Source organism: Neovison vison, chromosome 2 (genome assembly GCF_020171115.1).
Source record: "Neovison vison isolate M4711 chromosome 2, ASM_NN_V1, whole genome shotgun sequence".
In the NCBI taxonomy this organism is placed as follows: Eukaryota; Metazoa; Chordata; class Mammalia; order Carnivora; family Mustelidae; genus Neogale; species Neogale vison.
This window is the reverse complement of record NC_058092.1, coordinates 126176571-126320749: the sequence shown is the minus strand read 5'-3', so window position 1 is coordinate 126320749 and position 144179 is coordinate 126176571.

Here is a 144179-nt window from a genome sequence, read left to right as displayed (position 1 = left end):
GACAATGTATTTCTTCCAGTGGGCAGGCAGAGTGCTTCGTTTTGGCCCCAGTATTCCCAATCCGGGGGGCTTGTGGGCCAGGAGTGTGAGGACGGAAGTCTGAAAACTCAAGCTAAGGTGATGTTTGGGGCCAAGGACATGGCAGGCGCACTCTGCAGAGGCTGAATCTCCTGCATCTGAAGTCAGGGTTAGGATCAAACATTGGCTGTGGCTGGGGTTTGTATCCATGATGGCCCCTTCATGAAGCGGGGGGGCCTCATGAGGCTAAGGAGGTTTTCCCATGCTGAGTTTGTGAGTTGCTCCAAACCACAAGGTTTTCTTCTGCAGGACAGTAAGTCGTGTTGGATGACTCCAGGATGTCCTATACGGAAGGATGGATAGCAGAGTTCGAAGGATGGATGCCTGTACAGCATACCTCGCATCCTATTGGCTCTTTTTGACAAGACACGTTTGATCTGCTAGCTCTGGGGAAAGCTACCCAGGGTGCTGTGTTGAAACAAAGTCTCCTGAGGATGGGTAATAATGGGGGTTTGTTTCCATGGAGACCTTGGAATGTGCTGGTGGCTCAGGGGCCCTGCAGAAATGGCCTACCTGAAGTGTTTGATAGAGCTCCAATAAGAAAGCTTCCCATGTGGGAACGAGAGAGCTTCTGTTTGGAGCCTCAGCAAAGCCCCAGATTCTGGTTTTTGAAACCAGTCCTCTGAGGAAAGACACCTGGAATCTAAATCTAGGTTCAGATTAGGGCCTAGGGGCCTGTCCATTTGAATCTTGTCTCTGGGGACACTGTCTGAGTGTCTAAGTGGAGATAGTTTCTCAGCTGGTGTCAGAGTGCTCCTTTTTTTTTTCCAATTTATTTATTTTCAGAAAAACAGTATTCATTATTTTTTCACCACACCCAGTGCTCCATGCAAGCCGTGCCCTCTATAATACCCACCACCTGGTACCCCAACCTCCCACCCCCCCCGCCACTTCAAACCCCTCAGACTGTTTTTCAGAGTCCATAGTCTCTCATAGTTCACCTCCCCTTCCAATTTACCCAAATTCCCTACTCCTCTCTAACGCCCCTTGTCCTCCATGCTATTTGTTATGCTCCACAAATAAGTGCTCCTTTTAATCCAGGGCAGCTTACACTATCAGGATGGCCTTGGGGGCCTTGGAGATTTCTCATAATCTGTAGGGTTGTGGCCAATGGATTGGGCAGAGTTTCCTTGGAGAGGACAGGCGTAGTCCTTCGGTGTGGCTCCATAGGCCCTAGCCTGGAAGGTGTGTGGGACTGTGCTATGAGCACAGAAGTCTGAAAACAGAAACTCGGGTTAGGGGTGGCACCGAGGGTATGGTAGGCCGGATCTACAGATCATGAGGGGAGCTCCTCGGCTATTGACAGAAGGGCAAGTGAAGGCGGTCCCTCAGGCTTTTGTCTCTGGATGTTGTGTCCAGCATAGCTGTGGATTGTAGGGTGGCCTCAGTGGCTATGGATGAGTCTCCCTCTCTGGGGATTTGGAACAGCTCCCAAGAGTTTGGGGTCATCTTGTGGGAAACGTGGAGTCCTATTTTCTGGCTCAGGTGTCTTTCCAAAAGAGGGATATCAGAGCAGAGCCCCAGGTAGAGGCGACTGGAAAACTCAAACTCTGGTGAGGATTGGGAACACAGGGACTTTGCAAGCCCCATATGTGGGTTCTTGGTCCAGGCTCTGAGAGGCCTTACTTCGACATGGGGCTCACGCTGACGGTCACAATGCGAGTTTGTGCCCAAGGAGGCACTCAAGTTTGGGCGTGGCCTCAGGAGCTTTGAAGTTTTCTCCTACGCTGTAGGTGTGACACCATGCCAACAACAAGCTTTACAGCCATGGGGAAGGAGGGGTTCTGATTTGTGCTTCAGGTACCCACCTATGCGGGGATTTGATATGATGTATAGGTTCAGATGTCTGAAAACCGAGGTTGGGAATACATGATGGCATAAGGCCATGGGGTGTCCGATGTGCTGGGTGTGAGGCCAGCTGTCTCCTTGTCTGTCAGTACGTCTGGCCTCAGGCTGTGTCAGACAGAGCTTTAGTGCCCAGGGCAGCATATCCAATTGGGTTGCGGTCGAGGCCCGAGCAGGTTGATCTTCATTAGGGGTTTCTGGAGATCCCCATAGGGCAATGCAGAGGGCTGCATTGTGGTACCGGAATTCCCAGACTGGAGGGCTTGTTTGCCAGGATTGTGAGGAAGGAAATCTGTAAACACAAGCTATCGTGAGATTTGGGGCCAAGGTCATGGCAGGCCGACTCTACAGAGGCTGAATCGATATCTCCTGCATCTGAGGTCAGGGCGAGTATCAGACGTTGCCTCAGGCTGGAGTTTGTGTCCACGATGGCCCCTGCTTGAAGGGGGTGGGGCCTTCATTAGGCCAGAGACGTTTCCCTATGCTGGGAGCTGTGAGCTGCTCCAAACCTCAAGGTTTCCTTCTGCAGGAAAGTCGAGTCCTATTGGATGGTCCCAGGATGCTGCATACAGAAAGACTCGAAAGCAGGGTTCTAATCATGGATGCCTGGAAACACCACCCCACATTCCCATTGACTGATCGGGATAAGGCAGGCTCAATCTGCGGGCTCTTGGGCGAACTACCCAGAGGTCAGAGTTGTTGGACCCTCCTAAGGAGTTCTCTATTGTGTTTCAGGTTCCCCCATTGCCAGGGATTCCAGGAAAGGTCTGGGGAGAGGTTCCTGAATACCAAGGATGGGTAGAGCTGACGGAATTGGGTCATGGCCGGTCTCACATGCTGGATATGGGGCCCACTCTCTGGGTGGCGGACACTAGGTCGGGGCTCTGGCTCTGTCACACACAGCTCTAGTGGACAGAGCAGCCTATAAATTGGGGTTCCCTCGAGGGCCGAGCATATTGATCCTCAACTGGGGTTTCTGCACAGACTCACCAGTACCTTCATTTTACTAAGGGGAAGGGAGAATGATGGATTATGACTCCTGAATTCCCTTTCAAAAGGGCTTGAGGACTGGTAGGGTGAGGATGGAATTGTAAACACAAGCTAGGGTTCAGTTCAGTGCCAAGCGGAAGGCAATTCCAATGTGCAGCATCTTATTTGAGGTATCCAGCACCTAAGTAAGGGCAGATCTCAGATGTTTTCTCTCATTGGAGTTTGTGTCTATGATGACCAACTCATGGAGGGGTGGTGTCAAGAGGCCATGGGGGATATCCCACGCTGAGGTTTGTGAGATGCTCCGAACAGCAAGGTTTCCTTCTTCAGGACAAGTGGAGCCTGCTTTTTTTGCTCGAGGTTCCCCCATGTGGAAAGTTTGGAAGCAGAGCTCTCCCGCATGGATGCCTGGAAATCACACCTCCATTTACCATTGGATCTGAGGAACATTTCAGGTTTGTTCTGGAGGCTCTGGGGCGAAGTGCCAAGGCCTTAGTTGACATGGAATCTCTTTCACATGGCTCATAATGCTGATTTGTTACCACTGAGATCTTAGAATGTGCTGGTGGCTAAGGTGCTGTGAGGATTCTCCTTCCCTGAGGCTTTGGTGCAGGTCGAAGAGCACGGTGTCTTTCAGGGGACTGGGGATGTTCTGTTGTGTGGCTCAGAAACCACATGTTGTATCATAAGTTATTATTCTAGAACAGGCCTCTGAGGACGGATGCCTGAAAACCTAATCAAGGGTTCCAGTGTGGTCCTAGGGGCAGATCAGTTTCAATCTTCTGACTTCGAAACATTGACTTTGCTATCTCCTGGATGTAGGTGATCAGGTTGTTTCAGAATGCGCATTTGCGTACAGAGTGGCCATAAATATTGCGGTAGTCTCAGGGGCCTCAGGCTTTTCCTAATCTGGAAGGTTTGGGCAACAGTGACGATCACAGTTTCCTGGGGTATGGCAGGAACAGTCCTGTGGTGTGGCTCCAGAGACCCCATCCTGGCGGGCATGTGAGCCATGGTTTTTGGAGAGAAGTCTGCAAACACAAGTTCAGGTTAGGGTTAGTGGCGATGTGGTCGCAGGCCCTATGCATACACCTGAGCGCTGCTCGTCAGGAACTGTAATTAGGGTGACTGGAAGGCGGTAGCACAGGCTTTTTCTATCTGGATTGTGTGCCCAGGATGGCCTCCTAATGCAGTTGTGGTCTCCTGTGTCCATGGGAGATTTTTCCTCTCTAAGTATTCTGGCGGCTCCCCATAGTTTGGTGGATTTTTCAGGAACGGGAAGGGTGCTGTTTTCCATCTTAACGGTGCCCCAAACAGGGATTCCATAGACAGGCTCTGGCTCGGGGTGCCTGGAAAACCCCATGAAAGATTAGGATTTCGGTAAGGGCTGTACCAAGCCTGCAAGGTGGTGAAGCTGAGAGGGTTTGTTTCAAACATGCTCAGGCTGAAGGTCACAATGCCTGTTGTGCCCAGGACAACCCTCAGGAAAGGGCGTGGTCTTATTGGCCATGCAGCTGCCTCCCACTCTGAGAGTTGGATGCCCATCACAACAGCCAGGTTTCATACCATGGGTAGGAGGGGTTCTCTATTGTGCTTCAGGTTCCCCTTTGGCAGGGATTCCAGCAAAGTTCTGGGAACAGGTACCTGAATACCAAGATGGGTAGAGATGATGGACTTGGGCCATGGCCGGTCCTACATGCTGGATATGGGGTCCGATGTTTTGGTGGCTGACACTAGGTCGGGGCTCAGGCTCTGTCAGACACAGCACTCGTGGCCAGGGCAGCCTATCTTACGGGGTACCCTTGAGGGCCTATCATATCGATCCTCATGTGGTGTTTCTGGGCAGACTCATGAGGCACTTCTTCTTTCTATGGGAAAGGCAGAGTGCTGTGTTGTGGCTCTAGAATTCCCTATGAAGAGGACTTGGGGACCAGTAGGGTGAGGTTGGAATTGTAAACACAAGCTAGACTTCAATTCAGTGCCAAGCAGAAGGCAGTTACATTGTACAGTGGCTAATTTGAGATATCCAGCACCTGAGTAAGGGCGTTTGTCAGATGTTTGCTCACACTGTAGACTGTGTCTATCATGACCGACAAATGGGGGGGTGCTCTCAAGGGGCCATGCAGGATTTCCCATGCCGAGGCTTTTGAAATGCTCCAAACAGCAATGTTTCCTTTTAATGGACAGTTGGAGTCTGGTTTGTTTGCTCAAGGGGCCCCCATGTGGAAAGTATGGCTAGCAGAGCTCTCCCACAATAATCCTAGGAAAGGACACCTCCTTTGACCATTGCTGCTGAGGAAAATGGCAGATTCGTTCTGGTGCCTCTGGGTCGAAGTATCACGGCCTTGAGTTGACACAGAATTTCTTGCACATGGGCCACAATGCTGGTTTGTTTCCAGGGAGATCTTAAAATGTGCTGTTGACTAAGGTTCCATGCAGGATTCTCCTACCCTGAGGGTTTGACACGGGTAGAAGAGCATGAATTCCTTGTGGGGAGAGGAGATGTTCTTTTGTGTGGCCCAGGGGCCACATGTTGTATCCTTAGTTGGTATTCCAGAACAGGCCCCTGTGGAGAGATGCCTGAAATCCTATTCTGTGGTTCCAGCAGTCCTTGGGACATGTCTGTTTCAATCTTCTGACACAGGATCATTGACTTGGGTGTCTGCCTGGATGTAGGTGATCAGGTTGTTTCAGACTGTGCATTTGCATCCAGAGCTGGCGCCAATATTTGGTGGGCTCGGAGGCCTTGCAGGATTCTCCTAATCTGGAAGGTTTGGGCAACTGTGATGGGCACAGTTTCCTTGGGGATGGCAGCACAGTCCTGTTGTGTGGCTCTAGAGACCCCATCCTGGAAAGCATGTGAGCCACGGTTTTTGGAGAGAAATCTGCAAACACAAATTTGGGTTAGGTTTAGTGGCATGGTAGTCACAGGCCTAATGCATAGACCTGGAGGACAGCTCATCATGAAGTGTAATTGGTGTGATGGGAAGGCAGTAGCAGGCTCTGTCAGAAACAGCACTAGTAACCAGGGTAGCCTATAAATTGGGGTCCCGTCGAGTTCTGAGCAGATTGATCCTCATGTGGGGTTTCTGGGCAGACTCACGAGGCACTTCTTCTTTCTATGGGGAAGGCAGAATGCTGCGTTGTGACTCCAGAATTCACTATCAAGAGGGCTTGGGGACCAGTAGGGTGAGGATGGAATTGTAAACACAAGCTATGGTTTATTTCAGTGCCAAGCGGAAAGCAGTTCCAATGTGCTGCTTGTTATTTGAGATACTCTGCACTTGAGAAAGGGCATATGGCAGATGATTGCTGACACCGGAGTTTGTGTCTATGATAACTGACAAATGGAGATGTGGCGTCAATAGGCCGTGGAGGATTTCCAACGCTGAGAATTGTGAGATGCTCCACACAGCAAGGTTTCAATCTTGCTGAACAGGTGGAGTCTGGTTTGTTTGCCCCAGGTCCCACACGTGGAAAGTTTGGGTAGCAGAGCTTTCCCGCATGGATACCTGGAAAGCACATTTCCATTGACCATTGCAGCTGAGGATCATGGCAGGTTCATTCTGGTGGCTCTGGGCGAAGTACCAAGGCCTTGAGTTGATATCGAATTCTTGCAGATGGGTCACAATGCTGGTTTGTTACCAGGGAGATCTTAGAATGTGCTGGTGGCTAAGGTGCCCTGCAGGATTCTCCTACCCTGAGGTTTTGGCACACGTCGAAGCACACGGTTTCTTTCTGGGGACAGGAAATGGTCTGAAGTGTGGCTCAGGAACCACACATGGTATCATAAGTTGGTATTCCAAAACAGGCCTCTGAGGACAGATGACTGAAAACCTAACCTAGGGTTGCAATGAGGTCCTAGGTGCATGTCAGGTTCAATCTTCTGACGCAGGACCATTGACTTGGCTGTCTGCCTGGATGTAGGGGATCAGGGTGCTTCAGACTATGCAGTTGCATTCTACCACCTGCCAATATTGCGGTGGGCTCAGGGTCCTTGCATGTTTCTCTTAATCTGGAAGGTTTGGGCAACTCTGACGGGCACAGTTTCTTTGGAGATGATAGGAAAGTCCTGTGGTGTGGCTCCAGAGACTCCTTCCTGGAGGGCATGAGAGCCATGGATTTTAGAGAGAAATCTGCAAACACAAATTAGGGCTAGGGTTAGTGGCAATGTGATCACAGGCCCAATGCGTAGACCTGGTAGACAGCTCGTCAGGAAGTGTAATTAGGGTGACTGGAAGGCGGTAGCACAGGCTTTTCTATCTGGATTGTGTGTCCAAGATGGCTTCGGAATACACGGGTGGTCAGCTTTGTCCATTGGAGATTTTTCCTCTCTAAGGATTCTGGCAGCTTCCCATAGTTTGGTGGATTTTTCAGGAACGGGAAGACTGCTGTTTTCCATCTTAGGGGTGCCTTAAACTGGGATTCCAGAGATGGGCTCTGGGTCAGGACACCTGGAAAATTCCACTAAGTGTTAGGATTTGGGCCTAGGGGCATAGCAGGCCTGCAATGCGGCATCCTGGTGGTGCAAATGAGAGGGTTTCTTTGAAAGTTTGCTCAGGCTGAGTGTCACAATGCCTGTTTGTGCCCAGGGTGGCCTTCAGGAGTGGGCGTGGTCTCATAGACCATGCAGCTGGCTCTGACTTTGAGGGTTGGACACCCATCACAACAGCTAGGTTTCCTGCCTTGGGGAAGGAGGAGCTCTCTATTGTGTTTCAGGTTACCCTTTGGCAGGAATTCCAGCAAAGTTCTGGGGACAGGTAACTGAATACCAAGGATGGGTAGAGATGACAGACTTGGGACATGGCTGATCTCACATGCTGGATATACGGCCAGCTGTTTTGGTGGCTGACACTAGGTCAGAGCTCGGGCTCTGTCAGACACAGCACTAATGTCCAGGGCAGCCTATAAATCGGGGTTACCTCAAGGGCTTATCATATCGATCCTCATGTGGGTTTTCTAGGCAGACTCACGACGCACTTCTTCTTTCTATGGGGAAGGCAGAGTGCTGCATTGTGGCTCTACAATTCCCTATGAAGAGGGCTTGGGGACCAGTAGGGTGAGGATGGAATTGTAAACACAAGATGTGGTTCAACTCAGTGCCAAGCAGAAGGAAGTACCATTGTGCAGTGGCTAATTTGAGATATCCAGCACCTGAGTAAGGGCGTTTGTCAGATGTTTGCTCACACTGTAGACTGTGTCTACAATGACTGACAAATGGAGGGGTGCTGTCAAGGGACTATGTATGATTTCCCATGCTGAGGCTTTTGAAATGCTCCAAACAGCAATGTTTCCTTTTAATGGACAGTTGGAGTCTGGTTTGTTTGCTCAAGGGGCCCCCATGTGGAAAGTATGGCTAGCAGAGCTCTCCCACATTAATCCTAGGAAAGGACACCTCCTTTGACCATTGCTGCTGAGGAACATGGCAGGTTCGTTCTGGTGCCTCTGGGTCGAAGTATCACGGCCTTGAGTTGACACAGAATCTCTTGCACATGGGCCACAATGCTGGCTTGTTTCCAGGGAGATCTTAAAATGTGCTGTTGACCAAGGTTCCGTGCAGGATTCTCCTACCCTGAGTGTTTGACACAGGTAGAAGAGCACAGTTTCCTTGTGGGGACAGGAGATGTTCTGTTGTGTGGCCCAGGGGCCACATGTTGTATCCTAAGTTGGTATTCCAGAACAGGCCCCTGAGGACAGATGCCTGAAATCCTAATCTAGGGCTCTAATGTGGTCCAAGGGGCATGACTGTTTCAATCTTCTGACTCAGGACCCTTGACTTGGGTGTCTGCCTGGAAGTAGGTCACCAGGTTGTTTCAGACTGTACATTTGCGTTCAGAGCCACCACCAATATTGGGGTGGGCTCCGAGGCTTTGTAGGTTTCTCCTAATTTGGAAGGTTTGGGCAATTGTGATGGGCACAGTTTCCTTGGGGATAGCAGCACAGTCCTGTTGTGTAGCTCCAGAGACCCCATCCTGGAGAGCATGTGAGCCATGGTTTTTGGAGAGAAATCTGCAAACACAAATTTCGGTTAGGGTTAGTGACTTGGTGGTCGCAGACCCAATGCATAGACCTGGAGGGCAGCTCGTCAGAAATTGTTTAGGTTGACCTGTTGGCGGAAGCACAGGCTTTTCTGTATTGATTGTGTGTCCCAGATGGCCTCGGAATGCAGGTGTGATCTCATGGTTCCATGGGACACTTTTCCTCTCTAAGGATCCTGGCGGCTACCCATAGTTTGGTGTGTTTTTTTGGGAAAGGGAAGAATGTTGTTTTCCTCGTTAGGAGTGCCACAAAACAGGGATTCCAGAGATGGGCTCTGGGTCTGGGCAGCAGCAAAAATCCCACCAAGGTTTAAGAATTGGACCTTTAAGATTTAGGGGCATACCAGGCCTGCAATATGGGATCCTGCTGGGCAAATGAGAGGGCTTCTTTGAAATCGTGCTCAGGCTGAGAGTCACAATGCCTGTTTGTTCCCAGGGCAACCCTCAGGATTGGGTGTGGTCTCACTGGCCATGCAGCTGGCTCCCACTCTGAGGGTTGGACACCCATCCCAACAGCCAGGTTTCCTGCCATGGGAAAGGAGGAGTTCTCTATTGTGCTTCAGTTTACCCCATTGCCAGGGATTCCAGGAAAGGTCTGGGGAGAGGTTCCTGAAATCCAAGGATGGGTACAGCTGAAGGAACTGGGTCATGGCTGGTCTCACATGCTGGATATGGGGCCCACACTATGAGGGGCTGACACTAGGTCAGGGCTCAGGCTCTGTCAGACACAGCTCTAGTGGTCAGGAGAGCCTATAAATCGTTCACTCGAGGGCTGAGCAGATTGATCCACAACTGAGGTTTCTGGGCTGACTCACCAGTCATTTCGTTTTACTATGGGAAGGGCAGAATGATGCGTTGTGGGCCCAGAATTCCCTTTCAACAGGGCTTTAGGATCAGTAGGGTGAGGATGGAATTGTAAACACAAGCCAGGGTTCAATTCAGTGCCAAGCAGAAGGCAGTTCGTATGTGAAGCATCTTTTTCGAGATATCCAGCACCTGAGTAAGGGTGGATGTCAGATGTTTTCTCTCATTGGAGTTTGTGTCTATGATGACCGACAAAAGGAGGGGTGGTGTCAAGAGGCCATGGAGGACTTCCCACGCTGAGGTTTGTGAGGTGCTCCAAACAACAAGGTTTCCTTCAACTGGACAAGTGGAGCCTGTTTTTGTTTGTTTGTTTGTATTTTTTGTTTGTTTTTCTCAAGTGTCCCCCATGTGGAAAGTTTGGGTGGCATAACTCTCCCCCATGGATGCCTGGAAAGCACACCTCCATTGACCATTGCAGCTGAGGAACATGTCAGGTTTGTTCTGGAGGATCCGGGGCGATGTACCAAGGCCTTAGTTGACGTGGAATCTCTTTCAGATAGGTCATAATGCTGGTTTGTTACCAGGGAAGTCTTAGAATGTGCTTGTGGCTAAGGCGCCCTGCAGGATTCTCCTTCTCTGAGGGTTTGACACTTGTCAAAGAGCACGGTTTCTTTCTGGGGACTGGAGATCTTCTGTTCTGTGGCTCAGGGACAACATGTTGTATCATAAGTTGGTATTCCAGAACAGGCCGCTGAGGAGAGATGCCTGAAAACCTAATCAAGGTTTCCAATGTGGTCCTAGACATATCAGTTTCAATCTTCTGTCTTTGAAACATTCACTTGGCTGTCTCCTTGATGTAGGTGATTAGGTTGTTTCAGACTGTTCATTTGCGTCCGGAGTGGCTGCAAATATTGGGGTGGTCTCAGGCTCCATAAGTTTCTCCTAATCTGAATGGTTTAGGAAACTGTGATGATCCTGTGGATCCTTGGGGCAACTCTGCCATCCTTGGTGATGGAAGGCACAGTCCTATGGCTGCCACAGTCCTGTGCTGTGGCTCTAGAGACCCCATCCTGGAGAGCATGTGGGCCATGGTTTTGGGAGAGAAGTCTGCAAACACAAGTTCGGGTTAGGGTTGGTGGCGAGGTGAAAGCAGGCCCTATGCGTAGAGCTGAGCACAGCACGTCAGGAACTGTAATTAGGGTGACTGGAAGGCGGTAGCACTGGCTTTTCTATCTGGATTGTGTGTCCAGGATGGCCGGGAATGCAGGTGTGGTCTCCTGGGTCCATGGGAGATTTTTCCTCTCTAAGGATCCTGGCAGCACCCCATAGTTTGGTGGCTATTTCTTGGGAAGGAAAGAGTGCTGTTTTGCATCTTACAGGTGCCCCAAAACAGGGATTCCATAGACGGGATCAGGGTCTGGGTCCCTCAGAAATCCCACCAAGGGTTAGAATTTGGGCATAGGGTCATACCAGGCTTTCAATGGGGAATCCTGGTGGTGCAAAAGAGAGGGTTTGTTTGAAAGCATACTCAGGCTGAGGGTCACAATGCTTGTTTGTGCCCAAGGCAGCCCTCAGAAGTGGACATGGTCTCATTGGCTATGCAGCTGGCTCCCACTTTGAGCATTGGACACCCATCCCAACAGCCAGGTTTTTTGCCAAAGGGAAGGAGGAGTTCTCTATTGTGATACAGGTTCCCCCATTGGCAGGGATTCCAGAAAATGTCTGCGGACAGGTGCCTGAATACCAAGGATGGGTAGAGGTGACAGACCTGGGCCATGGCCGGTCTCACATGCAGTATATGGTACCCACTCTCTGGGTGGCTGACACTAGGTCGGTGCTCAGTGTCTCTCAGACATAGCAATTGTGGCAAGGTCAGCCTATAAATCGGGGTTCCCTCAAGGCCAGAGCAGATTGATCCTCATGTGGGCTTTCAGACTCACCAGGCACTTCTTTCTATGGGTAAGGCAGAATGCTGCGTTGTGGCTCCAGAATTCCCTATCAAGGGGTCGTAGGAACCAGTAGGGTGAGGATGAAATTGTAAACACAAGCTACAGTTTAATTTTTTGCCAAACGGAATTCAATTCCAATTTGAAGTGGCTTATTCAAGATATCCAGCACCTGAGAAAGGGCGGATGTCAGATATTTGCTCACAATGGAGTTTGTGTCTATGAAGACAGATAAAAGGAGGGGTGACTTCAAGAGGCCATGGAGGATTTCCCACACTGAGGCTTGTGAGATGTTCCAAACACCAAGGTTTTCTTCTACTGGGCAGGTGGAGTCTCGTTTGTTTGCCCCAGGGCCCCCATTTGCAAAGTTAGTGTAGCGGAGATCTCCCACATGGATACCTTGGATTCACACCTCAATTGATGATTGCAGCTGAGGAATATGGGAGGTTCATTGCGGTGGCACTGGTGTGAAAGACCAAAGCCTTGAGTTGACATGCAGTCTCATGAAGATGGGACACAATGCTTATTTGTTACCAGGGAGATCTTACAATGTGCTGGTGGCTAAGGTGCCATGCAGGAGTCTCTTACACTGAGGGTTTAACACAGGTCCAAGAGCACATTTCCTCTGGGAACAGGAGATGTTCTTTTGTGGGGCTCAGGGACCACATGTTGTATCATAAGTTGGCATTCCAGAACAGGCCTCTGAGGATAGATGCTGAGAACCTAATCTAGGGATTCATTGAAGTCCTAGGGGCATGTCAGGTCCAATCTTCTGACTCAGGACCATTGACTTGGGTGTCTTCTGGATGGAGGTTATCAGAATGTTTCAGAGTGCACATTTGCGTCCATAGCAGCCTCCAATGTTGGGGTGGGCGCAGGGGCCTTGCAGATTTCTCATCATCTGGAGGTTTGGGGCAACTGTGATGGGCACAGTTTCCTTGGGCATGGCTGGGCCGGTCCTGTGGTGTGGCTCCAGAGACCCCATCCTGGAGGGCTTGTGAGCCATGGCTTTGGGACAGGAGTCTACAAACACAAATTCAAGTTAGGTTTAGTGGCGAGGTGATCGCAGGCCCAATGCGTAGACCTGGACGGCAGCTCATCAGGAACTGTTATTAGGGTGACTGGAAGGCAGAAGCACACGCTTTTCTATCTGGATTGTGTGTCCAGGATGGCTTCGTAATGCAGGTGTGGTCTCGTAGGTCCATGCGAGATTTTTCCTCTCTAAGGTTCTGTGGTTCCCCATAGTTTGGTGGCTTTTTTGGGGAAGGGAAGCATGTTGTTTTCCATCTTAAGGGTGCCCCAGAACAGGGATTCCAGAGACAGGCTCTGGGTCTGGCGCCTGGAAAATCCTACCAAGGGCCAAGATTTGGGCATAGGGGCATACCAGACCTGCAATACGGCATCCTGGTGGTGCCACTGGGAGTGTTTGTTTGAAAGCATGCTCAGACTGAGTGTCACAATGATTTTTTGAGCCTAGGGCTACCTCAGGAGTGGGCGTGGTCTCATTGGCCATGCAGCTGGCTCCCACGTTGAGGTTTAGACACCCATCCCAACATCCAGGTTTCCTGCCATGGGGATTGAGGAGTTCTCTATTGCACTTCAGGTTCCCCCATTGGCAGGGATTCCAGCAAAGGTCTGAGGACATGTGCCTGAATACCAAGGATGGGTAGAGATAATGGACTTGGGCCATGGCCGGGCTCATATGCTCGATATGGGGCCCACTCTCTGGGTGACTGACAGTAGGTCGGGGCTTAGGCTCTGTCAGTCACAGCCCTAGTGGCCAGGGCAGCCTACAAATTGTGGTTCCCTGGAGGGCTGAGCTCATGTGGGATTTATGGGCAGACTCACCAGGCACTTCATTATTCTATGTGTAAGGAAAAATGCTCCATTGTGTCTTCAGTATTCCTCATCAAGAGGGCTTGGGTACCAGTAGTGTGAGGATAGAATTGTGGACACAAGCTATGGTTCAATTCAGTGCCAAGTGGAAGGCAGTTCCAATGTGTAGTGGCTTATTCGAGATATCCAGCACCTGAGTAAGGATGGATGTCAGATGTTTGCTCACACTGCAGTTTCTGTCTATGATGACCTACAAATGGAGTGGTGGTGTCAAGAGGCCATGAGGATTTCCCACGCTGGGGCTTGTGAGATGCTCCAAAAAGCAAGGATTCCTTCTGCTGGACAAGTGGAGTCTGTTTTTGTTTGTTTGTTTGTTTGTTTTTTGTTTGTTTGTTTGTTTGTTTGTTTGCTCCAGGATCCCCCATGAGAAAATTTGGGGAGCTGAACTATCCCGCATAGATGCCTGGAAAGCACACTTCCATTAACAATTGCAGCTGAGTAGCATGGCAGGTCCATTCTGGTGGCTCTGGGGTGAAGTACCAAGGCCTTGAGCTGATATGGAGTCTCATGAAGATGGGTCACATTGCTGGATTGTTACCAGGGATATCTTACAATGTGCAGGCATCTCCTACACTGATGGGTTGGCACAGGTCGAAGAGCATGGTTTCCTTCTGGGGACAGGGGATGTTCTGTTGCGTGTCTCAGGGACCACATGTTGTATCATAAGTTGGTATTCCAGAAGAGGTCCCTAAGGACAGATGCCTGAAAACCTAATCTAGGGTTCCAATGAGGTCCTAGTGGCATGTCAGTTTCAATCTTCTGACTCAGGACCATTGACTTGGCTGTCTGCCTGGATGTAGGTGATCAGCATGTTTCAGACTGCACATTTGTGTCCAGAGCGGCCGCCAATATTGGGGTGGACTCAGGGGTCTTGCAGATTTGTCCTATTTTGAAAGGATTTGGCAACTTTGATTGGAGCAGTTTCCTTGGGGATGGCAGGCGCAGTTCTGTGGTGTTGCTCCAGGACACCATCCTGGGGGACATGTGAGCCTGGTTTTGGGAGAGAAGTCTGCAAACACAAATTCGGGTTAGGGTTATTGGTGATGTGATCAGAGGCCCAATGCGGAAACCTGGAGGGCAGCTCATCAGGAACTGTAATTAGGGTGACTGGAAGGTGGTTGCACAGGCTTTTCTATCTGGATTGTTTGTCCAGGATGACCTCGGAATGCAGGTGTGGTCTCATGGTTCCATGGGCGATTTTTCCTCTCTAAGGATCCAGGCGGCTCCCCATAATTTGGTGCCTTTTTCGGGGAAGGAAAGAGTGCTGTTTTGCATCTTAGGGGTGCCCAAAAACAGGGATTTAAGAGACGGGCTCTCTGTCTCTTGGCCTGGACAATTCCACCAAGGGTTAGGATTTAGGCCTAGGGCCGTACCAGGTCTGAAATGTGATACCAAACACACTCAGTCTGAGGGTCACAATGCCTATTTGTGCCCAGGACGGCCCCCAGGACGGTCTCATTGGCCTTGCAGCTGTCTCCCACATTGATGTTTGGATGACCATACTAATATCCAGGTTTCCTGCCATGGGTATGGAGATCTCTATGTGCATAAGGTTCCCCCATTGGCAGGGATTCCAGCAAAAGTCTTGGGAAAGATGCCTGAATACCAAGAATGGTTAGAGAAGATGGACTTGTCCCAGGGCTGATTTCACATGATGGATATGGGGCCCGGTCTCCCGGTGGTTGACACTAGGTCGGGGCTCAGGCTCTGTCGGACACAGCACTAGTGGCCAGGGCAGTGTATACATTGGGGTTCCCTCGAGGGCTGATCAGATTGATCCTCATATGGGGTTTCTGGGGAGACTCACCGGGCACTTCTTTCTATGGGAGAGAGAGAAACTGTGCTCTTCAACCTGTGCCAAACCATTAGGGTAGGAGAATCCTGCACGGCACCTTAGCCACCAGCACATTCTAAGATCTCCCTGGTAACAATCCAGCATTGTGACCCATCTGCAAGAGATTCCATGTCAACTCAAGGACTTGGTACTTCGCCCAAGAGCCACCAGAACGAACCCGCCATGTTCCTCAACTGCAATGGTCAATGGAGGAGTGCTTTCCAGGCATCCATGGTGGAGAGCTCTACTACCCAAACTTTCCAGATGGGGGACCCTGGAGCAAACTAACCAGGCTCCACCTGTCCAGTAGAAGGAAACCTTGCTGTTTGAAGCATCTCACAAGCCTCAGTGTGGGAAATCCTCCATGGACACTTGACGCCACCCCTCCATTTGTGGGTCATCATAGACACCAACTCCAGTATAAGCAAACATCTGACATCCACCCTTAGTCAGGTGCTGGATATCTGGAAAAAGCCACTGCACATTGGAACTGCCTTCAGCTTGGCTGAGTTGAAACTTAGCTTGTGTTTACCCTTCCATCCTCACCCTACTGGACCCCAAGCCCTCTTGATGAGGAATTCTGGAACAACAATGGATCATTCTGCCTTCCTAATAGAAAGAAGTGCCTTGTGATTCTGCCCAAAAACCCCTCATGAGAATCAATCTGCTCTGCCCCCAAGGGAACCCTGATTTATAGGCTGCCCTGGCCACTACTGCTGTGTCTGACAGAGCCTGAGCCCCGACCTAGTGTTACCCACTCAGAGAGCGGGCCCCATATCCAGCATCCGATACCGGCCATGGCCCAAGGCCATCATCTCTACCCATCCTTGGTATTCAGTCACCTGTCCCTAGACTTTTGATGGAATCCCTGCCAATGGGGGAACCAGAAGCGTAATAGAGAATCCCTCCCTCCCCATGACAGAAAATCTTTTGTTTGGATGGTTGTCCATCCCTCACAGTGGGAGCCAGCAACATGGCCAATGAGACCACGTCCACTCCGGAAGGCCACCCTGGGCACAAACAGGCATTGTGACCATCAGCCTGAGTATGATTTCAAACAAGCCCTCTCAGTGGCACCACCAGAATCCTGCATTGCAGGCCAGGTACGCCCCTACGCTGACATCCTAAGCCTTTTGGGGATTTTCCAGGCGCCCAGACCAAGAGCTCGTCTCTGGAAACCCTGTTATGGGTTTTCCTGTTATGGGGAAGCCATATGATGGAATACAGCTCGTTTCCCTTCCCCGAAAAAGTCACTAAACTATGGGGAGCTGCCAGGACCCTTAGAGAGGAAAAAAACTCCCATTGACATATGAGGCCACAGCTGCATTCTGAGGCCATCTTGGACACACAATCCAGATAGAAAAGCCTGTGCTGCTGCCTTCCAGTCACCCTAATTTCAGTTCCTGACAAGCTGCTCTCCAGGTCTATGTATTTGGCCTGCAATCACCTCGCCACTAACCCTAACCCGAATTTGTGTTTGCAGACTTCTCTCCTGAAACCGTGGCTCACATGCCGTCCAGGAAGGTGTCTCTGGACCACACCAAGGACTGTGCATGCCATCCCCAAGGAAACTGCCCATCATAGTTGCCCAAACCTCTCAAATTACGAGATACCTGCTAGGTCCCTTAGCCCACCCCAAAACTGGCAGCAGCTCTGGATGCAAATGCACAGTCTGAAACACCCTTATCACCTACATCCAGGCAGAGAGCCAAGTAATTGCTCCTGAGTCAGAAGATAGAATCTGACATGCCCCTAGGACCTCACTGAAACCCTAGATTAGGTTTTCAGGCGTCTGTCCTGAGAGGCCTGTTCTGGAATACCAACTTATGATACAACATGTGGACCCTGAGCCACACAACAGAACATCTCCTGTCCTCAGAATGAAACCGTACTCTTCAACCTGTGCCAAACCCTCAGTGTAGGAGACTCCTGCACGGCACCTTAGCCACCAGGACATTCCAAGATCTCCCCGCTTATCAATCAGCATTATGACCCATCTGCAAGAGATTCCTTGTCAACTCCAGGCCTTGGTACTTCACTTCCGAGTCACCAGAACGAACCTGCCATGTTTCTCAGATGCAATGGTCAATGGAAGTGTGCTTTCCAGACATCCATGTGGGAGTGCTCTGCTACCCAAACTTTCCACATGGGTACCCTGGAACAAACAAACCAGATACCACCTGTCCAGTAGAAGGAAACCATGCTGTTTGGAGCATGTCACAAGCCTCAGCATGGGAAATCCTCCATGCCCTCTTGATGCCACCCCTCCATTTGTCAGTCATCATAGACACAAAGTCCAGTGTGAGCAAACATCGGACATCGACCCTTACTCAGGTGCTGGATATCTCGAATAAGCCACTGGACATTGGAACTGCCTTCTGCTGGCACTGAATTGAACCCTTGCTTGTGTTTACAATTCCATCCTCACCTACTGGTCCCCAAGCCCTCTTGATAGGGAAATCTGGAACCACAATACAGCATTCTGCCTTCCCCATAGAAGGAAGAAGTGCCTGGTGAGTCTGCCCAGAAACCCCACATGAGGATCAATCTGCTCTTCCCACCACATTCTAAGATCTACCTGGTAACAAACCAGCATCGTGACCCATCTGCAAGAGATTCTAAGTCAACACAAGGCCTTGGTACTTCGCCACAGAGCCACCAGAACGAATCTGCCATGTTCCTCAGCTGCAATGGTCAATGGAGGAGTGTTTTTCAGGCATTCATGTGGGAGAGCTCTGCTACTCAAATTTTCCACTGGGGGGCACTGGAGCAAACAAACCAGGCTCCACCTGCCAGTAGAAGGAAACTTTACTGTTTTGAGCATCTCACAACCCTCACCGTGAGATATCTTCCATGAGTTCTTGACGCCACCACTCCATATGTTGGTCATCATAGACACAAACTCCGTGTGAGCAAACATCTGGCATCCGTCCTAACTCAGGTGCTGGAGATCTCGAATAAGTCACTGCATATTGGAACTGCTTTCCGCTTGGCATTGAATTGAACTCTAGCTTGTGTTTACAATTCCAGCCTCACTCTACTTTTCCCCAAGCCCTCTTGATAGGGAATTCTGGAGCCACAACAGATCATTCTTCCTTCCCCATAGAGAGAAGTGCCTGGAGAGTCTGCCCAGAAAACCCCATGAGGATCAATCTGCTCGGTCCTTGAGGGAACCCCTATTTATACGGTGCCCTGGCCACTAGTGTTGTGTCTGACAGAGCCTGATGCCCGACCTAGTGTCAGCCAGCCAGAGAGCAGGGCCCATATCCAGCATGTGAGACTGGCCATGGCCCAAGTCTGTCATTTCACCCATCTTTGGTATTCAGGTACCTGTCCCCAGACCTTTGCTGGAATCCCTGCCAATGGGGGAACCTGAAGTTCAATAGAGAACTCCTCAATCCCCATGGCAGTAAACCTGGATGTTGGGATGGGTGTCCAAACATCAAAGTAGGAGCCAGCTGCTTGGCCAATGAGACCACTAACCCTGAGAGCCACCCAGGGCACAAACAGGCATTGTGACCCTCAACCTGAGCATGCTTTCAACAAGCCCTCTCAGTGGCACCACCAGGTACCCACATTGAGGCTTTTGACAGCACTATGCCCAAATCCTAACACTTGCTGGGATTTTCCAGGTGTCCCTACCCAAAGCCCATCTCTGTAATCCCTGTTTTGGGGCACTGCTAAGATGGAAAACAGCACTCTTCTTTTCCCCGAAAAAGCCACCAAACTATTGGCAGCCTCCAGGTTCCTTAGAGAAGAAAAATCTCCCATGGACACATGAGAACACACCTGCATTCAGAGGCCATCTTGGACACACAATCCAGATACAAGAGCCTTTGCTTAAGCCTTCAAGTCAGCCTAATTACAGTTCCTGACGAGCTGCCATCCAGGTACGCATTGGGCCTGCGATCACCTCGCCATTAACTCTGACCTGAATTTGTGTTTGCAGACTTCTCTCCCAAAACCATGGCTCACATGCCCTCCAGGATGGGGTATCTGGAGCCATGCGACAGGACTGGGCCTGCCATCCCCAAGGAAACTGTGCCCATCACAGTTGCCCAATCCTTCCAGATTAGGTGAAACCTGCAGGACCCCTGTGCCCACTCCCATACTGGCGGCTTCTCTGGACAGAAATGCGCAGTCTAAAACATCCTGATCACCTCAATCTAGGCAGACAGCCATGTCAATGGTCCTGAGTCAAATGATTGATCCTGACATGCCTCTAGGACCCCACTGAAACCCTAGAATAGCTTTTCAGGCATCTGTCCTCAAGGGCCTGTTCTACAATACCAACTTAGGATACAACATGTGGTCCCTGAGCACAACAACAGAACATCTCATGTCCCCAGAAGGAAACAGTGCTCTTCAACCTGTGCCAAACCTTCAGGTTTGGAGTATCCTGCATGGAACGTTAGCCACCAGCATAATCTAAGATCTGCCTGGTAACAAACCAGCATTGTGACCCATCTGCAAGAGATTCCTTGTCAACTCAAGGCCTTGGTACATGGCCCCAGAGCCACCAGAATGAACCTGCCATGTTCCTCAGCTGCAATGGTCCATGCAGTTGTGCTTAACAGGCATCCATGCCGGAGAGCTCTACTACCCAAACTTTCCACATGGGCGGTGCTGGAGCAAACAAACCAGACTCCAACTTTCCAGTAGAAGGAGACCTTGCTGTTTGGAGCATCTCACAAGCCTCAGCATGGGAAATCCTCCATGGACTCTTGATGCCACCCCTCCATTTGTCGGCCATCATAGACACAAACTCCAGTGTGAGCAAACTCCAACATCTGGCCTAACTCAGGTGCTGGATATTTCAAATAAGCCGCTGCACATTGGAACGGCCTTCTGCTCCGCACTGAATTGAACCATAGCTTGTGTTTACAATACCATCCTCACCCACTGGTCATCAAGCCCGTTTTAAAGGGAATTCTGAAGCTACAACACACCATTCTGCCTTCCCCGTAGTAAAATGAAGTGCCTGGTGAGTCTACCCAGGTACGCCAGTTAAGGATTAATATGCTTTTGCCTCAAGGGTACCCCAATTGATAGACTGCCCTGGTCACTAGCGCTGTGTCGAACAGAGCCTGAGCCCAGACCCAGTGTCAGCCAAAAAGAGAGTGGGTCCCATATCCAGCATGTGACCAGCCATATCCCAAGTCCTTCATCACTACCTATCCTTCGTATTCAGGAATGTGTCCCCAGACCTTTGCTGGAATCCCTACCAATTGGGGAACCTAAAGCAGAATAGAGAACTCCTCCTTCCCCATGGCAGGAAACCTGGGTATTCAGATGGTTGACCAACCCTCAACGTGGCAGCAAGCTTCATGGCCAATGAGACTGTGCCAGTACTGAGGGCTGCCCTGGGCAAAAACATGCATTGTGACCCTCAGCCTGAGCATGATTTCAAACAAGCCTTCTCAGCTGCACAAACAGGATCCCGCATTGCAGACCTGGTACATCCCTAGACCCAAATCCTAACCCTTGGTGGGAATTTCAAGGCTCCCAGACCCAGAGCCCATCTCTGGAATCCCTGTTATGGGGCACCCATAAGATGGAAAACAACACACTTCTTTTTCTTAAAAAAGCCACCAAACTATGGGGATCCGCCAGGATCCTTATAGATGGAAAATCTCCCATGGACCCATGAGATCACAACTACATTTCGATTCCATCCTGGACACACAATGCAGATAGAAAAGCATGTCCTACCGCTTTCCAGTCACTGTAATTACAATTCCTTCCAAGCTGCCCTCCAGGTCTACGCACTGGGCCTGCAATCACCTTACCACAAAACCTAACCCGAATTTGTGTTTGTAGACTTCTCTCCCAAAACCCTGGCTCATATGCTGTCCAGGATGTGGTCTCTGGATCCACACCACAGGACTGTGCCTGCCATCCCCAAGGAAATGGGGTCCGTCACAGTTGCCCAAAACTTTCAAATCAGGAGAAACCTGAAAGGCCTCTGAGCCCACCCAAATATTGACGGCCCCTCTGCACGCAAATGCACAGTCTGATACACCCTGATCACCTACATCCACAAGACAGCCAAGTCAATGGTCCTGAGTCAGAAAATTGAAACTGATATGCCCCTAGGACCTCATTGGAATCCTAGATTAGGATTTCAGGCATCTATCCTCAAGGGCGTGTTCTGGAATACCAACTTATGATACAATATGTGGTCCCTGAGCCACTCAACAGAATGTCTCATGTCCCGAGAAGGAAACCGTGCTTTTCGATCTGTGCCAAATCCTCAGGGTAGGAGAATCCTGCATGGCACCTTAGCCACCAACACATTCTAAGATCTCCCTTGTAAGAATCCAGCATTGTGACCCATCTGCAAAAGATTCCATGTCAACTCAAGGCCTTGGTGTTCACCCCAGAGCATCCAGAACGAACCTGCCATATTCTTAACCTGCAATGGTCAATGGAGGTGTGCTTTCCAGTCAACCATGCGGGAGAGCTCTGCTACCCAGCCTTTCCAGATGGGGAACCCTGGAGCAAATAAACCAGGCTCCACATGTCCAGTAGAAGTAAACCTTACTCTTTTGAATATCTCACAAACCTCAACGTGGGACATCCTCCATGGCCTATTGACCTCACACTGCCATTTGTCGTTCATCATAGACACAAACTCCAGTGTGAACAAAAATCTGACATCTGCCCTTAATCAGGTGCTGGATATCTCAAATAAGCTGCTTCACATTGGAACTGACTTCTGCTTTGAACTGAATTTAACCGTAGCTGGTGTTTAAATTCCATCCTCACTCTACTTGTCCCCAAGTCCTCTTTATAGGGAATTCTGGTGCCACAATAGAGCATTCTGCCTTCCCCATAGAAAGAAGAAGAGCCTGGTGAGTCTTCACAGAAACCCCACATGAGAATCAATCTGCTCCGCCCTCAAGGGAACCCCAATTTATAGGCTGCCCTGGCCACTAGCTCTGTGTCTGACAGAGCCCGAGCCCGGACCTAGTGTCAGCCACTTAGAGAGTGGGCCCCATATCCAGCATGTGAGACCGGCCATGGCCCAAGTCCGTCATCTCTACCAATCCTTGGTATTCAGGCAACTGTCCCTAGACTTTTTCTGGAATCCCTGCCAATGGAGAATGGGAAGCAAAGAGAGAACTCATCCTTCCCCATGTCAGGAAACCTGGCTGTGGGGATGGGTGTCCAATCCACAAAGTTGGAGCCAGCTGCATGGCCAATGAGATCACGCCCACTCCTGAGGGCCTCCCTGGGCACAAACAGGCATTGTGACTCTCAGACTGAGCATGCTTTCAAACACGCCTTCTCATTGGCACTAACAGAATCCAGCATTGCAGGCCTGGTTCATCCCTAGACCCAAATACTAAACCTTGGTGTGATTTTCCAGCCACCCAAACCAAGAGTCCGTCTCTGGAATCCCTGTTCTAAGGCGCCCTTAAGATGGAAAACAGCACCCTTCCATTCCTCGATAAAGCCACCAAACTATGGGGAGCTGCGAATATCCTCAGAGAAGAAAAATCTCCCATGGACCCATGACACCACACCTGCATTCCGAGGCCATCCTAGACACAAAATCCAGATAGAAAAGTGTGTGTTACCGCCTTCCAGTCACCCTAATTACAGTTCCTGACGTGTTGCCCTCAGATCTACACATTGGGCCTGCAATCACCTCGCCACTAACCATAACCGGAGCTTGTGTTTGCAAACTTCCCTCCCAAAACCATGGCTCACATGTCCTCTAGAATGGGGTCTCAGGAGCCACAACACAGTAGTGGTCCTGCCACCCCCACGGAAACTGTGCCCATCACAGTTGCCCAAATCCTCCAGATTAGGAGAAATCTGCAAGGCCCCTGAGCCCACCCCAATAATGGAAGCTGCTCTGGACACAAATGTGCAGTCTGAAACACCATGATCACCTCCATCCAGGCAGACACCCAAGTCAATGGGCCTGAGTCAGAAGATTGAAACTGACAAGCCCCTAGGACTTCATTGGAACCCTAGATTAGGTTTTCAGACATCTGTCCTCAGAGGCCTGTTCTGGAATACCAACTTATGATACAACATGTGGTCCCTGAGCCCCACAAAAGAACATCTCCTGTCACAGTAATGAAACCGTGCTCGTGGGCCAGTGTCAAACCCTCAGGGTAGATGAATCCTGCATGGCCCCTTAGCCATCAGCACATTCTAAGATCTCCCTGGTAACAAACCAGCATTGTGACCCATCTTCATGTGACTCCATGTCAACTCAAGGCCTTGGTACTTCGCCACAGAGCCACCAGAACGAACCACCTGTGTTCCTCAGCTGCAATGGTCAATGGAGGTGTGAATTCAAGGCATCTATGCGGGAGTGCTCTGCTACCAAAACATTCTTCATGGAGATCCTGTAGCAAGCAAACCAGACTACCCCTGTCCAGTACAAGGAAACCTTGCTTTTTGTAGCATCTCACAAGCCCCAGCATGGGAAACCCTCCATGGATGCTTGAAGCCACCCCTCCATTTGTTGGTCAACATAGAAACAAACTCCAGTGTGAGCAAACATCAGTCCTCTGTCCTTACTCAGGTGCTGGATATCTGGAATCAGCCACTGCACACTGGAACTGTCTTCTGCTTGGCACTGAATTGAACCGTAGCTTTGGTTTACAACTCCATCCTCACCCTACTGGTCCCTAAGCCCTCTTGAAAGGGAATTCTGGAGCCACAACGCAGCACTCTGCCTTCCCCATAGAAAGAAGAAGGGCCTGGTGAGTCTGACCAGAAACCACATGAGGATCAATCTGCTCTTCCCTCAAGGAAATCCGGATATATAGGCTGCCTGGCCACTAGTGCTCTGTCTGACAGAGCCTGAGCTCTGGCCTCGTGTCAGCTACTCAGAGAGCGGCGCCCATATCCACCATGTGAGAGAAGCCATTACCCAGGTCCATCATGTCTACCCATCCTTGGTATTAAGACCTTTGTTGGAATCCCTTCCAATAGGGGATCCTGAAACACAGTAGAGAACTCCTCTTTACCCATGGTAATAATGTTGGCTGTTGGGATGGCTGGACAACCCTCAGAGTGCAAGCCAGCTGCATGGCCAATAAGACAACACCCACTCATAAGGGCCGCCCTGGGCATGAGCAGACATTGTGTCCCTCACCATGAGCATGCTTTCAAGCATGCTCAAGCCTTCTCTCTTGCACCCAGGATCCCTCCTTGCAGTCCTGGTTCACGCCTAGGCCTAAATCCTAACCCTTGGCGGGATTTTCCAGGCACAGAGACCCAGAGGCCGCCTCTAGAATCCCTTTTTTGGGGCACCCCTAAGATGGAAAAAAGCAGTCCTCCCTTCCCCGAGAAAGACACTAAACCATGGGGAGAAACCATGATCCTTAGAGAGGAAAAACCTCCCATAGACCCATGAGACCACACATGCATTGTGAGCCCATCATACACACAGTCTAGATAGAAGAGACTGTGCCACTGCCTTTGAGTCACACAATTTACAGATCTTGAGAAGCTGCATTCCAGGTCTATGCATTGGACCTGCAATCACCTTGCCACTAACCATAACCAGAGCTTGTGTTTGCAGACTTCCCTCCCAAAACCATGGCTCACATGCCGTCCAGAATGCGGTCTCAGGAGCCACAACACAGTAGTGATCCTGCCACCCCCATGGAAACTGTGCCCATCACAGTTGCCCAAACCCTCCAGAATAGGAGAAACCTGCAAGGCTTCTGAGCCCACGCCAATATTGGAGGCTGCTCTGGATGCAAATGTGCAGTCTGAAACACCATGATCACTTCCATCAAGGCAGACACCCAAGTCAATGGTCCTGAATCAGAAGATTGAACCTGACATCTCCTTAGGACTTCAGTGGAACCCTAGATTAGGTTTTCAGGCATCTGTACTCGGAGGCCTGTTATGGAATACCAACTTATGATACAACATGTGGTCCCTGAGCCACACAATAGAACATCTCCTGTCTCCAGAAGGAAGCCGTCTCTTGGATCTGTGTCAAACCCTCAGAGTAGATGAATCCTGCAGGACTTTTAGCCACCATCACAATCTAAGATATCCCCGGTAACAAACCAGCATTGTGACCCATTTTCATGAGACTCCATGTCAACTCAAGGCCTTGGTACTTCACCCCAGAGACACCAGAACGAACCAGTCATCTTCATCAGCTGCAATTGTCAATTGTGCTGTGTTTTCTGGCATCCATGCAGGAGTTTGTTTGCTTCGTTACCCAAACTTCCCACACTGGGGACCCTAGAGCAAACAAACCAGACTTCCCCTGTCCCCAGAAGGAAACCTTGCTGCTTGGAGCATCTCACAAGTCCCAACATGGGATATCCTCCATTGCCTCTTGACACCACCCCTCCATTTGTCGGTCATCATAGACACAAACTCCAGTGTGTGCAAATATCTGACATCTGCCCTTACTCAGGCGCTGGACATCTCGAATCAGCTCCTGCACCATGGAACTGCCTTCTGCTTGGTACTGAATATAACCATAGCTTGGGTTTACAATTTTGTCCTCACCCTACTGGTTCCCAAGCCCCCTTGATAGGGAATTCTGGAGCCAAAACGCAGCATTCTGCCTTTTCCACAGAAAGAAGAAGGGGCTGATGAGTTTGCCCAGAAACTCCAGCTGGGGATCAATCTGCTCTGCCCTCGAGGGAACCCTGATTTATAGGCTGCCCTGACCACTAGTTCTGGGTCTGACAGAGACTGAGCCGTGAACTAGTGTCAGCCACCCAGAGAGCGGGGCTCATATACAGCATGTTAGACTGGCCATGGCCCAGGTCTGTCATCTCTATCCATCCTTGGTATTCAGGCATCTGTCCCTAGAACTTTTCTGAAATCCCTGCCAATGGGGGATCCTGAAGCACAAGAGTGAACTCCTCTCTCCACAATGGCAGAAATCCTGGCTCTTTGGATGGGTGTTCATCCCTCAGAGTGGTAACCAGCTGCATGTCCAATGAGACCATGAAATGCTTGAGGGAGGCACTGGACACAAACGGGCATTGTGAGACTCAGCCTGAGCATGCTTTCAAACAAGCCCTTTTAGTGGCACCTCCAGGATCCCACATTGCAGGCCTGGTACACCCCAAGGCACAAATTTTAACACTTGGTGGGGTTTTCTAGGCACCAATATACAGAGCCCATCTCTGTAATCCCTGTTTTGGGGCATCCCTAAGATGAAAAAAACACTCTTCCCTTCCCCACGAAAGCCACCAAACTATTGGGAGCCACCAGAATCCTTAGAGATGAAAAATCTTCCATGGAACCATGAAACCACACCTGCATTCTGAGACCATCCTGAACACACAATCCAGATACAGAAGCCTGTGGTACCGCTTTTGAGTGTCCCGATTTACAGTTCCTGATGAACTTCCCTCCAGGTCACTGCATTGCGTCTGTGATCACCTCACCACTAACCCTAACCCAAGTTTGTGTTTGCAGAATTCTCTCCCAAAACCATGGCTCACATGCCCTCCAGGATGGGGTCTCTGGAGCCACACTACAGGACTGGGCCTGCCATACACAAAGAAACTTGCCCAGACCCTCCAGATTAGGAGAAACCTGCAAGGCCTTTAAGCCTACCCCAATATTGGAGGCTGCTCTGTTCCCAAATGCGCAGTCTGAAACACCCTAATCTGCTCCATCCAGGCACACACCCAAGTCAATGGTCGTGGTCAGAAGATTGAACCTGACATTTCACTAGGACTTCATTGGAACCCTAGTTAAGTTTTTCAGGCATTTTTCCTCAGAGACCTGTTCTGGAATATCAACTTATGATACAACATGTGGTCCGGAGCCACACAACAGAACATCTCCTGTCCCCAGAAGGAAGTCATGCTCTTGTACCAGTGTCAAACCCTCAGGGTAGATTAATACTTCACGGCCCCTTAGCCAACAGCACATACTAAGATCTTGCTGGTAACAAACCATAATTGTGACCCATCATTATGAGACTCCATGTCAACTCAAGGCCAGAGCCACCAGAATGAACCTTCCATGTTCCTCATCTGCAAGAGTCAATGGAGTGTGCTTTACAGGCATCCAAGTGGGAGAGCTCTGCTACCAAAAATTTCTACATGGGGAACTCTGGAGCAAAAAAACACACTCCCCATCCGATTGAAGGAAACCTTGCAGTTTGGAGCATCTCATAAGCTCCAGCTTTGGAAATCCTCCACGGCTTCTTGAAGCCACCTCTTCATTTGTTGGTCATCATAGACACAAACTCCAGAGTGAGCAAACATCTGACATTCATCCTTACTCAGGTGCTGGATATCTGGCATCAGCCACTGCACACTGGAACAGCCTTTCACTTGGCACTGAATTTAACCGTAACTTGGATTCACAATTCCATCCTCAACCTACTAGTTTGCAAGCCCACTTGATAGGGAATTCTGGAGCCAAAACACAGCATTCTGCCATCCCCATAAAAAGAAGGGCCTGGTAAGTCTGCCCAGAAAATACAAAGGAGGATCGATCTGCTTGGCCCTCGAGGGAACCACGATTTATAGGCGGCCCTGGCCACTAGTGCTGTGTCTGACAGAGCCTGAGCCCCGACCTCGTGTCAGTCACCCAGAGAGCGGGACCCACATCCAGGATGTGAGACCGGCCTGGCCCAGGTCATCATCTCTAACCATCCTTGGTATTCAGGCATCTGTCCCCAGAACTTTGCTGGAATCCCTACCAATCGGGATCCTGAAGCACAATAGAGAACTGCTCCTTTTAAATGGCAGGAATCCTAGTTGTTGGGAAGGCTGTCCAAGCCTCAGAGCGGGAGCCAGCTGCATGGCCAACGAGACCACACCCACTCCTGTGGGCCACCCTGGCCAGTAGCAGGCATTTTGACCCTCAGCCTGAGCATGATTTAAAACAAGCCTACTCAGTTTCACCTCCAGGATCCTGCATTGCACAACTGGCACGCCCCTAGGACCAAATCCTAACCCTTGGTGGCATTTTCCTGGCGCCCAGACACAGAGCCCATCTGCGGAATCCCTGTTTGGGGGCAACCCTAAGATGGAAAACAGCACTCTTCCCTTCCCCGAGAAAGCCACCAAACTATTGGGAGCCTCCAGGATCCTTATGAAAAATCTCCCATGGACCCATGAGAGCACACCTACATTGTGAGGCCATCATGGACACACAATCCAGATACAAAAGCCTGTGCTACCGCCTTCAAGTCACCCGTTTTATAGTTCCCGACCAGCTGCCCTCCAGGTCTATGCATTGGGCGTGTGATCACATCACCACTAACCCTAACCTGAGTTTGTGTTTGCAGACTTCTCTCCAAAAATCAGGGCTCACATGCCCTCAAGGATGGGGTCTTTGGAGCCACTCCACAGGTATGGGCCTGCCATCTTCAAGGAAATTGTGCCTGTCACAGTTGCCCAAACCCTCCAGATTAGAAGAAACCTGCAAGGACCCTGAGCCAACCCCAAGATTAGAGGCTGCTCTGTATGCAAATCTGCAGTCTGAAACACCCTGATAAGCTCCATCCAGGCACACACCCAAGACAATGGTCCTGAGTCCGAAGATTGAACCTGACAAGCCCTTAAGACTTCACTGGAAACATAGATTAGGTTTTCAGGCATCTGTCCTCAGAGGCCTGTTCTGGAATACCAACTTATGATACAACATGTGGTCCTGATCCACACAACAGTACATCTCCTGTCCTCAGAAGGATGCCATGCTCTTGGACCTGTGTGAAACCCTCAGGGTAGATGAATCCTCCATGGCCCCTTAGCCAACAGCACATTCTAAGATCTCGCTGGTAACAAAGCAGCATTGTGATCCATCTTCATGAGACTCCATGTCAACTCAAGGCCTTGGTACTTCATAGCAGAACCACCAGAATGAACCTGCCATGTTCCTCATCTGCAATGGTCAGTATAAGTGTATTTCCAGTCATCCATGTGGGAGAGGTCTGCTAACCAAAGTTTCCACATGGGGAACTCTGGAGTAAACAAACCAGACTCCCCCTGTTGATAGAAGGAAATCATGCTGTTTGGAACATCTCACAAGCCCCAGATTTGGAAATCCTCATGACTTCTTGAAGCTAACGCTCCATTTGTTGGTCATCATAGACGGAAACTCCAGAGTCAGAAACATCTGACATCCATTGTTACTCAGGTGCTGGATATCTCGAATAAGCCACTGCACACTGGAAGAGCCTTTCTCTCGGCACTGAATTTAACCGTAACTTGGGTTTAAAATTCTATCCTCAACCTACTAGTCTGCAAGCCCACTTGATAGGGAATTCTGGAGCCACACCACAGCCTTCTGGCTTCCCCATAGAAAGAAGAAGGTCCTGGTGAGTCTGCCCAGAAAATACACATGAGGACCAATCTGCTTGGCCCTCGATGGAACCACGATTTATAGGCTGCCCTGACCACTAGTGCTGTGTCTGACAGAGCCTGAGCCCCGACCTCGTGTCAGTCACGCAGAGAGCGGGACCCATATCCAGCATGTGAGACCGGCTTGGCCCAGGTCATTATCTCTAACCATTCTTGGTATTCAGGCATCTTTCCCCTGATCTTTGCTGGAATCCCTGCCAACGGGGGATCCTGAAGCACAATAGAGAACGGCTCCTTCCCCTGGCAGGAGTCCTAGTTGTTGGGATGGCTGTCCAACCTTCAGAGTGGGAGCCAGCTGCATGGCCAACGAGACCACACCCACTCCCGTGGGCCGCCCTGGGCACAAGCAGGCATTGTGACCCTATGCCTGAGCATTCTTTCAAACAAGCCATCTCAGTTTCACCTCAGGATACCGCATTGCCGGACCGGTACTCTGCTAGGCCTAAATCCTAACCCTTGGTGGCATTTTCCAGGTGCCCAGCCCCAGAGCCCATCTCTGGAGTCCCTGTTTGGGGGCATCTCTAAGATGGAAAACAGCACTCTTCCCTTCCCTGAGAAAGCCATAAAACTATTGGGAGCCTCCAGGATCCTTATGAAAAATCTCCCATGGACCCATGAGAGCACACCTGCATTGAGAGGCCATCCCGGACACACAATCCAGATACAAAAGCCTGTGCTACCGCCTTCAAGTCACCCGATTTACAGTTCCTGACCAGCTGCACTCCAGGTCTATGTATAGGGAGTGTGATCATGTCGCCATTATCCCTAACCTGAGTTTGTGTTTGCAGACTTCTCTCCAAAACCCGTGGCTTACATGTTCTCCAGGATGGGGTCACTGGAGCCACACCACAGGAATGGGCCTGCCATGCCCAAGGAAACTGCCTGTCACAGTTGCCCAAACCCTCCAGATTAGGAGAAAACTGCAAGGACCCTGAACCAACCCCAAGATTGGAGGCCGCTCTGGACCCAAATGTGTAGTCTGAACCACCCTGATCAGCTCCATCCAGGCACACATACAAGACAATGGTCCTGTCAGAAGATTAAACCTGATATGCCCATAGTACTTCACTGGAATCCTACATTAGGTTTTCAGGCATCTGTCCTCAGAGGCCTGTTCTGGAATATCAACTTAAGATACAACATGCGGTCCCTGAGCCACAAAACAGAACATCTCCTGTCCCCAGAAGGAATCCATGCTCTTGGGCCTGTGTCAAACCCTCAGGGTAGATGAATCCTGTACGGCCTCTTAGCCACCAGCACATTCTAAGAACTCCCTGGTAACAAAGCAGCATTGTGACCCATCTTCATGAGACTCAATGTCAACTCAAGGCCTAGGTATTTCGCCACAGAGCCACCAGAACAAACCTGCCATGTTCCTCAGGTGCAATGGGCAATGGAGATGTGCTTTCCAGGCATCCATGCGGGAGAGGTCTGCTACCCAAAGTTTTCACATGAGGAACTCTGAAGCGACCAAACCAGACTCCCCCTGACTAGTAGAAGGAAACATTGCTGTTTGGAGCATCTCACAAGACAAAGTGATGAAAAACCTCCATGGCCTCTTGACACCACCCCCCCATTTGTTGTTCATCAGAGACACAAACTCCACCGTGAGCAAATATCTGACATCCCCCCTTACTCAGGTGCTGGATAATTAAATCAGCCACTGCACACTGGAACTGGCTTTAGCTTGGCACTGAATTTAACCCTAGCTTCGGTTACAATTCCATCCTCACCCTCTGTTCCACAAGCCCTCTTGATAGGAAATTCTGAGCGACAACACAGCCTTCTGCCTTCCCCATAGAAAGAAGTAGGGCCTGGCGTGTCTGCCCAGAAACTGCACATGAGGATGATTCTACTCGGCCCTCAAGGAAACCCAGATTTATAGGCTGCCCTGGCCACTAGTGCTGTGTCTGACCGAGCCTGAGCCTCGAACTAGTGTCAGTCCCCACAGGGTTGGGCCCATACCCAGCATGTGAGACTGGCCATATCGAAGGGCAGTCATCTCCAGCCATCCTTGGTATTCAGACATCTGTTCCCAGACCTTTGCTGGAATACCTACCAATGGGAGAACCTGAAGCACAATAAGGAACTCCTCCTTTACCATGGCAGGATTCCTGGTTGTTGGGATAGGTGTCCAACCCTCAGAGTGGGAGCCAGCTACATGGCCAATGAGACCCACTCCTTAGTGCCGCCTGTGCAAAAGCAGGCATTGTGCCCCTCAGCCTAAGCAGGCTTTCAAACAAATGCTTACAGTTGCACCTCCAGGATCCTAAAATGCAGGCCTGATACTCCCCTATGCCCAAATCTTAACACTTGGTGGGATTTTCCAGGCAACGAGACCCTGAGCCCCTCTCTGGGATTCCTGTTTGGTGGCACTTCTGTTTCCAACAGAAAGTCTGTCCCCAGAAGGAAGCCATGCTCTTAGTCCTGTGACAAACCCTCAGGGTAGATGATAGATGAATCCTACACGCACTCATCATTCTAAGATCTCCCTGGTAAGAAACCAGCATTTTGACACATCTTTATGAGACTCCATGTCAACTCAAGGCCTTGTTACATAGCCCCAGAGCCACCAGAATGGACCTGTCATGTTCCCCAACTGCAATAGTCAATGGAGGTGTGCTTTCCAGGCATCCATGCAGGAGTGCTCTGTTACCCAAACTTTCTACATGGGGGAACCAGGAGCAAAAAACAGACCTCCCCTGTCCGGTAGAAGGAAACCATGCTGTTTGTAGCATCTGACAAACCTAAACGTGAAAAATCCTCCAAGGCCTCTTTTTTTTTTTCCGATTTATTTATTTTCAGAAAAACAGTATTCATTATTTTTTCACCACACCCAGTGTTCCAAGCAATCCGTGCTCTCTATAATACCCACCACCTGGTACCCCAACCTCCCACCCCCCGCCACTTCAAACCCCTCAGATTGTTATTCAGAGTCCATAGTCTCTCGTGATTCACCTCCCCTTCCAATTTACCCCAACTCCCTTTTCCTCACTAACACGATTTGTCCTCCATGATATTTGTTATGCTCCACAAATAAGTGAAACCATATGATAATTGACTCTCTCCACCTGACTTTTTTCACTCAGCATAATCTCCTCCAGTCCCGTCCATGTTGCCACAAAAGTTGGGTATTCATCCTTTCTGATGGAGGCATAATACTCCATAGTGTATATGGACAACATCTTCCTTACCCCTTCGTCCATTGAAGGGCATCTTGGTTCTTTCCATACTTTGGCAACTGTGGCCATTGCTACTATAAACATTGGAGTACAGATGGCCCTTCTTTTCACGACATCTGTATCCTTGGGGTAAATACCCAGGAGTCCAATAGCAGGGTTATAGGGAAGCTCTATTTTTAATTTCTTGAGGAATCTTCATACTGTTCTCCAAAGAGTCTGCACCAACTTGCATTCCCACCAACAGTGGAAGAGTGTTCCCCTTTCTCCACATCCTCTCCAACACATGTTGTTTCCTGTTTTGTTAATTTTGGCCATTCTAACTGGTGGAAGGTGATATCTCAATGTGGTTTTAAATTGAATCTCCCTGAGGGCTAGTGATGATGAACATTTTTTCATGTGTCTGATAGCCATTTGTATGTCTTGATTGGAGAAGTGTCTGTTCATATCTTCTGCTCATTTTTAATACGTTTGCCTGTTTCGTGTGTGTTGAGTTTGAGGAGTTCATTATAGATTCTGGATATCAACCTTTTGTCTGTACTGTCATTTGCAAATATCTTCTCCCATTCCGTGGGTTGCATCTTTGTTTTTTTGACTATTTCCTTTGCTGTGCAGAAGCTTTTGATTTTGACGAAGTCCCAAAAGTTTATTTTGGCTTTTGTTTCCTTTGCCTTTGGAGACATATCTTGAAAGAAGTTGTTGTGGTTGATATCGAAGAGATTACTGCCTATGTTCTCCTCTAGGATTCTGATGGATTCCTTTCTCACGTTGAGGTCTTTTATCCATTTTGAGTTTATCTTTGTGTATGGTGTAAGAGAATGGTCGAGTTTCATTCTTTTACTTATAGCTATCCAGTTTTCCCAGCACCATTTATTGAAGACACTATCTTTTTTCCACTGTATATTTTTCCTGTTTTGTCGAATATTAATTGACCATAGAGTTGAGGGTCCATATCTGGGCTCTCCACTCTGTTCCACTGGTATATGTGTCTGTTTTTATGCCAGTACCATGCTGTCTTGGTGATCACAGCTTTGTAATAAAGCTTGAAATCAGGTAACATGATGCCGCCAGATTTATTTTTGTTTTTCAACATTTCCTTAGTGATTCGGGGTCTCTTATAATTCCATACAAATTTTAGGATTATTTGCTCCAGCTCTCTGAAGAATACTGGTGGAATTTTGATTGGAATGGCATTAAGAGTATATATTGTTCTAGGCAGTATAGACATTTTAATAATGTTTATTCTTCCGATCCAAGAGCATGGAATGGTCTTCCATCTATTTGTGTCTTCTTCAATTACTTTCATGAGTGTTCTGTAGTTCCTCGAGTTCAGATCCTTTACCTCTTTGCTTAGGTTTATTCCCAGGTATCTTATCGTTCTTGGTGCTATAGTAAATGGAATCGATTCTCTAATTTCCCTTTCTGTATTTTCATTGTTAGTGTATAAGAAAGCCACTGATTTCTGCACATTGACTTTGTATCCTGCCACGTTGCTAAATTGCTGTATGAGTTCTAGTAGTTTGGGGGTGGAGTCTTTTGGGTTTTCCATATAAAGAATCATGTCATCTGCAAAGAGAGAGAGTTTGACTTCTTCATTACCAATTTGGATACCTTTTATTTCTCTTTGTTGTCTGATTGCTGTTGCTAGGACTTCTAATACTATGTATGGCCTCTTAACGCCACCCCTCCATTTGTCAGTCATCATAGACACAATGTCCAGTGACAGCAAATCTGACATCTGCCCTTACTCAGCTGCCAGATATCTCGAATTAGATGCGCTGCACACTAGAAATGCCATTCACTTGGCAATGAATTTAACCATAGCTTGGGTTATCAATTCCATCCTCACCCTGCTGGTCCCCATGTACTCTTGATCGGGAATAGCACAACGCAGCATTCTGCCTTCCTCATAGAAAGAATAAGGTCCTGGTGAGTCTGCCCAGAAAATACAAATGAGTATAGATCTGCTTGGCCCTCGAGGAAACCATGATTTATAGGCTTCTCTGGCCCCTAGAGCTGTGTCTGACAGAGCCTGAGCCACGACCCCATGTCAGTCACCCAGAGGGCGGCCCCCATATCCAGCATTTGAGACCGGCCTGGCCCAGGTCTGTCATCTCTAACCATCCTTGCAATTGTATCTATTCCCAGACCTTTTCTGGAATCCCTGCCAATGTGGGATACTGAAGCACAATAGGAACTGCTCCTTCCACATGGCAGGAATATTTGCTGTTGGGATGGCTGTGCAACCCTCAGAGTGGGAGCAAGTATGATGGCCAAAGAGACCACACCCAGTCCTCTGAGCCTCCCTGGGCACAAGAAGGCATCGTGACCCTCAGACTGAGCATGCTTTCAAACAAGCATTCTCAGTTGCACCTCCAGGATCCTGCATTGCACAACTGGTACACCCCCCACCACAAATCCTAACCCTTGGTGGGATTATCCAGGTGCTGAGACCCAGAGCCCATCTCTGGAATCCCTCTTTTGGGGCACCCCTAAGATGGAATACAGCACTCTAACCTTCTCCGTGAAAGCCACCAAACTATTGGGAGCCTCCAGGATCCTTATGAAAGATCTTCCATGGATCCATGAGAGCACACCTGCATTGCGAGACCATCCTGGACACACAATCCAGATTCAAAAGCCTGTGCTACAGCCAGATTTACAGTTTGAGTCACCTGATCTACAGTTCCTGACGAGCTGCCTCCAGGTCTATGCATTGGGCCTGCGATCACCTTGCCACTAACCCTAACCTGAGTTTGTGTTTGCAGACTTCTGCCCTAAAACCATGGCTTACATGCCCTCCAGGATGGGATCTCTGGAGCCACACCACAGGACTGTGCCTGCCATCCCCATGGAAAATGTGCCCGTCACATTTTCCCCACCCCTCCAGATTGGGAGAAACCTGCAAGGCCCCTGAGCTCACCCCAATATTGGAGGCCGCTCTGAATGCAAATGTGCATTCTGAAATGCCCTGATCACCTCCATCCTGGCAGACAACGAAGTCAATGGTCCAGTGTAAGAAAATTGACATGCCCCTAGGACCTCATTAGAATGCTAGATTACGTTTTCAGGCATCTGTCCTCAGAGTCCAGTTCTGGAATACCAACTTGTGATACAACATGTGGTCCCTGAGCCCCAAACTGAACATATCCTATAACCAGATGGAAGCCATGCTCTTGGAACTGTGTCAAACCCGCAGGATAGATGAATCCTGCATGGCCCCTTAGCCACCATGACATTCTAAGATCTTCCTGGTAACAAACTTGCATTGTGACCCATCTTCATGTGACTCCATGTCAACTCATGACCTTGGTACATTGCCCCAGAGACACCAGAATGAACCTTCCATGTTCCTTAGCTGCAATGGTCAGTGGAGGTGTGCTTTTCAGGCTTCCATGTGGGAGTGCTCTGCTAACCAAACTTTCCTCATGGGGGACCCTGGAGCAAACAACCAGACTGCCCATGTCCAGTAGAAGGGAACCTTGCTGTTTGGAGCATCTCACATGCCCCAGCATGGGAAATCCTTCATGGCTTCTAGACACCACCCCTTCATTTGTCGATCATCATAGAAACAAACCCCAGCATGAGCAAACATCTGACACCCACCCTTACTCAGGTTCTGGATATTCGAGTCAGCCGCTTCACACTGCAAATGCCTTTTGCTTGGCACTCAATTTTACCATAGCTTGGGTTTGAAATTCCCTCCTCACCCTACTGGTCCACAAGGGAATTCTGGAACCACAACGCAGCATTCTGCCTTCCCATTAGAAAGAAGAAAGGTGAGGGGAGGAGTCAAGATGGCGGAGAAGTAGCAGGCTGAGACTACCTCAGCTAGCAGGAGATCAGCTAGAGAGCTTATCTAAAGATTGCAAACACCTGCAAATCCATCGGCAGATCGAAGAGAAGAAGAACAGCAATTCTAGAAACAGAAAAACAACCACTTTCTGAAAGGTAGGACTGGCGGAGAAGTGAATCCAAAGCGACGGGAAGATAGACCCCGGGGGGAGGGGCCGGCTCCCGGCAAGCGGCGGAGCAACGGAGCACAAAATCGGGACTTTTAAAAGTCTGTTCCGCTGAGGGACATCGCTCCGGAGGCTAAACCGGGGCGAAGCCCACACAGGGTCAGCGTGACGTCAGGTCCCGCGGGGTCACAGAAGGATCGGGGGGTGTCTGAGTGTCACAGAGCTTGCGGATATTGGAACGGGAAAGCCGGCTGCAGAGACAGAGCCGACAGTAAGCTCGCAGCTTGGAGTTGCCTTGAACCGGTCACAGGCTCGGTGAGCTCGGAGCGCGGCCAGAGGTTAGGCAGACGAGAGTTACTGGGAGCTGTTCGCTGAGGGCGCACAGGGGAGCGGGGCCCCAGGCTCTCGGCTCCTCCGGGCCAGAGACCAGGAGGCCACCATTTGTATTCCCGTCCTCTGGAACTCTACGGAAAGCGCTCAGGGAACAAAAGCTCCTGAAAGCAAAGCCGAGCAGATCACTCAGCCCGGCCCCTGGTAAGGGCGGTGTAATTCCGCCTGGGGCAAAGACACTTGAGAATCACTACACCAGGCCCCTCCCCCAGAAGATCAACAAGAAATCCAGGCAAGACCAAGTTCACCTACCAAGGAGTGCAGTTTCAATACCAAGGAGAGAGCAGCAGAATTCCAGAGGAGGAGAAAACAAACCACGGAACTCATGGCTTTCTGCCTGTGATTTTTTAGTCTTGCAGTTAATTTAATTTTTTTTCCTTTTCATTTTTCTCTCTTCTTCTGCTAAAATTTTTTTATAACTTTTACCTTTTATTTTTTAACGTTTTTAAACTAGATTATCTAATATATATATATTTTTTTCTTTTTTTATACTTTTGTTTATTCATTTTCTTTTTTTTAATTCTTTTTTTTCTTTTTTTCTTTCTTTCTTTTTGAACCTCTTTTTATCCCCAAATCAGAAGAGATCCTAATCTCTTCAATCTTTTTTTTTCTTAATTCTTTTTTAAATTCTTGATGGAATTTTTAATTCAATCTTTTTTTTAATTCTTTTTATCTTTTTTTTCTTTCTTTCTTTTTGAACCTCTTTTTATCCCCAAATCAGAAGAGATCCCAATCAGAAGAGATTGGGAGATCCCAATCAGAAGAGATTGGGAGATCCCAATCAAAGGAGATCCCAATCAGAGGAGATCCCTCACCCAATCGTGAGGGGGGAGAAATCCCCCCTCACAATTTGGGTTCTCTTCTGATTTGGTTAAAGCATATTTTCCTGGGATTGTTGCCACCCTTTTAGTATTTTACTTGCTCCTTCATATACTCTTAGCTGGACAAAATGACAGGGCGGAAAAATTCACAACAAAAAAAAGAACAAGAGGCAGTACCGAAGGCTATGGACCTAATCAATACAGACATTGGTAATATGTCAGATCTAGAGTTCAAAATGACAATTCTCAAGGTTCTAGCCGGGCTTGAAAAAGGCATGGAAGATATTAGAGAAACCCTCTCCAGAGATATAAAAGCCCTTTCTGGAGAAATAAAAGAACTAAAATCTAACCAAATTGAAATCAAAAAAGCTATTAATGAAGTTCAATCAAAAATGGAGGCTCTCACTGCTAGGATAAATGAGACAGAAGAAAGAATTAGCGATATAGAAGACCAAATGACAGAGAATAAAGAAGCTGAGCAAAAGAGGGACAAACAGCTACTGGACCATGAGGGGAGAATTCGAGAGATAAGTGACACCATAAGACGAAACAACATTAGAATAATTGGGATTCCAGAAGAAGAAGAAAGAGAGAGGGGAGCAGAAGGTATACTGGAGAGAATTATTGGGGAGAATTTCCCCAATATGGCAAAGGGAACGAGCATCAAAATTCAGGAGGTTCAGAGAACGCCCCTCAAAATCAATAAGAATAGGCCCACACCCCGTCACCTAATAGTAAAATTTACAAGCCTTAGTGACAAAGAGAAAATCCTGAAAGCAGCCCGGGAAAAGAAGTCTGTAACATACAATGGTAAAAGTATTAGATTGGCAGCTGACTTATCCACAGAGACCTGGCAGGCCAGAAAGAGCTGGCATGATATTTTCAGAGCACTAAACGAGAAAAACATGCAGCCAAGAATACTATATACAGCTAGGCTATCATTGAAAATAGAAGGAGAGATTAAAAGCTTTCAGGACAAACAAAAACTGAAAGAATTTGCAAACACCAAACCAGCTCTACAGGAAATACTGAAAGGGGTCCTCTAAGCAAAGAGAGAGCCTACAAGTGGTAGATCAGAAAGGAACAGAGACAATATACAGTAACAGTCATCTTACAGGCAATACAATGGCACTAAAATCATATCTCTCAATAGTTACCCTGAATGTTAATGGGCTAAATGCCCCAATCAAAAGACACAGGGTATCAGAATGGATAAAAAAAACAAAACCCATCTATATGTTGCCTCCAAGAAACTCATTTTAAACCGAAGAGACCTCCAGACTTAAAGTGAGGGGGTGGAAAAGAATTTACCATGCTAATGGACATCAGAAAAAAGCAGGAGTGGCAATCCTTATATCAGATCAATTAGATTTTAAGCCAAAGACTATAATAAGAGATGTGGAAGGACACTATATCATACTCAAAGGGTCTGTCCAACAAGAAGATCTAACAATTTTAAATATCTATGCCCCCAACGTGGGCGCAGCAAACTATATAAACCAATTAATAACAAAATCAAAGAAACACATCAACAATAATACAATAATAGTAGGAGACTTTAACACTCCCCTCACTGAAATGGACAGATCATCCAAGAAAAAGATCAACAGGGAAATAAAGGCCTTAAATGATACACTGGATGAGATGGACATCACAGATATATTCAGAACATTTCATCCCAAAGCAACAGAATACACATTCTTCTCTAGTGCACATGGAACATTCTCCAGAATAGATCACATCCTCGGTCCTAAATCAGGACTCAACCGGTATCAAAAGATTGGGAACATTCCCTGCATATTTTCAGACCACAATGCTCTGAAGCTAGAACTCAACCACAAGAGGAAGTTTGGAAAGAACACAAATACATGGAGACTAAACAGCATCCTTCTAAATAATGAATGGGTCAACCGGGAAATTAAAGAAGAATTGAAAAAAATCATGGAAACAAATGATAATGAAAATACAACGGTTCAAAATCTGTGGTACACAACAAAGGCAGTCCTGAGGGGAAAATATATAGCGGTACAAGCTTTTCTCAAGAAACAAGAAAGGTCTCAGGTACACAAATTAACCCTACACCTAAAGGAGCTGGAGAAAGAACAAGAAAGAAACCCTAAGCCCAGCAGGAGAAGAGAAATCATAAAGATCAGAGCAGAAATCAATGAAATAGAAACCAAAAAAAAAAACAATAGAACAAATCAACCAAACTAGGAGCTGGTTCTTTGAAAGAATTAATAAAATTGATAAAACCTTGGCCAGACTTATCAAAAAGAAAAGAGAAAGGACCCAAATAAATAAAATCATGAATGAAAGAGGAGAGATCACAACTAACACCAAAGAAATAAAAACTATTATAAGAACATACTATGAGCAACTCTGCACCAACAAATTTGACAATCTGGAAGAAATGGATGCATTCCTAGAAACATATAAACTACCAAAATTGAACCAGGAAGAAATAGAAAGCCTGAACAGACCCATAACGAGTAAGGAGATTGAAACAGTCATTAAAAATCTCCAAACAAACAAAAGCCCCGGGCCAGATGGCTTCCCGGGGAAATTCTACCAAACATTTAAAGAAGAACTAATTCCTATTCTCCTGAAACTGTTCCAAAAAATAGAAATAGAAGGAAAACTCCCAAACTCATTTTATGAGGCCAGCATCACCTTGATCTCAAAACCAGACAAGGATCCCATCAAAAAAGAGAGCTATAGACCAATATCCTTGATGAACACAGATGCAAAAATTCTCACCAAAATACTAGCCAATAGGATTCAACAGTACATTAAAAGGATTATCCACCACGACCAAGTGGGATTTATCCCTGGGCTGCAAGGTTGGTTCAACATCCGCAAATCAGTCAATGTGATACAACACATCAATAAAAGAAAGAACAAGAACCATATGATACTCTCAATAGATGCTGAAAAAGCATTTGACAAAGTACAGCATCCCTTCCTGATCAAAACCCTTCAAAGTGTAGGGATAGAGGGCACATACCTCAATATCATCAAAGCCATCTATGAAAAACCCACTGCAAATATCATTCTCAATGGAGAAAAACTGAAAGCTTTTCCACTAAGGTCAGGAACACGGCAGGGATGTCCATTATCACCACTGCTATTCAACATAGTACTAGAAGTCCTAGCCTCAGCAATCAGACAACAAAAGGAAATTAAAGGCATCCAAATCGGCAAAGAAGAAGTCAAATTATCACTCTTCGCAGATGATTTGATACTCTATATGGAAAACCCAAAAGACTCCACTCCAAAACTGCTAGAACTTATACAGGAATTCAGTAACGTGTCAGGATATAAGATCAATGCACAGAAATCAGTTGCATTTCTCTACACCAACAACAAGACAGAAGAAAGAGAAATTAAGGAGTCAATCCCATTTACAATTGCACCCCAAACCATAAGATACCTAGGAATAAACCTAACCAAAGAGGCTAAGAATCTATACTCAGAAAACTATAAAGTACTCATGAAAGAAATTGAGGAAGACACAAAGAAATGGAAAAATGTTCCATGCTCCTGGATTGGAAGAATAAATATTGTGAAAATGTCTATGCTACCTAAAGCAATCTACACATTTAATGCAATTCCTATCAATGTACCATCCATCTTTTTCAAAGAAATGGAACAAATAATTTTAAAATTTATATGGAACCAGAAAAGACCTCGAATAGCCAAAGGGATATTGAAAAACAAAGCCAAAGTTGGTGGCATCACAATTCCGGACTTCAAGCTCTATTACAAAGCTGTCATCATCAAGACAGCATGGTACTGGCACAAAAACAGACACATAGACCAATGGAACAGAATAGAGAGCCCAGAAATAGACCCTCAACTCTATGGTCAACTAATCTTCGACAAAGCAGGAAAGAATGTCCAATGGAAAAAAGACAGCCTCTTCAATAAATGGTGTTGGGAAAATTGGACAGCCACGTGCAGAAAAATGAAATTGGACCATTTCCTTACACCACACACAAAAATAGATTCAAAATGGATTAAGGACCTCAATGTGAGAAAGGAATCCATCAAAATCCTTGAGGAGAACACAGGCAGCAACCTCTTCGACCTCAGCCGTAGCAACATCTTCCTAGGAACATCGCCAAAGGCAAGGGAAGCAAAGGCAAAAATGAACTTTTGGGATTTCATCAAAATCAAAAGCTTTTGCACAGCAAAGGAAACAGTTAACAAAACCAAAAGACAACTGACAGAATGGGAGAAGATATTTGCAAACGACATATCAGATAAAGGACTAGTGTCCAAAATCTATAAAGAACTTAAGAAACTCAACACCCAAAGAACAAATAATCCAATCAAGAAATGGGCAGAGGACATGAACAGAGGTTTCTGCAAAGAAGACATCCAGATGGCCAACAGACACATGAAAAAGTGCTCCATATCACTCGGCATCAGGGAAATACAAATCAAAACCACAATGAGATACCACCTCACACCAGTCAGAATGGCTAAAATCAACAAGTCAGGAAATGACAGATGCTGGCGAGGATGCGGAGAAAGGGGAACCCTCCTACACTCTTGGTGGGAATGCAAGCTGGTGCAACCACTCTGGAAAACAGCATGGAGGTTCCTCAAAATGTTGAAAATAGAACTGCCCTATGACCCAGCAATTGCACTACTGGGTATTTACCCTAGAGACACAAATGTAGTGATCCGAAGGGGCACGTGCACCCGAATGTTTATAGCAGCAATGTCCACAATAGCCAAACTATGGAAAGAACCTAGATGTCCATCAACAGATGAATGGATCAAGAAGATGTGGTATATATACACAATGGAATACTATGCAGCCATCAAAAGAAACGAAATCTTGCCATTTGCGACAACATGGATGGAACTAGAGCGTATCATGCTTAGCGAAATAAGTCAAGCGGAGAAAGACAACTATCATATGATCTCTCTGATATGAGGGAGTGGTAATGCAACATGGGGGCTTAAGTGGGTAGTTGAAGAATCCATGAAGCAAGATGGGATAGGGAGGGAGACAAACCATAAGTGACTCTTAATCTCACGAAACAAACTGTGGGTTGCTGGGGGGAGGGGCGTTGGGAGAAGGGAGGTAGGGTTATGGACATTGGGGAGGGTATGTGCTTTTGGGTAAATTGGAAGGGGAGATGAACCATGAGAGACTATGGACTCTGAAAAACAATCTGAGGGGTTTGAAGTGGCGGGGGGGTGGGAGGTTGGGTTACCAGGTGGTGGGTAGTATAGAGGGCACAGCTTGCATGGATCACTGGGTGTGGTGAAAAAATAATGAATACTGTTTTTCTGAAAATAAATAAATTGGAAAAAAAAAAAAAAAGAAAGAAGAAAGGTCTGATGAGTCTGCCCAGAAACTCCACATGATAATCAATCTGCTCGGCCATCGAGAAAACCCCGATTTATAGCCTGCCCTGGCCACTAGTGCTGTGTCTGACAGAGTCTGAGCCGCAACCTCGTGTCAGCCTACCAGAGCGTGGGGCCCACATCCAGCATGTGAGACCGGCCATGGACCAGGGCCGTAATCTCTACCCGATATTGATATTCAGGCATCTGTCCCCAGACCTTTCCTGGAAACCCTACAAATGGGGAAACCTGAAGCATAATAGAGAACTCCACCTTCTCCATGGCAGGATTCCTGGAAGTTGGGATGGGTGTTCAACCTTCAGATAGGAGCCAGCTGCATGGCCAATGAGACCACGCCCACTCCTGAGGGTTGCCTCGGGCACAAGCAGGCATTGTGACCCTCTGTCTGAGCATGCTTTCAAACGAACACTCTCAGTTGCACCCCAGGACCCGCATTGCAGACCTGGTACACCCCTAGGCCCAAATCCTAACCCTTGGTGGGATTTTCCAGGTGCCCTGACCCAGTGCCCGTCTATTTAATTTCTGTTGGGCCACCCCTAAGATGAAAAAGAGCACTCTTCCCTTCCCTGAAAAACGAACCAAACTATGGGGAGCCACAAGGATCCTTAAAGACGAAAAATCTCCATGGACCCATAAGACCACACCTGCATTCAGAGGCCATTTTTGACACACAATTGAGATACAAATGTCTGTACTACTGCCTTCGAGTCACCGGATTTACAGTTCCTGACGAGCTGCCCTCCAGATTTATGCATTTGGCCTGTGAACACATTGCCACTAACCCTAACCCGAGTTTGTGTTTGCAGACTTCTCTCCCAAAACCATGGCTCACATTCCCTCCAGGATGGGGTCTCTGGAGTCACACCACAGGAATGGGCCTGGCATCCCCAAGGAACTGTGTCACTCACAGTTGACAAGATTAAGAGGAACCTTCATGTCCCCTGAGCCCAACCCGTATTGGAGGCCACTATGGACACAAAAGCGCCATCTGAAACAACCTGATCACCTACATCGAGGCAGAACGCCAAGTCAAATGTCCTGAGTCAGAAGATTGAAACTGACAGGCCCCAAGAACCTCACTGGAATCCTAGATTAGGTTTTCAGGCATCTGTCCTCCGAGGCCTATTCTGTAATACCATAAACTTATGTTACAACATGTGGCCCCTGAGCTACACAACAGAACATCTCCTGTCCCCAGAAGGAAACCGGGCTCTATGACCTGTGCCAAACACTCATGGTAGGATAATCCTGCATGGCACCTTAGCTACCAGTACATTCTAAGATCTCCCTGGTAACAAACCAGCATTGTGGTCCATCTGCAGGAGATTCCATGTCAACTCAAGGCCTTGGTACATCACCCCAGAGAAACCAGAACAAACCTGCCATTTTCTTCAACTGCAAGGGTCAATGGAGGTCTGCTTTCCAGGCATCCATGCCGGAGAGCTCTGCTACCAGACATTCCACATGGGGGACGCTGGAGCAAACAAACCAGACTCCACCTGTCCAGTAGACGGAATCCTTGCTGTTTGCAGCATTTCACAAGCCTCAGCATGGGAAATAATCCATGGCCTCTTGACGCCATGCAACAGCATTTGGTCGTCATCATAGACACAACCTCCAGTGTGAGCGAACATCTGAAAACTGCCTTTACTCAGGCACTGCATATCTCGAATCAGTCACTGCACATTGGAAGTGTCTTATGCTTGGCACTGAATTGAACCGTAGCTTGTATTTACAATTCCATCTTCACCCTACTAGTCCCCAAGCCCACTTTATAGGGAATTCTGGAACTACAATGCAACATTCTTCCTTCCCTATAGAAAGAAGAAGTGCCTGATTAGTCTTCCCAGAAAACCCACATGAGGATCAATCTGCTCGGACCTTGAGGGAAACCCGATTTATAGGCTGCCTTGGCCAATAGTGCTGTGTCTGACAGATCCTGATCCCCGACTGTGTGTCAGCTACCCAGAAAGCGGGTCCCTATCCAGCATATGAGACTGGCCAATGCCCGACTCCATCATCTCTACCTAACCTTGCTATTCAGGCACCTGTCCCCAGACCTCTGCTGGAATACCTTCCAATGGGGAACCTGAAGCACAACAGAGAACTCCTCCTTCCCCATGGCAGGAAACCTGTTTGTTGGGATGGGTGTCCAACCCTCTCAGTGGGAGGCAGCTTCATGGCCAATGAGACCACACCCACTTCTAAGGGCCGCCCTGGACACAATCAGGCATTGTGGCCCTCAGCCTGAGCATGCATTCAAACAAGCCCTCTCGGTTGCACAACCAGGATCCCACATTGCAGGTCTGGTACTCCACCAGGCCCAAATCCAACCCCTTGGTGAAATTTCTGAGGTGCCCAGACTCAGAGCCCATCTCTGGAATCCCTGTTTTGGGGCACCCTTAGATGGAAAGCAGCACTCTTCCCTTCCCCGAAAAAGCCAGCAAAGTAAGTAGAGCCTCCAGGATCCTTAGAGGGGAAAATTCTCCCATGGATACATGAGACCACACCTGCATTCTGAGGATATTTTGAACACAACATCCAGTTAGAAAAGCCTGTGCTACCAGCTTCCCATCACCCTAATTACAGTTCCTGATGAGCTGGACTCCAGGTCTACGCATTGGGCCTGTAATAACCTCGCCACTAACCCTAAACCTAATTTTTGTTTACAGACTTCTCTCCCACAACAATGGCTCACATGGCCTCCACAATGTGGTCTTTGGATCCACACCACGGATGGTGCCTGCTATCTCCAAGGAAACTGTCCCATCACAGTTGCCCAAATTTTCCAGATTAGGAGAAACCTGCAAGGCCCCTGAGCCCACAATATTGACGGCCACTCGAAGAAAATGCACAGTCTTAACAACCTGATCACCTACATCCAGGCAGAAAGCAAAGTCAATGGTCCTGAGACATTGAACCTGATATGCCACTAGTACAACATTGAAGCCCCAGATTAGCTTTTCAGACATCTGTCATTAGGAGCGTCTTCTGGAATATCAATTCATGATGCAACATGTGGTCCCTGAGCCACACAACATAACATCTCCTGTCCCCAGAAGGTTACCGTGCATTTCGACCTGTGCCAAACCCTCAGGGAAGAAGAATCCTACAGGGCACCTGAGCCACCAGCACATTCTAAGATCTCCCTGGTAAAAAAAAGTAGCATTATGACCCATCTGCAAGAAATTCCATGTCAACTCAAGGCCTTGGTACTTCGCCCCAGAGCCACTGGAATGAACCTGCCTTGCTCCATAGCTGCAATGGTCAGTGGAGGTGTGCTTTCATGGCATCAATGCTGGAGAGCTCTGCTACCCAAACTTTCCACATGGGGGACACTGGAGCAAACAAACCACACTCCACTTGCCCAGAAGAAACCATTGCTGATTGGAGCATCTCAAAAGCCTCAGCGTGGGTAATCCTTCATGGCCTCTTGACACCACACCTCCATTTGTCGATCATCATAGACACAAACCCCAGAATGAGCAAACATCTGACATCCGCCCTTCCTCAGGTGCTGGATATCTCGAATCAGCGGCTGCACATTTGAACTGCCTTCCGCTTGGCAATGAAGTGAACCGACGGTTTTGATAACAATTCCATCCTCACCCTACTGATCCTCAAGACCTCTTGATAGGGAATTCTGGAGTCACAACGCAGCATTCTGCCTTCACCATAGAAAGAAGAAGTGCCTGGAGAGTCTGCCCAGAAAACCCACATGAGGATCTATCTGCTCGGCCCTCTAGGGAACCCCAATTTATAGGTTGCCCTGGCCACTAGTGCTGTGTCTGACAGACCCTGAGCCCTGGCCGTGTGTCAGCCACCCAGAGACGGGCCCCATATCCAGCATATGAGACTGGTCATGGCCCAAGTCCATATATCTACCCATCCTTGGTATTCCAGAATCTTTCCCCAGATCTTTGCAAAAATCCCTGCCTATGAGGGAAACTGAAGCACAATAGAGAACTCCTCCTTCCACATGACAGGAAACCTGGTTGTTTGTTGGGATGGGTATCCAACCCTGAAAGTGGGAGCCAGCTGCATGGTCAATGAGACCACGCCCACTCCTGAGGTCCACCCTGGGCACAAACAAGGCATTTTTACCCTCAGCCTGAGCATGCCTTCCAACAAGCCCTCTCAGTGGCTCCACCAGGATCCTGCATTACAGACCTGGTATGCCCCTAAGCCCAAATCCTAACCCTCTGTGGGATTTTCCAGGTGCCCAGAAACAGAGGCCGTATCTGCAATCCATGTTTAGGGGCACCCCTAAGATGGAAAACAGCACTCTTCCCTTCTGTGAAATAGCCACCAAACTATGGAGAGCCACCAGGATCCTTAGAGAGAAAAAGTATCTAATGGACCCAGGTGACCACACCTCTAATCCTAGGCCATTCTGGACACAAAATCCAGATACAAAAGCCTGTGATACGCCTTTCAGTCACCCTAATTACAGTTCCTGAAAACTGTACGGAACACACCTCCATTTGTCGGTCATCATAGACACAAACCCCAGAATGGGCAAACATCTGACATCCGCCTTACTCAGGTGCTGGGTATCTCGAATCAGTTGCTGCACATTTGAACTGCCTTCTGCTTGGCAATAAAGTGAACCGACGGTTTTGATAACAATTCCATCCTCCGTTCGAATGCATTGGGCCTGTGATCACCTTGCCACTAATCCTGGCCCGAATTTGTGTTTGCAGACTTCTCTCCAAAAACCATGGTTCTCAAGCACTCCAGGATGGGGTCCCTGGAGCCACAGCACAGAACTGTGCCTGTCATCCCCAAGGAAGGTATGCCCGTCACAGTTGCACAAACCTTCCAGATTAGGAAAAAAACTGCAAGGCCCCTGAGCCCAGCCCAATATTGACAGCCGCTCTGGACGCAAATGTGCAGCCTAAAACACCCTGATTACCTACATCCAGGTAGACACTAAAGTCAATGGTCCTGAGTCAGAAGATTGAACCTGACATGCCCCTAGGACTTCACTGGAACCCTAGATTAGGTTTTCAGGCATCTGTCCTCAGGGGCCTTTTCTGGAACACCAATTTATGATACAACATGTGGTCACTTAGCCACAGAACAGAACATCTCCTGTCTCCAGAAAAAAACTGTGCTCTTCGTCCTGTCCCAAACATTGAGAGTAGGAGAATCGTGCACAGGAGCTTAGCCACAGGTACAATCTAATATCTCCCTGGTAACAAACCAGCACTGTGGCCCGTCTGCAAGAGATTCCATGTCAACTCATAACCTTTATATTTTGACCCAGACCCACCAGAACGAACCTGCCATGTCCCTCAGCTGCAATGGTCAATGGAAGTGTGCTTTCCAGGAATCCATGTGGGAGAGCTCTGCTACCCATATTTTCCACATGGCGGACTCTACCTGTCCAGTATAAGAAAACCTTGCTGTTTGGAGCATCTCACAAGCCTCAGCATGGGAAATACTCATGACCTCTTGACGCCACCCCTCCATTTGTCAGTCAGCATAGACACAAACTCTAGTGTAAGCGAACATCTGACATCCGCTCTTACTCAGGTGCTGGATAGCTCGAATAAGCCACTGCACATTGGAACTGCCTTCTGCTTGGCACTGAATTGAACCGTAGCTTGTGTTTACAATTCTATCCTCACCTACTGCTCATCAAGGCCTCTTGATAGGGAATTCTGGAGACACAACACAGCATTCTGCCTTCCCCATAGAAAGATGAAGTGCCTAATGAGTCTTTCCAGAAACCCCACATGAGGATCAATCAGCTCGACACTTGAGGGAGCCCCGATTTAAAGGTTGTCCTGGCCAATAGTGATGTGTCTGACACCCTGAGCCCTGACATAGTGTCAGCCACCCAGAGAGTGGGCCCCAAACCAGCATGTGAGAATGGCCATGGCCCAAGTCTGTCATTGCTACCCATCCTTGGTATTCAGGCATCTGTCCCCAGACCTTTGCTGGAATGCCTGCCACTGAACAATCCTGACACATATAGAATACTCCTCCTTCCCCATGGTAGGAAACCTGGCTCTTTGGATGGGTGTCCAACCTTCTAAGTGGGAGTCAGCTGCATACCAATGAGACTACTCCCACTCCTGAGAGCCTCCCTGGGCACAAACAGGCAGTGTGACCGTCAGCCTGAGCATGTGTTCAAATAAACCCTCTCAGAGGCAAAAAAAAAAAAAAAGTTTCCCGCATTGCAGGCTTGGTAAGCCCCTAGGCCCAAATCCTAACCCTTGGTAGGATTTTCCACTCGCCCAGACCCAGAGTCTGTCTCTGGAATCCCTGTTTTGGGGCACTCCTCAGATGGAAAACAACACTCTTCTCTTCCCTGAAAAAGTCACCTAACATAGTGGAGCCGCCTGGATCCTTAGAGAGGAAAAGTCTCCAATGGACCCAGGAGACCACACCTCTAATCAGAGGCCATCCTGGACACACAATACAGATAGAAAAGCCTGTGCTTCCACCTCCCACTCACCTAAATACAGTTCTTGATGAGCTACCCTCCAGGTCTAGGCATTGGGCCTGGAATCACTTGGCCATGAACCCTATCCCAAATTTGTGTTTGCAGACTTCACTCCCCAAATCTTGATTCTCATGCTCTCCAGGATGGGGTCTCTGGAGACACACCATAGGACTGTGCCTGCCATCCCCAAGGAAACTACAGCCGTCACAGGTGCGCAAAACACCCAGATTAAGAGAAATCTGCAAGGCCCCTGAGCCCACCCCAATAATGGAGTCCACTCTGGACGCAAATGCACATCCTGAAACACCCTGATCATCTAAAATAGGCAGAGAACCAATTAAATGGTCCTGAGTCAGAAGTTTGAACCTTACATGCCCCTAGGGCCTTATTGGAACTCTAGATTAAGTTTTCAGGCATCTGTCCTCAGGGACCAACTTATACAATAAGTGTATCATACCAACTTATGATACAATATGTGGATTCTAAGCCACACAACAGAACATCTCCTGTTCCCAGAAGGAACTCTTCGACCTGTGCCAAACCCTCAGGTAGGAGAATACTGCACAGGATCTTAGACACTAGCACATTCTAAGATCTCCCTGGTAACAAATCAGCATTGTGACCCATCTACAAGAGATTCCATGTCAACTCAAGACCTTGGTACTTTGCCCCAGAACCACCAGAATAGATTTTCCATGTTCCTCAGCTTCAAGGGTCAATGAAGGTGTGCTTTCCAGGCATCCATGCCGAAGAACTCTGCTACCCAAACATTCCACATGGGGAAAGCTGGGGCTAACAATCCAGACTCCAGCTGTCCAGTAGAAGGAATCCTTGCTGTGTGGAGCATCTCACAAGTCTCAGTGTGCGAAATCCTCCATTGTCTCTTGACGCCACTCCTCCATTTGTCTGTCATTATAGACACCATCTCCAGTGTGAGCTAACATCTGAACTCTGCCCGTACTCTGGCGCTTGGATATCTCGAATCAGCCGCTGCATATAGGAACCACTTTCCGCTTGGCACTGAATTGAACTGTAGCTTGTGTTTACAATTCCATCCTCATTCTACTAGACCCCAAGCCCACTTGATAGGGAATTCTGAAGGCACAATTCAACATTCTGCCTTCCCTATAGAAAGAAGTGCTTGGTGATTCTGCCGAGAAACCCCACATGAGGATCAATCAGATCGGCCCTAGAGGGAACCACGATTTATAGGCTGCCCTGGCCACCTAGTGCTGTGTCTGACAGAGCCTGAGCATTAATCGTGTGTCAGCCACCCCAAAAGCGGGCCCCATAACCAGCACTGAGACTGGCCATTGCCCAAATCCGTCATCTCTACACATTCTTGTTATTCAGGCCCCTGTCCCCAGAACTTTGCTGGAATCCCTGTTAGTGGGGGAACCTGAAGCACAATAGAGAACTCCTACTTCCCCAGGGCAGGAATCATGGCTGTTGGAATGGGTTTCCAACCCTCAAAGTGGGAGCCAGCTGCATGGACAATGAGACCATGCCCACTCCTGTTGGCCGCAACAGGCATTGTGAATCTCAACCTGAGCATGCTTTCAAAGGATCAATCTGCTTGGCCCTCGAGGATCCCCAATTATAGGCTGCCTTGTCCACTAGGGCTGTGTCTCAGAAAGCCTGAGCCCCGACCTCGTGTCAGTCCCCCAGAGAGCAGGACCCGTATCCAGCATTGGAGACCAGCCATGGCCCATTCCGTCCTCTACCCATCCTTGGTATTCGAGCAACTCTCCCCAGAACTTTGCTCTAATACCTGCCAATGGAGTAACCTGAAGCCCAATAGAGAAGTCCTCCTTCCCCATGACATGAAACCTAGCTGTTGGGATGGGTGTCCAACCCTCAGGGTTGGAGCCAGATGCATGGGCAATGAGACCATGCTCACTCCTATAAGTCGCCCTGGGAACAAACAGGCATTGTGACCCTCAGTCTGAACATGCTTTCAAACAAGCCCTCTCAGTTGCACCTCCAGGATCCTGCGTTGCAGGTCTTGTACATCCCTAGGCCCAAATCCTAACACTTGGTGGGAAATTCTTGGTGCCCAGATCCAGAGCCCGTCTCTGGAATCCCTGTTTTGGGGCACCCATAAAATGGAAAATAGCACTCTTCACTTCCCCAAAGAGCTTCCAAACAATTGGGAGCCTCCAGGATCCTTAGAGAGGAAAAACCTCTCATGGACCCATGAGACCTGAATTCCGAGGCTATCCTGGACACACAATGCAGATAGAAGAGCCTGGGCTACCGCCATCAAGTTACCCTAATTACAGTTCCTGACGAGCTGCCCCCGAGGTCGATGCATTGGGCTGCAATCACAGCACCACTAAACTTAAACCTAGTTTGTGTTTGCAGACTTCTCTCCTGAAACCATGGCTCACATGCCCTCCAAGATGGGGTCTCCGGAGCCAAACCACAGGACTGTGCCTGTCATCCCAAGAAAATTTTGCCCATAACAGTTGCCCAAACAATCCAGTTTAGAAGAATCCTCCAAGGCCCCTGAGCTCACGCCAATATTGGAAGCCATTCAGAATGCAAAATGCAGTCTGAGACACCCTGATCACTAACTTCCAGGCAGACACCCAAGCCGATGGTCCTGAGTCAGATAATTCAACCTGACATTCCCCTAGGACATCACTGGAACCCTAGATTAGGTTTTCAGGCATCTGTCCTCAGAGGAATGTTCTAGAATATCAAGTTAGGATACAACATGTGGACCCTGAGCCACACAACAGAACATCTCCTGTCCCTAGAAGCAAACCGTGCCCTTGGACCTGTATAAAACCCTCAAGGTGGGAGAAACCTGCATGACCCCCATAGCCACCAGCACATTCTAAGATCTCTCTGGTAACAAACCAGCATAGTTAAACATCTGCAAGAAATTCCATGTCAACTCCAGGCCTTGATACTTCGCCCCAGAGGCAACAGAAGGAACATGCCATGATCCTCAGGTGCAATGAATAATGGACATGTGCTTTCCAGACATCCATGCAGGATAGTTCTGCTATCAAACATTCCACATGGAGGTTGTGCAGCAGCCAAAGCAGACTCCACCTGTCCAGTAGAAGGAAACTTTGCTGTTTGGAGAATCTCACAAGCCTCAGTGTGGGGAATTCTCTGTAACCTCTTGACACCACCCCTCCATTTGTCAGACACCATAGACACAAACTCCAATGTGAGCAAGCATTTTACATCTGCCCTTACTCAGGTGCTGGATATCTCGAATAAACACGTGCACATTGGAACTGCCTTCTGCTTGGCACTGACTTGAACCGTAGCTTGGTTTTACAATTCCATGCTCACCCTACTGGTCTCCAAGCCTTGTTGAGAGGGAATTCTGGAGCCACAGCGCAGAATTCTGCCTTTCCCATAGAAAGAAGAAGTGCCTGGTGAGTCTGCCCAAAAACCCCACATGAGGATCAATCTGCTCAACCCTAAAGGGAACCCCGATTTGTAGGCTGCCCTGGCCACTAATGCTGTGTCTTACAGAGCCAAAAACCCGACCTCGGATCATCCACCCAGAGAGTGAGGTGCTTATCCAGCATTCAGACCGGCCATGGCTCATGTCCGTTATATCTACCCATCCTTGGTATTCAGGCATCTGTCCCCAGTCTTTTGTTGGAATCCCTGCCAATGGGGGAACTTGAAGGACAATAGATAAATCCTCCTTCCCCATGTCAGGAAACATGGCTGTTGGGATGGGTGTCCAATCATCAGTGTGGGAGCCAGCTGCATTGCCAATGAGACCACACCCACTCCTGAGGGCCACCCTGGGATCAAACAGGCATTGTGACCCTCAGCCTGAGCATGCTTTCAGACAAGTACTCTCAGTTTCACCACCAGGATCCTGCTTTGCCAACCTGGTACACCCCTAGACCCAAATCCTAACACATAGTGAGATTTTCCAGTGCCCATACCCAGTTTCCATCTCTGGAATTTCTCTTTTGGGGCACCCTTTAGATGGAAAACAGAACTCTCTTTTCCCAAAAAATTCACCAAAGTATTGGGAGCTGCCAGGATCCTTAGAGAGGAGAAATATCCCATGGACCCATGAGACCACACCTGCAATCCAAGACCATCCTGGACACACAATGCAGATAGAAAAGCCTGTGCTACCTCTTTCAAGTCATCCTAAGTACAGTTCCTGACAAGCTGCCCTCCAGGTCTATGCATTGGGCCTATGATCACCTCGCCACTTACCCTAGCCCAAGTTTATATTTGTAGATTTCTCTCCCAAAACCATGGCTCAAATGCCCTCCAGGATGGGGTCTCTGGAGCCAAACCATAGGACTGTGCCTGTCATCCCAAGGAAAATTTTCCTGTTAAAGTTTCCCAAACCCTCCAGATTAGGAGAAACCTGCAAGGCCCCTGAGCCCACCACAATATTGGAGGCAGCTCTGGATACAAATGTGTATTCTAAAACACCCTGATTACCTACATCTGGCGACATTCAAGTCAATGATCCTGAGTCAGAAGATTGAAAATGACATGCCCCTAGGACCTCACTGGAAGCCTAGATAGGTGTTCAGGCAGCTGTCCTCAGAGGCCTGTTCTGGAATACCAAATTATGATACAAGATGTGGTTCCTGAGCCACAGAACAGAACATCTTCTGTCCCCAGAAGGAAAGCATGCCCTTTGACCTGTGTCAAACACTCCGGGTGGGAGAATCCTGCATGGCCCCTTAGCCACCAGGACATTCTAAGATTTCCTTGGTAACAAACCATCATTGTGACTCATCTGAAAGGGATTCCATGTTAATTCATCGCCCTTGGTATTTCACATCAGAGCCACCAGAACGAACCTTAGGATAGGGAGCTCTGCTCCCTATCGTTCCACATGGGGGAATCTGGAGCTAACAAACCAGACTCCATCTGTACAGTAGAAGGAAGCCTTGCTGTTTCGAACATCTCACAGAATTCCCACAGAATTCCCTCAGCTGCAATGGATAATGGAGGTCGGCTTTCAAGGCAGCCATGGGGGAGAACTCGGCTACCCAAACTATCCACATGGAGGACACTGGAGCAAACAAACCATATTCCCCAACTCCAGTAGAAGAAAGCCTTGCTATTTAGAGAATCTCACAGGCCCCAGCGTGGGATATCATCCATGGCTTTTTGACGCCACCCTTCCTTTAGTTAGTCATAATAGATACAAACTCCTGTGTGAGCAAACATCTGACATCCACCCTTATTCAGGTGCTGGATATCTCGAATCAGCTGCTGCACACTGGAGCTACCTTCTGCTTGACACTGAATTTAACCGTAGCTTGTGTTTACAATTCCATCCTCACCCTCAAGGTCTCCATGGTCTCTTGATTGGTAATTCTCGAGCCACCTCAGAGCATTCTGCCTTCCTCATAGAAGGAAGAAGTGCCGGTCAGTCTTCCCAGAATGCCCACATGAGGATCAATCTGCTCGACACTCGAGGGAGCCCCTATTTATAGGCTGCCATGGCCACTAGTGCTGTGTCTGACAGAGCCTGAGCCCGGACTTCATGTCAGCCACCAAGAGACTGGAGACCATATCCAGCATGTGAGACCAGCCATGGCTCAAGTCTGTCATCTCTACCCATCCTTGGTATTCAGGCATCTGTCCCTAGACCTTTGCTGGAATCCCAGTCAATGAGGGAACCTGAAGCACAATAGAGAACTCCTCCTTCCCAATGGCAGGAAACCTGTCTTTTGGGATGGGTGTACAGCCCTCAGAGTGGGAGCCAGCGGTATCGCCAATGAGACCACACCCACTCCTGAGGGCCACCCTGGGATCAAACAGGCATTGTGACCCTCAGCCTGAGCATGCTTTCAAACAAGCCCTCTCAGTTGCACGACCAGGATCCTGCATTGTAGGCCAGGTACGCCCCTAGTCCCAAATCGTAACCCTTGGTGGGATTTTTCAGGTGCCCTGACCCAGTGCCTGTCTATGTAATTTCTGTTTTGGGCCACCCATAAGATGGAAAGCAGCACTTTTCCCTTCCCCCTAAAAAGCCACTGAACTACTGGGAGCTGCCAGGATCCTAAGAGAAGTAAAGTCTCCCATGGACCCATGAGACCATACCTACATTCCGAGGCCTTCCTGGACACACAATCCAGATAGAAAATCCTTTGCTACTTCCTTCGAGTCACCCTCATTACAGTCCTGACGAACTGCCCTCCAAGTCTATGCATTGAGCCTGCAATCACCTCGCCACTAACCCTAACCTGAGTTTGTGTTTGCAGAATTCTCTCCCAAAACCATGGCTCAAATGCCCAGGTGGATGGGTTCTTTAGAGCCACATCACAGGACTATGCCTGCCATGGCCAAGGAAAACTTGCCCGTCACAGTTTTCCAACCCTACAGAATAGGAGAAACTTGCAAGGCCCCTGAGCCCACCCCCTTATTGGAGGATGCTCTGGTCGCAAATGCACATTCTGTAACACCCTGATCATCTACATCCAGGCAGACACCCAAATCAATGTTCCTGAGTGAGACGATTGAACCTGACATGCCCCTAGGACCTCATTGGAACCCTAGATTAGGTATCCAGGCCCCTGTCCTCAGGAATGGGTCATAATGCTGGATTATTACCAGGGAGATCTTAGAATGTGCGGATGGCTAACGTGCCCGGCAGGATTCTTCTACCCTGAGGGTTTGGCACAGGTCGAAGAGCAGGGTTTCCCTGGAATAGCAACTTATGATAGAACATGTGGTCCCTGAGCCACACAACAGTATATCTCCTGTCCCCAAAAGGATGCTGTGCTCTTGGACGTGTGTCAAACCCTCAGGATAGGAGAATCCTGCATGGCCCCTTAGCCACCAGCACATTCTAACATCTCCGTGGTAACAAACCACCATTTTGACCCATATGCAAGAGATTCAGTGTCAACTCAAGGCCTTTGTACTTCGCCACAGAGCCAACAGAAGGAACCCGCCATGTTCCTCAGCTGCAGTGGTGATTGGGGGTGTGTTTTCCAAGCATCCATGCAGAAGAGCTCTGCTCCCTATCGTTCCACATGGGGGAATCTGGAGCTAACAAACCAGACTCCATCTGTACAGTAGAAGGAAGCCTTGCTGTTTCGAACATCTCACAAGCCCCAGCGTGAAAAATCCTCCATCACCTCTTGACACAAGAGGCCTCTTGACACCCTCCATTTGTTCGTCATCATAGACCCAAACTCTTGTGTGAGCAAATAGCTGACATCCGCCCTTACTCAGGTGTTGGATATTTCCAATCACCCGCTGCACACTGGAACTGCCTTGGTAATGACTTTAACAGTTGCCATTTACCATTCCATCTTCATCCTCATGGTCCACAAGCCCTCTTGATAGGGAATTCTGGAGCAACAATGAAGCATTCTGCCTCCCCAAGAAAGAAGAATTGCATGATGAGTCTGCTCGGAAACCCCACGAGGATCCACCTGCAGGGCCCTCGATGACACCCTAATATCTTGGGCCACCATGGGAACTAAGCCTCTCTATGACACAGCCTGAGCCACGACCTCCAGTCAGCCACCCAGACAGTGGGCCCCATTTCCTAGAGGTGGAACTTGTTGTGGCCAAAAGCCGTCATTTCTACTCAACCTGGATATTCAAGCCTCTGTGCCCAGTCCGTAGCTCAAATCCCTGCCTATGGGGTACCTGATATGGGGTACCTCCTCCTTCCTGATGGCAGGAAATCTGGCTGTTGGGATGGATGTTCAACCCTCAGAGTGGGATCCAGCTGCATGGACATGAGACCACAGCCACACATGGTAGCCACCCTGGGCACAAACAGGCATTGGGACTCTCAGCGTGAACCTGCTCCCAAACGAACCCCCACGGTAGCTGGACAAGGAGGTCGCAGAGTGGGACATCCTGGCCCCTAGGGGCAAATCCTCACCCTCGTTGGTGTTTTTCAATCACCTAGACACAGAAACTGTCCCTGGAATCCCTCTTGTGTGGGTCCATTGAGATGGAAAACAGCAGTCTTCCCTTCCCCCAGAGATAGAAAATTCTTGGGGGATGGGCAGAATCCCCAGAGATGAACAATGTTCCATGGCCCCATGAAGCCACCCCTACATTTTGCGACCGTTCTGGACACACAATCCAGACATAAAAATCTGCCCAACTGCCTCGATGACACCTTAATTTCACTACACAATAAGCTGCTCTCAGAGCCTGCAGATCAGGGCTGTGATCACCTCGGGCCTCACCCTATGCTAGTTTGCATTTGCAGATTTCTGTCTACAAAACCCTGTTGCACATGCCCTCTAGAAAGGGGCCTCTGGAGCCACACTGGACGGCTGTGCCTACCCTCCCGAAGGAAACTGCCCTTCAGTTTTGCCCAAACCCTGAACCTTAAGAGCAAATTACAAAGCCCCTGAGCCCACCTTAATTTCCAAGAACGGTCTGGACCCAAGTGTACATTGTTACACACAGTGAGCACCTGCCTCCAGGCAAACACCCAAGTCAAAGGCCCTGAGAAAGAAGATTGAACCTGACATGCTCCTAGGACTTCATTGATGCTGTAGCTTAGGTTTTCAGGTGCCTTTCCCGAGAGGACTGTTCCCCCATACAGTCTTATATTCCAACATGTTGTCCCTAAGCCACACAACAGAACCCTCCTATCCCAGAAGGATACCCTGCTCTTGGTAGCTGTGTCCAAGACTAAGTGTATTAGAATCCTGCATTGCCCCTGACCATCCCAACATTTCAGTGTCTCCCTGGATACAAACCAGCATTGTGATCGAACTGCGTCAAACTCCATGTCAACTCAGCCCCCTTGGAATTTTGCCCCACAGCCACCAGATATAACCTGCCATGTTCCTGAGCTGCAATGGTCAATGGAGTAGTGCTTTCCAGGCATCCATGAGGGAGAGCTCTGCTACCAACCTTTCCATATGAGGGATCCAGGAACACAAAAACCAGACTCCCCCTGTCCAGTAGAAGGAAACCTTACTGTTTGGAGTATCTCACAAGCAGCAGAGTGGGAAATCCTCCATGGCCTCTTGACACAAACCCACCATTTGTCCGTCATCCTAGACACAAACACCATTGTGAGCAAATATCTGACATCTGCCCTTACTCAGGGGCTGGATGTCTCGAATAAGCCAGTGCACGCTGGAAGTGCCTTCCATTTGTCACTGAATTGAACTGTAGCTTGTGTTTTTAATTCAATCCTCACCCTCCTGGTCCCCAAGCCCTCTTGATAGGGAATTCTGGAGCCACAACGCAGCATTCTGCCTTCCCCATAGAAATAAGAAGTGCCTGGTGAGACTGCAAAGAAACACCACATGAGGATCTACCTGCATGGCCCTCGACTGCACCCCAATATCTTAGGCATCCATAGGCTCTCAGGCCATGACCTCCAGCCAGAGCCATGACCTCCAGGCTTCCACGCAGACAGTGGGCCCCATATCCTGCAGGTGAAACCTGCCATGGCCGGAAGCCATCCTCTCTCTTCCACCTGGGTATTCAGACATCTTTCCCAAACCGTAGCTCCAATCCATGCCTATGGGGGAACGTAAAGCACAAGAGTACACCTCATTCCCGATGGCAGGACACCTGACTGTTGAGATGGGTGTCCAACCCTCAGAGTGGGAACCAGCTGCATGGCCCATGAGACCATGGTCACTCATGGGAGCCACTCTGGGAACAAACTTGCATTGTTACCCTCAGCATGAGGCTGCTTTCAAACAAAACTCTTCGGTAGCTGGACCAGGAGCCTGCAGAGCACGCCTACCACCTTAGGGCCAAACACTCACCCTCATAGGTGTTTTCCAGGCACCCACACCCAGAGCCTGTCTCTGGAGTCCCTCTTTTGGGAGATCCCTGAGACGGAAAACAGCAGTGTTCCCTTCTCCCAGAGACAACAAACTCTTGGGAGCTGAGCAGAATCCCCAGAGCCAAAGTATCTCCCATGGCCCCATGAAGCCAACCCTACATTTTGCGAAAGTCTGGAACAAACAATGCAGACAGAAAAGCCTGCAAAACCACTTCCATGATACCCTAACTTCAGTACACTATGATCTTCCAACAGGGCCTGAACATTGGGCCGGTGATCACCTCAGCCCTCAACCTAACCCTAGTTCGTGTTTGCAGATTTCTTCCCAAAGCCCTGGCCTACATGCCCATCAGGATGGGGCCTTTGGAGGCACACCGGACAACTGTGCCTACACACCCAAAGGAAACTCTGCCCTTCACGGTTGCCCAAACCCTGAAGATTAGGAGCAAAGTACAAAGCCTGTGAGCCCACCACAATTTTGATGAAAACTCTGGACCCAAGGGCACATTCTGACACACAATGAGCCCCTGCCTCCAGGCAGACATCCAAGTCAAAGGCCCTGAGACAGAAGATTGAACCTGACATGCCTCTATGACTTTATCAGTATCCTAGCTTAGATTTTCAGGTGCCTGTCCCCAGAGGCCTGTTCTTCAATACCAACTTATATTCCAACATGTGGTCCCTGAGCCACACAACAGAACCCCTCCTGCCCCGTAAGGATATCTTGCTCTTGGAAGCTGTGTCCAAGACTCAGTGTAAGAGAATCCTGCATGGCCCCTGACCGCCTCAACATTCTAATGTCTCCCTGGATACAAAGCAGCATTGTGATCCAACAGCATGAAACTCCATGTCAACACTGGCAACTTTGAACTTCGCCCCAGCATCACCAGTACGAAACCGCCATTTCCTCATCTGCAATAGACACTGGAGGTGGGTTTTCCAGGCATCCATGCAGGAGTGCTCTGCTCCCCAAACTTTCCACATGGGGGGCCCTGGATCATACAAACGAGGCTCCACCAGTCCATTAGAAGGAAACTTTGTGGTTTGGAGCATCTCACAAGCCCCAGGGTGGTAAATCCTCTATGGTTTCATGACCCCTCCCCTCCATTTGTCGGTCATCATAGACACAAACTCCAGTGTGTGCAAACATCTGACTTCTGCCTTTACTCAGGTGCAGGATAACTTGAATCAGCCGCCATACACTGTAAATGCCTTCCGCTTGTCACTGAATTTAACCATAGCTTGTGTTAACAATTCCATCCTCATCCTCCTGGTCTCCAAGCCCTCTTGATAGAGAATTCTGGAGCCACAACGCTACATTCTGCCTTCCCCACAGAAAGAAGAAGTGCCTGGTAAGTCTGCCCAAAAACCCCACATGAGGAACCACCTGCATGGCCCTTGACAGCACTATAATATCATAGGCCGTCATGTGCACTAAGACTTTGTCTCGCACAGCCGGAGCCATGACCTCCAGGCAGCCACACCGAGAGTGGGCCCCATATCCTGCAGGTGAACCTGTCATGGCCCGAAGCCATCATCTCTACACAACCTGGATATTCAGGCATCTGGCCCCAGACCGTAACTCAAATCCCTGTCTATGGGGGAACCTGAAACACAGGATTATTCCTCCTTTCTGATGGCAGAAAACCTGGCTGTTGAGATGGGTGTCATACCCTCAGAATGGGAACCAGCTGCATGGCCCATGAGACGAGGGCCACTCATGGGAGACGCCCTGGGCACAAACAGGCATTGTGACCCTCAGCGTGAGCCTCCTTTCAAACAAACACCCTCGGTAGCTAGACCAGAAGTCCACAGAGTGGGCCTGCCAACTCCCTAGGGCCAAATCTTCACCCTTGTTTGTGCTTCCTAGGCACCCAGTCCCAGAGCCTGTCTCTTGAATCCTTCTTTTGGGGGTCCCTTGAGATGGAAAACAGCAGTCTTCCCTTCTCCGAGAGACACTAAACACTGGGAGATGGGCTGAATCCCCAGAGATGAAGAATATCCCATGGCCTCATGAAGCCACCCCTACCTTTTGTGACCATCCTGGACACACACCCGACAGAAAAGCCTGTGCTACCGCCTCCATGACACCTTAATTTCAGCACAATATGAGCTGCCCTCAGGACCTGCGCATCGGGCCTGTGATCACCTCGGCTCTCACTCTAACCCTGGTTTGCTTTTGCAGATTTCTCTCCCCAAAGCGCTGGCCCACATGCCCTCCAGGATGGGGCCTCTGGTGCCACAACAGACGACTATTCCTACACTCCCAAAGGACACTCTGCCCTTCAAAGTTGCCCAAACCCTGAAGATTAGGAGAAAAGTAAAAATCCCCTGAGCCCACCTCAATTTCGAAGAAGGCTCTGGACCCAAATGTGCATTCTGACACACAAGGAGCCCCTGCATTCAGGCAGACATCCACGTCAAAGGCCCTGAATCAGATGTTTGAACCTGCCATGACTATAGGACTTCATTGATACCCTGGTTTAGATATTAAGGCGCCTGTCCACAGACACCTGTTCTCCAATACCAACTTACATTCCAACATGTGGTCCTTGAACCACACAGAGAACCCCAGATGACCCCAGAAGGATATCTTGCTCTTGGTAGCTGTGTCCATGAATCAATGTAGAATCCTGCATGGCCCCTGACCTCCCCAACATTCTATCGATCCCTGGATTCAAATCAGAATTGTGATAAAAAAGCATGAAACATGTCAACTCAGATCACTTGGAACTTCGCCCCAGAGCCATCAGATTGAACCTGCCATATTCCTCGGATTCAGTGGTCAATGGAGTTGTGCTTTTCAGGCATCCATGCAGGAGATCTCTGCACCCAAACTTTCCATATGGGGGACACTGGAGCAAACAAACCAGACTACCCCTGTCCAGTAGAAGGAAACCTTGCTATTCGGAACATCTCATAAGCCCCAGGGTGGGAAATCCTCCGTGGCCTCGTGACGCCACCCCTCCATTTGGCGGCCATTGTAGACACAGGCTCCAGTGTGAGCAAGCTTCTGACATCCGCCCTTACTCAGGTCCTGGATACCTTGCATCAGTTGCTGCACACTGGAACTGCCTTCTGCTTAGCACTGAATTGAACCGTAGCTTGTGTTTACAATTCCATCTTCACCCTCCTCATCCCCAAACCTTCTTAATAGGGAACTTTGGAGCCACAACACAGCATTCTGCCTACCACAAAGAAAGACGATGTGCCTGTTGAGTCTGCCTGAAACCCCACATGAGGATCCACCTGCCTGTCCCTCGACAGCACCTTAATATTATAGGCCGCTATGGATATTCAGGCTCTGTCTGATATAGCCTGAGCCATAACCTCCAGACAGCCACGCAGACAGTGGGCCCCATATCCTGCAGGTGGGACCTGCCATAGCCCAAAACCATCATCACTACCCAACATGGGTATTCAGGCATCTTTCCCAGACCGTAGCTCAAATACCTGCCTATGGGGGAACCTGAAGCACAAGAGTACTCCTCATTCCCAATGGCAGGAAAACTAGCTGTTGAGATGGGTGTCCAAACCTCAGAGCAGGAACCAACTGCATGGCCCATGAGAATACGGTCACTCATGGGAGCCAACCTGGGCACAAACAGGCATTGTGATCCTCAGCGTGAGCCTGCTTTCAAACAAACCCCCTCAGTAGCTGGAACAGGAGCCCGCAGAGCGTGCCTGCCAGTTTCCTAGGGCCAAATGTTCACCATTGTGTGTGTTTTCCTGGTGCCCAGACCAAGAGCCTATCTCAGGAATATCTCTTTTGGGGGTCCCATGAGACTGAAAACAGCAGTCTTCCCATCTCCGAGAGACACCAAACACTTGGGAGCTGGGCAGAATCCCCAGAGATGAAGAAACTCACATGGTCTCATGAAGACACCCCTACCTTTTGCGACTGTCCTGGACACACAGTCCAGACAGAAAAGCCTGCCCTTACCGCCTGCATGGCACCTTAATTTGAGTACTCTATGAGCTGTCCTCAGGGCCTGCACATCAGGCCTCTAATCACCACAGCCCTCACTCTAACCCTAGTTTGCTTTTGCAGATTTCTGTCCCGAAAGCACTGGCCCACATGCCCTCCAGATGGGGCCTCTGGTGCCACATCAGATGATTGTTCTGTGCACCCAAAGAAAACTCTGCCCTTCGTGGTTGCCCAAATCCTGAAGATTAGGAGCAAAATATAAAGCCCCAGAGCCCACTTCAATTTCGAAGAAGCCTCTGGACCCAAATGTGCATTCTGACACACAAGGAGCACCTGCCTCAGGCAGACATCCAAGTCAAAGGCCCTGAGTCAGAAGTTTGAACCTGCCATGATTATAGGACTTCATCGATACCCTAGTTTAGATTTTTTTTAATTTTACTTATTTGACAGACAGAGATCACAAATAGGCAGAGAGGCAGGCAGAGAGAGAGAGAGGAAGAGAAGCAGGCTTCCAGCTGAGCAGAGAGCCTGATGCGGCGCTGGATCCCAGGATCCTGGGATCATGACCTGAGACAAAGGCAGATGCTTTAACCCACTGAGCCACCCAGGCGCCCCCCCTAGTTTAGATTATTAGGCTCCTGTCCCCAGAGGCCTGGTCTCCAATACCAACTTATATTCCAACATGTGGTCCTTGAGCCACACAACAGAACCCCTGCTGTCCCCAGAAGGATACCTCACTCTTGGTAGCTGTTTCCATGTCTCAGTGTAGGATAATCCTGCAAGGCCCCTTTACCAACAGCACATTCTAAGATCTCCCTGGTAACAAACCACCATTGTGACCCATCTGCAAGACATTCCATGTCAACGCAGGACCTTGGTGCTTGGCCCCAGAGTCACCAGAATGAACCTGCCATGTTCCTCAGCTACAAGGGCCAATGGAGTTGTGCTTTCCAGGCATCTATGTCGAAGAGCTCTTCTACCCAGACTTTCCACATGGGGTACAGTGGAGCAAATAAACCAGACTCAACCTGGCCAGTAGGAGGAAACCTTGCCGTTTTGAGCATCTTACAAGCCTCAGCGTGGGAAATCCTCCATGGACTCTTGATGCCACCCCTCCATTTGTTGGTCATCATAGAAACAAACTGTAGAGTGAGCAAACATCTGACACCCGCCCTTACTCAGGTGCCGGATATATCAAAAAAGACGCTTCACATTGGAACTGTGTTCCACTTGGCACTGGATTGTACAGTACCTTGTGTTTACAATTCCATCCTCACTAAACTGCTCTTCAAGGCCTATTGATATTGAATTCTGGAGCCACAATGCAGCATTCTCCCTCCCCCATAGAAAGAAGTGCCCAGTTAGTCCGCCCAGAATCCCCACATGAGAATCAATCTGCTCGGCCCTGGAGGGAACCCGGATTTACAGACAGCACCTAGCCACTAGTGTAGTGTTAGACAGAGCCTCAGCCCCGACCTAGTGTCAGTTGCCAAGAGAGTGGGCCCCATATCTAGCATGTGGGACTGGCCCTGGCCCAAGTCCGTCATCTCTACCCATACTTGGTATTCTGACAACTTTCCCAGACTTTGCTGAAATCCTTCCAATGGGGGAACCTGAAGCACTATAGAGTCCTACTCCTTCTCCATGGAAGGAAATCTGGCTGTTGGGATGGGTGTCCAGCCCTGAAAGTGGGAGCAAGGTACATGGCCAATGTGACCACACCAACTCCTGAGGGCTGCCCAGGGCACAAACAGGCATTGTGACCCTCACTTGAGTATGCTTTCAAACAAACCCTCTCAGTTCCAACACAAGATTCCCACCTGATACTTCCCTAGGCCCAAATTCTAACCCTTGGTAGGATTTTCCAGGCGCCCAGACCCAGAATCTGTCACTGGAATCCCTATTTTGGGGCACAACTAAGAATGAAAACAGCACTCTTATCTTCCCCGAAAAAGCCACCAAACTAAGGGGAGCTGCCAGGATCCTTAGAGAGGAAAAGTCTCCCATGGACTCATGAGACATTACCTACATTCCGAGGTCATTCTGGAAACACAATCCTGATAGAAATGTCTGTGCTACCATCTTCCAGTCAGCCTAATTACAGTTCCTGACGAGCTGACCACGAGGTCTATGCATTTGGCCTGCGATCGCCTCGCGACTAACCCGAAACTGAATTTGTGTTGCAGCCTTCTCTCCCAAAACCATGGCTCACATGCCCTCCAGGATGGGGTCACTCGAGATGCACCACAGGACTGTGGCTGCATTGCCCAAGGAAACTGTGCCTGTCACAGTTGTCCAAACCTTACAGATTAAGAGAAACCTGCAAGGCCCCTGACCCCACCCCAATTTTGGCCGCCGCTCTGGATGCAAATGTGCAGTCTGAAACACCCTGTTCAGCTACATTCAGCTAGACAGCCACGTCAATAGTCCTGACTCAGAAGATTGAACCTGACATGCCCTTGGACCTCATTGGAACCCTTGATTAGGTTTTCAGGCATCTGTCCTCAGGGTTCTGTTCTGGAATACCAACTTATGATACAACATGTGGTCCCTGAGTTACACAACAGAACATTTCCTGTCCCCTGAAGGAAACCATGCTCTTTGACCTGTGCCAAACCCTCAGAAGAGGAGAATCCTTCACCGCACCTTAAACACCAGCACATTCTAAGATCTCCCTGGTAAAAAAACCAGCAGTATGACCCATTTGAAAGAGATTCCATGTTAACTCATCGCCCTTGGTACTTCTCACCAGAGCCACCAGAATGAAACTGCCATGTTCCTCAGCTGCAATGGAGAATGGAGGTGTGCTTTCCAGGCACCTACATCGGAGAGCTTTACTACCTAGAATTTATACATGGGGGACTCTGGAGCAAACAAATCAGATTCCACCTGTCCAGTAGAAGGAAACCTTGCTGTTTTGAGCATCTCACAAGCCTCAGCGTGGGAAATCCTCTTGACGCCACCCCTCCATTTGTTGGTCATCATAGACATCATAGACAAAAACTCCAGGGTGAGCAAACATTGGACAACCACCCTGACTCAGATGCTGGATCTCTCGAATCAGCCGCTGCACATTGTAAATGCCTTCCGCTAGGCACTGAATTGAACCGTAGCTTGTGTTTACAATTCCATCCTCACTCTACTTGTCCCCAAACCCTCTAAATAGGGAAGTCTGGGGGGAAAACACAGCATTTTGCCTTCGCCATAGAAAGAAAAAGTGCCTGGTGAGCCTACACAGATCTCCCACATGAGGATCCACCTGCATGGCCCTCGACAATGCCCTAATATCATAGGCCACCATGGGCACTAAAGCTCTGACTGACATAGCCTGATCCACGACCTCCAGTCAGCCACCTACACATTAGACCCCATATCCTGCAGGTGGGACCTGCCGTGGCCCGAAACCATCACCTCTGCTTAACCTGGTTATTCAGGCATCTGTCCCCAGAACTTAGCTCAAATCCCTTCCTATGGGGGAACTTGAGGCACAAATGTTCTCCTCCTTCCTGATGGCAGGAAATCTGGCCTGTGAAATAGGTGTCCAACCCTCAGAGTGGGAACCAGCTGCGTGGCCCTTGAGACCACGGTCACTCATGGGAGACGCCCTCAGCATAAACAGGCATTATGACCCTCAGCGTGATCCTGCTTCCAAAAAAACACCCTCAGTAGCTGCACCAGCAGTCCGCAGAGCAGGCCTACCAGGTTGCTACAGCCAAATCCTCTCCCTCGTTGTTGTTTTCCAGGCACCCAGACCCAGAAACTATCTCCAGAATCTTTCTTTTCCGGTTCCCCTGAGACTGCAAACAGCAGTCTTCCCTTCCCTCAGAGATACCAAACTCATGGGAGCTGGGCGGAATACCCAGAGACAAAGAATCTCCCATGGCCCCATGAAGCCACACCTATATTTTGCGACCATCCTGGACACAGAATCCAGATAAAATAGCCTTCACTACCGCCTCCATGACACCTTAATTTCAGTACATTATGAGCTGTCCTCAGGGCCTGCAGATCGGGCCTGTGATCACCTCGGCCCTCACCCTAACCATAGTTCGCGTTTGCAGATCTGTCCCCAAAGCTCTGGCCCACACGCACTACAGGATGGGGACTCTGGTGCAACACCAGATGATTGTGTCAGCCCTCCCGAAGGAGACTATACACTTCACTGTTGCACAAACCCTGAAGATTAAGAGCAAAGTAAATGCCCCTGAGCTTATGTCAATTTCAAAGGATGCGCTGGACCAAAATGTGCATTCTGACACACAATGAGCACCTGCCTCCATGCAGACATCCAAGTCAAAGGCCCTGATTCAGAAGATTTGGAGTGATATGCCCATAGGACTTCATTGATACCCTAAATTAGATTTTCAGGTGCCAGCCCCAGAAGTCTGTTCTCCAATACCAACTTATATACCAACATGTGGTTCCTGAGCTACACTACAGAACCCATCCTGTCCCCTGAAGGATACCTTGCTCTTGGTAGGTTTGTCCATGAATCATGTAGGAGAATCCTGCATGGCCACTGACCACCCCAACATTCTAACAATTCCCTGGATACAAACCAGCATTGTGATCCAACAGCATGAAACTCCATGTCAACTTAGGCTGGAAGGAACTTTTCCCCAGAGCCAACAGAACGAACCTGCCATGTTCCTCATCTGCAGTGGTCAATGGAGGTATGCTTTCCAGGCATCCGTGCGAGAGAGCTCTGTTATCCAAACTTTCCATATGGAAATGGTGGAGCAAAAAAAACCAGACTAGCCCATTCTAATAGAAGGAATCCTTGCTGTTTGGAGCATCTCACAAGCCCCAAGGTGGGAAATCCTCCATGGCCTCATGACGCCACCCCCCATATGGTGGTCATCCTGAACACATAGTCCAGTATGAGCAAACATCTGACATCCGCCCTTACTCAGGTGCTAGATATCTCGAATCAGACACTGCACACTGGAACTGCCTTCTGCTTGGAACTGAATTTAACCGTGGTTTGTGTTTACAATTCCATCATCACCCTCCAAGCCCTCTTGATAGGGAATTCTGGAGCCACAACACAGCATTCTTTATGCCCCACAGAAAGAAGTAGTGCCTGGTGAAACTGCCCAGAAACCCCACATGAGGATCCACCTGCCTGGCCCTTGATGGCACCCTACGAACACCAAGAGCACTCGGGCTCTGTCTGACACAACCTGAGCCACGACCTCTAATCTGGCATGCAGACAGTGGGCCCCATAAACTGCTAGTGGGACTTGCCTTGGCCCGAAGCCATCACATCTGCTCAACCTGGATATTCAGGCATCTCTCCCCAGACCATAGCTCTAATCCCAGCCTAGGGGGAACCTGAAGCACAGGAGTACTCCTCCTACCAGATGGCAGGAATCCTGGCTGTTTAGATGGGTTTCCAACCCTCAGCGTGGGAACCAGCTGCTTGGCCCATGAGACCACGGCCACTCATGGGAGCCGCCATGGGCAGAAACAGGCATTGTGACCCTCAGTGTGAGCCTGCTTTCAAAAAAACCGCCTTTGTAGCTGGACCAGGAGCATACAGGGCAGGCCTGCTATGTCCCTAGGGCCAAATCCTAACCCTCGATGTTTTCCAGACCCCCAATCCCAGAACCTGTCTTTGGAATCCCTCTTTGGGGGTCCCCTGAGACGGAAAACAGCAGTCTTCCCTTCCCCCAGACACACCAAACTCTAGGGAGCTGAGCAGAACCCCCAGAGTTGAAGAATCTCCCATGGCCCCATGAAGAATCCCCTACATTTTGCGACTGTCCTAGACACACAGTCCAGACAGAAAAGCCAGCACTACAGTCTCCATGACACCTTAATCTCAGTACACTATGAGGTTCACTCACGCCCTGCAGATTTGGCCTGTGATCACACCAGCCTTCACCTTAACCGTAGTTTGCATTTGCAGATTTCTGTCCCCAAAGCCCTGGCCCGCATGCCTTCCAGGATGGGGCTTCTGGTGCCACACCTGACGAGTGTGCTTACACTCCCAGAGAAAACTCTGCCCTTCACGATTGACAAAACCATGAATCTTAGGAGCAAAGTACAAAGCACCTGAGACCAGCTCAATTTCAAACAATGCTCTGAACCCAAGTGCATATTCTGATACACAATGAGCACCTGCCTCCAGACAGACTTCCAAGTAAAAGGCCCTGATTCAGAAGATTGAACCTAACATGCCTCTAGGACTTCATCGATACCCTAGTTTAGGTTTTCAGGCTCCTGTACCCAGAGACCCGTTCTCCAATACCAACTTATATTTCAACATGTGGTCCCTGAGCCAACAGAACCCCTTCTGTCCCCAGAAGGATACCTTGCTCTTGGTAGCTGTGCCAAGACTCAAGAGAATCCTGCATGGCCCCGTGACAACCCCAACATTCTAACATCTCCCTGGATAACAACCAGCATTGTGACCCAACAACATATAACTCCATGTCAACTCAGGCCTCTTGGAACTTCACCTCAGAGGCACCAGATCAAACCTGCCATGTTCGTAAGCTGCAATGGTCAATGGAGTTGTGCTTTCAGGCATCCATGAGGGAGAGCTCTGCTATACAAACTTTCCATAATGTGAACCCTGTAGCAAACAAACCAGACACCACCAGTCCAGCAGAAGTAAACATTGCTGTTTGGAGCATCTCACAAGTCACAGCGTGGGAAATCCTCCATGACCTCGTGACACCACCCTTCCGTTTCGCAGTCATCATAGACACAAACTCCAGTGTGAGCAAACATCTGATATCCACCCTTACTCAGGTGCTCGATATCTCGTATAAGCCGCTGCACACTGGAACTGCCTTCTGCTTGTCACTACATTTAACCTTAGCTTGTGTTTACAATTCCATCCTCACCCTCCTTTTGCCCACACCCTCTTGATAGGGAATTCTTGAGTCACAATGTAGCATTCTGCCTTCCCACAGAAAGAAGAAGTGCCTGGTGAGTCTTCCCAGAAACTCCCCATAAGGATCCACCAGCATGGCCCTCGATGGGACCCTCATATCTTAGGCTGCCATGGGCACTCAGCCTCTGTCTGACACAGCATGAGCTACGACCTTCAGTCAGCCATGGAGACAGTGGACCTCATATACTGCAGGTGGGACCTGCCTTGGCCCGAATCCATCACATTTACTCAACTTGGTTATTCAGGCATCTCTCCCAAACCGTAGCTAAAATCACTGCCTATGGAGGAAATTGTAGCACAGGAGTACTTTTCCTTCCCAATGGCAGGAATCCTGGCTGTTGAGATGGGTGTCCAACCCTCAGAGTGGGAACCAGCTGCACGGTCACTCATGGGAGACGCCCTGGGCACAAACAGGCATTGTGACCCTCAGTGTGAGCCTGCTTTCAAACACACCCCCTGTGTAGCTGGACCAGGAACTTTCACAGCAGGCCTGACAGGTCCCTAGGGCCAAAGCCTCACACTCGTTCATGTTTTCCAGGTGCCCAGACCCAGGAACTGTCTCTGAAATCCCTCTTTTGGTGGTCCCTTGAGACAGAAAACGGCAATCTTCACTTCCCCCAGAGACACCAAACTCTTGGGTGCTGAGTAGAATCCCCAGAGATGAAGAATCTCCCATGGCCCCATGAAGACTCCATTACATTTTGCAACAGACCTGGACACACTATCCGGACAGAAAAGCCTGTGCTTCCGCCGCCATGACTCCTTAATTTCAGTACACTGTGAGCTGCCCTCAGGCCTGCAAATCGGGCCTGTGATCACCTCGGTTCTCACTCTAACCCTAGTGCGTTTGCAGATTTCTGTCCCCAAAGCCCAGGCCCACATGCTCTCTAGGATGGGGTCTCTGGAGCATCGGATAAGTGTGCATACGTTCCCGAAGGAAACTCTGCCCTTCACTGTTGCCAAAACCCTGAAGATTAGGAGAGAAGTACAAAGCCCCTGAGCCCACCTCAATTCAAAGGAAAACTCTGGACCCAAATGCACATTCTGACACACTATGCAGACCTGCCTCCAGGTAGACATCCAAGTTAAAGGCCCTGAGTCAGATGATTGAACGTGACATGCCTCTGGAACTTCATCTATAACTGAGCTTCGGTTTTCAGGTGCCTGTTGCCAGAGGCCTGTTCTCCAATACCAACTTATATTCCAACATGTGGTCCCTGAGCCACACAACAGAACTTCTCCATCCCCAGAAGGATATGTTGCTTTTGGTAGCTGTGTCCAAGACTCAGTGTAGGAGAATCCTGCATGGCCCCTGACCACCCCAACATTCTAATATCTCCCTGAATGCAAACCAGCACTGTGATCCAACAGCATGAAACTCCATGTCAACTCAGGCTGCTGGGAACTTAGCCCCAAAGCCACTAGATCGAATCTGCCATTTCCTCAGCTGCAATAGACCATGGAGGTGTGCTTTCTAGGCATCGACGTGGGAGAGCTCTGCTACCCAAACTTTCCATATGGGGGTCCCTGGAGCAAACAAACCAAAATCCCTCTGTCCAGTAAAAGGAAAACTTGCTGTTCGGAGCACCTCACAAGTCACAGAGTCCATGGCCTCTTATGCCACCCCTCCATTTGTCGGTCTTCATAGACACAAACTACAGTGTGAGCAAACATCTGACATCCGCCCTTACTCAGGTGCTGGATAGCTCGAATCACCCTTCTGATTGGCACTGGACTGAACTGTAGTTTGCGTTTACGATTCCATCCTCACCCTCCTGGTCCCCAAGGCCTCTTGATAGGGAATTCTGTTGCCATGATGCAGCATTCTGCCTGTCCCACAGAAAGAAGTGCCTGGTGAGTCTGCCAAGAAAACTCACATGAGGATCCACCTATGTGACCCTTGATGGAACCCTAATATCATAGGTCGCTGTGGGCACTCAGGCTCTGTCTGACACAGCCTGAACCATGACCTCCATTGAGCCACGCAGACAGCAGGCCCCATATTCTGCAGGTGGGACCTGTTGTGGCCCGAAGCCGTCACATCTACTCATCCTGGATATTCAGGGATCTCTCCCCAGACTATAGCTCAAATCCCTGCCTATGGAGGAAACTGAAGACCAGGAGTACTCCTCCTGTACAATGGCAGGAAACCTGGCTGTTAGGATGGGTGTTCAACCCTCAGAGTGGGAACCAGCTGCGTGGCCCATAAGGCCATGGTCACTCATGGGAGCCGCCCTGGGCACAGGAGGCATTGTGACCCTCAGCCTGAGCATGCTTTCAAACAAGCCCTCTCAGTTGCACCACCACGATCCAGCATTGAAGGCCTTGTATACCCCTAGTCCCAAATACTAACCCTTGTTGTGATCCAGGGGCCCAGACCCAGAGCCTGTTTCTGCAATCCCTGCTTTGGGTCACCCCTAAGATGGAAAACAGCACTCTTCACTTCCCCAAAAAAGCCACCAAACTATTTGGAGCCACTAGGATCCTAAGAGAGGGAAAATCTCCCATGTACCCATGAGACAACATCTGCATTCCAAGGCCATCCGGGACAAGTGTCCAGATATAAAACTTGTGCTACTCCCTCGCATCACCCTAATTACAGTTCCTGACGAACTGCCCTCCAGGTCTACGCACTGGGCCTACGATCACATCGCCACTAACCCTAACCCTAGTTTGTGTTTACAGACTTCTCTCACAAACCATGGATCACATTCCCTCCAGAATGGTGTCTCTGGAGCCACACACAGGACTTTGCCTGCCATACCAAAGGAAATTTTGCCCAACCCACTTGCCCAAACCCTCCAGACTAGAAAAACCTGCAAGGCCCCTGAGCCCACCCCAATATTGGAGGTTGCTCTGGACACAAATGCTTAGTCTGAAACACCCTTAGTCTCTACATCTAGGCAGACAATCAATTCAATGGTCTGGAGTCTGAAGATTGAAACACACATGCCCCTAGGACCTCATTGGAACCCCAATTAGGTTTTCATTCATCTGTCCTCAGAGGCCTGTTCTGGAATACCAACTTATGATACAACATGTGGTCCCTAAGCTACACAGCAGAAAAACTACTGTCCCCAGAAGGAAAACGTGCTCTTGGACCTGTGTCAAACCCTCAAGATAGGAGACTCCTGAATGGCATTTGAGCCACCAGCACAGTCTGAGATCTCCCTGGTAACAAACCTGCATTGTAACCCCTGTGCAAGACATTCAATGTCAACTCAAGGCCTTGGTACTTCACCCCAGAGCCACCAGAACAAAACTGCTATGTTCCTCAGCTGCGTTGTCCATTGGGATATGCTTTCTGGGCATCTATGCAGAAGAGCTCTGTTACGCAAAATTTTCATATGGGGAACCCTGGAGCTAACAAGCCAAACTCCAACTGTCCAGGAGAAAGAAACCTTGCTCTTTGGAGCATCTCACAAGCCTTAGCATGGGAAATCCTCCATGGCCTCTAGATGCCAACCCTCCATTTACGGTCATCATAGACACAAACTCCAGTGTGAGCAAACATCTGACATCCACCCTTACTCACATGCTGGATATCTCACATAAGAAGAAGCCCATTGGAACTGCCTTCCACCTGGAACTGAATTTAACCATAGTTTGTGTTTACAATTCCATCCTCACCCTACTGGTCCCCAAGCCCACTTGATAGGGAATTCTGGAGCCACAACACAGCATTCTGCCTTCCCCATAAAAAGGAGAAGTGCCTGTTGAGTCTGCCCAGGAACCCCACATGAGGATCAATCTACTCCTGCCTTGAGAGAACCCTGATTTATAGACTGCCCTGGACACTAGTGCTGTGTCTGACAGAGCCTGAGGCCCGACCTCATGTCAGACTTCCAGAGAGCGGGGCCATAATCCATCATGTAAGACCGGCCATGGCCCAAGGCCATCATTTCTATTCATCCTTGGTATTCAGGCATTTGTCCCCAGACCATTGCTGGAATCCCTGCCAATGGGGGAACCTGAAGCACACTGGAGAACTCCTCCTTCTCCATGGCAGGAAACCTGGCTGTTGGGATGGGTGTCCAACCCTCAAAGTGGGAGCCAGCTGCATGGCCAATGAGACCACGCCCACTCCTGAGAGCCGCCCTGGGCACAAACCGCATTGTGACCCTAAACCTGAGCATGCTTTCAAACAAGTCCTCTCTGTTACACCACCAGGATACTGCATTGCAGACCTGGGGAGCCCCTAGTCCCAAATCCTTAGCCTTGGTTGGATTATCCAGATGCCCAGACACAGAGCCCATCTCTAGAATCCCTGCTTTGGGACACCCCTAAGATTGAAATAAGCACTCTTCCCTTCCCCGAAAAAGCCACCAAACTATTGGGAACTTCCAGGATCCTTTGAGAGGAAAAATCTCTCATGGATTCATGAGACAACACCTGCATTCCGAGGCCAGTGTGGACACACAATGCAGATATAAAAGCCTGTTCTACCACCTAAAGTCACCCTAATTACAATTCGTGACAATCTGTGCTCCGGGTCTACGCACTGGGCTTGCGATCATATCACCACTAGCGCTAACCTAAATTTGTGTTGGCAGACTTCTCTCTCAAACCATGGCTCACATGCCCTCCAGGATCTGGTCTCTGGAGCCACACCACAGGACTCTGTCTCCATCCCCAAGGAAACTTTGGTCGTCACAGTTGTCCAAACCTTCCAGATTAGGAGAAACTTTCAAAGCCCCTGAGCCCACCCCAGTATTGGAGACCGCTCTGGATGCAAATGCACAGTGTGAAACACCCTGGTTCCCTACATCCAGACAGAAATCCAAGTCAATGGTTCCGAGTCTGAAGATTGAACCTGACACGCCCCTAGTACCCCACTGGAACTCCAATGAGGTTTTCAGACATTTGTCCTAAGAGGCCTGTTCTGGAATAACAACTTATAATACAACATGTGGTCCTTGAGCCACACAACAGAAAAACTCCTGCCCCTAGAAGGAAACGGTGCTCTTGGACCTGTGTCAAACCCTCAGGGTAGGAGAATCCTGCATTGCACCTTAGCCACCAACATATTCTAAGATCTCCGTTGTAACAAACCAGCATGGCGACCCCTTTGTTAGAGATTCCATGTCAACTCAAGGCCTTGGTACTTCGTCACAAAGCCACCAGAATGAACCTGCCATGCTCCTAGCTACATGGTCCATGGAGATGTGCTTTCCAGGCATCCATGCAGGAGAGCTCTGCTACCCAAACTTTCCACATGGGGGACCCTGGAACAATCAAATCAGACTCCACCTGTCCAGTAGAGTAAAACCTTGCTATTTGGAGCATCTCACAAGCCTCAGTGTGGGAAATCCCCCAGGGCCTCTTTACGCCACCTTTCCATTTGTTGCTCATCGTAGAGACAAACTCCAATGTAAGCAAACATGTGGCATCCGCCCTTTCTCACGTGCTGGATATCTCGAATAAGACGCTGCACATTAGACCTGTCTTCGGCCTGGCACAGAATTTAACCATGTTTACAATTCCATTCTCACCCTATTCTTCACCATGCCCCCTTATTAGGGAATTCTGGAGCCAAAACGCAGCATTCTGCCTTCCCCATAGAAAGAAGAAGTACCTGAGAGACTGCCAGGAAATCCCACATGAGGATCTGTCTGCTCAGCCCTGGAGGGAACCCCGATTTATAGGTTCACTAGCTACTAGTGCTATGTGTGACAAAGCCTGAGCCCCGACCTCGTTACAGCCACCCAGAGATCGGTCCCATATCCAGCATATAAGATGGGCCATGGCCAACATCCATCCTCTCTACCCATCCTTGGTATTCAGGCATCTGTCCCCAGACCTTTGCTGGAATCTCTTCCAATGGGGGAACCTTGAGCACAATAGAGAACTCCTATTTCCCCAAGGCAGGAAACATGGCTTTTGGGAAGGTTTTTCAACCCTCAGTGTAGGAGCCAGCTGCATGGCCAATGAGACCATGCCCACTCGTGGCAAAAAAAGGGATGTAGACCATCAGCCTGAGCATTCTTTCAAGGCAGCTCTCTTAGTTGCACCACCATGATCTAGCTTTGAATGCCTGGTATGCCCCTAGGCCCAAATCCTAACACTTGGTGGGATTTTCCATGCACCCAACCCACAGTCCGTCATAGAATCCCTGTTTTGGGAAACCCATAAGATGGAACACTTCCATTCCCTGAAAAAGCCAACAAAGTATTGGGAACCACTGGGATCCTTAGAGAGAAAAAATCTCCCATGGATCCATGAGACCACACCTGCATTCCGAGCCATCCTGTACACACAATCCAGATAAAAAACCCTGTGCTACCGCCTTCCAGTCACCATAATTACAGTTCCTGAGGAGCTGCCATCCGGGTCTATGCATTGGGCATGCGATCACCTCACCAATAACCCTAACCCGAGTTTGTGTTTGCAGACTTCTCTCCCAAAACCATGCCTCACATGCCCTCCAGGATTGGGTCTCTGGATCCACACCACAGAACTGCACCTGCCATTCCCAAGGAAAATGTGCCTGTCACAGTAGCCCAAACCCTCCAGGTTAGGAGAAACCTGCAAGGCCCCTGAGCCCACCCCAATATTGGAGGCTCAGGAAGCAAATGAGCAGTCTCAAACACCCTGATCACCTACGTCCAGACAGACACCTAAGTCAATCTTCCCGATTCAGAAGACTGAACCTGACATGCCACTAGGACCTCATTGGAACCCTAGATTAGGTTTTCAGGCCTCTGTCCTCAGAAGCCTGTTCCAGAATACCAACGTGATACAACGTGTGGTCCTTGAGCCACACAAAAGAACATCTCCTATACCCATAAGGAAACCGTGCTCTTAGACCTGTGTCAAACCCTCAGGGTTTGAGAATCCTGCATGGCCCCTTAGCCACCAGCACATTCTAAGATCTCCCTGATAACAAACCAGCATTTTGACCCATCTGCAAGCGATTACCTCTCAACTCAATGCCTTGCTACTCGCCCTGGAACCATCAGAACGAACTTGCCCTGTTTCTCAGCTACAATGGTCAATGGAGGTGTGCATTCCAGTCATCCATGAGGCAGAGATCTGCTACCCAAACTTTCCACATGGAGGAGAGTGGAGCAAACAAACCAGTCTCCAACTGTCCAGTAGAAGAAAACCTTTCTCTTTGGAGCATCTCACAAGCCTCAGCTTGGGAAATCCTCCATGGCCATTTGACGCCACCCCTCCATTTGTTGGTCATCATAGACACAAACTCCAGTGTGAGCAAACATCTGACATCCACCCTTACTCAGGTGCTGGATATCTTGAATCAGCTGCTGCACATTGGAACTGCCTTCTGCTTGGCACTGAATTAACCATAGGGTGTGTTTACAATTCCACCCTCAACCTGCTGGTCACCAAGCCCTCTTGATAGAGAATTCTGGAGCCACAATGGAGCATTCTGCCTTCCCCACAGAAAGAAGTAACGCCTGGTGAGATTGCCAGGAAATCCCACATGAGGTTCAATCTGCTCAGGCCTTGAGGGATTTATATGCTGCCTCAATTTATAGGCTACCCTGGCCAATAGTTTTGTGTCTGACAGAGCCTGACCCCTGAACTCCTGTCAGCCACCCAGAGAGCCGGGCCCATATCTAGCATGTTAGATCCGCCATGTCCCAGGTCCGTCATCTCTACCCATCCTTAGTATTCAGGCATCTATCGCCAGACCTTTGATGGAATCCCTGCTAATGGGGGAACCTGAAGCACAATAGAGAACTCCTATTTCCCCAAGGCAGGAAACGTGGCTTTTCGTATGTTTTTCCAAAACTCAGAGGGGGATCCAGCTGCATGGCCAATGAGACCACGTGCACTCCTGAGGACTTCCATGGGCACAAACAGGCATCATGACAGTCAGCTTAAGCATGCTTTCAAGCCAGTCATCTCAGTTGCACCACCAGGATCGGGCATGAAGTCCTGGTACACCCCTAGGACCAAATACTAATCCTTGGTGGGATTTTCCAAGTGCCCAGATCCAGAGCCCACCTCTGGAATTCCTATTTTGGGGCACCTCTAAATTGGAAACCATCACTATTCCCTTCCACGAAAAAGCAACCAAAGTATTGGGAGTCACTGGGATCCATAGAGAGAAAAAATCTCTCATGGACCCATGAGACGAACCTGCATTCCGAGGCCATCCTGGACACACAATCCAGGTATTAAAGCCTGTACTACCACTTTCGAGTCACCCTAATTACAGTTCCTGATCTGTTGTCCTCCAGTTCTATGCATTGGGCCTGCAATCACCTCGCCCCAACCCTAACCTGAGTTCGTATTTGCGCCACATATGCCCAAACCCTCCAGTTTAGGAGAAACCTGCAAGGCCCTTGAGCCCATCCCAATATTGGAGGCTGGTCTGGACGCAAATGTGCGTCTGAAAGACCCTGATAACCTTCACAGAAGCAGACACCCAAGTCAATGGTCCTGAGTCAGAATAGTGAACCTGACATGCCCCTAGGACCTCATTGGAACCCTAGATAAGGTTTTCAGGCATCTGTCCTCAGTATTCTGGAATACTAACTTAGGATACAGCATGTGTTCCCTGAGCCACACAACAAAACATCTCCTGTCCCTAGAAGGAAACTGTGCCCTTCGACCTGTGTCAAACCTTCAAGGTGCGAGAATCCTGCATGGCCCCTTAGCCACCAGCACATTCTAAGATCTCCCTGTTAACAAAATAGCATTGAAACACATCAACAAGAAATTCCATGTGAAGTCAAGTGAATTCTCCAGCCACATCACAGCATTCTGCCATCCCCATAGAAAGAAGAAATGCCTGGTGAGTTTGTCCCGAAACCCCACTTGAGGATCAATCTGCTCTGCCCTTGAGGGAATCCCAATTTATAGGCTGTTTTGGCCACTAGTTCTTTGTCTTACAGAGCCTGAACCCCTACATAGTGCCCTCCTCCCAGAGAGCAGAGCCCATAACCAGCATGTGAGACCGGTCATGGCTCAAGTCCATCATCTCTACCCATCCTTGTTATTCAGGCAATATCTCCCCAGTCCTTTCCTGGAATCCCTGCAAATTGGGGTGTTAGGGTCCATAATCAAAGAAGCAGGACTGATACAAAGCGAAGGTCAAGCAAAGCTTAATTTCGTGCCAAGCATCGAGAATCAAACTGACCAGTCAGGGACGTCTCTTGCAAAGATGTGACCCCTCCCAGCCTCACAGACTAACTTTTATAGAGGTAGTTTAGCCAGGCTATACACAGGTGGCCAATGATATAGCAGTACACAGAGAATACTGCACATGCATGGTATGTCTGCCTTACACAGGAAAAAAAAATGTTAAGTAACACACGTGTGCCCAACTGAATTTCAATTTACCCTAGGAGATATATGCATGGACCACTGATTGGATGTCATCATCTGGCCTGACCCGCCCTTGTATCTAAGCTCTGCAATTAAGTTCCTCTGGGAGGGGCAAGGTCAATCTAAGTTTAGTGCATAGGGTCAATCTAAGTTCACTACATAAACACAAAATGACGCCCTCTGGCCAACCAGGCCCTTACATTCCCCCTTTTCTTTGGAGATTAGTCAAATCCTTGACTTTTCAGCCAGTTCTATGTTCTTTGGTTGTAAGGGGTTATATTGAGCATGTAAGTCTAACATTTTTATCGCTCTAGTTTTCCTTTGTAAAAAATGACACTAGTGCACAGTTGGCTGATGCGTTAGCCATTTACCGCTTCATCTAATTTCCTACCTATACTTTACATAAACAGGTAACAATAAGATCAACAATAAACTCATAGTCTTTTGAGTCTTAGCTTTAGTCCATGGTCAGCAGGGTCCATTGGCTGAGGCTTCTACCTCTGGGAGCCATCTTCATCCTCAGCTCAGTTCGTGACCCTCATGAATCCAGGCCCTGATCCCTTCTACTTTTATTGCTGTGGAGGTGGCCGGGATAACAGTATATGGTCCCTTTCAGCGAGGCTCCAAGTTCTTCTCTTGATAGCTACGTATCCAATCCAAGTCCTTGGTTTGGTAAGGATGTGGTTCCACTTCCATCTCCATCCCAGTGTGGGCAGTCTGGATCCTGGCATGGGCTTTTTTTTTTTTTAAGACAGACTGTAATGCCTGCAGTGACTGGAGTACAGCCTGATTAGTAATTTCTGCTAGGGCAACCTCTTGTAGCTGAGGACAGAGCCGGGGGGGTACGGTCTCCCAAACATTATTTCAAATGGGGTCACCTTGTTTAAATAGGGTGTCCATCGTGCCCTGAAGAGGGCGAAAGGAAGGAGATCCACCCATCCAACACCAGTCTCCAGAATTAGTTTTGTCAAGGTCTCTTTAAGAGTCCAATTCATTTTCTCTACTTGCCCGGAACTCTGGGGCCTATAGGCACAATATAGTTTCCAATTTGTACCCACTGCCTTGGCCAATGTCTGTGAGACTGAGCTCACAAATGCAGGGTCATTGTTTGACCCAATTGGGAGAAGCAGCCCAAAACTAGGAATTATTTCTTCTAGTAACCTTTTTTTTTGTTGTTGTTGTGTGTGTGTACCACTCCTGCCATCTCACGTTTGCTGGAAAAAGCCTCTAACCAGTCTGAAAAGGTATCTAAAAAAACTAACATATACTTGTGTCCATATTTTAGAGGTTTCATTTCTGTAAAATCAATTTCCCAATAAATTCCTGGTTCCTTACCTCTTTCTCTTTTCCTTCTTCCAATTCTAGTTCCTCCCACCTCAACTGCCTGGCATTGAGCACATCTATCAACTACATCCTGAACCATATGCCCTAATTTAGAAACCTGGAATTGCTTGCCTATAAGGTCCTTAAGTTTGCATATTCCCAAATAAATACCCTGATGTATCTGGTCTACTAACTTCTTACCTATTCTTCGAAGAAAAAATAAATTTCCTCTTCTAGTCTTAGCCTAGTCTCTTCATAGACTAATTTATCCAATTTTGGTAAATAGTTTAAATCTTCCTCTGAATAGTCCGGTTTTTCTGGTAGGGCTAGAGCTGGGAGGGTAACCAGTTCTTACACTGTTCCTCATGCTGCTTGCTTTGCAGCTTGATCTGCTAAGTGGTTTCCTTTTGAAATCAGATCAGTCCCCTTTTGGTGTCCCGGGCAATGTTGGAGGACTTGGTAACATCTGGGATGGCCAATGTTGGGGTACTCATTAAGGCAGTTTGTAATTCCTGAAATGCTCCTTCTGCCACAGCTTTCCACTCTATCATAGTGAGTCCACTTTTTGCCAGTTTGTAGAGAGGTCAGGCAACCTCCGAAAACTGTGGTATCCACAAACTACAGTAGCACCCTTTCCCAAGAAACTCCCTCACTTGTCGGGACGTGGTGGGGCGAGCGTATCGGGTGATCACCTGTTTCCTGGACTCAGACAGTGAACGCACTCCCTCATGGAGATCAAAGCCTTTAAGTGGCATGGCTCTGAGAGAGCTGTGCTTTCTTCACTGACACCCAATACCCTTTTACTGGCAGGGTCTGTAAGAGAGCTCTCGTCCCCCACAAACATGACTCATAGTCCTCAGTGGCTACTAGCAAGTCATCAATGTACTATAACAGAGTGAGTCCTGGGTTGGAGGATCTTAACTCACACAAATCCTCATGTATGGCCTTGTCAAAGTTAGTGAGCGAATTCTTGAACCTTTGGGGAAGTCTTTTACAGGTGAGCTTGTATTGGAATCCGTCCTGTGGGTCAGACCACTCAAAGGCAAAAATGTGCTGAGAATTCCTTTGCTAAAGACATGCACAATAAATGCATCCTTGAGCTCTAAGATGGTATACACAGTTCTTATGGGGCCTAGGAGGGAGAGGTATAGGGGTTAGGCACCATCAGGTGGATATCTTCAACCCATTTATTAACTTACCGCAAGTCCTGGACCGGTCGGTACTCCCCAGTCTCAGCCTTTTTGACGGGCAGCAAAGGTGTGTTCCATGGAGATTTGTAAGGAACTAGGATCCCCTCTCCTTGGAGGTGGTTAATGTGTTTTCTTACCCCTTCCTTTGCTTCCCGGGGAAGGTGGGTACTTCCGAATGCAAACAGCCATAGCTGTCGCCTTTAATTGTACCACCACTGGAGTTTGTTCCTTGGCCCAGCCAGGGGGATTCCCTTCTGCCCAGACCTCGGAAAACTCCTCCTGTAGGATTTGGAGAAGGCTCCCCCAACTTTGTTTCCTCTGGTTTTGAGACTGGCTCGTAAAGGAGGTACTCATCTACTGTTGCCATAAGCACTTGTACAGTGGGTTGTATCAAGGTTATAGTCATGCCTTCTTCTGAGAACTGAATGCCACCTCTTAACTTGTGGAGGAGATCTCTTCCCATCAAGTTATTTGGGGCATTATGGATTACCAAAAATTGATGTTTAACTATTCCCAAGGCCAAATTTAAAGTCCTTTCTGTTGTCCATTTATGTCTCTCTGTGCCATTTGCTGCTTGTACCCAGACTTCCTCTCCAAGTAGTGTTCCAATAGGTTTAAGTAATGATGAAAATCGGGCTCCCAGGTCCACCAAAAAATAAACTTATTTCTCCTCCAATTCTATTTTTACCTGAGTTTCGGGGAGGGGCTCCAAACCATGACCCCTTCAACCTCTGGTGGCAAGCATTGTTGTCTTCCTTTTGGGGCACTCCCTGGACCAATGTCCTCTTTCCTGACCGTAAGCACACTGATCTGAATATAAGTCTTTCCACCTGCCTTCTCTGTGCTTAGGCCTTTCCTTCCATTTACTATCCCCTACCCATCTCCTCTCTGCCTCATGTAATGCCCAAACCTTAACCAGTTTTTTTGGTCTGTTTTTCATCCTTCTGTGCACCCTTGTTGTTAAACACCTTTTCTGCTATTCCCCTTGACTCAGTCAGATTCTTCCCTTCAAGTCCTTCAATTTTCTGAAGTTCCCTATATCTGGGGTGACTGACTGACAAAGCAAGATCGTCTAAGTGAGCTATCATGCAACTTCTCTGAAGTATACCTCAAATTGTTTATCTTAAGTAAACAAACATTTAAAGACAATAAAATCTAGAATTTAACATCCATAAAGGTGCATTATTAAAACATAATTTTTCTCTCTAAAATAACCCTCGTTTTTAGAGATAGACAAATCAGGACAAATTTATTCGAAAAACAAGTCCATTTATAACAACCTTGGCCTAACTATTTACATAAGCTCAGCAAGAACAGTGAGGGATGATATAAATCTTTTAGAATCTGCTCTGCTGGAACTTCTCGTAAGGAATCTCTAGGTTGAACTTATGATAGCCTCTCCAGGCAAGAAGCCAAGTTACACACTTGCCATCAAACATGCTTGCAAAACCTGTTGATTTGGGTGAATTCCTCTTCCTGAGGCCCCCAAAGAATCCTGAGGTTCCTGCTCCTGCCAGCAAGTAACATCCTTTACTCACCTGGTGAGGCTGCTGGGAACTCTGTAAGCAAGGTATCAGGCCAACAGTTCGAAAGGGCTTTACGGTTCCAGGATTTATAAAGTTAACCTTAGTTTCTTTAAGCTGTCTAGTCATATCTGAGTCTTTTCAAGTATGACATTCCAGTCAAAGCCATGGTAAAATAAAATAACCAATGTTTCCAGTTGTGTCCTGTTACAAAGAGAACAGATTCTTATTGAACTTATGCAAATGACTGATTGCTATGAAAGAAAGAATACCTGCTGAGGCCTTTGATTTCAGATGGTTCAGATAGAGAGAAAGAGTTGAATACCTTGATTTGGTTACAAATGACTACATTTTATCTCTGTAAATTACAGATAACTTAAGAATAAGTTTCCCTAATCTGGAAGAGCAAACATAAGACAAAACATCAAGAGATACAACATTATAGTTTTTCATTTCCCATGTTAATAATTCTGGTTGAGTCCGAATGCAGCTTTTACTTCTGTAAATTCTTACCAATTTCAGTTCCAGAATTTCAACATATCAAAGACCTGTATTTGTCCTGAACGTCTCCCATATGAATTTTCCTGGAGACGGAATTTATCTTGCAAGAGAATTAAAACAATTACAAATGACAAAAACTCAGAACGGATATGGTAAAGAGCTGGTGAGATGGAATTTACACTGTAACTGGCAAGAAAATCAGGTTAATTCTATGACACGTAACATTTCTATAATCACAACATCAAGTGGTGATCTATCAACGTATTAAAACTTTAGGAAATGCATCGCATTTTCCTAAATGTAACCCAAGGTTTATCATTGGTTTAAATCCTGTCAACAATTGCTAAAACCTTAGAAAGTTTTAAAACGCATGCCTAAATATAATTAGGGATGTTAAACACCTGGTAAAACAAAACATAGAAACTGAATTTTCTGGGCAGGCAAAGAGAAAACAATAACAGATCAATTAACTTAAGAAAACTTTGTCTTTTTAAACAGAGAGAAAACCAGCTTTTCTATACCAGTGTCTTTTTTTTAAGTAAGCAGATAATGAGTTTACTAGGTTTTCCTCCCATCGTAAATGATTTTGCAGACAAAGGGAGAGGGATCTTTCAGATGCTGTCCTGCTCGCATCCCTCGTGGGAACTTAGGAGTGTCTTAGCTAAGGTCTGTCCATATAAACCCCAGACCAGGACACTCCGTGGAGTAGATGACCGTTATGTCATATGACACCACACAAAACTCAGGGTGCAGCCCACTCAGACTCCGTAGCCGAAGTGGAGCCTTACAGACACATTACCACAGTCAGGCACTTTTCAGATTCAAACTTTTACGTATCTCCTACTTTTTACACACAGAGTTGCTTTTCTCATTTCCATCAGTCTTAATTACACTTAAGAGAATTTTGTACTCTTAGAAATACCTGAAGCTCTACTGAAGATTAATATAAACCAATTGTGAGTTAGTACAACAGAATTCTTTAGATGGCAAATTTATCAATCAGGTAAGTACAGAACGTGTTCACCAGCAGATTTCAAAAGCACAAACCCAGTTCCAGCAGCCAACACTCTAGCATTTTATCCCATTTGGTTAAGACTTATATGTCCAATGAATTTAATTCCATTTTTCATTCAAGCAACCCTTCAGAGTTTCAGGTTACCAAAGACTTCGGAAGCCACTTTAACAATTACCCATTAAAACCTTGAGACAGACAAATAACAATCTCCACGTCAGATGTCATGCTCTCCGGCCATTAAGGGAGAGGGGCTATGCACTCCACGTTGGGCCAGAAAAGGCAAGGAATTCCCCAAAACATAAGGAGTTTCTGCAACTGCTTGGGAATATTCCTTAAAGTGTCTGTCTCGAGGTCGGTTCATCCCACAGTGCCAGTTCTGCTTACCAAAAGTGGCCCACTAAGCACTATATTCCATGCACGGCTCCAATAAACCAGCATTGGGCACCTTACCCTGGCATTCAACTAACCCCAGTTGACAACAGTATTAGCCCTTAACACACAAAATGAGTGAGCGAGCAGCTTTACATCTATTATGAAGAACGGAGAGATGACATCAGAGTCCCCTTACTCTCTGCTTGCCCCATTCCTTCAATCATAACAAACAACACAACAGACAACAAAAGGACCAGGCAAAGACAACCGCAGGCCCAAGGACTCTTACCCTTAACCTGCCACTGGTGGTGGCTTTATCCCCCTACCACCCAAAGGGACTCAAACCCCCAACAGCCCATGGGACACAAACGCCCTGACTGTCTGGGGGGACTCAAACCCCCTAAAAAGCCATGGGGGTTCAAACCCCTAGAGGGTCTAGGGGGACTTGAACCCCCTGGCCGTCTAGGGAGACTCAAACACCCCAAACACCTAAGAGGAGTCAAACCCCCTGGCAGGCCCCTGATTGACCAAAAGACTCGAACACCCCGGCAACAACCTAGGGGGACTCGAAACCCCTGACCACCCAGGGGACTCGAACCCCCCTGTGGATCTACCAGCAGAGGTATGGGGCATCTCCGCATCCACTTCAGCCCTGGGGGGCATGGCTGCATCCATCTTCTCCCTGGGGGGAATACCCTGGAGCTCTAACCAGACAGACAGATAGGATCCCGTGATCTTAGTTCTGGAGGCTATTCCCAAAAATTCTGATGCTGGCTCACTTCTCGTCGTTTGAAGGTGCCCCCTCCAATGTCAGGGTCTGTAATCAATGGAGGGAGACTGATACAAAATGAAGCTTTATTTCTCCCCAGCACTGAGAATCAAACTGACTGGTCAGGGCCATCTCTTGCAAAGAGGCGACCCCTCCCAGCCTCACAGACTAACTTTTATAGAGGTATTTAGCCGAGCTATACACACGTGGCCAATGAGATTGCAATATACAGAGAACACTGCACAGTCATGCTAAATCACCACACACAGGAAAAAAAAATGCTAGGTAAAACACGGGCGCCTAATTGTATTTCAACTTACCCTAGTAGATATATGCATGCCCCACTGATTGGATGTCTTCACCTGGCCTGAATGGCCCTTGTATCTAAGCTTTGCAAGTAAGTTCCTCTGGGAAGAGCGGGTTCAATCTAATTTTACTGCATAGGATCAATCTAAGTTCACTACATAAACACAAAATGACTCCCTCTCACCAACCAGACCCTTGAAGGGGAACCTTAAGCACCAAAAAGAACTCTTCTTCCAGATGGTAGGAACATGTCTGTTGAGATTGGTGTCCAACACTCAGAGTGGGAGCCAGCTGCATGGCCAATGAGACCACACTCAATCTTGAGGGCAGCCCTGGGCACAAACAGGCATTGTGACCCTCAGCCTGAGCATGCTTTCAAACAAGCCTTCTAAGTTGCACCACCAGGATCCCGCATTGCAGGCCTGGTATACCCCTAGGCCCAAATCATAACACTTCGTGGGATTTTACAGCACCCAGACCCATAGTCTGGCTCTGGAATGGATGTTTTGGTTCATGCCTAAGGTGGAAAACAGCACTCTTCCCTTCCCTGAAAAAGCCACCAAACTATGGGGGGGCGCCAGAATCCTTAGAGAGGAAAAAATCTCCCATGGACCCATGAGACCACACATGCATTCCGAGGCCATCATAGACACACAATCCCGATAGAAAAGTCTGTGCTACCACCTTCCAGTCACCATAATTACATTTCCTGATGAGCTGCCCTTCAGGTTTACACATTGGACCTGCGATCACCTCACCACTAACCATAACCTGATTTGGGTTTGCAGACTTCTTTCCCAAAACCATGGCTTATATGTCCTCAAGAATGGGGTCTCTGGAGCCACACCACAGGACTGTGCCTACCATCCCCAAGGAAACTCTTCCCATCACAGTTGCCCAAACTCTCTAGATTAGGATAAACCTGTAGAGCCCCTGAGCTCACCCCAATATGGGAGGCAGCTCTGGATGCAAAAGCCCAGTCTGAAGCACTCTGATCACCTCCATCCAGGCAGACACACAAGTCAATGTTCCTGAGTCAGAAGATTGAAACTGATATGCCCCTAGGACCTCAGTGGAACCCTAGATTAGGTGTTCAGGCATCTGTCCTCAGAGGCCTGTTCTGGAAAACCAAGTGATAATACAACATGTGTTCCCTGATCCAAACAACAGAATTTCTCCTGTCCCCAGAAGAAAACCATGATCTTTGACCTGTGACAAACACTCAGGGTGGTAGAATCCTGCATGGCCCCTTAGCGACCAGCACATTCTAAGATCTCCCTGGTAACAAATTAGCATTGAGACCAATCTGCAAGAGACTCCATGTCAACGCAAGGCCTTGATACTTCGCGCCATAGCCACCAGAATGAACCTGCCATGTTCCTCAGCTACAATGGTCATTGTAGGTGTGCTTTCCACACATCCTTGCAGAAGTGCTCTGCTACCCAAACTTTCCACATGGAGGACACTGGAGAAAACAAACCAGACTCCATCTGTCCAGTAGAATGAAAACTTACTGTTTGGAGCATCTCCCAAACCCAAGCGAGCAAAATCCTCCATGGCTTCTTAACATCACCCCGCTATTTGTTGATCATCATAGACACAAACTCCTGTGTGAGCAAAACTCTGACATCGTCCTTACTCAGGTGATGAAGATCTCAAATAAGCCGCTTCAGACTAGAACTGTCTTCTGCGTGGCACTGAATTTAACTGTAGCTTGTGTTTACAATTCCATCCTCACCCCCATGGACCCAAACCCCTCCTGGTAGGGAATTCTCAAGCCACATTGCAGCATTCTGGCTTCCCCATAGAAAGAAGAAGTGCCTGGTGAATCTTCCCAGAGAAACCAAATGTGGATCAATGTGCTCCGTCATCCTGGGATTTATAGGCTCCCTCGATTTACAGGATACCCTGGCCAATAGTGGTGTGTCTGACAGAGCCTGAGCTCCGAACTCGTGTCAGCCACCTGGAGAGAGGGCACCATATCCAGCATGTGAGACCAGCCATGGCCCAAGTCCATCAACTACCCATCCTTGGTATTCAGGCACCTGTCCCCAGGCATTTGCTGGAATCACTGTCATGGGGAACCTGAAGAACAATAGAGAATTCCTCCTTCCCAATTGCAGAAAACCTGGCTGTTGGGATGGGTGTCCAACCCTCAAATTGAGAGCCAGCTACAATGCCAATGAGACCATGCCCATTGCTCAGGGCAACCCTGGGAACAAACAGGCATTGTGACCCTAAGCCAGAGTATGCTTCCAAACAATCCCTTTGAGTGGCACCAACAGTTTCCTGCATTACAGGCCTGGGATGACCCTAGGCCCGAATCCCTTCGTGGGATTTTCCAGGTACCCAAACCCAGCTCTGGAATTGCCCCTTTTGGGGCATGACTAAGATGGAAAACAGCACTCTTCACTCCCCGGAAAAAGCCACCAAAGTATTGGGAGAAGAGGGATCCTTAGAGAGGAAAAATCTCCCATGGACCCATGAGAATACACCTGCATTCTGAGGCCATCCTGGTCACACAATCCAGATAACAAAACCCTGTGCTACTTCCTTCCTTCCAGTCACCCTAATTACAGTTCTTGATGAGCTGCCATCCAGGTCTATGCACTGGGCCTGAGATCACCTTGCCACTAACCCTAACCCAAGTTTGTGTTTGCAGACTTGTCTCCCAAAACCATGACTCACATGCCCTCCAGGATGGGGTCTCTGGAGCCACACCACAGGACTGGGCCTGGCATCCCCAAGGAATCTTATCCAAAGTTGCCCAAACCCACCAGATCAGGAGAAATCTGCAAGGACCCTGAGCCAACTCCAATATTGGAGGCCGCTCTGGAATCAAATGCGCAGTCTGAAACACCCTGATCACCTAAATGCAGGCAAACACCCAGGTCAATGGGCCTGAGGCAGAAGATTGTACCAAATTGCTCCTAGGACCTCATTGGAACCCTAGAATAGGTTTTAAGCCATCTATTCCTGTTCTGGAATACCACCTTATAATACAACTTTTGGTCCCGGAGCCACACAACAGAACTTGTCCTTTCCCCAGAATGAAACCATGCATTCCACCTGTGCCAAACCCTCAGGGTAGGAGAATCCTGCATGGCACCTTAGCCACCAGCACATTCTAAGATCTCCCTGGTAACAAACCAGCATTGTGGCCCATCTGTAATAGATTCCCTGCCAACTTAAGGCCTTAGTACTTCGCCCAGTACCAGAATGAACCTGCCATGTTCCTCAGCTGCAATGGTCAATGGAGTTGTGCTTTCCAGGCATCCATGCGGGAGAGCTTTGCTACCCAAACTTTCCACATGGGGGACCCTGGAGCAAACAAACCAGACTCCCCCAGTCCGGTAGAAGGAAACATTGCTATTTGGAGAATCTCACAAGCGTCAGCATGGGAGATCCTCCAAGGCTTCTTGTCGCAACCCCTCCAATTTTTGGCCATCATAGACACAAACTCCAGTGTGAGCAAACATCTGACATCCGCCCTTACTCAGGTGCTGGATATCTTGAATCCGACACTGCACATTGGAACTGCCTTTTGCTTGGCACTGAATTGAACTGCAGCTTGTGTTTACAATTCCATCCTTGCCTACTGCTCATCAAGGCCTCTTGATAGGGAATTCTGGAGCCACAATGCAGAATTCTGCCTTCCCCATAGAAAGAAGAAGTGCCTGGTGAGTCAGACCAGCAACCCCACATGAGATTCAATCTGCTCGACCCTCGATGGAACCCCGATGTATAAGCTGCCCAGGCCACTATTGCTGTGTCTGACAGAGCATGAGACCAGACTTACTTTCAACCACCCAGAAAGTGGGCCCCATATCCAGCATGTGAGACTGGCCATGGCCCAAGTCTGTCATCTCTACTCATCCTTGGTATTCAGGCAACTTTCCCCAGACGATTGCTGGAATCCCTGACAATGGGGGAAACTAAAGCATACTAGAGAACTCCTCCTTTCCCATGGGAGGAAACCTGGGTTTTGGGATAGGTGTCCAACCCCCAAAGTGGGAGCCAGCTGCATGGCCAATGAAACCACGCCCACTCCTGAAGGCTGCCCTTGGCACAAACAGTCATTGTGACTCTCATCCTGAGTATGCTTTCAAAGAAGCCCTCTCAGTGATACAAATAGGACCCCGCATGAAGCCCAGGTACATCCTTAGGCCCAAATCCTAACCTTTGGTGGGATTTTCCAGGCACCCAGTCCCAGAGCCCATCTCTGGAATCCCTGTTTTGGGGCACCCCTAAGAAGTAAAACAGCATTTTCTTTCCCTGAAAAAAAGTACCAAACTCTGGAGATCCGCCAGGATCCTTAGAGAGGAAAGTTCTCCCATGGAACCATGAGACCACACCTGCATTCCAAGGCCATCTTGGACACAAAATCCAGAGAGAAAAGCCTATGCTACTGCCTTCTATTCACCCGATTTACAGTTCCAGATGTGCTTCCCTCTAGGTCTATGCATTGGGACTATGTGCCTCCCCACTAACCCTACCCCGAATTTCAGTTTTCAGAATTCTCTCCCAAAACCATGGCTCTCATGCCACCAAGGATGGGGCATTTGGAGTCACAACGCAGGACTGTGCCTGCCATCCCCAAGGAAACTGTGCCCGTCACAGTTGCTCAAACATCCATGATTAGGAGAAACCTGCAATTCCCCTAGCCCACCTCTACATTGGTGGTCTCTCTGGTGGAATTTCACAGCCTGAAATACGCTGATCACCTACATCATGTCAGACAGCCATGTCAAAGGTCCTGAGTCAGAAGAGTGAACCTATCATGCCTGTACGACCCCATTGGAACACTAGATTAGGATTTCAAGCTTCTGTCCTCAGGGTCCTGTTCTGGAATACCAACATATGATACATCTGGTCCCTAAGCCTCACAACAGAACATCTCCTGTCCTGAGAAGGAAATGATGCTCTTTGACGTATGCCAAATCCTGAGGGTTGGAGAATCCTGTATGGCACCTTAGCCACCAGCACATTCTAAGATCTCCTTGGTAACAAACCAGCATTGTGGCCCATTTGCAAGAGATTCCATGTCAACTCAAGGCCTTGGTCTTTCGCCGCAGAAGAACCAGAACAAACCTGCCTTGTCCCTCAGCTGCAATGCTCAATGGAGATGTGCTGTCCAGGCATCAATACGGGAGAGTTCTACTACCCAAACTTTCCACATGGAGGACCCTGGAGTAAAAAATCCAGACTCAACCATTCCAGTAGAAGGAAACGTTGCTATTTGGAGCATCTCACAACCTCGATATGGAAAATCTCCCATTGTCTCTTGACGCTACCTCTCCATTTTTCAGTCATCAAGACAGAAACTCTAGTGTGAGCCAACATCTGACATCCACCCTTACTCAGGTGCTGGATATATCGAAGAAGATGCTTCACATTTGAACTGCCTTCTGCTTGACACTGAATTGAACCACAGCTTGTGTTTACAATTCCATCCTCACCGTACTGGTCCCCAAGGCCTCTTGATATTGAATTCTGGAGCCACAACGCAGCATTCTACCTTACCCATAGAAAGAAGAAGTGTCTGTTGAGTGTGCCCAGAATCCCCACAGAGGATCAATTGGCTCAGCTCTCACAGGAACCCCGATTTGTAGGCTGCTCTGGCCACTAGTGCAGTTTCTGACAGAGCCTGAGCCCAGACCTAGTGTCAGCCACCCAGAGAGTGGGCCCCATATCTAACATATGGGAATGGCCGTGGCCCAAGTCCATCATCTCTACCCATCCTTGGTATTCTGGCTTCTTTCCCCAGACTTTGTTGGAATCCTTCCAATGGGGGAATCTGAAGCACAATAGAATACTACTCCTTCCCCAAGGCAGGAAACCTGTCTGTTGGGATGGGTGTCAAACCCTCAAAGTGGGAGACAGGTGCATGGCCAATGTGACCACGCCCACTCCTGAGGGCTGCCCTAGGCACAAGCAGGCATTGTGACCCACAGCCTGAGTATGCTTTCAAACATGTCCTCTCAGTTCCACCACATGGTTCCCGCATTGCAGGCCTTGTACACGCCAGGCCCAAATTCTAATCCTTGGTTGGATTTTACAGGCACCCAGACCCAGAGCCCGTCTCTGGAATCCCTGTTTTGGGGTACCTCTAAGATGGAAAACAGCAATCTTACCTTCCCCGAAAAAGCTACCAAACTATGCGGAGCCACCAGGAAAGGAGGAAAAGTCTCCCATGGACCCATGAGACTACACCTGCATTCCGATGCCATTCTGGACACACAATCCAGATAGAAAAGCCTATGCTACCACCTTCCAGTCACCCTAATTACAGTTCCTGATGTGCTGCCCTCCAGGTCTATGCATTGGGCCTAATCGCCTTGCGACGAACCCGAACCCGAATTTGTGTTTTCAGACTTCTGTCTGAAAACCATGGCTCAAATGCCCTCCAGGATGGGGTCTCTTGAGGCACACCACAGGACCGTGCCTGCCAACCCCAAGGAAAATGTACCCATCACAGTTTCCCAAACCATACATATTAGGAGAAAACTTATAGGCACCTGAGACCACCCCAATATTGGCAGCCACTCTGGACGCAAATGTGCAGTCTGAAAGAACCTGAACAGCTCCATCCATGCAGACAGCCAAGTCAATGGTCCTGAGCCAGAAGATTGAACCTGACATGCCCCTAGGACCTCACTGGAACCCTAGATTGGGTTTTCAGTCACCTGCTTTCAGGAACCTGTTCTGAATACCTACTTATGATGCAACATATGGTCTCTGAGCCACAAAACAGAAAATCTCCTGTCCCCAGAAGGAAACCGTGCTCTTCGACCTGTGCCAAACCCTCAGGGTAGGAGAATCTTGCATGTAACATTAGGCACCAGCACATTCTAAGATCTCCCTGGTAACAAACGTGCATTGTAGCCCATCTGCAAGGCATTCCATGTCAAATCAAGGCCTTTGTACTTTGCCCCACAGCCACCAAAAAGAACCTGCCATGTTCCTCAGCTGCAATCGTCAGTTGAGGTGTGCTTTCCAGGCATCCATGCAGGAAAGCTCTGCATCCTAAACTTTCCACCCATATAACTTGATGGGATGATACCTTCTCCACAAGTTAAGAGCTGGCATTCAGTTCTCAGAAGGAGGCATTACTGTAACCTTGAGACAACCCAATGTACAAGTGCTTATGGCAGCAGTAGATGAATACCTCCTTTACGAGCCAGTCTCAAAACCAGAGGAAACAAAGTTGGGGGAGCCTTCTCCAAATCCAACAGGAGGAGTTTCCCTAGGTCTGGGCAGAAGGGAAGCCCCCTGGCTTGGCCAAAGAACAACCTCCAGTGGTCGTACAATTAAAGGAAACAGCTATGGCTGTTCACATTCGGCAGTACCCACCTTCCCCAGAAAGCAAAGGAAGGGGTAAGAAAACACATTAACCACCTCCAAGGAGAGGGGATCCTAGTTCCTTACAAATCTCCATGGAACACACCTTTGTTGCCCGTCAAAAAGGCTGAGACTGGGGAGTACCGACCGGTCCAGGACTTGCAGGAAGTTAATAAATGATTTGAAGATATCCCCCCAACGGTGCCTAACCCCTATACCCTACTCTCCCTCCTGGGTCCCAAAAGAACTGTGTATACCATCTTAGAGCTCAAGGATGCATTTTTTTCTGCACGTCTTTAGTAAAAAATTCTCAGCACCTTTTTAGTTTGAGTGGTCTGACCCACAGGAAGGATTCCAAGGCCAGCTCACCTGGACAAGACTTCGCCATGGGTTCAAGAATTCACCCACTGTCTTTGACGAGGCCCTACATGAGGATTTGCATGAGTACAGAACCTCCAACCCAGGACTCACTCTGTTACAGTACATTGATGACTTGCCAGTAGCCACTGAGGATTATGAGTCATGTTTGCAGGGGACGAGAGCTCCCTTACAGACTCTGCAGGCAAAAGATATTGGGTGTCAGCGAAGAAAGCACAGCTCTGTCAGAGGCATGCCACTTAAAAGCTTTGATCTCCAAGAGGGAGTGCATTCACTGTCTGAGTCTTGGAAATAGGTGTTCACCCAATATGCCGCCACACCATGGCCCGTCAAGTGAGGAAGTTTCTTGGGACAGAGTGCTACTGTAGGCTGTGGATACTGGTGGTTGCAGAGATTGCCTGACCTTTGTATGAACTGGCAAATTAAGGGCTTACTATGATAAAGTGGACAGCTGAGGAAGAAGGAGCATTTCAGGAATTACAAACGGCCTTAATTAATGACCTGGCATTGACCATCCCAGATGTTACCAAGCCCTCCCACACTGCCCGGGAAACCAAAAGGGGACGGATCTGATTTCAAAAGGAATCCACTTAGCAGATCAAGCTGCAAAACAAGCAGCCTGAGGAAGAGTGCAAGAGCTGGTTACACTCCCGGCTCTAGCCCTACCAGAAAAACTGGACTATTCAGCAGAAGATTTAAACTATTTAACAAAATGGGATAAATCAGACTACGAAGGAGACTGGACTAAGACTAAAAGAAGAAATTTAATTCTTCTTCGCAGAATAGGTAAGAAGTTAGTAGACCACATACATGAGTGTACTTATATGGGGATATGCAAACTCAAGGACCTTATAGGCAAGCAATTCCAGCTTTCTAAATTAGGGCATATGGTTCAGGATATAGTTGATAGATGTGCTCAATGCCAGGCAGTTGAGGTGGGAGGAACTAGAATTGGAAGAGAGAAAGAGAAAGAGGTAAGGAACCAGGAATTTATTGGGAAATTGATTTTACAGAAATGAAACCTCTAAAATATGGGCACAAGTATATGTTAGTTTTTGTAGATACCATTTAACGCTGGGTAGAGGCTTTTTCCACCAAACGTGAGATGACAGGAGTGGTAGGCAAAAAAAGATAACTAGAAGAAATAATTCCTAGGTTTGGGCTGCCTCTTGCGATTGGGTCAGTCAATGGCCCTGCATTTGTGATCTCAGTCTGACAGACATTGGACAAGGCAGTGGGCAAAAATTGGAAACTACATTGTGCTTATCGGCCCCAGAGTTCCGGGCAAGTAGAGGGAATGCACAGGACTCTGAAAGAGACCTTGACAAAACTAATTCTGGAGACTGGCACTGGATGGATGGATATCCTTCCTTCGCCCTCCTCAGGGAATGATGTACACCCTATTTAAACAAGGTGGCCTCATTTGAAATAATGTTTGTGAGACCACACCCACCCACCCCACCCCCGCTCTGTCCTCGGCTACAAGAGGTTACCCTAGCAGAAATTATTGATCAGTCTGTACTTCAGTCACTGCAGGCATTACAGTCTGTCTTTAGAAAAAGCCCATGCCGTGATCTGGACTGCCCACACTGGGATGGAGACAGAGATGGAACCACATCTTTACCAACCCAAGGACTTGTATTGGATACGTCACTATCATGTGGAGAACTTGGAGCCTCATTCAAAGGGACATTTACTGTTTTCCTGACCACCCCCACAGCAATAAAAGTAGAAGGCATCAGGGCCTGGATTCACGAGGGTCACGTCAAGCAAACTGAGGATGAAGATGCACCCCAGAGGTAGAAGCCTCAGCCAATGGACCCCGCTGACCATGGACTAAAGCTAAGACTCAAAAGACTATGAGTTTATTGTTGATCTTATTGTTACCTGTTTATGTAAAGTATATGTAGGAAATTAGATGAAGTGGTAAATGGCTAACTCATCAGCCAACTGTGCACTAGTGCCATTTGTTCAAAAGAAAACTAGAGTGATAAAGATGTTACACTTACATGCTCAATATAACCCCTTACAACCAGAGAACATAGATCTGGCTGAAAATTCAAGGGTTTGACTAATCTCCAAAGAAAAGAGGGAATGTAAGGGCCTGGTTGCCAGAGGGCGTCATTTTGTGTTTATGTAGTGAACTTAGAATGACCCTATGCACTAAACTTAGATTGACCCTGCCCTTCCCAAATGAACTTAATTGCAGAGCCTAGATACAAGGGCGGGTCAGGCCAGAGGAAGACATCCAATCAGTGGGGCACGCATATATCTCCTGGGGTAAATTGAAATTCAGTTGGGCACACATGTGTTACTTAGCATATTTTATTCTGTGTGAGGCAGACATACCATGCATGTGCAGTATTCTCTGTGTACTGCAATCTCATTGGCCACCTTTGTATAGCCCGGCTAAACTACCTCTATAAAAGTTAGTCTGTGAGGCTGGGAGGGGTCGCCTCTTTGCAAGAGACAGCCATGACTGGTCCGTTTGATTCTTGATGCATGGCATGAAACAAAGCTTTGCTTGACCTTCACTTTGTATTGGTCCTGCTTCTTTGGCTATGGACCCTAAGACCCCAACTTGCAGGAATTCCAGTAAAGGACTGGGGAGAGAGGCCTGAATACCAAGGATGGGTAGAGATGATGGACTTGAGCCATGACCGGTCTCACATGCTGGGTATGGGCTCCGCTCTCTGGGAGGAGGGCACTAGGTAGGGGCTCAGGCTCTATGAGACAAAGAACTAGTGGCCAAAGCAGCCTATAAATTGGGGTTCCCTAGAGGGCCGAGCAGATGATCTTCAAGTGGGGTTTGGGGACAGGCTCACCAGGCATTTCTTCTTTCTATGGGGATGTCAGAATGCTGTGATGTGGCTGGAGAATTCACTTGACTTCACATGAATTTCTTGCTGATGGGTCTCAATGCTAGTTTGTTACCAGGGAGATCTTAGAATGTGCTGATGGGTAAGGGGTCATTCAGGATTCTCGCACCTTGAGGGATTGACACAGGTCGAAGAACACAGTTTCCTTCTAGGGACAGGGAATGTCCTGTTGTGTGGCTCAGGGAACACATGTTGTATCCTAAGTTGGTATTTAAGAACAGGCCTCTGAGGACAGATGCCTGAAAACCTAACCTAGGGTTCCAATGAGGTCCTAGGGGAATATCAGGTTCAATCTTCTGACTCAGGACCATTGACTTGGGTGTCTGCCTCGATGGAGGTGATCAGGGTGTTTCAGACACACATTTGCATCCAGACCGGCCTCCAATATTGGGATGGGCTCAGGGGCCTTGCAGGTTTCTCCTAAATTAGAGGGTTTGGGCATATGTGACGCCCACAGTTTCCTTGGGGATGGCCGGCACAGCCCTCTGGTGTGGCTGCAGAGACCCCATCCTGGAGAGCATGTGAGTCATGTTATTGGGAGAGAAGTCTGCAAATACGAACTCAAGTTAGGGTTAGTGGCGAGGTGATTGCAGGCCCAATGCATAGAGCTAGAGGACAGCTGGTCAGGAACTATAATTAGGGTGACTCGAAAGTGGTAGTACAGGCTTTAATATCTGGATTGTGTGTCCAGGATGGCGTCGGAATGAAGGTGTGGTCTCATAGGTCCATGAGAGATTTTTCCTCTTTAAGCATCCCAGTGGCTCCCAATACTTTCTCGTGGAAGGAAAGAGTGATGGTTTCCAACTTAGGGATGCCCCAAATTAGGGTTTCCAGATATGGGCTCTGGGTCTGGGCGCTTGGAAAATCCCACCATGTGTTAGTATTTGGTCCTAGAGGCATACCAGGCCTTCAATGCCCGATCCTGGTGGTGTACCGGAGAGGCCTGGCTTGAACGCATGCTCAAGCTGAGTGTCACAATGCCTGTTTTTGCCCATGGTGGCCTTCAGGAGTGGGCGTGGTCTCATTGGCCATGCAGCTGGCTCCCCGTCTGAGGGTTGGAAAACCATCCCAACAGCCACGTTTCCTGCCTTGGGGAAATAGGAGTTCTCTATTGTGCTTCAGGTTTCCCCATTGGCAGGGAGTCCAGCAAAGGGTTGGGGACAGATGACTGAATACTAAGGATGGGTAGAGATGACGGACCTGGGACATGGCCGGTTTAACATGCTGGATTTGGGCCTGGCCCTCTGGGTGGCTGACAGGAAGTCGGGGCTCAGGCTCTGTCAGAAACAGAACTAGTGACCAGGGTAGCCTATGTAAGACAGAGAATTAGTGCTTAGGGTGGCCTATGCAATTGGGGTGTTGCTGAGGGCCGAGCAGGTTGAGCCTCTTTTGGGTTTCTGGGCAACGCCATAGACAATTTATTTCTTCTGGTGGGCAGGCAGAGTGCTTTGTTTTGGCCCCAGTATTCCCAATCAGGAGGGCTTGTAGGCCAGGAGTGTGAGGATGGAAGTGAGGTTTGGGGCCAAGGGCACAACAGGCTAGGGTGAGGTTTGGGGCCAAGGGCACGACAGGCCCACTCTGCAGAGGCTAAATTGAGATCTCCTGCATCTGAAGTCAGGGTTAGGGTCAAACATTGGATGAGGCTGGAGTTTGTGTCCATGATGGCCCCTTCATGAAGTGGGGGCCTCATGAGGCTAAGGAGGTTTTCCCATGCTAAGTTTGTGAGTTGCTCCAAACCACAAGGTTTCCTTCTGCAGGACAGTCGAGTCCTATTGGATGGCTCCAGGACGTCCCATACCAAAGGAATGGAGAGCAGGGTTCGAAGGATGGGTGCCTGTAGAGCATATCTCGCATTCCCATTGGCTCTTTGCAAAAAGACATGTTTGAACTACTGGCTCTGGGGCGAACTACCCAGGGGGCTGAGTTGAAACGGAGTCTCCTGAGGATGAGTCATAATGTGGCTTTGTGTCCATGGAGACCTTGAAATGTGCTGGTGGCTCAGGGGCTCTAAGGAATTCACCTTCCTGAAGGGTTTGATACAGCTCCAATAAGAAAGCTCCCCATGTGGAGATGAGAGAAGTTCTGTTTGGTGCCTCAGAAAAGTCCCAGATGCTGGTCTTTGAAACCAGTCCTCTGAGGAGAGACACCTGGAAACCAAAGCTAGGGTTCAGATTAGGGACTAGGTTCCTGTCTGTTTCAATATTCTGTCTCTGGGGACACTGTCTGAGTGTCTAAGTGGAGATATTTGCTCAGCTGGTGTCAGAGTGCACCTCTTAGTCCAGGGCAGCCTACACTATCAGGATGGCCTCGGGGCCTTGGAGATTTCTCCTAATCTATAGGGTTGTGGCCAATGGATTGGGCACAGTTTCCTTGGAGAGGACAGGAGCAGTCCTTCAGTGTGGCTCCATAGGCCTTAGCCTGGAAGATATGTGGGTCCGTATTGTGAGCACAGAAGTCTGAAAACAGAAACTCGGGTATGGTGTGGCACCGAGGGTATGGCAGGCCAGATCTACAGACTGTGATGGGAGCTCCTTGGCTATTGAATGAAGGGTGAGTGAAGGCGGTCCCTCAGGCTTCTGTCTCTGGATCTTGTGTCCAGGATAGCCGTGGATTTAGGGTGGCCTCAGGGGTTTGGACAAGTCTCCCTCTCTTGGAGTTTGGCCCAGCTCCAAAGAGTTTGGGGTCTTTTTGAAGGAAGGGTGTAGTCCTGTTGCCTGGCTCATGTGTCTCTCCAGGAGAGGGATTCTAGAGCACAGCCCCAGGTACAGGCGACTGGAAAACTCTAACTCTGGTGAGGATTGGGAACATAGGGGCTTGGCAAGCCCCATATGTGGGCTCTTGGTCCAGGCTCTGAGAGGCCTTACTTTGACATGGGGTCTCGCTGAGGGTCACAATGCGAGTTTGTGCCCAAGACAGCACTCAAGTTTGGGCGTGGCCTCAGGGGCTATGAAAGTTTCTCCTACCCAGAAAGTGTGACTCCATGCCAACAGCAAGCTTTCCAGCCATGGGGAAGGAGGAGTTCTGATTTGTGCTTAGGTACCCACCTGTGCGGGGATTTGATATAATGTCTAGGCTCAGATGTCTGAAAACACAGGTTGGGAAGAGATGACGGCCTAAGGTCATGGCCTAAGGCCCGAGATAGTTGATCCTCATTTGGTGTTTCTGGAGAGCCCCATAAGGCAACCTTTTTCTTCTGGTGCGCAGGCAGAGGGCTGCATTGTGGTTCCGGAATTCCCAGTCTGGAGGGCTTGCTTGCCAGGAGTGTGAGAAAGGAAGTCTGAAAACATGAGCTAGCATGAGGTTTGTGGCCGAGGGTATTGCAGGCCCACTCTGCAGAGGCTGAATCGAGATCTCCTGCATCTGAGGTCAGGGCAAGTATCAGATGTTGCCTCAGGCTGGAGTTTGTGTCCACGATGGCCCCTTCCTGAAGGGGGTGGGGTCATAAGGCCAGAGACGTTTCCCTATGCTGGGAGTTGTGAGCTGCTCCAAACCTCAAGGTTTCCTTCTGCAGGACAGTCGAGTCCTATTGAATGGTTCCAGGACGCCCCATAGGGAAAGACTCGAGAGCAGGTGTCTAAGCATGGATGCCTGGAAACGCCTCCTGACATTCCCATTTACTGGTCGGGATAAGGCATGCTCAATCTGCGGGATCTTGGGCGAGCTACCCAGAGGACTGAGTTGTAATGGACTCTCCGAAGGATGGGTCATAATATGGTTGGTGGCCATGGAGCCCTTGGAATGTGACGGTGGCTCAGGGTCTTTGCAGGATGCTCCAACCCAAAGGGTTTGACACAGCTCCAACAAGGAAGCTTCCAATGTGGAGACAAGACATGTTCTGTTTGGTGCCTCAAGAAAGGCCCATATGCTGGTCTTTGTACCCAGGCCTTTTAGGTGTGACACCTGGAAACCAAAGCAAGAGTTCACATTAGGGCCTATGGACCTGTCCAGTTAAATCTTCTGTCTCTGTGGACATCTGTCTCCATCTCTGCATGGAGGTAGTTGCTCAGCTTGTGTCAGAATGCCCCTGTGTGTCCAGGGCAGCTTACAGTAGTGGGAAGTCCTCAGGGACCTTGAGGTTTCTCCTATTCTTTAGGGTTGTGTCCAATGGAATGGGCACATTTTCCTAGGAGAGAGCAGGACAGCCCTGTGGTGTGGCTCCAGAGGCCCCAGCCTGGAGGCTGTGTGTACCAGGGCTGTAGGGACAGACGTCCGAAAACACAAACTCGGCTCAGGTTTGGGATTGAGGTTATGGCTGGCCTGATCTACTGTCCGTGAAGGGATCACCTCGGGGTATGAAAGGGGGGCTAGTAGGAGGCGGTCGCTCAGGCTTTTGTCTATGGATGTTGTGTCCATGATGGCCATTTAATGTAGGGGTGGCCTCATGGGCCGAGGAAGAGTATTACCTCTCTGGTGATTTGCCCACCTCCCTAGAGTTTGGGGTCATTCTGTGGGAAGGGCGGAGTCCTGTATTCTGTCTCAGGTGTCCCCCCAATAGAGGGATTTTAGAGCAGAGCAGTGGGTAGTGACAACTGCAATACCTGCACTCTTGTAAGGCCTGGGGGCCTATGTGCATAGCAATCCCCATATGCAGGCTCTTTGTCCAGCCACTGAGAAGCGTTACTTGAATACGGGACTCATGCTGAGGGTCACAATGCATGTCTGTGCCCAAGGGGGCCTTCAAGCACTGGCATGGCCTCTCGGACCACGCAGGTTTTCCTACACTGAACGTTGGACGACTTGCCAACCACATGTATTCTTGCCATGGGGAAGTAGTAGTTCTGATTTCTGCATCTCATTCATCCCTGGGCAGTGATTGGAGATAAGGTCTATGGTCTGAAGCCTGAAAACCGAGGTTGGGAAGAGAGGACGACCTAAGGCCATGCCGGGTCAGTTTGAGATCAGCTGTCTGGGTGTAATTTGGGATGTCTGGTCTCAGGCTGTGCCAGACAGGGCATTAGTACACAAGGTAGGCTGTATAACTGCTTTACAGTCGAGTGGCATGCATTAGATAATCATTTGTGGTTTCTTATTAGCAGCACAGGGCAGTTTTTCTTCTGGAGGGCAGACAGAGTGCTGCATTGTGGCTCCGGAATTCCCATACTGGAGGGCTTGTGGGCCAGGAGAATGAGGACAGAAGTCTGAGAATACAAGCTAGGATTAGGTTTCGGGGCAAGGGCATGGCAGGCACACTCTGCAGAGCTGAATCAAGATCTCATGCATCTGAACTCAGGGTGAGGATCAGGTGTGGCTCAGGTTGGAGATTCTGTCCATGTTGGCCCCTTCATGAAAGGGGGGGTGCATTACGAGGCCATGGAGGTTTTCCCACAATGGGAGTTGTGAGATGCTCCAAACCGCAAGGATTCCTTCTGTGGGAAAATTAAGAACTGTTGCATGGCTTCAGGACGTCTCATAAGAAAGTTCTCCAGAGCAAGGTTCTAAGAATGGATGCCTGGGCAGCCGGCCTCACATTCCAACTGTCTCCTAGCGACAATACACGTTTGATCTTCTGGCTCTGGTGGAGCAACCGAGGGGGATGAGTTGAAATGGACTTTCCTGAGAATGGGTCATAATGTGGGTTTGAGTCTATGGAGATCTTGGAATGGTGCAGTGGCACCAGGGCCCTGAAGGATTCTCCTAACCAGAGGTTTTGACACAGCTCCAGCAAGCAAGTTTTCCATGGGGAGATGAGATTTGTTCTTATTTGTGCCTCAGGAAACCACAGTATGCTTTTATTGGAAACCTGGCCTCTGAGGAGAGATGCCTGGAAACTGAACAATGGAACGGATTAGGGCCTAGGAGCCTGTCCCGTTCAATCTTCTTCTCTGTGGACATCTGTCTATGGGTCTGTGTGAAGGTAGCTGCTCAGCTGGGGTCTGATCACCCCTGTTTGTCCTGGGTGGCTTACAATTTTGGGATGGCCTCGGTGACATTAGAGGTTTCTCCTAATTTGCAAGGTTGTGGCCAATGGAATGGGAAGAATTCTCTTGGAGAGGGAAGGCACAGTCCTGAGGTGTGGCTCCAGGGACCCAAGCATGGAGGGTGTGTGCCAGGGCTATTGGGACAGAAGTCTGAAAATATAAACTCCACTTAGGTTTGGGGACATAGGTATGGCAGGACTGATCTATAGACCGTGATGAGAACTCTTCTAAATATGAACAAAAGGCGAGTGTGAGGCACTAGCTCAGGCTTTTGTCTCTAGATTTTGTGTTACTGATGACCGTGGAATGTCAGAGTGGCCTTATGGGCCATGGACGATTCTCCCTCTCTGGGGATTTAACATGATATCAAGAGTTTTTGGTCATTCTGTGGGAAGTGAGGAGGCCTTTCTGTTTTTTACTTCAGGTATACCACCAAAAGAGGGATTCCAGAGCAGAGTCCTGGGGAGGGTCGACTGGACAACCCTACCTCTGGTAGGGGACCTAGGGGCATGGCAAGCCCCATATCCGGTCTCTTGTTCCAGACACTGAGAGGGCTTCCTTGAGGATAGGGCTCACACTGAGGTTCACAATGTGTATTTGTGCCCAACGAGCCCCTCAAGCCTGAGCGGGGCCTAATGTACCATGATGGTTTCTCCTCCACTGAACGTTGTACAGCATGCGAACCGCAAGGTTTCTGGCCATGGGGAAGGAGGAACTCTGATTTCTGCAACACGTTCACCCCTGGACAGTGATTGGAGTTAAGGTCTAGGTTCTGAAGCCTGAAAACCGAGGTTAGAAAGAGATGAAGACCTAAGGCCATGGCATGTCCGATGTGCTCAGTGTTTGGTCAGCTGTTGAATGTGGGTCAGGAGTAGCTGGCTCAGTCTGTGGCAGACAAGAAATTAGTGCCCATGCTAGACTGTATCACTGGGGTGAAGTTGAGTTTCGTGCAGGTTGATATTTATTTGTGGTTACCAGGTAGCCCCAGAGGGCAACGTTTTTCTTCTGGAGGGTAGAAGAAAAGCTTGTGGCTCCAGAATTCCCAAACTGGAGGGCTTGTGGGCCAGGAGTGTGAGGATGGAAGTCTGAGAACACAAGCAAGACTTAGGTTTCGGGGCGAGGGCACAGTTGGCACCCTCTGCAGAGATGATTCAAGATCTCGTGCACCTGGAGACAGTGCTAGGATCAGATGTTGGCTCAGGTTGGAGTTTCTGTCCATGACTGCCCCTTCATGAAGGGGAGTGTCTCATGAGGCCATGGTGGTTTTCCCACGATGGGAGATGTGAGATGCTCCAAACCGCAACGATTCCTTCTGTGAAACAGTCAAGACCTCTTGGATGGCTCCAGGATGTCCCATAAGGAAGTTCTCCAGAGCAGGGTTCTAAGGGTGAATGCCTGGTCAGCCCGCCTCCCATTCCAGTTGTCTCCTAGCGACAAGGCAAGTTCGATCTGCTGGCTCTGGGGGAGTAACCGAGGGTGGTGAATTGAAATGGACTCTCTTGAGGATGGGTCATAATGTGGGATTGTGTCCATGGAGACCTTGGAATGGGGTGGTAGATCCGGGGTCCTGAGGGATGTTCATAACTGTAAGTTTTGATGAAGCTACAAGGAGTACTTTTCCTATGTGGAGATGAGAATTGTTTTGATGAGTGCCTAAGAAATCTCCCATATGGTGGTATTGGAAACCAGGCCTCTGAGGAGAGATGCCTGGAAACAAAAGCAATGGATATGAATAGGGCCTTGTTGCCTGTACGGTTCAATCTTCTTCTCTGGGCATATCTGTCTACGGGTATGAGGGGAGGTAGTTGCTCAACTTGTGTCAGATCACCCCTGTTTGTCCTGGGCAGCCTATAATATTGGGATGGCCTTGGGACTTTGGAGGTTTCTCCTAATCTGTAGGGTTGTGACCAATGGAATGGGCAAAATTCCCCTGGTGAGGACAGGCACAGTCCCGAGGTGTGGCTCTAGGGGCCCCAACTTGGAGGGTGTGTGGCCAGGCCTGTGGGAACAGAAGTCTGAAAACAGAATCTCCGCATAGGATTATGGACATAGGTAAGGCACGCCCGATCTACAGACCGTGAGGAGGACTCTTTGGGATATGAAAAAGTGTGAGTTTGAGGTGCTTGCTCAGGTTTTATCTCTGGATTTGTGTCAACAGTGTGCATGGAATGTTGACATGGCCTCATGGGCCATGGACATTTTTCCTTCTCTGAGGACTTGGCCCAATCCCAAGATTTTGGGTACATTCTATGGAATTGGAGGAGTCCTTTCTAGTTTTTTTTTTTTTTTTAATACCTCCTGTGTCCAACCAAAAGAGGGATTCCTGTACATGTGCTGCCGAAGCGAGCACCAAAAGAGGGATTCCAGAGCAGAGCCCTTGGGAGGGGCAACTGGAAAACCCCACCTCTGGTTAAGTTTGGGGGCCTAGGGGTATGGCAAGTCCCATATGCGGGCTCTTGGTCCAGACTCTGCGAGGCCTTCCTTGAGGATCCTCACGCTGAGGGTCACAATGTCTATTTGTGCCCAACAAGGTCCTCAAGCATGGGTGGGGCCTCATGGGCCACGCTGGTTTTCCCTACACTGAATGTTGGAGAACATGCCAACCACAAGGTTTCTGGCCATGGGGAAGGAGGAGTTCTGATTTCTGCATCATGTTCACCCCTGGAGAGTGATTGGAGTTTAGGTCTAGTTTCTGAAGCCTGAAAACCGAGGTTGGGAAGAGATGAAGACTTAAGGACTTGGCATGTCCGATGAGCTCAGTGTGTGGCCAGCTGTTGAGTGTAGGTCCGGAGGTGTGGGCTCATGCTGTATCAGACAGGGCATTAGAGAGGTTAGACTGTATAATTGGGGTGCAGTTGATTGGCGTTCAGGTTGATCCTCATTTGGGGTTTCTGGGTAGCTCCATAGGGCAATGTTTTTCTTCTGGAGGGCAGGGAGAGTGTGGCATTGTGTCTCCAGAATTCCCAAACTGCAGGGCTTGTTGGCCAGGAGTCTGAGGACAGAAGTCTGAGAACACAAGCTAGGCGTAGGTTTCGGGGCAAGGGCACGGCAGGCACACTCTGCAGAGCTGAATTGAGATCTTATGTACCTGAAGCCAGGGTGAATATCAGACGTTTGCTCAGGATGGAGCTTCTGTCCATGACAGCCCTTTATAAAATGGAGTGTCTCATGAGGACATGGACGTTTTCCCATGATGGGAGTTGTGAGATGCTCCAAACCACAAAGATTTCTTCTGTGGGACACTCGAGACCTGTTGGATGGCTCCAGGATGTACCGTATGGAACGACTCCAGAGCAGGGTTCTAAGGATGGATGCCTGGGCAGCCGGCCTCCCATTCCAGTTGTCTCATAGCAACAAGGAAGATTTGATCTGCTGGCTCTGGGGGAGAAACTAGGGGGGTTGATTTGAAATGGACTCGCTTGAGAATGGGTCATAATGTGGGTTTGTGTCCATGGAGACCTTGGAATGGTGCACTTGATCTGGGGCCCTTAAATATTCTCCTAATTGGAGGCTTTGACAGAGCTCCAAAGAGTACGTTTCCTATGTGGACACGAGATTTTTCTGAAGAGTGCCTCAGTAATCTTCCATATGCCGGTATTGGAAACCAGGCCTCTGAGAACAGATACCTGGAAACAAAGGCCTCTGAGAACATATACCTGGAAACAAAGGTCCTATTAGGACCTAGGTGCCTGTCCAGTTCAAACTTCTATGGGGATATCTCTCTCTGGGTCTGAGTGGAGGTAGTTGCTTAGCTTGTGACAGATCACCCGTTTGTTTTGGGTGGCCGTCACTATTGGGATGGCCTCAGGGAGTTTGGAGGTTTCTCCTAATCTGTAGGGTTGTGGCCAATGGAATGGGCATAATTCCCCTGGAGAAGGCAGGCACAGTCCTGAGGTGTAGCTCCAGGCGCCCAAGCCTGGAGGTTGTGTGGGCCAGAATCGTGGGGACAGAAGTCTGAAATCACAAACTCAGCTTAGGTTTGGGGACGTATGTATGAAAGGCCTGATCTACAGACCGTGAGGAGAATCTTTCGGGCTATGAACAAAGGGCAAGTGTGAGGCACTTTCTCGGGATTTTGTCTCTGGATTTTGTGTCAAGAGTGGCCCTGGAATGTCGGGGTGGCTTCAAGGGCCATGGATATGTCTTTCTCTCTGGGAATTTGGCCCGATCCCAAGTGGTTGGTGTCATTCTGTAGATGGGAGGAGTCCTTTCTGTATTTTTTTTTTTTTTTATGTCAGGTGTCCCACCAAAGAGGGATTCCAGAGCAGAGCCCTGAGTAAAAGTGACTAGACATCTCAAAATCTGGTTGAGTTTGGGGGAACAGGGGCATGGCAAGCCCCATATGCGGCCTCTTGTTCCAGTCACTGAGAGGCTTTACTTGAGGATAGGGCTCACTCTGAGGGTCACAATGTGTGTTTGTACAAATTGCGGCCCTCAGGGAGAGGCAGGACCTCATGGGCCATGCTGCTTTCTCCTACAGTGTATGTTGGAAAACATGCCAACCACAAGGTTTCTGGCCATGCAGAAGGAGGAGTTCTGATTTCTGCATCACGTTCACTCCTGGGCAGTCAGTGGAGATAATGTCTAGTTTCTGAAGCTTGAAAACCGAGGCTGCATAGAAATGATTACTTAAAGCCATTATGCGTGCGATGGGCTCAGTGTACGGCCAGCTGTCTAGGTGTCGGATGGTAGGTCTGTGCTCAGGCTGTGTCAGACAGGGCTTTAGTGCACAGGCTAGACTGTATAAGTGGGGTATGGTCGAGTGGCTTGCAAGTTGTTCCTCATTTGGCGTTTCTGGTTAGCCCTATAGGGCAACATTTTTCTCCTTGAGGGCAGGCAGAGTACTGCACTGTGTCTCCAGAATTGCCAAACTGGAGGGCTTGTGGTCAGGATTGTGAGTACGGATTGTGAGAACACAAGCTAGGCTTAGGTTTTGGGGCGAGGGCACGGAAGGCACACTCTGCAGAGCTGAATTGAGATCTCGTGCATCTGAAGTCATGGCGAGGATCAGGCTTTGGCTGAGGATGGAGTTTCTGTCCATGATGGCCCGTTCATGAAGGTGGAGGGGCATCATGAGGCAATGGAGGTTTTCCCACGGTGGGACTGTGTGATGCTCCAAACAGCAAGGATTCATTCTGCGAGACAGTCAAGACCTGTTGGATGGATCCAAGACGTCCCATAAGGAAATTCTCCAGAGCAGGGCTCTAAGGATGGATGCCTGGGCAGACCACCTCGCATTCCAATTGTCTCCTAGCGACCAGGCAGTTTTGATATGCTAGCTCTGGGGCAGCAACCAAGGGGGCTGAGTTGAAATGGATTTTCCTGAGGATCAGTTATAATGTGGGTTTGTGTCCATGGAGACCTTGGAATGGGGCCGTGGAGCCGGTGCCCTGAATGATTCTCTTAACTGGAGGTTTTCACACAGCTCCAAAGAGCAAGATTCCCATGTGGAGACGAGATATGCTCTGATTGGTGCCTCAGGAAACTTCCATAAACTGGTATTGGCAACCAGGAATTGAGGAGAGATGCCTGGAATCCAAAGCAATAGATCCGATTTGCACCTAGGGGCCTGTCTGCTTCAATCTTCTCTGGGCACCTCTGTCTATGGTTCTCAGTGGAGGGCATTGCTGAGCTTGTGTCAGATAGTCCCTGTTTGTCCCAGGCAGCCTACACTACTGGGATGGTCTCAGGGACTTTGGAGGTTTCTTCTAATCTGTAGGGTTGTTTCCATTGGAATAGGCAGAATTCACATGGAGAGGGCTGTCACAGTCGAGGTGTGGCCCTAGCTATCTGGGTGTCGGTCGGGAGGTCCGGGCTCAGGCTGTGTCAGATAGGGCATTAGTGCCCAGGCTAAACTGTATATTTGGGTTTAGTCGAGAGGCATGCAGATTGATCCTCATTTGGCATTTCTGTGTAGCCCCGTAGGGCAACGTTTTTCTTCTGGAGGGCAGGCAGAGTGCTGCATTGTGGCTCCGGAGTTCCCAAACTGATGGGCTTGTGGGCCAGGAGTCTGAGGACGGAAGTCTGAGAACACAAGCTAAGCTTAGGTTTTGGTGTGAGGACATGGCAGGCACACTCTGCAGAGCTGAGTCGAGATCTCGTGTATCTGAAGTCAGGGCGAGGATCAGACGTTGGCCCAGACTGGAGTTTCTGTCCATGATGGCCCATTCATGAAGGTGGGGGGGCATCACGAGGCCATGGAGCTTTTCTCATGAAGGGAGTGTTTGATGCTCCAAACCGCATGGATTCGTTCTGCTGGACAGTCGAGACCTGTTGGATGGATCCAGGACATCCCATAAGTAAGTTATCTAGAGCAGGGTTCTAAGGATGGATGCCTGGGCAACCCACCTCGCATTCCAATTGTCTCCTAGCAGCAAGGCAGGTTCGATCTGCTGGCTCTAGGGAAGCAATCGAGGGGGTTGAATTGAAATGGGCTCACCTGGAGATGGGTCATAATGTGGGTTTATGTCCATTGAGACCTTGGAAAAGGGAGGTGTCTCTGGGGACCTGAAGGTTCTCCTAACTGGAGCTTTTCACAAAGCTCCAAAGAGCAAGATTCCCATGTGGAGACGAGATTTGTTCTTATTGGTACCTCTGGAAACCCCCATATGCTAGTATTGGAAACCAGGCCTCTGAGGAGAGATGCCTGGAAACAAATGAAATAGATCCAGTTAGGGTCTAGGTGTCTGTCCGTTTCAATCTTCTTATCTGGGGATATCTATGTATGGGTCTGAGTTGAGGTAGTTGCTTATCTTGGGAGAGATTGTACCTGTTTTCCTGGGAGTCCTACACTATTGGGACAGTGTCGGGTACTTTGGAGTTTTCTCCTAATATCTAGGGTTGTCTCCAATGGAATGGGCAGGATTCCTTTGGAGAAGCAGGCACAGTCCTGAGGTTTGGCTCCAGGGGCCCCAGCCTGGAGGGTGTGTTGGCCATGACTGTGGGTATAGAAGTCTGAAACAAAAACTCATCTTATGTTTGTGGACGTAGGTATGGCAGGCCCAATCTACAGACCGTGCAGAGAATAATTTGGGCTATGAACAAAGGGTGAGTCTGAGGCGCTTGCTCAGGCTTATGTCTCTGGATTTTGTGTCAATGGTGGCCGTGGAATGTCAGGCTGGTCTCATGGGCCACGAACTAGTCTTTCTCTCTGGGAATTTGCCCCGATCCCAAGTGGTTGGGGTCATTCTGTGGAAGGGAGGAGTCTTTCTGTATTTATTTACCTCAGGTGTCCCACCAAAGAGGGATTCCAGAGCAGAGCCCTGAGTAGCGGTGACTAGATATCTCAACCTCTGGTTAAGATTGGACGACTTGGGACATGGAAAACACCATATGTGGGCTCTTGGTTCAGTCCCTGAGAGACTTTACATTAGGACAGGGCTCACATAGAGGGTTCCAATGTGTGTTTGTGCCCATCGCAGCCCTCAAGCATGGGCTGGTATTCATGGGCCAGCTGGTTTCTCCTACACTAAACATTGGACAACTTTCCAACCACAAGGTTCTGGAGAAGAGGAAGGAGGAGTTCTGATTTCTGCATCAAGTTCACCCGTGGGAAGTGAATGGAGATAAGGTCTAGGTTTCTGAAGCCTGAAAACCGAGGTTAAGAAGAGATGACGACCTAACGCCATGTCAGTTCAGATGTTCTCAGTGTACAGCCAGCTGTCTGGGTGTCGGTCAGGAAGTCAGGCCTCAGGCTGTGTCACATAGGGCATTATTGCCCAGGCTAGACTGTATAATTGGGGTACAGTTGAGTGGCATGCAGGTTGATCCTCTTTTGGGGTTTCTGGGTAGCCCCATAGGGCAATGTTTCTCTTCTGTAGGGCAGGCAGAGTGCTGCATTGTGTCTCCAGAATTCCCAAACCGGAGGGCTTGTGGCCGAAGAGTGTGAGGAAGGAAGTCTGAGAACACAAGCTAGGCTTAGCTTTGGGGGCGAGGGTACGGAAGGCACACTCTGCAGAGCTGAATCGAGATCTCGTGTATCTGAAATCAGGGTGAGGATCAGATGTTGGCTCAGGTTGGAGTTTCTGTCCACAATGTCTCCTACATGAAGGTGGGGGCTCACTAGGCCATGGTGGTTTGCCCATGGTGTGAATGTGTGATGCTGCAAACCACAAGGATTCCTTCTGCTGTAGAGTCGAGACCTGTTGGATGGATTAAGGACGCCCCATAACGAACTTTTCCAGAGCAGGTTTCTAACAATGGATGCCTGGGCAGTGAACTCACATTCCAATTTCTCCTAGCGACAAGGCAGGTTTGGTCTGCTGGCACTGTGTGAGCAACCAAGGGGCTTGAGTTAAAATGGACTCTCCTAAAGATGCATCATAATTGGGTTTGTGTCCATGGAGACCTTGAAATGGGGCAGTGACTCCGGGATCTGAAGGATTCTCCTAACAAGAGGTTTTGACACTGCTCCAAAGTGCTAGATTCCCATGTGGAGACAAGATTTGTTCTGATTGGTGCCTCAGGGACCCCCATATCTGTATTAGCAACCAGGAATCAGAGGAGAGATGCCTGGAATCCAAAGTATTGATCCAATTCGTGCCTAGGGGCCTGTCTGCTTCAATCTACTCTGGGCACATCTGTCTATGGTTCTGAGTGGAGGTCATTGCTTAGCTTGTGACAGACTGACCCCCTTTGTCCCTGGCGGCCTACACTATTGGATGGTCTCAGGGACTTTGGAGGTTTCTCCTAATCTGTTGGGTTGTGGCCAATGGAATAGGCAGAATTCCCTTAGAGAGCACAGGCACAGTCCTGAGATGAGGCCCCAGCTATCAGGGTGACGGTCGGGAGGTCCGGGCTCAGGCTGTGTCAGACAGGGCATTAGTGCCCAGGGTAGACAGTATAATTGGGATACAGTCGAGTGGCCTGCAGGTTGATCCTCATTTGAGGTTTCTGGGTAGCCCCATTAAGGCAATGTTTTTCTTCTGGAGGACAGGCAGAGTGCTGCATTGTGCTCCGGAATTCCTAAACTGGAGAGTGTGTATTCCAGAAGAGTGAGGAACAATGTCTAAGAACACAAGCTATGCTAAGGTTTTGGGGCGAGGGCATGGCAGGCACACTCTGAAGAGCTGAACTGATATTTCGTGCATCTGAAGTCAAGCCGAGGATCAACCTTTAGCTCAGGTTGGAGTTTCTGTCCATGATCCGCCTTCATGAAGACTGGGGGCATCATGTGGCCTTTGAAGTTTCCCCATGATGGGAGTTGTGAGATGGTCCATGCACGAGGACTCCTTCTGCGGGACAATCGAAACCTGTTGGATGGCTCCAGGATGTCCCATAAGGAACGACGCAAGAGCAGGGTTCTAAGGATGGATGCCTGAAGAGCCCACCTCTCATTTCAATTGTTTCCTAGCGATAAGGCCGGTTCGATCTGCTGGCTCTGGGGGAGCAATGGAGGGGGTTTAGTTGAAATGGACTCTCCTAAGGATGGGTCATAATGTTGGATTGTGTCCATGGAGACATTGGAATGGGGCGGTGTCTCCGGTGACCTGAAGTCACCTCAGGTGACCAAAACCTCCTAACTGGAGGTTTTGACACAGCTCCATAGAGCACGATTCCCATGTGGAGACAAGATTTGTTCTGACTGGTACCTCCGGAAAACCCCATATGCTGGTATTGGAATCCAGGCCTCTGAGGAGAGATGCCTGGAAACAAAAGCAATGGATCAGATTGAGGCCTAGGTGCTTGTCTGGTTCAATCATCCTCTCTGGGCATATCTGTCTATGGGTCTGAGTGGAGGTAGTGACTCATCTTGTGTCAGATTGCCCTTGTTTGTCCTGGATGTCCTACACGATTGGGATGTCCTTGGGAACATTGTAGGTTTCTCCTTATCTGTAGGGTTGTGTCCAAAAGAATGAGCAGAATTCCCCTGGAGAAGGCAGGCACAGTCCTGAGGTGTGGCTCCAGGGGCCCCACCCTTGAGGGTGTGTGGGCCAGGACAATGGAGACAGAAGTCTAAAAACCCAAACTCAGCTTAGGTCTGGGGACATAGGTATGACAGGCCTGATCTACAGACTGTGAGGATAATTTTTTGGGCTATGAACAAAGGGCGAGTGTGAGGCGCTTTTTCAGGCTATTATCTCCAGATTTTGTGTCAACGGTGCCCGTGGAATGTCGGGCTGGCCTCATCGGCCATGGACAAGTTTTTCTCTCTGTGGATTTGGCCCGATTCCAAGTGTTTGGGTTCTTTGCATGGTAGGAGTCCTTTCTCTTTTTTTGTTTTTTACCTCATGTGTTCCACCAAAGAGGGATTCCAGAAAAGAGGTCAGAATAAGTTTCACTAGACTTCTCGAGCTCTGGCTAAGTTTGGGGGACTAGGGGCATGGCAAGCCCCATATGCGGGCTTTTGGTCCAGCCCGTGAGAGGCTTTACTTGAGGACAGGGCTCACGCTGAGGGTCCCAAAGTGTGTTTGTATCCATCACTCAGTGTGCGGCCAGCTGTCTGGTTGTTGGTTATGAGGTCTGGGCTCAGGCTGTGTCAGACAGGGCATTACTGCCCAGGCTGGACTGTTTAATTGGGGTACAGTCTAGAGGCGTGCAGGTTGATCCTCATTTGGGGTTTCTGGGTAGCCCCATAGGTCAACGTTTTTCTTCTGGAGGGCAGGCAGAGAGCTGCATTGTGTCTCCAGAATTCCTAAACTGGAGGACTAGTGAGCCATGAGTGTGAGTACAGAAGTCTGAGAACCCAACCTAGGCTTAGGTTTTGGGGCGAGCGCACGGCAGGCACACTCTGTTGAGCTGAATTGAGATCTCATGCATCTGAAGTCAGGGCGAGGATCAGACATTGCCTCAGGTTGGGGTTCCTGTCCATGATGATCCCTACATGAAGGTGGGGGCATCACAAGGCGTTGGGGTTTTCCCCAAGGTGGTATTGTGTTATGCTGCAAACCACAAGGATTCCTTCTGCAGGACATTCGAGACCTGTTGGATAGATCAAGAACATCTCATAAAAACTTTCTCCAGAACAGGGTTCTAACAATGGATGCCTGGGCAGCCCAACTGGTATTCTAATCTCCTAGTGACAATGCAGGTTCACTCTGCTGGCTCTGGGGGAGCAACACAGAGGGATGAGTTGAAATGGAGTCTCCCGAGGATGGGTCATAATGTGGGTTTGTGTCCATGGAGACCAAGGAATGGGGCAGTGGCACCGGCGCCCTGAAGGATTATTCTAACTGGAGGTATTGACACAGATCCAAAGAGCAAGTTTCCCATGTGGAGACGGGATTTGTTCTGATTGTTGCCTCAGGAAACCCCAAAAGCTGGTATTGGAAACCAGGCCTCTGAGGAGAGATGCCTGGGTTCCAAAGAAATGGATCCCATTAGGGCCTAGGGGCCTGTCCACTTCAATTTTCTTCTCTGGGAACATCTGTCTATGGTTCTGAGTGGAGGTTGTTTTTCAGTTTGCATCTAATCACCACTGTTTCTCTCAGGAGGCCTGCACTATTGGCATGGTCTCTGGGTCTTTGGAGGTTTCTCGTAATCTGTAGGGTTGCGGGCAATGGAATGGGCACAATTCCCTTGGATAGGGCAGGCACAGTCCTGAGGTGTGGCCCCAGCTGTCCGGTGTCATTCGGGAGGTCTGGACTCAGGCTGTGTCAGACAGCACATGAGTGCACAGGGTACACCGTACAATTGGGGTACAGTCGAGTGAGGTACAGGTTGATACTCATTTGGGGTTTCTGGGTAGTCCCAAAGGGCAAAGTTTTTCTTCTGGAGGTCAGGAATATTGCTTCATTGTGGCTCCAGAATTCCCAAACTGGAGGGCTTGTGGCCCAGGAGTGTGAAAAAGAAGTCTGAGAAAAAAAGCTAGGCATAGGTAACTGCGAGGGTACAGCAGGCACACTCCGCGGAGCTGAATCGAGATCTCGTGGATATGAAGTCAGGGCAAAAATCAGACTTAGGCTTAGGGTGGAGTTTCTGTACATTTCTCCCCTTCATGAAGGGGTGGGCACATCATGAGGCCATGGTGGTTTTCCAAAGATGGGAGTAGTGAGATGCTCCAATCCCCAAGGATTCCTTCTACTGGAAGGTCGAGACCTGTCAGTTGGCTCCAGGATGTCCATTATGGAATGACACCAGAGCAGGGTTCTAAGGATGGAATCCTGAGTAGCCTGCCTCGCATTCCAATTATCTACTTGAGATAAGGCAGGTTCGATTGCTGGCTCTGGGGGAGCTACCAAGGGGCCTGAGTTGAAATGGACTCTCTTGAGGATGGGTCATAATGTGGGTTTGTGTCCATGGAGACCTTGGAATGGGGCAATGGTATGTTGGTATTGGAAAGCAGGCCTATGAGGAGAGATGCCTGGAATCAAAAGCAATGAATCTGATTAGGGCCTAGGTGTCTGTCCGGTTCAATCTTCTTCTCTGGGCATATCTGTCTATGGGTGTGAGTGGCGGTAGTTGCACAGTTTGTGTCAGATCACTCCTGTTTGTCCTGGGCGGCTTACACTATTGGGATGGCCTTGGGGACCTTGGAGGTTTCTCCTAATCTGTGTGATTGTGTCCAAAGGAATGAGCAGAATTCACTTGGAGAGGGCAGGTACAGTCTTGAGGTGTGGCTCCAGGGGACCCAGCCTAGAGGATGTGTGGGCCAGGACTGTGGGTACAGAAGTCTGAAAACACAAACTCGGCTTAGTTATGGGGACGTAGGTATAGTACGCCCGATCTACAGACTGTGAGGAGAATTTTTCGGGCTATTATCAACAAGCGAGTGTGAGGCGTTTTATCAGGCATTTGTCTCTGGATTATGCGTCAACGGTGGCTGTGGAATGTCGGGCTGGCCACATCGGCCAAGGACGAGTTTTTCTGTCTAGGGATTTGGCCAAATTCCAAGTGTTTGTGGTCATTCTTTGGATGGTAGAATTCCTTTCTCTATTTTTTTTTTTTTACCTCATGTGTCCCACCAAAGAGGCATTGCAGAGAAGAGCTCTGAGTAGGGGTGACCAGAATTCTTGAGCTCTGGTTAAGATTGGGGGACTAGGGTCATGGCAAGCCCCATATGCAGGCTTTTGGTCCAGACCCTGAGAGGCTTTACCTGAGGACAGGGCTCACAGTGACAGTCCCAATGTGTGTTTGTGCCCATCATGGCTCTCAAGCATGGCCAGGGCCTCATGGGCCACGCTGGTTTCTCCTACACTGAAAGTTGGACAACATGCCAACCCAAAGGTTTCTGGTCATGGGGAAGGAGGAGTACTTATTTCTGCATCACGTACACTGCTTGGCAGTTAGTGGAGATAAGGTCTAGGTTCTGAAGCCTGAACACCGAGGTTGGGAAGAGATGATGAACTAATGCCGTGGTATGTCCGATGTGTTCAGTGTGCAGCCAGCTGTCTGGGTGTCGGTCACAAGGTCCAGGCTCGTGTGTCACACTGGGCATTGCTGTCCAGGCTAGACTGTATAATTGGGGTAAAGTCGAGTGGCATGCAGGTTGATCCTCATTTGGGTTTCTGGGTAGCCCCATAGGGCAACGTTTTCTTCTGGAGGGCAGGTAGAGTGCTGCATTATATCTCCAGAATTCCCCAACTGGAGGGATTTTGAGCCAGGAGTGTGAGAATGGAAGTCGGAAAACACAAGTTAGGCTTAGGTTTCAGGGCGAGGGCACGGCAGGCACACTCTGCAGAGCTGAATTGAGATCTCGTGTATCTGAAGTCAGGGCGAGGATCAGACATTGCCTCAGGTTGGAGTTTCTGTCCATGATGTCCCATACATGAAATTGGGGGCATCAGGAGGCCATGGAGGTTTGCCCACTGTGCAAGTGTGTGATGCTCCAAACCACAAGGATTCCTTCTGCGGGACAGTTGAGACCTGTCAAAAGGATCAAGGACACCACATAAGGAACTTCTTCAGAACGGGGTTCTAACAATGGATGCCTGGGCAGCCCAACTCTCATTCCAATTGTCTCCTAGCAACAAGGCTGGTTCAATCTGATGGCTCTGGGGAGCAACCGAAGGGGCTGAGTTAAAATGGACTCTCCTGACGAGTGGTCATAATGTTGTTTTGTGTCCATGGAGACCTTGGAATGGGCCGGTGGCTCCAGGGACCTGAAGGTTTCTCCTATTCGAGGTTTCGAGACAGCTCCAAAGAGCAAGTTTCCCATGTGGAGACGAGATTTGTTCAGACTGGTACCTCTGGAAACCCCCACATGCTGGTATTGGAAACCAGGCCTCTGAGGAAAGATGCCTGGAAGCAAAAGCAATGGATCCGATTAGGGCCTAGGTGCCTGTCCGGTTCAATCTTCTTCTCTGTGGATATCTGTCTATGGGTCTGAGTGGAGGTCGTGCTCAGCTTTTGAGAGATCACCCCTGTTTGTCCTGGGCAGCCTACACTATTGGGATGGACTCGTGGACATTTTAGTTTTCTCCTAATCTGTAGGGCTGTGGCCAATGGAATGCGCAGAATTCCCCTGGAGAGGGCAGGCACAGTCCTGAGGTGTGGCTCCAGGGGCCCTAGTCTGGAGGGTGTGTGGACCGGGACTGTGGGGACAGAAGTCTGAAAAGACAAATTCGGCTTAGGTGGGGATGTATGTATGACAGACCCCATCTGCAGACAATGAGGAGAATTTTTTGCGCTATGAACAAAGGGCGAGTGTGAGGCGCTTGCTCCGGCTTTTGTCTCTGGATTTTGTGTCAACGGTGGCTGTGGAAAGTTGAGGCGGTCTCATGGGCCATGTACAAGTTTTTCTGTCTGTAGATTTGGCCCGACCCCAAGTGTTTCGAACATTCTGTGTATGGGAGGAGTCTTTCTGTATTTTTTTACCACAGTTGTCCCACCAAAGAGGGATTCCAGAGCAGTTCCTGAGTAGGGGTGACTTGACATCTTAACCTCTGGTTAAGATTGGGAGTCTAGAGATTTGGCAAGCCCCATATGCGAGCTCTTGGTCGAGTTACTGAGAAACTATACTTGAGGATAGGGCTCACGCTGAGAGTCACAATGTGTGTTTGTGCCCATCATGATCATCAAGTATGACCGGGGCCTCATGGGCCATGCTGGTTTCTCCTACACTGAACGTTGGACAACATGCCAACTGCAAAATTTCTGGCCATGGGGAAGGAAAAGTTCTGATTTCTGCATCACGTTCACACCTGGGCAGTCAGTGGAGATAAGGTCTAGGTTCTGAAGCCTGAAAACCGAGTTTGGGAAGAGATGACGACATAAGGCCATAGCGTGTTCAATGTGTTCAGTGTGCGGCCAGGTTTCTGGGTGTGGGTCAGGAGGTCTGGGCTCAGGCTGTGTCAGACTGGGCATTAGTACCCAGGCTAGACTGTATAATTGGGGTACAGATGATTGGCGTGCATGTTGATCCTCATTTGGCGTTTCTGTGTAGCCCCATAGGGAAAAGTTTTTCTTCAGGAGGGAAGGCAGAGTGCTACAATGTGGCTCCAGAATTCCCAACTTGAGGGCTTGTGGGCCAGGAGTTTGAGGACAGAATTCTGAGAACACAAGTTATGCTTGGTTTCGGAGCAAGGGCACAGCAGACACACTCTGCAGAGCTGAATCGAGATCTCATCTATCTGAAGTCAGGGTAAGGATCAGAAGTGGACTTAGATTGGAGTTTCTCTCCACGATGTTCCCTACATGAAGGTGGGGGGGCATCATGAACCCATGAAGGTTTCCCACGGTGGGATTGTCTGATGCAATATTTCCTTCTTGGGACAGTGGAGACATATTGGATGGATCCAGGAAGTCCCATAAGGAACTTCTCAAGAGCAGGTTCTAATGATGGATGCCTGGACAGCCCAACTCGCATCCCAATTGCCTCTGAGTGAAAAGGCAGGTTCTATCTGCTGGCACTGGGGGAACCACCGAGGGGGTTGAATTGAAATGGACTCTCCTGTGGATCGTTCATAATGTGGGTTTGTGTGCTTGGAGACCTTGGAATGGGGCAGTGGCTCCAGTGCCCTGAAGGATACTCCTAACCTGAGGTTTTGAGACAGCTCCAAAGCGCAAATTTTCCATGTGGAGACGAGATTTGTTCTGATTGGTGCCGCAGGAACTCCCATAAACTGGTATTGGAAACCAGGAATCTGAGGAGAGATGCGTGGAATGCAAACCAATGGATACAAATAGGGCCTAGGGTCCTGTCTGCTTCAATATTCTCCTCTGAGAACATCTGTGTTCGGTTCAGAGTGGAGGTCATTGCTCAGCTTGTGTCAAATCGCCCCTGTTTGTCCCAGAAGGCCAACACTATTTGGGTGGTCTCAGGGACTTTGGAGGTTTATCCTAATCTGTAGGGTTGTGGCAAGTGAAATGGGAAGAATTCCCTCGGGGAGGGCAGGCACCGTCCTGAGGTGTGGCCCCAGCTGTCTGGCTGCCGGTCAGGAGGTCCGGGCTCAGGCTGTGTCAGACAGGGCATTAGTGCCCAGGGTAGACTGTATAATCGGAGTACAGTTGAGTGGCATGCAGGATGATCCTCATTTGACATTTCTGGGTAGCCGCATAGGGTAACGTTTCTCTTCTGGAGGGCAGGCATAGTGTTGCATTGTGGCTCCGTTATTCCCAAACTGGAGTGCTTGTGGGTCAGAAGTGTGAGGAAGGAAGTCTGAGAACACAAGCCAGGCTTAGGTTTCTGGGCGAGGGCACGGCAGACACACTGTACAGAGCTAATTGATATTTCATGCATCTGAAGTCAGGGCGAGGATCAAGCTTTGGCTCAGGGTAAAGTTTCTGTTCAGGATGGCCCCTTCATGAAGGTGGGGGGCATCATGGAGCCATGGAGGTTTTCCCACGATGGGAGTAGCGAGATGCTCCAATCGGCAAGTATTCCTTCTGTGGGACAGTCGAGACCTGTCAGATGGTTCCGGGACGTCCCATACGGAACGACGCCAGAGCAGGGTTTTAAGGATGGATGCTTGGAGATACCACCTCGCATTCCTATTGTCTCCTTGCAACAAGGCAGGTTTGGTCTGCTGGCTTTGGGGGAGCAACGGGGGAGGCTGTGTTGAAATGGACACTTCTAAGGATGGGTCATAATGTGGGTTTGTGTCCATGGAGAGCTTGGAATGGGACGGTGATACCAGGGACCTGAAGATTTCTCTTAACTGGAGGTTTTGACACAGATAAGAGAGCAAGTTTCCCGTGTGGAGACGAGAATTGTTTTGATTGGTACCTCTGGAAGAACCTATATGCTGGTATTTGAAACCAGGCCTCTGAGGAGAGATGCCGGGAAACCAAAGCAATGGATCTGATTAGGACCTAGGTGCCTGTCCAGCTCAATCTTCTTCTCTGGGGATATCTGTCTACAGGTCTGAATGAGTGTAGTTGCCCATCTTTTGACAGATCGTCCCTGTTTGTCGTGGGTGGCCTACACTATTGGGATGGCTTCAGGGACATTTTAGATTTCTCCTAATCTGTAGGGTTGTGGCTAATGGAATGGGCAGAATTCCCCTGGAGAGTGCAGGCACAGTCCTGAGGTGTGGCTCCAGGGGCGCCAGCCTGGAGGGTGTGTCGGCCAAGATGGTGGGGTCAGAAGTTTGAAAACACAACCTCACCTTAGGTTTGGGGACTATGTATGACAAGCCTGATCTACAGCCCGAGAGGTGAATTTTGGGGGCTATGAACAAAGGGCGAGTGTGAGGCGTTTGTTCAGGCTTTTGTCCCTGGATTTTGTGTCAGCGGTGGCCATGGAAAATCGGGCTGGCCTCATGGGCCATGGAAGAGTCTTTCTTTCTGGAGCTTTGGCCCGATCCCAAGTGTTTGGCCTCAGTCTGTGGATGGGAGGAGTCTTTTCTGTGTTTTTTGTTTTTTGTTTTTGTTTTTGTTTTTGTTTTTTTTTTACCTCGGGTCTCCAACCAAAGAGGGATTCCAGAGCAGAGCCCTGAGTAGGGGTGACTAGACATTTCGAGCACTGGTTAAAATGGGGGGACTAGGGACATGGCAAGCCACATATCCGAGCTCTTGGTCCAGTCATTGAGAGGCTTTACTTGAGGTTAGGGCTGATGTTCAGGGTCAAAATTTGTGTTTGTGCCCATGGCAGCCCTCAAGCATGGGCTGGTGGTCATGAGCCACGCTGTTTTCTCCTACACTGAACATTGGACAACATGCCAATCACAAGGTTTCTGGCCATACAGAAGGAGGAGTTTGGATTTCTGCATCATGTTCAACTCTGGGCAGTGATTGGAGATAAGGTCTAGGTTCTGATGCCTGGGAACCGAGTTTGGGAAGAGATGACGATATAAGGCCATAAGGCCATGGTGGGTCCGATGTGCACAGTGTGCGGCCAGTTGTCTGGGTGTAGGTCGCAAATTCCTGGCTCAGGCTGTGTCAGACAGGGCATTAGTACCCAGACTAGACTGTATAATTGGGGTACAGTCCAGTGGCGTGCAGGTTGACCCTCATTTGTGGTTTCTGGGTAGCCCCATAGGACATTTTTCTTCTGGAGGGCAGGCAGAGTGTTGTGTTGTGTCTCTGGAATGCCAAACTGGAGGGCTTGCGGGCCAGGAGTGAGAGAACGGAAGTCTGAGAACACAAGCTAGGCTTAGGTTTCTGAGCGAGGGCACGGCAGGCACACTCTGCAGAGCTGAATCGAGATCTCATGCATCTGAAGTCAGGGCAGGATCAGACTTTGGCTGGAGTTGGAGTTTCTGTCCATGATGGCCCCTTAGTGAAAGTGAAGGGAACATCACTAGTCAATGTTAGATTTACCACGATGGGATTGTCTGATGCTCCAAACCGCAAGGATTCCTTCTGTGGGACAGTCAAAACCTGTTGGATGGATCCAGGATGTACCATAAGGAACTTCTCAAGAGCAGGGTTCTACCGATGGATGCCTGGGCACACCAACTCGCATTCCAATTGTCTCCTAGCAACAAGGCAGGTTCGGTCTGCTGGCTCTGGAGGAGCAACCGAGGGCCTGAGTTGAAATGGACTCTCCTGAGGATCAGTCCTAATGTGGGTTTGTGTCCATGGAGACCTTGGAATTGGGCGGTGGCTCCGGCACCCTGAAGAATTCTCCTAACTGGGGGTATTGACACAGCTCCAAAGAGCAAGTTTCCCATGTGGAGATGAGATTTGTTCTGATGTTGCCTCAGGAAACCCCATAAGCTGATATTGGAAACCAGGCCTCTGAGGGGAGATGCCTGGTTTCAGAGAGAGGGCACAGCAGACACACTCTGTTTAGCTAAATCGAGATCTCGTGGATATGATGTCAGGGCAAGGATCAGACTTTGGCTCAGGTTGGAGTTTCTGTCCATTTCTGTCCAGTTAGTTTACTCCTATCTGGAGGTTTTGACACAGCTCCATAGAGCAAGATTCCCAAGAGCCAGAGTCCTAAAGTGTGGCTCCAGGGACCCCACCCTTGAGGATGTGTGGGCCAGGACAATGGTTACAGAAGTCTGAAAACACAAACTCGGCATAAGTATGGGGACATAGGTATGGCAGGCCCGATCTAGAGAGTGTGAGGAGAATTTTTTGGGCTATGAGCAAAGGGCGAGTGTGAGGTGCTTTTTCAGGCTTTTGTCTCCGGATTTTGTGTCAATGGTGGCCATGGAATGACCAGTTGGCTTTATTGGCCATGGACGAGGTTTTCTTTCTGTGGATTGGGCCCGATTCCAAGTGTTTGTGGTCGTTCTTTGGATGGTAGGAGTCCTTCTTCTATTTTTTTTTTTTAACCTCATGTGTCCCACCAAAGAGGCATTGCAGAGAAGAGCTCTGAGTAGGGGTGACCAGACTTCTTGAGTTCTGGTTAAGATTGGGGGACTAGGGGCATGGCAAGCCCCATATGCGGGCTTTTGGTCTAGCCCGTGAGAGGCTTTACTTGAGGACAGTGCTCATGCTGAGGGTGCCAATGTGTGTTTGTGCCCATCACGGCCGTCAAGCATGGGTGGGTCCTCATGGGCCACGCTGTTTTCTCCTATACTGAACGTTGGATAACATACCAACCCAAAGGTTTCTGGTCATGGGGAAGGAGGAGTACTTATTTCTGCATCACGTACACTGCTTGGCAGTTAGTGGAGATAAGGTCTAGGTTCTGAAACCTGAACACCGAGGTTGGGAAGAGACGATGACCTAAGGCCGTGGTATGTCCGATGTGCTCAGTGTGCAGCCAGCTGTCTGGGTGTCGGTCATGAGGTCCGTGCTCAGTCTGTGTCAGACTGGACATTACTGCCCAGGCTAGACTGTATAATTGGGGTAAAGTCGAGTGGCATGCAGGTTGATCCTCATTTGGGTTTCTGGGTAGCCCCATAGGGCAACGTTTTCTTCTGGAAGGCAAGCAGAGTGCTGCATTGTGCCTCCAGAATTCCCCAACTGGAGGGCTTTTGAGCAAGGAGTGTGAGGACGGAAGTCGGAAAACACAACTTAGGCTTAGGTTTCGGGGCGAGGGCACGGCAGGCACCCTCTGCAGAGCTGAATTGAGATCTCGTGCATCTGAAGTCAGGGCGAGGATCAGACATTGCCTCAGGTTGGGGTTCCTGTCCATGATGTCCCTTACATGAAGGTGGTGGCATCACGAAGCCATGGAGGTTTTCCTACGATGCAAGTGTGTGATGCTGCCAACCATAATTCCTTGTGCAGGACAGGTGACACCTGTTGAAAGGATCAAAGACACCCCATAAGGAACTTCTCCAGAGCAGGGTTCCAACGATGGATGCCTCAGCAGCCCAACTCGCATTCCAATTGTCTCTTAGCGACAAGGCAGGTTCGATCTGCTGGCTCTGGGGAGTAACCGAGGGGGCTGAGTTGAAATGGGCTCTCCTGAGGAAGGGTCATAATGTGGTTTTGTGTACATGGAGAACTTGGAATGGGGAGGTAGCTCCAGGGACCTGAAGTTTTCTCCTAATTAGAGGTTTTGAGACAGCTCCAAAAAGCTAGTATCCCATATGGAGACGAGATTTTTCTGACTGGAACCTCTGGAAACCCTCATATGTTGCTATTGGAAAGCAGGCCTCTGTGAAGAGATGCCTGGAAACAAAAGCAATGCATCCGACTAGGGCTTAGGTGCCTGTCCGGATCAATCTCTGCAAATGTCTGTCTGCGGGTTTGACTGGAGGTCATTTCTCAGCTTGAGACAGATCTCCCCTTTGTCTTGGGCAGCCTACACTACTGGGATGGCCTCAGGGCCTTTTTAGGTTTATCCTAATCTGTCGGGTTGTGGCCTATGGAATGGGCAGAATTTCCCTGGAGAGGGCAGGCACAGTACTGAGCTGTGGCTCCAGGAGCCCCTATATGGAGGGTGTGTGGGCCAGGACTGTGGGGACAGAAGTCTGAAAACACAAACTCGGCTTAGACGGGGACGTATGTATGACACAAGATCTGCAGACCCAGAGAATTCTTTGGGCTATGAACAAAAAGCGAGTGTGAGGAATTTGCTCAGGCTTTTGTCTCTGGATTTTGTGTCAACGGTGGCCGTGGAATGTTGAGGTGGCCTCATGGGCCATGGACAAGTCTTTCTCTCTCTGTATTTGGCTGATCCCAAGTGTTTGGGGTCATTCTGAGGATGGGAGGAGACCTTCTGTATTTATTTACCTCAGATGTCCCACCAAAGAGGGATTCCAGAGCAGAGCCCTGAGTAGGGGTGACTGGACATCTCGACCACTGTTTAAATTGGGGACTAGTGGCATGGCAAGCCCCATAAGTGAGCTGTTGGTCCAGTCACTGAGAAGCTTTACTTGAGGACAGGGCTCACGCTGAAGGTCCCAATGTTTCTTTGTGCCCATTGCGCCCCTCAAGCATGACCGGGCCTCATTTTCCATGCTGGTTTCTCCTACACTGAACTTTGGACTACATGCCAACCACAAGGTTACAGGACATGGGGAAGGAGGAGTTCTGATTTCTGCATCACGTTCAACCCTGGGCAGAGATGGGAGATAAGGTCAAGTTTCTGAAGACTGACAACCGAGTTTGGGAAAAGATGATGACCTATGGCCATGGCGTGTCTGATATGCTCAATGTGCGGCCAGCTGTCTGGGTGTCGGTCGGGAGGTCCAGGCTCAGGCTGTGTCAGACAGGGGTTTAGTGCCCAGGCTAGACTCTATAATTCGGGTACAGTCAAGTGGCGTGCAGCTTGATCTTCATTTGGTGTTTCTGGTTAGCCATATAGGGCAACATTTTCCTTCTGGAGGGCAGGCAGAGTGCTGCATTGTGTCTCTGGAATGCCAAGCTTGAGAGCTTGTGGGCCAGAAGTGTGAGGACGGAAGTCTGAGAACACAAGCTAGGCTTAGGTTTTGAGGTTTTAGGGGTTTTTTTTGTCCTTTCTGAGGGAAGATCCCTGAAAAGCTAATCTAGGCTTCCAGTGAGGTCCAAGGGCCATGTCAGTTTCAATCATCTGACTCAGAACCATTGACTTGAGTGTCTGCCTGGATGAAGGTGAACAGGGTGTTTCAGACTGCGCATTTGAGTCCAGAGTGGCCTCCTAATTGGGGTGGGCTCAGGAGCCATTGCAGGTTTCTCCTAATAAGGAGGGTTTGGGCAACTGTGATGGGCCCAGTTTCCTTGGGGATGGCAGGCACAGTCCTGTGGTGTGACTCCAGGGGCCCCAACCTGGAGGGCATGTGAGCCATGGTTTTAGGAGAGAAATCTCCAAACACAAAACTGGGATAGGGTTAGTGCTGAGGTGTTTGCAGGCCCAATGATTAGACCTGGAGTGCAGCATGTCAGGAAGTGAAAATCAGGTGACTCGAAGGCAGTAGCACAGGCTCTTGTATCTGGATTGTGTATCCACGATGGCCTCTGAATGCAGGTGTGGACTCATGGGTCCATGAGAGATTTTTCCTCTCAAGGTTCCTGGGGGCTCCCAATAGTTCGGTGGCTTTCTCAGGGAAGAGAAGAATGCTGCTTTCCATCTAATGGGTGCCCCAAAACAGGGATTCCAGTGACGGGCTCTGGGTATGGGCACATGGAAAATCCCACAAAGGGTTAGGATTTGGGCCTAGGGGAGTACCAGGCATGCAATGTGGGATACTAGAGGTGCAACTGAGAGCATTTCTTTGAAAGCATGCTCAAGCTGGGGGTCACAATGCCTGCTTGTGCCCAGGGCGGCCCTCATGAGTGGTTGTGATCTCCTGGACCATGCAGCTGGCTCCCACTTTGAGGTTTGGACACCCATCTCAAGAACCAGGATTCCTGCCATGGGGAAGGAAGAGTTGTCTATTGTGCTTCAGGTTCCCCCATTGGCAGGGATTCCAGCAAAAGTCTAGGCACAGGTGCCTGAATACCAAGGATGGGTAGAGATGAGGTACTTGGGCCATGGCAATCCCATATGCTAGATGTGGCACTCATTCATGGTGACATGACACCATCAGGCTCTGTTAGACACAGCACTAGTGGCGAGGGCAACCAATAAATTGGGGTTCCCTGGAGGGACGAGCAGATTGATCCTCAGGTGGGGTTTCTGGCCAGACTCACAAGGCACTACTTTATACCATGGGGAAGGCAGAATGCTTCGTTGTGGCTCCATATTTCCCTATCAAGAGGGCTTGGGGGGCACTGGGGTGGCTCAGTGGGTTAAAACCTCTGCCTTCGGCTCCGGTCATGATCCCAGGTTCCTGGGATCGAGCCCCACATCGGGATCTCTGTTCAGCAGGGAGCCTGCTTTCCCCTCTCTCTCTCTCTGCCTGCCTCTCAGCCTACTTGTGATATCAATCTGTCAAATAAATAAATAAAATCCTTAAAAAAAAAAAAAAAAGAGGGCTTGGGGACCAGTCAGGTGAGGATGGAATTGTAAACACAAGCCACGTTTCAATTCAGTGCCAAGAGGAAGGCAGTTCCAATGTGCAGCAGTTTATTTGAGACACCCAGCACTGGAATAAGGGTGCATGTCAGATCTTTGCTCACACTGGAGTTTGTGTCTATGATGGCCGACCAATGGAGGGGTGGCATCAAAGGCCATGGAGGAGTTCTCACGCTGAAGCCTGTGAGCTGCTCCAATCATTAAGGTTTCTTTCTACTGGGAAGGTTAAGTCTGGTTTGTTTGATCTAGGTTCCCCAATGTGGAAAGTTTGTGAAGGAGAGTTCTACGGTATGGATGCCTGGAAAGCACACCTCCATTGACCATTGCAGCTGAGGAACATGGCAGGTTCATTCTGGTGGCTCTGGGGCGAAGTACCAAGGCCTTGGTTTGACATGGAATCTCTTGAAGATGGGCCACAATGCTGGTTTGTTACCAAGGAGATCTTAGAATGTGCTGGTTTCTAAGGTGCCATGCAGGATTCTCCTACCCTGAGGGTTTTGACAAGTTCGAAAAGCACAGTTTCCTTCTGGGGACAAGAGATGATCTGTGTGTAGCTAAGGGACCATGTGATGTGTCATAAATTGGTATTCCAGAACAGGCCGAGGGGCATTTCAAGTTCAATCTTCTAACTCACGATCATTGACTTGGCTGTCTCCCTGGATGTAAATGATCAGGGTGTTTCAGACTGTCATTTGCATCCAGAGTGGACGGCAATTTTCAGGTGGGCTCAGGGACCTTTCAGGTTTATCCTTATTTGGAAGTTCTGTCAACTCTGATATGCACAGTATCCTTGGATATTGCAGCCAGAGTCATGTGGTGTGGCTCCAGATATCCCATTCTGGAGGGCATGTGAACCATGGTTTTGGGAGAGAAGTCTGGAAACACAAATTCGGGTTAGCGATTTTGTGGCAATGTGATTGCAGTTCCAATGCGTAATCCGGGAGGGAAGCTCATCAGGCACATTATTTAGGGTGACTGGATAGCACTCCCACAGGCTTTTCTCAAAGAATTGTATGTCCAGGATGGCCTCGGAATGCAGGTGTGGTCTCATGGGTCCATGGGTGACTTTTCCTCTCTATGGAACCTGGCGGCTCTCCATAGTTTGATGGCTTTTTCGGGGAAGGGAAGAGTGCTGTTTTCCATCTTATGGGTGCCACAAAACAGGGGTTCCAGAGAAGGGCTCTAGTTCTGGGCATCTGGGACATCCCACCAAGGGTGAGGATTTGGGCCTAGTGGCATACGAGGACTGCAGTGTGGGATCATGATGGTGCAACTGAGTGATTGTTTGAAAGCATGCTCTGGCTGAGGGTCACAGGGCTGTTTGCAGACAGGGCGGCTCTCAGGAATGGCCATGGTCTCACTGGTCTTGAAACTTGCTACCCCATTGAGTGTTGGACACCCACCCCAATAGCCAAATGACCTTCCATGAGGAAGGAGGAGTTTTCTATTGTGCTTCATGTTCCCCCATTGGCAGGGATTCCAGCAAAGATGTGGGGACAGGTGCCTGAATACCAAGGATGGGTAGAGATAACATACTTGGGCCATGGCAATCCCAAATGCTAGATTTGGTGCCCATTCTCTGGTGACTGACACTAGGTAGGGGCTCAGGCTCTGTCAGATACAACACTAGTGGCCAGGGCAACCTATAAATCAGGGTTCCCTTGAGGGCCGAGCAAATTGATCCTCATGAGGGGTTTCTGGCCAGAATGACCAGGCACTTCTTTCTAAAGGGAAGGCAGAATGCTGCGTTGTGGCTCCAGAATTCCCTATCAAGAGGGCTTGGGGACCAGTCGGGTGAGGATGGAATTGAAATCACAAGCTATGGTTCAATTAAGTGCCAAGCAGAAGGCAGTTCCTAAGTGCAGGGGCTTATTCGAGACATCCAGCACCTGAGTAAGGGCCGATGTCAGATATTTGCACAGATTGGAGTTTGTGTCTATGATGACTGAGAAATGGAGTGGTGGTGTCAAGAGGCTGTGGAGGGTTTTTCATTGAGGTTTATGAGCTGCTCCAAACAGCAAGGATTCGTTCTACTGGAGAGGTGGAATCTGGTTTATTTGCTCCAGGGTCCTCCATGTGGAAAGTTTGGGTAGCAGAGCTCTACCGCATGGATACCTGGAAAACTCAACTTTATTGACCATTGCAGCTGAGGAACATGGCAGGTTCATTCTGGTGTCTCTGGAGCGAAGTACCACGTCCTTGAGTTGACATGGAATTTCTTGCAGATGGGCCACACTGCTGCTTTGCTACCAGGGAGATCTTAGAATGTGCTGGTGGCTAAGGTGCTGTGCAGGATTCTACTACCCTGGGCTTCGTCACAGACGGAAGGGCACGGTTTTCTTCTGACAGGAGATGTTCTCTTGTGTGGCCCAGGGACCATATGTTTGTATCATAAGTTCACATTCCAGAACAGGCCTCTGAGGACAGATGTCTGAAAACCGAATCAGAGTTTCCAAGGACATCCTAGGGGCATGTTAGTTTCACTATTCTGACTCAGGACCACTGATTTTGATCTCTGCCTGATGTAGGTGATTTGGGTGTTTCAGACTGTGCATTTGCATTCAGAGCTTCCACCAATGTTGGGGTGGGCTCAGGAGCCTTGCAGGATTCTCCTAATCTAGAATGTTTGGGCAACTGTGACGGGCACATTTTCCTTTTGGATGTCAGGGACAATCCTGTGGTATGGATTCAGAGACCCCATCCTGGAGGGAATGTGTGCCAGGTTTTGGTAGAGAAGTCTGAAAACACAAATTCGGATTAGGCTGAGTGGCGTGGTTATCGCAGGCCCAGTGCATAGACCTGGAGGGCACCTCATCTGGAACGGTAATTAGTGTGAATGGAAGGCAGTATCACAGGATTCTCTCTCTAGATGTGTGTCCAGGATGGCCTTGGAATACAGGTGTATTCTCTTGGGTCCATTGGAGACTTTTTCTCTCTCTGGATCATGGTGGTTCCCCATAGATTGGTGGCTTTTTCGGGGAAGGGAAGAGTGCTGTTTTCCATCTTAGTGTTGCCCCAAAACAGAGACTCCAGAGACGGGCTCTGGGTCTGGGCACCTGGAAAATCCCACCAGGTTTTAGGATTTGGGCCTAGAGGCATACCAGGCCTGCAATGCGGGTTCTTGGTGTTGCAACTGAGAGGGATTGTTTCAAAGCATGCTCAGGCTGAGAGTCGCAATGCCTGTTTGTGCCTAGGGCAGCCCTCAGGAGTGGGCTTGGCCCCAATGATCTTGTAACTGCCTCCCCCTTTGAGGGTTGGACACCCAACCCAACAGCCAGGTTTATTGCCCTGTGGAAAGTGGAGTTCTCTATTGTGCTTCATGTTCCCCCATTGGCAGGGATTCCAATGTCTGGGGACAGGTGCCTGAATACCGAGGATGTGTAGAGATGACGTACTTGGGCCATGACCATCCCAAATGCTAGATATGGCACCCGCTCTCTGGTGGCTGAAACTCGGTCGGAGCTCAGGCTCTGTAGGACAGAGCACTTGTGGTCCTGGCAGCCTATAAATCGGCATTGACTAAAGGGCTGAGGCATTTGATCCTCATGTGGGGTTATTGGCCAGATTCACCAGGCACTTCCTCTTTCGAAGGGGGAAGGCAGAATGCTGCATTGGGGCTCCAGATTTCGCTATCAAAAGGGCTTGTGGGCCATTCGGGTTAGGACTGAATTGTAAACAGAAGCTGGTTCAATTCAGTGCCAAGCAGAAGGCAGTTCCATTGTGCAGTGATTTATTCAAGACATCCCTCACCAGAATAAGGGTGGATGTCAGATGTTTGCTCTCACTAGTGTTTGTGTCTATGATGACTGACAAATGGAGGAGTGAAGTCAAGAGTCCATGGAGTATTTCACACCCTGGGGCTTGTGAGATGTTCCAGACACCAAGGTTTCTTTCTACTGGAGAGGGGGAGTTTGGTTTGTTTACACCAGGTTCCCCCATGTGAAAAGTTTGGGTAGCATAGCACTCCCACGTGGATGTCTGGAAAGCACACCTACACTGACCTTTGCAGCTGAGGAACATGGCAGGTTTGTTCTGGTGGCTCCGGGGCGAAGTACCAAGGCCTTGAATTGACACGGAATCTCATGAAGATGGGTCACAATGCTGGCTTGTTATCAGTGAGATCCTAGAATCTGCTGGTGGCTATGGGCCGAGTAGGATTTATCTACCCTGAGGGTTTGACACAGGTCCAAAAGAAGAGCTTCCATTTGGGGAAAGGAGATGTTCTGTTGTGGGGCTCAGGGACCATATGTTGTATCATAAGTTGGTTCTCCAGAACAGATCTCTGAGGACAGGTGCCTGAAAACCTAATCTATTACAATGAGGTCATAGGGGCATGTCAGGTTCAATCTTCTGACTCAGGACCATTGATTAGTGTGTATGCCTGGATTCAGGTGATCAGGGTGTTTTAGACTGTGCATTTGTGTCCAGAGCAGCCTCCAATATTGGGGTGGGCTCAGGGGCCTTGCAGGTTTCTCCTTATCTTGAGGGTTTGGGCAACTGTGATGGACACATTTTCCTTGGGGATGGCAGGCACAGTCCTGTGGTGTGGCTCCAGAGATCCCATCCTGGAGGACATATGAGCCATGGTTTTGGGAGAGAAGTCCGCAAACACAAACTCAGGTTAAGGTTAGCGGCGAGGTGATCACAAACCCTATTCATAGACCTGGAGGGCTGATCATCAGGAACTATAACTCAGGTGCCTCGAAGGTGGTAGCACAGGCTTTTGTATCTGGCTTGTGTGTCCAGGATGGCCTCAGAATGCAGGTGTGGTCTCATGGGTACACGGGAGATTTATCTCCTTAAGGATCCTGGAGGCTTCCTATACTATTGTGGCTTTCTCAGTGAAGGGAAGAGTGCTATTTTCCATGTTGGGGTGCCCCAAAACAGGGATTCCAGAGACGGCCTGTGGTTCTGGGTGCCTGAAAAATCCCACCAGGGGTTAGGATTTGGGCTTAGGGGCATACCAGGTGGGATCCTGGAGCATAAATCGGGGTTCCCTCGAGGGTTGAGTGGATTGATCCTCCTGTAGGGTTACTGGGCAGTCTCACTAGGCCCTTTTTCTTACTAGGGGAAGTCAGAATGCTACGTTGTGGCTTCAGAATTCCCCATCAAGAGGATTTACTGAACACTAGGGTGAGGATGGAATTGTAAACCCAAGCTACTATTAAATTCAGTGCCAAGCAAAAGGCAATTCCAGTGTGTAGCAGCTGATTCAAATATCCAGCACTTGAGTAAGCAAGGATGCCAGTTGATTGCTCATGCTGGAGTTTGTGTCTATGATGACCAACAAATGGATGGGTGGCCTCAAGTGTCCATGGAGGATTACCCACGCTCGGGCTTATAGATACTCCATACAACAAGGTTTCCTTTTACTCTACAGCAGAGCCTGGTTTGTTTTCTCCAGGTTTCCCCATGTGGAAAGGTAGTATCAGAGCACTGCCACTGGATGCCTGGAAAGTACACCTACATTGACCATGGCAGCAGAGGAACATGGCAGTTTTTTTCTGGTGGCTCTGGGGCGAAGTACCAAGGCCCTGAGTTGCCATAGTCTCATGAAGATTGGTCACAATGTTGCTTTGTTGTCAGGGAGATCATAGAATGTGCTGGTTGCCAGAGGGCCTTGCAGGATTCACCTACCCAGAGTGTTTCAGACAGGTCCACGAGCACGGCTTCCTTCTGGGGACAGGAGATATTCTGTTGTTTGCCTCAGGGAACATGTTGTATCATAAGTTGATATTCAGTATAGCTCTCTGAGTACAGACACCTGAAAACATAATCTAATGTTCCAATGAAGTCCTAGGGGCATGTCAGGTTCGATCATCTGTCTCAGGACCAATTACTTGGCTATCAGCCTGGATGTAGGTGATAGGTTGTATCAGACTGTGCATTTTCATCCAGAGCTGCCTCCAAAATTGGGGTGGGCTAAGGGGCCTTGCAGGTTTCTCCTAATCTAGAGGGTTTGTGCAAAAGTGACAGGCACATTTTCTTTGGGGAAGACAGGTACACTCCCGTGGTTTGGTTCCAGATACCACAACCTGGTGGGCATGTGAGCCATGGTTTTGGGAGGGAAGTCTGCAAACACAAACACGGTTTAGGGTTAATGGCAAGATGATTGCAGGCCCAAGGCATAGACATGGAGGGCATCTCGTCAGGACCTCAGAATTCAGGTGTGGCCTCATGGGTCCATGAGAGATTTTTCCTCTCTAAGGATGCTGGCGGCTCCCAGTAGTTGTTGGCTTTCTCGGGGAAGGGAAGAGTGCTGTTTTCCATGATATGGGTGCCCCAAAATAGGGATTCCAGACATGTGCTCTGGGTCTGGTCCCCTGGAAAATCCCACCAAGTGTTAGGATTTGGGCCTAGTGGCTTACCAGTACTGCATGTGGGATCCTGGAAGTGCAACTGAGAGGGCTTCTTTGAAATCATGCCCAGGCTGAGGGTCACAATGCCTGCTTGTGACCAGGGTGGCCCTTATGAGCAGGCATGGTCTCCTTGGCCATGAAGCTGGTTCCCACGTTGAGGGTTGGACACCCATCCCAACAGCCAAGTTTATTGCCATGGGGAAAGAGGAGTTCTCTATTGTAATTCAGGTTCCCCCATTGACAGGGATTCCAGCAAAGGTCTGGAGACAGATGCCTGAATACCAAGGATGGGTAGAGAAGACGGACATGGGCCATGGCCAGTCTCAAATCGTGGATATGGTCCCCATTCTCTGGGTGGCTGACACTGTGTCTTGGCTCAGGCTCTGTCAGACACAGCACTAGTGCCCAAGGCAGCCTATAAATCGGGGTTCCCTTGAGTGCTGAGCAGATTGATCCTCATGTAGGGTTTCTAGGCAGACTCACCAGGCCCTTCTTGTTTTTATGGGGAAGGCAGAATGCTTCGTTTATGCTTCCTAATTCCCTCTCAAGGGGGCTTGCAGACCAGGAAGCTGAGGATCAATCCTAAACCCAAGCTATGGTTAAATTCTTTGTCAAGCGAAATGCAGTTCCAGTGTGCAGCAGTGGAAACGAAAATCCAGAACCTAAATAAGGGTGGATGTCAGGTGTTTGCTCATGCTGGAGTTTGTGTCTATGATGAACGACAAATGGAGGTGTTGTGTCAAGAGTCCATGGAGGATTTCTCACGCTGGTGCTTCTGAGATGCTCCAAACAGAAGTTTCCCTTCTAACAGTCAGTGGCAGTCTGGTTTGTTTGCTCCAGGGTCCCCCATGTGGAATCACTGGGTAGCAGAGCACTCCCACATGGATGCCTGGAAAGCACACCTCCACTGACCATGGCAGCTTAGGAACATGGCAGGTTCATTCTGGTGGCGCTGGGGCAAATTACCAAGGACTTGATGGGACATGGAATCTCATGAAGATGGGTCACAGTGCTGGTTTGTTACCAGGGAGATCTTAGAATGTGCTGGTGGCTAAGGGGCTGTGCAGAATTCATATACCCTGAGGGCTGACACAGGTCGAAGAGCAGGGATTCCGTCTGGGGACTGGAGATATTCTATTGTGGGGCTCAGGGACCATATGTTGTATCATATTGGTATTACAGAATATGCCTCTGAGGCGAAATGCCCGAAAAGCTAATCTAGGCTTCCCGTGAGGTCCTAGGGGCATGTCAGTTTCAATCATCTGACTCAGGACCATTGACATGGGTGTCTGCGTGGATGGAGGTGATCAGGGTGTTTCAGACTGCACATTTGCATCCAGAGCGGCCTCCAATATTGGACTGGGCTCAGGGGACTTGCAGGTTTCTCCTAACCTGTAGGGTTTGGGCAACTGTGACAGACACAGTTTCCTTGGGGATGGCAGGAACTTTCCTTTGGTGTGGCTCCAGAGTTCCCATCCTGGAGGGAACGTGAGCCATGGTTTTGGGAGAGAAGACTTCAAACACAAACTTGGCTTAGGGTTAGTGGCGAGGTGATCACAGGCCCAATGCGTAGGTCTGTAGGGCAGCTCGTCTGGAACTGTAAACCAGGTGACTCAAAGGGGTAACACAGGCTTTTGTATCTGAATTGTGTGTACAGGATGGCCTCGGAATGGGTCCATGGGTTATTTTTCCTCTCTAAGCATTCTGGTGGCTCCCAATAATTTGGAACCTTTCTCAAGGAAGGGAAGAGTGCTGTTTTCCATCATAGGGGTGCTCCAAAACAGAGATTCTAGAGATGGTCTCTGGGTATGGTGGCATGGAAAATCCCACCAAGTATTAGGATTTGGTCCTAGTGGAGTACCAGGTCTGCAATGGGGGATACTGGAGATGCAACTGAGAGTGTTTTTTTGAAAACATGCTAAAGTTAAGGGACACAATGCCTGCTTTTGCCCAGGGCGACCCTCAGGAGTGGGCGTTGTCTCATTGGCCATGCAGCTGGTTCCCATTCTGAGGGTTGGACACCCATTGCAACAGCCAGGCTTCCTGCCATGGGAAACGAGTTCTCAATTGTGCTTCAGGTTCCCTTATTGTTAGGGATTCCAGCAAAGGTCTGGGATAGTTGCCTGAATATCAAGGATGTGTAGAGATGACAGACATGGGCCATCGCCGGTCTCACATGCTAGATAAGGGCCCCAAACTCTCGGTGGCTGACATGAGGTCGGGGCTCAGGCTCTGTCAGACACAGCGCTAGTGGCCAGGGCAAAGTGTAAATCAGGGTTCCCTCGAGGGCTGAGTAGATTGATCTTCATGCGGAGTTTCTTTGCAGACTCATCAGGCCCTTCTTTCAATGGGGAAGGCAGAATGTTGTGTTTTGTCTCCTGAATTCCCTCTCAAGAGGGCTTGTGGACCAGTAGGGTGAGGATGGAATTGTAAACCCAAACTATGCATGAATAGAGTGTCAAGTGAAAGGCATTTCCAGTGTGCAGCAACTGATTCAAATATACAGCACCTGAGTAAGGGCAGACGTCAGATGTTTGCCCATGCTGGAATTTGTGTCTATGATGACCAACAAATGGAGGCGTGGTGTCAAGAGAATATGAAGGACTTCCCACACTGGGGCTTGTGAGATGCTCCAAACAGCAAGGTTTCCTTCTACCTGGCAGTAGCAGTCTGGTTTGTTTGCTCATGGTGCCCCATGTGGAATTTCTGGGTATCAGAGAACTACCTCATGGATGCCTTGAAAGCACACATACATTGACCATTGTAGCTGAGGAACTTGGCAGGTTCGTTTCGTGGCTCTTGGGCAAAGAACAAACACCTTGAGTTACCACGGAATCTCATGAAGATGGGTCACAATGCTGGTTCATTACCAGGGAGATTGTAGAAGGTGCTGAGGCTAATGGGCCGTGCAGGATTCATCTACCCTGAAAGCTGGACACAAGCCCATAAGCACCATTTCATTCTGGAGACAGGAGATGTTCTGTTCTGTTGTGGGTATCAGGGACCACATGTTGGATCATAACTTGGTATTCCAGAACAGGACTCTGAGAACAGATGTCTGAAGACCCAATCTAGGATTCCAGTGAAGTCCTAGGGGCATGGCAGTTTCAATCATCTGACTCAGAACCATTGACTTGGCTGTCTGCCTGGATGGAGGTGCTCAGGGTGTTTCAGACTGCACGTTTGCGTCCAGAGCGGCCTCCAATATTGGGGTGGGCTCAGTGGCCTGGCAGGTTTCTCCTAATCTGGAGGTTTGGGGCAAATGTGACGGGCATAGTTTTCTTGGGGATGACAGGCACTTTCCTGTGGTGTGTCTCCAGAGACCACATCCTGGTGGGAATGTGAGCCATGGTTTCGGGAGTGAAGTCTGCAAACACAAACTGTGGTTAGGGTTAGTGGCGAGATGATCGCAGGCCCAATGCATAGACATGGAGGGCAGCTGGTAAACTGTAAATAGGAACTGTAAATAGGTTGACTCAAAGGTGGTAGCACAGGCTTTTCTCTCTGGATTGTGTGCCCAGGATGGCCTCGGAATGCAGGTTTGTTCTCATTGGTCCATGGAAGATTTTTCCTCTCTAAGGATCCTGGCGGCTTCCAATAGTTCGGTGCTTTTCTCGGGGAAGGAAAGAGTGCTGTTTTCCATCTTAGGGGTGCCCCAAACAGGGATTCTGAGATGGGCTCTGGGTCTGGGCACCTGGAAAATCCCACCAAGGGTTAGGATATGGGCCTAGGGGCATACCAGGCCTGCAATGCAGGTACTGGAGGAGCAACTGAGAGCGTTTGTTTGAAAGCATGCTCAGGCTGAGGATCACCATGCCTGCTTGTGCCCAGGTCAGCCCTCAGGAGTGGGCGTAGTCTCATTGGCCATGCATCTGGCTCCCACGCTGAGGGTTGGACAAACATCCCACAGCCAGGAATCTTGCCATGGGGAAGGAGGAGTTCTCTGTTGTGCTTCAGGTTCCCCCATTGGTTGGAATTCCAACAATGGTCGGGGGACAGATGCCTGGATACCAAGGATTGGTAGAGATGACGGCCCAGGGCCATGGCCGATCTCTCATGCTGCATATGGGGCCCCTACCTCTGAGTGGCAGACACGAGATCGGGGTTCAGGCTCTTTCAGGCACAGCGCTAGTGGCCAGGGAAAACTATTAATCAGCGATGTCTCGTGGGCTGAGTGGATTGATCCTCATGTGCACTTTCTGGTCAGAGTCACCAGGTCCTTCTTCTTTCTTTGTGGAAGGCAGAATGCTGTGTTGTGTCTCCAGAATTCCCTATCAATATATATTGCGGACCAGTAGGATGAGGATGGAATAGTAATACAAAGCTATGGTTAAATTCAGTGTGAAGCAAAAGTCAGTTCCAGTGTGCAGCTGCTGTTTCGAATATCCAGCACCTGAGTAAGGGCAGATGTCAGATGTTTGCTCACACTGGAGTTTGTGTCTATGATGACGCACAAATGGAGGGGTGGCGTCAAGAGACCATGGAGGATTTTCTATACTGGGGCTTGTGAGATGCTCCAAATAGCAAGGTTTCTTTCTACTGGACAGGGGGAGTCTGGTTTGTTTTCTCTGGTTTCTCCATGTGGAAAGTTTGTGTAACAGAGCACCCCACATGATGCCTGGAAAGCACCTCTCCATTGACCATTGCAGCTGAGGAAAATGGCAGGTTCATTGTGGTGGCTCTTAAGCGATGTATTGAGGCCTTGAGTTGACAAGGAGCCTCAAGAAGATGGGTCACATTACTTGTTTCTTACCAGGGAGATCATAGAATGTGCTGGTTGCGAAGGGGCCATGCAGGATTCAACTACCCTGAGGGTTTGACACAGGTTCAAGAGCATGGATTCCTTCTCAGGGAGGAGATGTTCTGTTCTATGGCTCAGGGACCATATGTTGTATCATAAGTTGGTATTCCATGACAGGCCTCTGAGGACAGATACCTGAAAACCTAATCTAGTGTGCCAATGAAGTCCTTGGTGCATGTCAGTTTCAATCTTCTGACTCAGGCCCATTGACTTTGGTGTCTGCCTGGATGGAGGTGATCAGGGTGTTTCAGACTGTGCATTTGTGTCTGGAGTGGCCTCCATTATTGGGCTGGGCACAGGGGCCTTGAAGGTTTCTCCTAATCTAGTGGTATTGGGCAAAAGTGATGGGCACTGTTTCCTTGAGGATCGCAGCGCAGTCCTGTCGTGTGGCTTCAGATACCAGAACCTGGAAGTCATGTGAGCCATGGTTTTAGCCGGAAATCTACAAACACAAACTCAGGTTAGGGTTAGTGTCGAGGTGATTGCAGGCCCAATGCATATACCTGGAAGGCAGCTCGTCAGGAACCGTAAATCGGATGACTCGAAGGTGGTAGCACACAATTTGCATCTGGGTTGTATGTCCTGGATGGCCTCAGAATGCAGGTGTGCTCTCATGGTTCTATGGCAGATTTTTCCTCTCAAGGATGCTGGTGGCTACCAATAGTTTGGTGGCGTTCTCAGGGAAGGGAAAAGTGCTGTTTTCCATGTGAAGGGTGCCCAAAAATAGGGATTCAGTAGATGGGCTCTGTGTCTGGGCCCCTCAAAAATCCCACCCAGGGTTATGATTTGGCCCTAGGTGTTTACCAGGAGTGCAATGCCGGATCCTGGTGGTGCAACTGAGAGCGTTTGTTTGAAAGCATGCTCAGGCTGAGGGTCAAAATTCCTGCTTGTGTCCAGGGCGGCCCTAATGAGTGGAAGTGGTCTCCTTGGCCATGCAACTGGCTCCCACGCTGAGGGTTGAACACCCATCCCAACAGCCAGGATTCCTGCCATGGGGAAGGAGGAGTTCTCCATTGTACTTCAGGTTCCCCCATTGGCAGGGATTCCAGCAAATGTCTGGGGACAGATGCCTGAATACCAGGGATAGAAAGAGATGACGGACTTGGGCCATAGCCGGTTTTACATGCTGGATATGGGCTCCGATCTTTGGGTGCTGACACTAGGTCTTGGCTCAGGCTCTGTAAGACACAGCACTAGTGCCCAGGGCAACCTATAAATGGGGGTTCCCTCGAAGGCCGAGCAGATTGATCCTCATGTGGAGTTTCTGGGCAGACTCACCAGGCCCTTCTTCTTTCTATGGGGAAGGCAGAATGTTGCCTTGTGGCTCCAGAATTCCCGCTCAAGAGGGCTTGCTGACCAGGAGGTTGAGGATGGAATTGTAAACCCAATCTATGGTTAAATTCAGTCAAGTGAAAAGCAGGTCCAGTGTGCAGCGATTGAATAAAAAATCCAGCTCCTATGTAAGAGCGGATGTCAGATGTTTGGTCATGCTGGAGTTTGTGTCTATGATGACCAACAAATGGAGTGTTGGCGTCAAGAGGCCATGGAGAATTTCCCATGCTGGGGCTTGTGAGATGCTCCAAACAGAAGGTTTCCTTCTACCGGACAGGGACATTCTGGTTTGTTGTCTCCAGGGTCCCCCATGTGGAAAGTTTGTGTAGCAGAGCACTCCCGTATGGATGTCTGGAAACCACATCTCCACTGACCATTGCAGCTTAGGAACATGGCAGGTTGATTCTGGTGGTTCTGGGGCGAAGTATGAAGGACTTATCTTGACATGGAATCTCATGAACATGGGTAACAATGCTGGTATGTTACCAGGGAATTCTTAGAAACACCAGTGGCTAAGGGGCCATGCAGGATTCATCTATCTTGAGGGTTTGACACAGGTCCAAGAGCACCTATTTCGTCTGAGGTCAGGAGATGTTTTATTGTGGGTCTCAGGGACCATATGTTGTATCATATTGGATTTCCAGAACAGGCCTCTCAGGCCAGATGCCTGAAAAACTAATCTAGGGTTCCATTGAGGTTCTAGGGCAATACCAGTTTCAATCTTCTGACTCAGGACCATTGACTCAGCATCTGCCTGGAAGCGGGTGATCAGGGTGTTTCACACTGCATTTGCGTCCAGAGTGGCCTCCAATATTGGAGCTACGGTTCAATTCAGGGCCAAGCGGAAGGCAGTTCCAATGTGCAGCACCTTATTCGAGATATCCAGCACCTGAGTAAGGGCGAATGTCAGATGTTTGCTCATGCTGGGGTTTGTGTCTATGATGACCAACAAATGGATGGGTGGTGTCACTAGGCCTTGGAGGATTTCCCCCGATGAGGCTTGTGAGAGGATCCCAACAGTAAGGTGTCCTTCTACTGGACAGGTGGACTCTACTTTGTTTGCTCGAGGTTCCCCCATGTGGAAAGTCTGGATAGCAGAACTTTCAGCATGGATTCCTGGAAAGCACACCTTCATTGCCCATTGCATCTGAGCAGCATGGCAGATTCGTTCTTGTAGCTCTGGGTCGAAGTACCAAGGCCATGATTTGACATGGAGTCTCATGAAGATGTGTCACAATGCTGGTTTGTTATCAGGGAGATCTTAGAATTTTCTGGTGGCTAAGGGGCCGTGCAGGATTCAACTAGCCTTGGGGTTTGCAAAAGGTCCTGACCGCGGCTTTCATCTGGGGACAGGAGATGCTCTGTTGTGGGTCTCAGGGACCATATGTTGTATCATAAGTTGGGATTCCAGAAAAGGCCTCTGAGGACAAATGCCTGAAAAGCTAATCTAGGCTTCCAATGAGGTCTTAGGTGCATGTCAGGTACAATCATCTGACTAAGGACCATTGACTTAGGTGTCTGCCTGGATGGGGGTGATCAGGATGTTTCAGACTGAGCATTTGCGTCCAGAGCGGCCTCCAATATTGGGGTGGGCTCAGGGACCTTGCAAGTTTATCCTAATATGGAAGGTTTGGGCAACTGTGTCGGGCACAGTTTCCTTGGGGATGGCATGCACAGTCCTGTGTTGTGACTCCAGAGACCCCATCCTGAAAGACATGTGAGCCATGGTTTTGGGAGAGAAGTCTGCAAACAAAAACTCGGGTTAGGGTTAGTGGTGAGGTGATCTCAGGGCCAATGCATAGACCTGGAGGGCAGCACCTCAGGAACTGTAAATCAGGTGACTCGAAGGCAGTAGCACTGGCTATTGTATCTGGATTTTGTATCCACGATGGCCTCAGAATGCAGATGTTGTCTCATGGGTCCATGGGAGACTTTTTTCTCTAAAGGATCCCGGCGGCCCCCAATAGTTTGGTTGCTTTATAAGGGAAGCGAAAAGTGCTCTTTTCCATCTTAGTGGTGCCCCAAAACAGGGATTCCACTGATGGACTCTGGGAATGGTCACATGGAAAATCCCACCAAGAGTTAGGATTTGGGCCTAGGTGCATACCAGTCATGCAATGCTTGATCCTGGAGTTGCAAATGAGAGCTTTTTTTTGAAAGCATGCTCAGACTGAGGGTCACAATGCCTGCTTGTGTTCAGGGCAGCCCTCAGGAGTGGGCGTGGTCTCCTTGGCCATGCAGCTGGTTCCCATTCTGAGGTTTTGACACCTATCCCAACAGTAAGGATTCCTGCCATAGGGAATGAGGAGTTCTCTATTGTGCTTCAGGTTCCCCCATTGGTAGGGATTTCAACAAAGGTCTGGGGCAGATGCATGAATACCAAGGATGGGTAGAGATGACGGCCCTGGGCCATGACTGGTCTCACATGCTGGATATGGATCCCGCACTCTGGGTCGCTGACACAAAGTCAGGGCTCAGGAACTGTCAGACATAGCACTACTAGCCAGGGCAAAGTATAAATCTGGGTTCCCTTGAGGGCCGAGTAGATTGATATTCATGGGGAGTTTCTGGGCAGACTCACCAGGCCCTCTTCATGCTTTCAAACAAGCTCTCTCAGTTACACCACCAGGATCCTGCATTGCAGTTCCGTTACAGCCCTAGGCCCAAATTCTAACACTTGGTGGGCTTTTCCAGGCGCCCAGACCCAGAGACAATCTCTGGGATCCCTGTTTTGGGGCACCCTTTCAATGGAAAAGTGCATTCTTCCCTTCCCCGAAAATCCCATCAAACTATGGGGAGTCGCCAGGATCCTTAGAGAGGAAAAGTGTCCCATGGAGCCATGAGAACACTCCTGCATTCCGAGGCCATCCTGGACACACAATCCTGATAGAAAAATCTGTGCTACCACCTTCCCGTCACCCCAATTACAGTTTCTGACGAGCTGCCCTCCAGGTCTTCACATTAGGCCTGCGACCACCACACCACTAACCCTAACCTGAATTTGTGTTTGCAGATTTCTCTCCTAAAACCATGGATCACATTACCAACAGGATGGGGTCTCTGGAGCCACACTACAGCACTGTGCTGCTATCAGCAAGGAAACTGTGCCTGTCACAGTTACCCAAACATTCCAGATTAGGAGAAACCTGCAAGGTCCCTGAGCCAACCCCAATATTGGCACCCACTCTGGATGCAAATGCAGAGTCTGAAACAATCTGATCACCTACATCCAAGCACACAGTCAAGTCAATGGTCCTGAGTCAGAAGATTGGACCTGACATGCCCCTAGGACTGTAATGGAACCCTAGATTAGGATTTTAGGCATCTGTGCTCAGGGGCCTGTTTTATAATACCAAGTTAGGATACATCACCTTGTCCCTGGGCCAGAGAACAGAACACCTCTTGTCCCAAGAAGGAAACTGTGTTCTTTGACCCATGCCAAACCCTCCGTGTTCGAGAATCCTGCACTGCACATTAGCCACCAGCACATTCTAAGATCTCCCTCATAAAAAACCAGCATTGTGACCAAACTGCAAGAGATTCCTGTTAACTCAAGGCCTGGGTACTTCGTCCCAGAGCCACCAGAATGAACCTGTCATGTTCCTAAGCTGCAAATGTCAATGGAGTTGTGCTTTCCAGGCATCTAAGTGGGAGGGCTCTGCTACCCATACTTTCCACATGGGGGACCCTAGAACAAACAACCAGACTCCAACTGTCCAGTAGAAGGAAACCTTGCTGTTTGGAGCATCTCACAAGCTTTGGCGTAGGAAATCCTCCATGGCCTCTTGGTGCCACCCTCCATTTGTTGGTCATCATAGACACAAATTCAGTGTGAGCAAAGATCTGAATCTGCCCTTACTCAGCTGCTGGATATCTCGAATAAGCCACTGCACACTGGTACTGCTTTGTACTTGGGACTGAATTGAACCATAGCTTGTGTTTACAAATCCATCGTCAACCTACTAATCCCCAAGCCCTCATGATAGGGAGTTCTGGAGCCACAACACAGCATTCTGACTTCCCCATAGAAATAAGAGATGCCTTATTGCAGATTTCTCTCCTAAAACCATGAATCACATTACCAACAGGATGGGGTCTCTGGAGCCACACTACAGCACTGTGCTGCTATCAGCAAGGAAACTGTGCCTGTCACAGTTACCCAAACATTCCAGATTAGGAGAAACCTGCAAGGTCCCTGAGCCAACCCCAATATTGGCACCCACTCTGGGTCTTCCCAGAAAACCCACATGAGGATAAATATGCTCGGCCCTCAAGGGAACCCTGATTTAGACTCCCCTGGCCAGTAGTGCTGTGTCTGACAGAGCATGAGCCCCTACATAGTGTCAGCCACCAAGAGAGCAGGCCCTATTACCAGCTTGTGAGACAAGCCATGCCCCAAGTCCATAATCTCTATACATCCTTGGTATTCAGGCACCTTTCCCCACACCTTTGGTGGAAACCCTGCCAATAGGGTTAACTGAAGCACAATAGAGAACTCCTCTTTCTATGGCAGGAAGCCTGGCTGTTGCGATGAATGTCCTACCCTCAAAGTGGAAGCCAGCTGTATGGTCAATGAGACCATGCCCTATCCTGAAGGCCCCCTGGACACAAACATGCATGGTGACCCTCATCCTGAGCATGCTTTCAAACAAGCCCTCTCAGTTACACCACTATGATCCTG